This window comes from Mchenga conophoros, linkage group LG6 (genome assembly GCF_057382185.1).
Source record: "Mchenga conophoros isolate Kocher_MC1m ecotype Shallow Benthic linkage group LG6, M_conophoros_male_GT1.1, whole genome shotgun sequence".
In the NCBI taxonomy this organism is placed as follows: Eukaryota; Metazoa; Chordata; class Actinopteri; order Cichliformes; family Cichlidae; genus Mchenga; species Mchenga conophoros.
In genome coordinates this window covers 21243619-21383353 of record NC_140531.1, presented here as the reverse complement: position 1 = coordinate 21383353, position 139735 = coordinate 21243619, and the positions used below count along the sequence as shown (strand labels likewise).

The 139735-nt window shown below is 39.3% G+C and overlaps 12 protein-coding genes and 2 non-coding genes across 20 annotated transcripts; 8 read left to right on the top strand and 6 right to left on the bottom strand.

The window, feature by feature from the left end:
• Positions 1 to 6978: 6978 nt before the first annotated feature.
• On the bottom strand, positions 6979 to 9895 carry odam (odontogenic, ameloblast associated). 3 transcript variants are annotated; one of them, XM_085278647.1, is made up of 10 exons: positions 9827 to 9895; positions 9659 to 9724; positions 9536 to 9571; positions 9401 to 9448; positions 9002 to 9250; positions 8816 to 8872; positions 8602 to 8724; positions 7487 to 7519; positions 7291 to 7374; positions 6979 to 7148 (listed from the first exon to the last, which is right to left on the bottom strand). In XM_085278647.1, the coding sequence occupies exons 2-10, from the start codon at positions 9716 to 9718 to the stop codon at positions 7113 to 7115; spliced, it is 726 nt and encodes a 241-aa protein (XP_085134773.1). In that variant the 5' UTR covers positions 9719 to 9724; positions 9827 to 9895; the 3' UTR covers positions 6979 to 7112. The 3 variants fall into 3 exon arrangements, with proteins under 3 accessions (XP_085134773.1, XP_085134771.1, XP_085134772.1); XM_085278645.1 differs by having other exon boundaries at positions 9659 to 9729; positions 9827 to 9886; XM_085278646.1 differs by having other exon boundaries at positions 7487 to 7516; positions 9659 to 9729; positions 9827 to 9886.
• A 2360-nt stretch (positions 9896 to 12255) lies between these two features.
• scpp9 (secretory calcium-binding phosphoprotein 9) lies at positions 12256 to 13649 on the bottom strand. Of its 2 annotated transcripts, none has more exons than XM_085278643.1 (8): positions 13540 to 13649; positions 13442 to 13456; positions 13185 to 13352; positions 13008 to 13091; positions 12861 to 12926; positions 12722 to 12787; positions 12585 to 12635; positions 12256 to 12475 (listed from the first exon to the last, which is right to left on the bottom strand). In XM_085278643.1, exons 1-8 carry the CDS (start codon positions 13582 to 13584, stop codon positions 12416 to 12418), a joined length of 555 nt encoding a protein of 184 aa, XP_085134769.1. In that variant the 5' UTR covers positions 13585 to 13649; the 3' UTR covers positions 12256 to 12415. The 2 variants fall into 2 exon arrangements, with proteins under 2 accessions (XP_085134769.1, XP_085134770.1); XM_085278644.1 differs by having other exon boundaries at positions 13185 to 13349.
• Positions 13650 to 16433: 2784 nt separating this feature from the next.
• On the bottom strand, positions 16434 to 23912 carry LOC146572553 (uncharacterized). Its single transcript, XM_085276790.1, has 11 exons — positions 23792 to 23912; positions 22673 to 22728; positions 22494 to 22559; positions 21354 to 22391; positions 20557 to 20665; positions 19735 to 19856; positions 19133 to 19253; positions 18894 to 19030; positions 18658 to 18806; positions 17284 to 17432; positions 16434 to 17024 (listed from the first exon to the last, which is right to left on the bottom strand). The coding sequence occupies exons 1-11, from the start codon at positions 23910 to 23912 to the stop codon at positions 16996 to 16998; spliced, it is 2097 nt and encodes a 698-aa protein (XP_085132916.1). The 3' UTR covers positions 16434 to 16995.
• Positions 23913 to 27102: 3190 nt separating this feature from the next.
• scpp1 (secretory calcium-binding phosphoprotein 1) lies at positions 27103 to 30506 on the top strand. The gene is made up of 9 exons (XM_085278642.1): positions 27103 to 27333; positions 27595 to 27649; positions 28038 to 28085; positions 28657 to 28710; positions 28826 to 28852; positions 28961 to 29059; positions 29258 to 29290; positions 29375 to 29434; positions 29534 to 30506. Exons 2-9 carry the CDS (start codon positions 27596 to 27598, stop codon positions 29966 to 29968), a joined length of 810 nt encoding a protein of 269 aa, XP_085134768.1. The 5' UTR covers positions 27103 to 27333; position 27595; the 3' UTR covers positions 29969 to 30506.
• A 2065-nt stretch (positions 30507 to 32571) lies between these two features.
• Positions 32572 to 32645, top strand: trnai-aau (transfer RNA isoleucine (anticodon AAU)). The gene has a single exon. It is a non-coding gene; the product is annotated as a tRNA-Ile (tRNA).
• Positions 32646 to 34044: 1399 nt separating this feature from the next.
• On the bottom strand, positions 34045 to 38378 carry aptx (aprataxin). Of its 3 annotated transcripts, none has more exons than XM_085276786.1 (7): positions 38122 to 38378; positions 37045 to 37091; positions 36645 to 36923; positions 36494 to 36553; positions 36175 to 36401; positions 34643 to 34746; positions 34045 to 34534 (listed from the first exon to the last, which is right to left on the bottom strand). In XM_085276786.1, the coding sequence occupies exons 1-7, from the start codon at positions 38249 to 38251 to the stop codon at positions 34386 to 34388; spliced, it is 996 nt and encodes a 331-aa protein (XP_085132912.1). In that variant the 5' UTR covers positions 38252 to 38378; the 3' UTR covers positions 34045 to 34385. The 3 variants fall into 3 exon arrangements, with proteins under 3 accessions (XP_085132912.1, XP_085132914.1, XP_085132915.1); XM_085276788.1 differs by having other exon boundaries at positions 36645 to 36806; XM_085276789.1 differs by lacking the exon at positions 37045 to 37091 and having other exon boundaries at positions 36645 to 36806.
• Positions 38351 to 46300, top strand: dnaja1 (DnaJ heat shock protein family (Hsp40) member A1). Its single transcript, XM_085276785.1, has 9 exons — positions 38351 to 38454; positions 39713 to 39859; positions 39951 to 40140; positions 41426 to 41530; positions 41638 to 41865; positions 41962 to 42076; positions 42287 to 42402; positions 42981 to 43081; positions 43319 to 46300. Exons 2-9 carry the CDS (start codon positions 39728 to 39730, stop codon positions 43550 to 43552), a joined length of 1221 nt encoding a protein of 406 aa, XP_085132911.1. The 5' UTR covers positions 38351 to 38454; positions 39713 to 39727; the 3' UTR covers positions 43553 to 46300.
• A 1052-nt stretch (positions 46301 to 47352) lies between these two features.
• LOC146572548 (WD40 repeat-containing protein SMU1-like) lies at positions 47353 to 57791 on the bottom strand. Its single transcript, XM_085278641.1, has 12 exons — positions 57616 to 57791; positions 56331 to 56541; positions 56100 to 56252; positions 55903 to 56019; positions 54720 to 54842; positions 53309 to 53428; positions 53066 to 53182; positions 52798 to 52925; positions 51428 to 51554; positions 51121 to 51282; positions 50184 to 50333; positions 47353 to 48451 (listed from the first exon to the last, which is right to left on the bottom strand). Exons 1-12 carry the CDS (start codon positions 57639 to 57641, stop codon positions 48353 to 48355), a joined length of 1533 nt encoding a protein of 510 aa, XP_085134767.1. The 5' UTR covers positions 57642 to 57791; the 3' UTR covers positions 47353 to 48352.
• An 859-nt stretch (positions 57792 to 58650) lies between these two features.
• trnas-cga (transfer RNA serine (anticodon CGA)) lies at positions 58651 to 58732 on the top strand. The gene has a single exon. It is a non-coding gene; the product is annotated as a tRNA-Ser (tRNA).
• A 290-nt stretch (positions 58733 to 59022) lies between these two features.
• LOC146572546 (perilipin-2-like) lies at positions 59023 to 61596 on the top strand. The gene is made up of 6 exons (XM_085278639.1): positions 59023 to 59169; positions 59337 to 59541; positions 60328 to 60410; positions 60518 to 60731; positions 60818 to 60951; positions 61227 to 61596. The coding sequence occupies exons 1-6, from the start codon at positions 59149 to 59151 to the stop codon at positions 61488 to 61490; spliced, it is 921 nt and encodes a 306-aa protein (XP_085134765.1). The 5' UTR covers positions 59023 to 59148; the 3' UTR covers positions 61491 to 61596.
• A 3903-nt stretch (positions 61597 to 65499) lies between these two features.
• On the bottom strand, positions 65500 to 69942 carry rps6 (ribosomal protein S6). The gene is made up of 6 exons (XM_085276784.1): positions 69841 to 69942; positions 69103 to 69234; positions 68531 to 68741; positions 67372 to 67518; positions 66075 to 66232; positions 65500 to 65628 (listed from the first exon to the last, which is right to left on the bottom strand). Exons 1-6 carry the CDS (start codon positions 69844 to 69846, stop codon positions 65533 to 65535), a joined length of 750 nt encoding a protein of 249 aa, XP_085132910.1. The 5' UTR covers positions 69847 to 69942; the 3' UTR covers positions 65500 to 65532.
• Positions 69943 to 72101: 2159 nt separating this feature from the next.
• Positions 72102 to 93050, top strand: acer2 (alkaline ceramidase 2). The gene is made up of 6 exons (XM_085276783.1): positions 72102 to 72484; positions 72903 to 73017; positions 76455 to 76596; positions 77659 to 77796; positions 89538 to 89675; positions 90851 to 93050. Exons 1-6 carry the CDS (start codon positions 72371 to 72373, stop codon positions 91032 to 91034), a joined length of 831 nt encoding a protein of 276 aa, XP_085132909.1. The 5' UTR covers positions 72102 to 72370; the 3' UTR covers positions 91035 to 93050.
• A 2198-nt stretch (positions 93051 to 95248) lies between these two features.
• Positions 95249 to 110213, top strand: LOC146572543 (tetraspanin-5). 2 transcript variants are annotated; one of them, XM_085276781.1, is made up of 10 exons: positions 95249 to 95689; positions 98273 to 98323; positions 100243 to 100389; positions 100486 to 100656; positions 100732 to 100857; positions 106044 to 106091; positions 106729 to 106845; positions 106940 to 107001; positions 108567 to 108619; positions 108706 to 110213. In XM_085276781.1, exons 1-9 carry the CDS (start codon positions 95606 to 95608, stop codon positions 108577 to 108579), a joined length of 819 nt encoding a protein of 272 aa, XP_085132907.1. In that variant the 5' UTR covers positions 95249 to 95605; the 3' UTR covers positions 108580 to 108619; positions 108706 to 110213. The 2 variants fall into 2 exon arrangements, with proteins under 2 accessions (XP_085132907.1, XP_085132908.1); XM_085276782.1 differs by lacking the exons at positions 108567 to 108619; positions 108706 to 110213 and having other exon boundaries at positions 106940 to 107005.
• A 7574-nt stretch (positions 110214 to 117787) lies between these two features.
• Positions 117788 to 132906, top strand: mttp (microsomal triglyceride transfer protein). The gene is made up of 18 exons (XM_085276780.1): positions 117788 to 118069; positions 119305 to 119492; positions 119654 to 119797; positions 124451 to 124558; positions 124645 to 124761; positions 124859 to 124998; positions 125080 to 125230; positions 125872 to 126029; positions 126290 to 126458; positions 126650 to 126757; positions 126909 to 127121; positions 127228 to 127439; positions 127549 to 127646; positions 127799 to 127920; positions 128005 to 128232; positions 129361 to 129485; positions 131676 to 131846; positions 131931 to 132906. The coding sequence occupies exons 1-18, from the start codon at positions 118009 to 118011 to the stop codon at positions 132076 to 132078; spliced, it is 2661 nt and encodes an 886-aa protein (XP_085132906.1). The 5' UTR covers positions 117788 to 118008; the 3' UTR covers positions 132079 to 132906.
• Positions 132907 to 139735: the final 6829 nt, after the last annotated feature.

The window sequence follows — 139735 nt, the reverse complement described above, 5'->3', positions numbered from 1 at the left end:
TTAGTCATTACAAGAAGTGTTTGTGAACTAAAAATCACGAATGTGGGATCCTGTTTGTCCGTGATTTAAACAGCCCAGTGCGTGCTCCCGACGAAGGGAAAAGCAATTCTGCAGGGAGACCTACTTCGGCACTTGTGCAGGTGAAGCCAAAGGGAAGATATGCTATAACATATTTTCTAGTCTTTGGTTTAGAATGAAGTTGGTTTGGAAACATATTCAGCTATGCTTCATCTCCTGTTTGCGTTTCTGTAGGCGCCCGTGCTAGCAGTGTCCAAGCGTTTTGCCCCCTAGGGGGCGGGCCCCACACTTTGGGAAGGTCTGAAATAGACCATTACGGCAAGGCTGGGATGGTCCATTTGGTAAAGTAAATCCGTTGGGCATCTTTCTTTGCCTTTAGACAATAATTCTGATGGCAAAAGAGCCAAACGGGACAAGCAAAAAAAAAAAAAACAACAAAAAAAAAAACGCATTAGTGTGGATGTAGCCTTAGCCATCTCCTTTCGATGTGGATGGTAGCTACTTTTGGAGTGAGTAAATTTCCACCACTCCACATGTAGGTGATTTAAAATGTTATCTGAATCTGAAATCTTAATCTTAAACTCTTTCCAGTATATAAACGGTCTTAAATAACGAGGCATACTGACAGGCTATCACTTTTATGTCCTAACTTGCCCCTTGACCCGCCGTTGCTAAACTGTTTGACTATGAATGTTCCTACTGAAAAAAACCCACCAGGAATATTACTTTCAAGTTAATGCTACCAACCTCGGCAGCAGCTTCTAAATATTAGGGAAGCACAGTCTACCCAATTTTAGAAAACTTAAGAAAGTTTATTATGTAATATCGTTGATGTACCATAATTTAAACTCTATTTTAGATCAACAGTGTTCATTAGTAAACACCTAAATAGCTGCTCACATCACATGTGATGTGAACTCTTTATTGAAAGGGGAATATAATGGTTAGCTGAGGGACTTACATTTCTTACAAACAGAAAAACACACATTTTCTATTCATAAATTTTATTTGGTAGACACTGCTATGTTTTCTCATTAAAATATCACAAATTGACAGTTGCACTGCATGCTAACTTTCATTCAATAGTTAAATGCCAGTTTTTAACCAGTTACAGCCGGACGAGGGGTGGGTGCAGCTGTTGTAGTGGTTGGAGCTCTAGTAGCGGTTGTTGCTAGGCTGGCAAGTAGTAATTGTATGAGTAGCTGCAGCTGTTGATTGTTTAACTGTGGCAGTTGATTGGCTTCCTGAAAAACCACAAATAAAAATATTTATTATCAAATGCAGAGAAACGTTACATCTGTAAAACTAAAAACTTAGATATTTAGGAGGCAATAATCCACAATGTAATTCAAATCACAGTACTCTGACTTGTGCATCAAAAATCATTTGCCATTTTGTAATGGAAAAAAAAAATAAGAAAAGCACTCACCCCTGACCCAGAGTAAGATTCAGAGCTTGAGCGCACAAGTCTTTTGCGCGCCATACCCATCTGTAGACAATGATCAAGTTCAATACTGCCTTCATTTTATTGTATTACAGTATTATTAATGGTATCTGAATGCATAAGTGCAAATAAATACGTAAAAATATGTGATAATGTCAGACTTACAGGTTGAGTCAAAGTGAGGCTCAGGAGGCATCCAAGCACAAATGCTACCTTCAGCATGGTTTCAGTGATCGTACCTGTTGAAATAAAAATGGTAATAAAGATTTAATCAAATCAAATAAGTTAATTAAACAATTACAATTCCACAGTTAATCCTATCCTGGCAAAGAAAAATTTGACAACAAAGACTCATGTAATTACGTCTAGTCCACTGCTGCAGCAGTCAGTCTCAGAGTGAAGGAAGTTGTTGTAGTGATATTCGGAAAGTTGAGCTCTTCTTATATACAGCTACCAGAGCACCTTTGTTAAGAAATGTCCCAAGGTGTAACTAATGATTAGAGCCAGAAACCACATAATAATCTTGTCAGCACCCAGACAGGGTAAACAAAAAGAAAAAAAAACAAAACACTATGCCATATGAATTATAACTGGATCAGATTATTAGGAACCAAACTGTCAGTCAGTAATTAAACAACACACCCTGAAATTGTTCAAGTTTGTGCTCAAATATTGCACTGAAAATGAAGAAAAGCACAGAGTAATCTACTGCCAAACTGTATTCAGAGGTTGTTTGAAATTAGAGCGGTACAGTATGGACTCAAGCATGTTTAAAAAGGTATGCTGTGAATTAAAATCTTCTCTTCTTGTTCAGTATGTAAATGAAAAAAAAAACAATTGCGATAGTAAACAATCAGAAAACTTTAATCCCTAAGGAAATTATGAAATTAAACTGAAATATGATAGTTATTGCTTAAGAGACAATACTTTTTGTCTTTATTTGTTGAGAACATGATGTGAAAATGTGAAAAGGTGTAATATATTAAAGGTCATTCATTATGACTGGTACTTTTTACTAAGTTATTCTTGTTGTTGTTTTTTAAATATCATCATTAAAATTATCATGTGAATATGTTGCACTTATTTTATATTCACCTGCATCAGAATAATGCATTTTCTTAGACTGAAATATGAACATAATGGAAAGATTTCAGGATTTCAGGAAATTAATTGCCGTTATGAATCAAGCTAGTCAATCAAGTTTAAACAGTAAACCTACTTAGGTATTAGCAAACACCTTGTCAAACTGTAGTCATAACTAAAACCACAGAGAAGACAATGGTAAGGCATTAAGTCCAAAATAGCAATTATTGTTTTACTGCAAGAGGGGCTGTTGGAATCATTAGGAAATATGTGTTTCTTAATTTGTCTGATACAAGTATCAACACATGATATCACCAGATTGGCTTAAAAAATATTTTTGTATTTTACTTTACTTGTTCTCATGTCTTTATTAAGCTTTTGCTTGTGCTCAATATTAAAGAATATATTAGATAATTAATGTTGCATTGGATATGCTGAAGATTGCAACAGTATGTTAAATTGTATTCATTATATTAGTTGATTTCACTTACCGTATTTTTCAGACCATAAGGCACACCAGCTTATAAGGCGTGCTGTCAATGAATGGGTCTGTTTTATACATAAGGCGTACCGGATTATAAGGTGCATTAAGCGAAACAAAACAGTCAGATAAGTCAAACTTTACTCAACTCATTCTTCTTGCTTTCTCCATTTCTGTACCATTGATTCATTAATGTTGAATTCTCTCACAGCTGCTCTATTCCCATGTTGTTGTAGTATATTAATGACTAACCCCGTATTGTGGATGGATTATCTCAGTTGTTCTCCTGACTGAAGTTTGGTCCATTTACAGCAGCGGTCCACAACCTTTTTTGCACCACGGACTGGTTTATGTCCAACAAGACTTTCATGAACTGGCCTTTAAGGTGTTGCAGCTAAATACAACAAAATAAAACCAGTACCAGCTAGTCCAACTTAGTAACCCCACAAACATCACTGCTGTTTAGTTTTCTCTCTTCATTTATGTTGGAAGTGATAGCAGAGCAGTACGTTTGAATTTTTTCAGAAATCTCTCAGTCAGAACATGCTATATTATGTTTGGGTGGAAACTAGCAAGCTAACTTTCTGCTAACTTCTAGCTCCGTTAATTTAATAAATTCTGTTTTCATGGACACCTGGATGTTAAACTTAATTGTTACACCTGGTTAAGCAACAATGCTGATCATGATATTAAAGATGAAATAATTTAGACAGTTTTTAACTCTCAGTGGAGCTGCAGTGCTCGTTTGACTTTGGGACCTGAAGAAGGCAGAGTTTTGGACCCAGATTACTCTACGAGGCTCCTGACTACGGTAGCCGTAATGCTCCAACAATCCACCAAGTTGTGCGACTTTGTAGCAAGGTCAGTAAGCACAACCAGAATTCATACATAAGGCACATCGATGTCGATTTTTGAGTCAGTGAAGGTTCTCAGTCATCCAGGACATCGTAGTCCAAGGAGCTTGGAACGAAAAGTGTCTGGACTTCTTTAAGTTGCTTGAAGACGTTTTACCTCTAATCCAAGAAGCTTCTTTAGTTTTAGGGTCAAATGGTGGAGAGCCCCAGATTTAAGCCCTGTGGGAGTGTCCCCCTGTTCGGTCTGCACTCGCAGGCCTCGCTGACTCAGAGACTTATCCCCATGAATGAAGCAAGACACTCAGAGCTTAGTCCATTTTAACTTCCAAGAGAAGCCGGTCCGGTCAGGATCCAGAACTTCAAGCTCCGCACCTGAGCTCAGCCCAGCGTCCCCTAGCAGCCTTTTATTCAGTGACAACAGCTACAGAAACACCCCATTGTAAAACCCATATGGTGTGTTGTAAAAGTTGCGAGCATGTGAGTGAATGTGTATGTGTGTGCGTGTGTATGTGTGTGTGTCTCTGTATACGTGACTTCCTGGTTAGAAATGTTTAACAACATCTCTAGTCATAAAAAAGGGTCATCTCTATCCTATAGAGCAACTTCGAGATGTGGTGGAATGGAAGATTCACATCACTGATGTGCAACCAAATGTGCGGTAATTTTGTGATGCTATCATGGCAGTGTGGACTAAATACTCTCAGGAATATTTCCAGCACTGTGTGGAATCTGCACCGTAAAGATTTAAAGCAGTTGTGAAGACAAAGGTAGGTCCAATTCATTACTAGGAAGCAATACCTAATAATGTATATTGTCCTTCACTTTAATTTTTTCTAAAACATATTAATGTTATATTGGGCTGTTACATTTTAATTGTTGGTGCAGTGCTGTCAAAGAAATGCATTATTTAAAAAAAACTAATTTAACTTTTGGTTGTTTTTGTGGCGTCATCTTTAATGAGAGTCTTCTTAGTAAAAATACTCATACTCCTCTATGGGGAAACTTTGCCCCCTCCCCTTTCATCCGTCCTCCTGGCTTCAGAAAATAAATAAATCAGCATTACCAGGATAAACTGATCCTGGTTCATCCAGTTTATTGAGCATATTTTCTAGGACATACAGAGAACAGGCACCAGGAACCCTAAATCCAATGTAAGGTCTTCACAGCTACCTGATAGCTTGATAGTCTTATTAAGAGAAGTAGAAAATACTTCTAGTGTCTGATTCATCAACAGTATGGTGAAAAAAGACCTCACATAGCCCACAGAAAGGCTACATCTGTCAATCTGTGGAACCAGCAATGAATACAGGAAGTCTGGATCGGCTCTTTGTTGAAAAAGTCCAGTCTTTGATAATATGAGTATTACCCAGTAGTGCAGAGCTTGGATGAGGACGATGGGTGAGGGGACTCACCCAGTTCTAACTGCCTCTATCCTCAGGATGTCTACCCTGCCTTTTGTACTTTAATACAACTTATTAGTAATTCCATCACATATGAATGTTCAGTCATATATGAATTCATTTCCCTTGATGTTTCATTCATTTTATAACATTTTACTTCAATTGTCTCAATCTGACAGGAACATCCATTTATAACATGATACCTTTTTAACTAATTTAAAAGAGTACTTTTCCTCACTTTTTCTCTTCAAACCTCTGTGTTTATTAATCACAATAGCATTAGCTGTAGCTGTATGTCTTAGTGAGGCTTTAGTCTAGTTAATGTTATCACCATGCTTCCTTGTATAGTTGTAATTTCCAGTTTCCCATGTAAGTCTGTTTTGTCCTGACTTTTAGTTATGCCCATGCCTCATCCTCCTTATGTTCCATTCCTTTCCATCTCCCCAGTCTGTCGTGAGTTTCATGTCTGTGTTTTTTTTCATGTCCTATTGTCAAGCTCATGTTGTCACAGTCTTCATCTCATTATGTTTCTTGGTTTATTTTAAGCAGTCTCATGTTTCCATGTTCAGTGTATTTAGTTTTGCTTCCCCTGTGCCGTCATGTTCATTTGTGTCAACTGTGTTCCCCAGGTGTTCCACTTTCCTCATTACCTTTTTGTGTATTTAGGTCCTCTGTTTCCTTTTGTTCAGTGTTGGGTCATTTGTTTATCTCGTCTCATGGCTATAGATTTTATGTCACTTCAGGTCTCAGGTTTTTCATGCTCCTGTTATGGTTTCCTCACGTCTTTGTTTTTGCATGCTCCTGTTCAGATTTATGTTCATGTTCATGTCTAGTTCTAACTGTTCCCATTTTAGGTTATCATTTATTCTTTGCCTCTGTTTGTCTTTGCCTTAGTTTTTGTTTTTTTCCTCTACCTCTAGCTTATTTTATTCAATTATACGTGTCAAAATCAGACATTCTCTGAATGTTTCCTAAGTCATTTTGACCGAACACTAATAGCCTCAGACAAGATCTGGGCTGTGTGCCATGTTTGGATTCCCCACTGGTTCAAACAATCCCAGCCCAGAAACACACACACAGAAAAAAACAGTAAAAGGCCAGAAAGTCAGGTGTTAGAAACATTTCACTACTCAAACTGCATTTCTCATTAATCACATTAATCAGACTTACATTTTTATATATTTGATCAAGAATATAGACTATTTACATTTTGCAAAAGCACATAGATAAACTCTGTGATCACACTCTTTAGTCATTTTGTACCTAAAAGGCTAGTTGATAAGTCCTTTCTCAGATGTAATGAAAGGTAAACCACAGCACTTCACTGTCTTGCGATCCCACCTTTCTCGACACCCCATAATGGTCCTAGTTGGATAAGCCATGGTGAAAATGGATAGATGGCATCTCACTGAATTAGTTCTCTTGTTCTCATGCTGCCATTCACCAAGGCTTTCTGTTACAATGTGCATCTTATCAAACAATTTTGCTATCTTAGACCTTAGACCTTAGAACAGAACCTGACTCAGAATTTACTGACTAATATTAACTATGTTGCTTGTTTTGCATTTTCCTTACAAAAAAGTTTGATTGTTAACTTTTTTAAAATCTTTGTTATTTGTGATATATTCAGAAAATTATTCCTGCAATTCAAGCTTTTATTTCTGTGTACAACAATGAACTTTCTGACACAAATTTATCTGACAAACGTCTTTATTTAACATGGTATGAAAGCACTGGGGAAAAAAAAAGTAGAATTTCTGCAAGTTTCAGTCAGGCTGTGGCCAAATACAGAGTATCTCATTTGTTGCCTAATGATCTTACGGCTGTGACATCTAAGGCTCAAACAGGAATGGGAAGTTAACCTGGCCCTAGAGAAATTAGAAAAAGGTATATTACTGAAAATCAAATTTCCTAAATGACATTAATGAAGGACTCTATGAATATGCAACATGCATTAATTCCTGTGCATGTGAAGCCTTTAAAGGGTCTGTACTTGTATAAAAATCATACCTCATCAACCCCAGGGCCAGATGCATCACCACGAGGATCAGGAGGAATTGTGGCAGACTCTTTCTTTGACCCCAGTGGCCATGTCTGTCACAGAGCAAAGTACAAACATGAAGCAGTTAAACAAAATGTCTTTTTCTTTTTCTTTTTTTGATTCTAATGTTTAATTTAGGTGAAATAAATAGCAGAGAACACTCACGTCTTCTGTCCGTGGCTTTGGCTTGGAAGCCTGCTGAAATTAGATGATAAGCATAAACATTAGATTACAAGCTTCAAAAATCATAGCAGAACATGCCATAAGCAGTAATTAAGTAGCAGCATTATTTTTTTTAAATACCCATTAAACTGTCCATGAATTATATGCATCATTTTCATAAAAGTAGCAGGAAATGAGCTCTGCCATGAAACAAAATAAACTTACATAAGTTGCACTGATAAATAATTACATGTGTGAGTTGTCACCCAGCACTGAAGTGCTGATGTGCCACTGCACTGGCAAGAATTCAGCAGTTATCTGCTAAGACAGACTGACAGTGTGGTCAGTATGCCAGACAGCAGTCATTGCATAACAGCTGATGTACCCACACAGTCATGATTCATCTGCAGCTATGTTATTATCATCAAGCCTTGCCTTTGACTCATCATTGTCTGTAGGTCTTAAACTTCAAAGTAGTACAGATGCTTGGAGCAGCATTTTCCATCATTTTGGTTTGTTTTACTAGCGGCTGTTTTTGCTGAATACATCTGTGCAAAGTCAGTAGAGTGAAAAGATGTGTTTGGTCTTATATCAGGTAAAAATGTTGGTCCAGTTTTCCCTAAGATGCTTATAGTATCTTAGGATGTTAGAATGTTTTAAGTATAAGTAGACACTGCAATCGTTGTACACGCTTAATATCTGCATGTCCTTTTCCAGAGAAATAGATAGATAGATAGATAGATAGATAGATAGATAGATAGATAGATAGATAGATAGATAGATAGATAGATAGATAGATAGATAGATAGATAGATAGATAGATAGATAGATAGATAGATAGATAGATAGATAGATAGATAGATATTGTATTATTTAATGCTGTTGGTACTTTAACCTTTTCGCTACTGTCCTTACTGCCATGGAGCAACTGTGACCACATAACTTCTCCTGGTTTTAATAAAATATTATTATTATTAAATAATTAAATTATTATTATTAAAATATTATTCCTCAAAATGTAATTTTTCTTAAAAATGGGATTCCTTCAGTTTGTTTTTGATCATTTTACAAAAAGTGTGTGCCTTTCTGTACTCCAGCTTGTATTTATCATGTCTGACCTGCAGAGGGAGCTGTGGTCTCTGTGTCGTTCTTTCCAGGTTCTGCTGACCGTTGTTGGGCTGCAGCCTTGCATTATTCCTCTGCTGGGGATAGCCATAAGCTGGTACAAAGTAAGGGAAACCCTGTGGACGACAGAAACAATTTAAATCTCCACTGAGCATGTAAATAAATGTATTAACTCTTGCAAAGAGGGCAGGATGTTTGATTTCATACCTGAGGCCTATGAAACTGAGGAAATCTGTAAGATGGATACTGAAACTGTGGAAACAACTGAAAATAAAAGTTTAAAAGGAATGGTTAATTCCTCATTTTTAGACTGAAAATAAATTTCAGCACATCCAATCACATCACAAATCAATGATAAAAACAGAAATGTGTTTTTAGCCTGCCATATTCTACCTGCATAGGGTTTTGTGCCTGCTGAGGAATGTTAGGATTGTTGGGGTCCGGTTGAGGTCCAAGCTGCTCTTGTTGACCATTGGGGAAAAACATGGATGTAAACTGGTTGCCCTGGTTGGGGACCAGTAGTTGGGGTCCCTGTGGACCAAAAGGGCCTGCCACTTGAGGGTTTAAGTTCACCACCTGTGGGGTAAGCAGCACCTCAGGCTGCTGCTGCTGCAGCACAAACTGGGGCAATATTGAAGAGCCCTGCAGAAAGAGTGTCTGCTCATGTCAACGTCAATGTTTTTGTTTGTTTTTTAATGCAGATATTTTAACATTTTACTGAAGAAGGCACAGAGTTAGTCAAGGCAACAAAGAGCTGCATGGTAATTGGCATCTCATAAGCACGATGCATACCTGTGCTTGTCCCATAGCTGCAAGAGCTAATGCATTCAGTCTCAGGATCTGAATATACAAGAAAAGCAGAATTATTATGACTAATGTTGTTTCTTTAGCTGCCCAACACATAGAAAGGCTTTAGAAGCTCATTACCTCATTGCTATTGCTCGCAATAATTCCAATCTGGACCTATTGTCAAAGGAACAGTTGTCAAAACATTAAATGTGATGTTTAACACAGCACTTTATGTAGATACACTATAAAGCTATAACTTACTGGCAGAGCAAAGCTAGTCCTAAACAGACAAATCAGCAGTAGAGCCGTGTGCAGCTTCATGATGTCCTGCAGTGTGTACAGACAAAAGTTTGCTGAGCATTATACAACCACATACATTTCACAAAGAATATGTCCACAGAAGCAATGAGCACCAAAAGCTCATCTTACCTTTCCAATGGTTCTGTGTCCTCTTTCTGCGTCTGCCTCCCGACCTTCTCTGCATCACGTTTAAATTCCTCCCATCTGAGCTGATATAGTCCAGCACCGACCCATCCAAACAATATGCGGTCAGTGTGACAGACATTTCTCATGGCAACAGACTCAGACACTTACAACACAGAGCAGGTAAGTGTGTAATTAGGTGTAAGTCATGTCTCTAAATACCATGACACGTTCTGTTTCAAGCAGTGTTGGTCAAGTTACTTGAAAAAAGTAATCAGTAACTAATTACTGATTACTTCCCCCAAAAAGTAATCCCGTTACTTTACTGATTACTTATTTTCAAAAGTAATTAATTACTTAGTTACTTAGTTACTTTTTAAAAACACGATTTACAACCTGAATAGGTGATAAAGCGATAGATCTTTCAGCCCAATTCTACTTTTTCTGCATAATCCATCATACAAAATGTAATCAAATGGAAAAGTCTCTTTTTAAAACTTTTATAGTTTTATTAATTTTAATCTTTTAACTTTATGCATCAAGCAAAAATTTAATTATATGCAACATTCTGGAAGAAATTTGTTTAATATTTAAACCTATTTTCTGCACATTCCAGCACATAAATTTTTTTTTTTTTGTGTTTACACTCACTCTTTCAAATAGATGCAAGTAAAACACAGCAGAAAATAAATAAAATCAAAGACTCAGCGGTCTTGTTGCTCCTGTACAGCAGGAGTTGGGTAGGCGGAGGTTTACCCTGGTGCAGGTGTGCCGCAGCGGTCAGTGGAAAGATATGGCAGTTTCTCTGTGAATTTTCCATTACGTCATAGCGCACTCGGAGCTTGCTTGGAAGTTTAGGGGTTTTTTTCGCTGTAAAAAGATGTTTTCTTCCCACGCACAATGCTAATGGACACTAATGTTTTTGTCACTTTTTATGGAATCAAACTCAAAGTAAGGTCAGTACTTCCACGCTTTAAACGCTGCATGCTCATACTCTCTCCCGCACTCGATATATGATCCATTGTTGATCTGCACACAGCTGTTGTCACGAACGTCGCACTCGCTTACGTCACTGTCATGAGACATTCTCGCAAAAAAATCACGGTTTTAGTAACGCAGTAACGCAGCGTTCCTACGGGAAAGTAACGGTAATCTAATTACCGTTTTTGCAATAGTAATCCCTTACTTTACTAGTTACTTGAAAAAAGTAATCGGATTACAGTAACGCGTTACTGCCCATCTCTGGTTTCAAGTTGTTAAAAAAGTCCAAATAATCTCAGTTTAAAACTTTATGCAAATACAGAAATTACAAAATCACCAGAGCTGCATGTTGAGGTCATCACTGTAGCGTCCAGGTGTACTGTGTACATTCTTCACTTTGGTTCTGTGATCTCTTAAAGTAAGAAAAGCTTGTGTAAAATGTAACATTGCATTGCATAATTATTATAATTCCAAAAGGAACTTTTGCATGTCATGAGAAAAAAAAGAAAAGCAGAAAGTTTGAGCATATATTCAAACATTTGTCACATCCCACTCAGTCTGATGTTGGCATCTAATTGGTGAATCATTTATACTAATGGTTGAGTGTACTCAGTGTTATGTTCACCAGCTTTCGCTTACACCAGCCATTATACCAGCCTATTTATTTATACATTGTGCTCACTAATATTTTATTACAGTTAAAGAAGTCTTCAAATGTGCCTGGTGCAATCTCACATGTTAAAGTGTCCTTGGGAAAGATTCAGAACCCCAAATTTCCCGTCATGGACCCATTTCTGTGTGCACAGAATAAAAGTTGGTGTGAATATCACTTGTTTTGTAAAGAATTATATTAAAGTGCGACATAATTGCAATCCAATCCATTTGCATGGTTCAAATGGCTCCGTTTTATTCATTTGGTCACACCAGTGTGACTGTGAACAAACTTGCACAATCCTGAAAGTGAAGCAGCTTTCTTGAACTGAACCATCATCAGTTTTATGCGCACCTGTACATAATGCCAGTAACTAACACTTTTTTTATGCCACACCAGCACATCTTGTGTTCTAAGTTCTGGGAATTTGCTGATAGTGCAGAGACATAACTGTCTCTGTATGTTTGTAAAGCTGAAAAGCTGTAGGAGGAGCTGTTTGAAAGAACTTCAGAACTGCATCATGTTTGCTGTATCATGTGTGTTCACTCATTCTCCTTGACTTCAGTATATCTGTATTATCTTTATCAATGGAATTAGTGGCAAGTGGGTTGGTAGTCATTTTTGTTTTTTTGATCTTTTTAAAAAATCTTATTTTATATTATTTTTGATAACATTTTATGGATGTCCGCTTCACTATCTATCTAGAGTTGTAGTTTTATGAAACATATATGTCCTTTAGATGGCAGCACAGATCCACTGATGGTCTATGGCATAAAACTCATACAAGACAAATTTTATTTAGAGTATGATTAATTTTATTAGAAAGTGAAGACACTGTAACAAACCACTTTAACAAAAGTAATCAATTTATGAATAATCACAGTAGTTTACTTTTATTGTTATAATATTCAATATTTCTTGTAGATTCAATTCAAAGCTAATGTTAGAGTAATGGTGTCAGCTTAAATATCCTTGTTGCAGGGTGCTGCTGTTGGTGATGCAGAAGGAGCGGAAGAAGGAATCTGAGAAAATAAGAGAAAAAAATAGTAATTTTTCTAGCAGAATATGGTTTTTACAAACTGTGAGTAACTTTTTAAAAAACTTTTTATGGTTTATTTTGCACAGTCTCACCTGAGTGTCCACAGTACTCTTCACGGTGTTTTCCGCTTTTATAATCTGGCGCTGTGGAGTCACATAGCAACATTTATCCAGTGTAGTTTTCATTCATATTGCACAGCCTTTGAGACAAAAGATTCATTGTTTCCTACCCTGAATCTTCCGAGAGGATCAGGCTGAACTGGAAGCTGCTGTGGAGCAGCACCAGCAGGGTTCCCCTAAACAAAAACAGGAAATGTTACATTTCTGCAAACAATAACCACTGACACACTGAAGGTAAAGGTTGATTACCATCGCAGGTTGCTGAGGAGCATTCATTGGTGCCATTTGGGGTACTCCCATGAAAGGAACCTGGTACTAGAGAAGCAAGACAGATGATGCTCTTAAACCTGCAACAAGTTGTGTTGTTAACACCACAACAGTAAGTGCCTCACTAACCGCATTGACTGCAGGGACAGCAGGGAAAGGGTACACATTGCCGACCTGAGCTGGAACGACAAAAGCAGGAACTCGAGGAACAAACTGTGAGAAGGAAAAATAAGTGTTATTTAGATTCACTGCAAAATATCGGTGAAAAGTCACATTGTCGCTCAAACTTAAATCCAGTGGACTGACCTGAGCAAACTGGGGCTGCCCTATAACGCCTGCTCCACCGCCAGCAACAATGGGTGGATTCAGACCACCAACCAGCATCCCGGGGTTTGCTCCATTTAAGAGTCCTCCATTTAAGAGTCCTCCATTCAACATCCCTGCATTCATAGCTGCCAGCAGCCTTGCAGTCTGCTTGGAGCAGGAAAAAGACTTATTGCCTGTGGCCTAATCTCGATTATTGTGCAAAGTATGCATACATCCATAGTCTGACTGTAACTTACCTTGCCTGCATTGACCTGAAATAAATTTAGATGAGATATACACATTAGTATAGATATATACACATATGGATAGATGGATAGATAGATTGACTACTCACATAGCTGAGGGTTGCTACAAATGCTGCGAAGAGAAAAAGCTTCATTTTGCACCTTGAATCGTGTAAAAACACACAGACCTTGTACGTTTTTGCTCTGGCTTCAACTGTTATGTGCCCAGAAAGCTGACAGTAACTCTCTGTTTCAAAGACGCCTTTTATCAGTCAAAGAGATTATTATGAGCCAATTAGAGAGGAGAACACTGCCTTATTCACATGCTATATTTGTCACCTGCGTGTCATGGGAAGTTGCAATATGGCATCTATGGTTTCTCTACAATACAAGATTTAAAGAAATGTAATGCAGCAAAGTCCCTGTTTTCAAAGAAACTTCAGCCAGTTGACACACTGACATTGTTCTTGATAGAGCTGAGTGACCACAAAAAAATAACGCAGTGATTCATTGTCGCGGGAAGGGTTTCTAGAGGCTTCTGGAAGCTGACTTAAACCCAGCATGGACCTCGTCAATGTTGTGGGTTGTGGTTACAAGAGGCAAACAACTGACATCATAGTCATCAAGAGCTTTTGTAGATCACACTGTAAAAAATATGTGCATGTGTGTGTTTGTGTTCAGGCTTTACCCATTAAGCCTGAACAACAGCATAATTGCCAGAAAATTCTAATTGTTTCTTAAACTAGAGTGTTTATTGAACCTTCTTTTTATTTTGAAAGAAATAAAATATCAATTTGCATGTATGAGTTTTAATTTGTATCATTTTTTGCTGCGTCCAGCATTTTTGTGCAATTTGTTGGTCACAGTTGATGTGTTTTAAACAAAAAGAAGTACAAATTTGGGTTTAGGGATTGTGTTTTTTAAATCACGCTGATGATGTAGAGGTATCAGAACCACATGTATCTAAAAGAATACGTTATAGTGTTAAATTTAATCGAACATTTCACCTTTACTGTGTCAAGCTGCATGCAGACTGTTTATGAGAAGATGTTTGTGAAAACACCCGGGCATAAATGGCATCTTGTGATTTGATTCATGTCTAGAGGTATAAATGGCATGTTGCCTGCTGCTGTTTTATAATTAAAAGTTAACATAAGTGCCTCAGACATGGCTGGGTGCCTTACTGTAATTTGTGATGACTTTATAACAGTGACAAACTTTTTATTTGCCCACCCACACGCCACACTCTCAACCAATGTACACACTCACTCACAGTGACCCTCGGGAAATCAGTTAATCATTAATAAAATTCTGAAATTTAACAAGAAAATGAAAACAGAAAGCCTATAGCTTGTTTCACGAGCACATGTTCAGAGCCATCACATACATTACTGTTTGGTTGGATGGTTACTCTGTCATATACCAAAGCCGTCTGGGAATGTTTTTCCTTTTGCTGACTCTGCAGCTGACAGCAGACCAGGTAAACACCCTCTGTGGAAGTTTGGTCTGGAGCTAATTACACACTGTCATGCAGTTACAATTAAGAAACTATTTTTTTCTGTTTTCAGTTTTAAAGGACAAAAGGTTCTCTCTAATGCAAATGCAGTTGTTCATCTGATTTATATTATTTTAGGTACTGTTTTTTTTTTTTCCAAAAGAAAACAAGCTGTGCCAGGAATTTCATGCTGATGTGACGGATTTATAGTTTTCAAATGTTCAAGAGAGACCATCTGGAAGTAGCTTGAAGCTGTGTATTGTAAACAGAAGGCTGTGTGTATTTTTATCAGCCTCTTATATGAAAATAACAGCCATCAGATGGAGGCACACCCATGACCCTGCTGAATTTATTCAGTGTTTTGTTCAAGACAGACTTGACAGATTTGTTTTGTGCAATAGGAGTTCAATCATTTATTGGTCATTAGTTACAGTGATCTACAACAGTAAAGTGTCAACAGGTATTAAGGAGAACCACAATCAGTGTTTAGCAATGAATCTGTGAAAAATGCTTCATCTCATTCCACTTGCTTCTCCTCAGTATCTACCCCAGAGCATTCTTCCTCATCTTCAGCTGGCGTAGTCTTCATCACCGGAGACTGCGTCCTCCTGAGGCGAGCTGCGACTGACCGTCGAAACCTCAGCTTGCCGCTCGGCTTTGCAGCACCAACAACACCGCCCAAGGGTTGTGGGTTATTTTGCCCGACTGCTGACATCAGCTGCACTTGGCCAGGGGTCAACACGACACTCTGAGGCCCTCCGCCGACATTTCTCTGTGGCAGCACTGCAAACAGCCCACCTCCAGCTTGCTGCGTCCCTGGCCCTTGCAGATTCATGGTGGCTCCTCCTGCCTGGCCCATGAGAAAAGCTCCACCTTGTGGGAGAACTGCAACTGGAATTAGTTGTTGTGGTGGAGCCTGACCTACAGGGTTCCCAAGTGGCTGGATAAACAAAGTATTACCAACTTGGACTACTTGTGCCACAAAGGGCTGACCAGTCAGTGGAACCCCATTTTGAGCCCCAGCGTTTGCACCGTTGGCAGCTCCTGGTCCTCCATTGTTCTTCACTCCCCTATTGGCAAGTGCCTCAGCACTCCCTGAAGACACACCACTCTCCACCACGAGGGCCAGGCTCTGAAAGATAACCCACAGCATGCAGTACATGTTTTAGCTCAGTGCAAGCAGCAGATGATCAGCAGGTGAAGCGCCGCTTCTTTCTTTACTTATATAGAAGGCGTCAGACTCGGCGATCACCAGAAAAGGTCCAATCAGAATGCTTTATCTCATAAAAACGAGATGCCGTAATCATCATGACCAAGCAGCAGGTTATTTTTTGCTTTGTCGCCTTACAGCAGGCCATTATTTAGGATCAAGCGGCAAACCAAAATCATCTACCAGTGACTTGCATTCTTAAAAACCATTGTTGAAGAGCTATTCATCTCATGAAGTAACACAAACACACGCAAAAAAGAAAAGGAATGAAGAAAAGATATCAGAACATGAAATGATATTTACCAGAGTCTTTTTGTAGGAGACTTTATTTCAGCACAAACATCAATAAGCAACAGAGTTTACTGAAATATTCTGAAATTGTGAATTTCTTTGCTGTTTATTGCCTTTAGTTAGCAGTGTAAGGAAACATAATATATGAGGACAAACATGTACACATTTGCTACTAAGTTAGCCAATACAGGTGCTATTTTACATTTGCTAGTATCAAACAGGAATCTGCAATTGTCTGCTACTAATTGTGGTACTACCTGGCACTGTGTACTGCACAATGTTTTTTCTACCATCAAGCTGCAATAACTTTGCCCCAGTTTGGAATGCATTGTAGTAAAGATTTTGAACACAGCCAGCAAAAAAATAACTACTTCTTTCTTCTAATAGACGGTTCTAGCAGCTCAGTCTAAATTACAGATCAGTGATTTAAATGTCCATGCTTAGCCTTACACAAAGCTTTGTTTATAGCGGGAGGTAACATGGGTTTGTTTCATCTGTACTTGTCAGAGCGTGTACTGTATCATTTTGAATAGACAGAACTTCAACAGCCAGATGTTCAAGCTACAACACTCAGAAAAGCAGGTTGGCATCCATGTCCTCTGCAGAGAGACAAGTTACAAAGAGTTAGAGTTTGCATTTAAATGATCAACTAACAGTACCAGAAAACATCAAATTCTGAACATATTTTAGAGCAAGATGCTGGGTTTTCATCTTAAATCTTGGAAGATATATTCAGATTGGAGCATCACATTTCTGAAACCTCTACTATCTATGCAATTATATAGGCCTTGACCGTGAACGTACTACATCATTTATGGGAAGGTTTCTCACAAATATAAGAAACGATGAACCTCTCACCATTCCTGATATCAAAACAGGTGATCCACTCCTTAAATGATACCAGTTTGTCTTTGTCAGCATCGCACTCCTGAAAGAAGCGAGAGGTGCAGTGCTCCATTGGCACCAGGGGGACCCTGAGAGGGGCCAGCTCTGAGTGGGACAAAAACCTGTAGAGGAAAAAGAAATGTTTTTGATCACTGTGAGTAAACAGAGTGCGCAGGATGACTACGTGTTTTCCTAACATACTAGTTATTGTTATTGTTGTTACAGGTCATTGAAGCCTTTAGACCAAAAATCGTTTGTTGGTCCTTGTTCTGGACTGAAAACTAAAGGACACCACTACATTTGAGATCTGTGCATGAAACCTTTAAAGAGCAGCTCACAACATATTTTTATAAGCTTGCTTTTAAAATGTGTTTTAATAGTTGGGTTTTTGTTTGTTGATTGTTCTTGTGAAGCACTTTGCTATTCTTATCAAGACAGGTGCTATATGAATACTTTTGATTTGCTTTTGCTTACTTGTTACAGTTATTTTTGCCTATTCAATTTTTCCTCAGAAGTCAATGTGCCATATAATTGCATTAGCAATAAATTTAATAACGCTCTATATTAACAGTTGCTGCAGCTCCTGAAGCATTTGAATTTTCGGAATGTGGAAATTTCAACATCGCTTGAAAAAACTAACCGCTAGTAACGTCCTTCTCACCAGTAGGCTAAGTGATTTTTAGCCAATTACAAGTTGAATCTGGTAGTTGGGGTTGTTAGCTAAGATACCGTCATTAAGAAGCAGTACAACTAATGTGTCTATGCAAGCTAATTTGTGATGTGCACCACTGGCCCGGCCATTAATTTTTTAATGCACCTTCTCAGATTAATTCACTGCGTGTCGTGCCCAGGGCTGGACTGGGACAAAAAAACAGCCCGGGCATTTTGACTAGAGACCGGCCCACCAGGTATTATAGGAAAAGCCATAAAGCCTTTGAATGAAAACAAACGCTGGCCAGTCCAGCTATGGTCGTGCCATCAGTTAACCCTTCCCAGGGTTGCCGACCCCTGGAGTAGGGGTTTACACATTCACCTGACATGTTCAAGGTCTCTGGTTAGAGACCATGAAGAGGCGCAAATACCCTTTGGTGTTGAAACAGGAAGGGTATCTGGTGGGAAAAGCTGCCAAATCAAGTGGTGCTATCTGTGGGGACCCCGTGTGAAAAGGGAGCAGCCAAAAGAAGCGTCTTCTTATCACTTTGTGATTAAGGATGTGTTTTTTACAGTCTGTCAGTCATCTGTGACATATATATCTTTCCATATTGTTCTATAACCAATAACTCCCCTAACTAGCTAGCTTTTTTTTAAAGAAGATACTATATGCAAAACCAGTGTATAAAAATGTACCTATCAGATGGGTGCTGGTCCAGCTGAGCAAACTGCCAGTGTACTGGGTAGATGTACATGTTATAGTTCTTCTCAAAGTCCTGTGCGAGAAGCTCAACAGAGTGATTGCCTGCATGAAGGCGCCTCTCACTCTCAAAGATTTTCTTCACCTGAAGAATACAGGAGACCACACTTTGGCTGGTTTCAGTCACTTAAACACAGTAGTTGTAAAGAGCTGTTGGAGTAGTAAGCCTTACTCTGAAACGCTGTTTAGGAGTGAGGAAGCCAGGAGTTATGGAGTCATGTTCGTAGAGCTGGAGCAGCACGTTTTTGAGCCAATCTCTCATTCGTAGAGGAAACTGCACCCGCTCATTGTCCACACATGGAGGTATCACTGAGACAGAGAGGACAGAAAAAAAGCATCAGATGTTTTAATTAGTTCTTTCTTCACCATACTAAATTATACAGTTTGTACAGTGTTTAAATACAGTCTCACATTTGCATGGCCCAGTGTAGTCTAGGTGAAGTCTGTGTCCTTTCTTAGTGCCCTCTAAGTTGCATTTAGTAGCAAAGAGTTCACATGATGTGTCATACGTTTTGTTGTCTGTCCCACAAACCTAAACAAAAACAAAAGTGTTTAAATAAATGAAGAGAGAAGATCAACTTTTAGCCACTGTCCTCGAAGAGTTTATGCAGGCAGGACTTGTGAGGAAAGGAAGACACAATACAAAGATAAAATTCCATATTTGTGGTTTACAGCTCACCTTCAGCCTACTATCAGACCCTTGACCTTCTCACAAAAAGCAATCTGGGTCAAATAATATGAAAAGAATACCTGCTGGCTCACCATAACAGGCAGGGTAGTTAGAGCTAATATTAAAACAAAAGTGTTCTCTGCTTTGTCTTTCAATTAAGTCAAAATGCCCACAATGACATCTGTACTTTTTCCTTTTTCTCCTCAATAAACAATATGAAAGCTTCACAAGGCTGCTGCAGACAAGTGTGTCACAACCACAGAGCATCACATAAAACGTATGAGCATAAATGAATAACAATATGTAAGTGTGACATTTCTTTTATAGGCATCAACATACTTACATAGTCAAACTCATTCACACTGGGAGGGCACTCTGACGGTTCTTGACACACACACCCTGGCTTATTGTCCGCATCAAGTTTGCATGTTTTTCCACGTTTGCAGCGGAAGTTTTCACATGGATCTTTAAGAAAACACAAACACCGGTTGGATCTCTGACCCATATTTCACCTGATTTCTAGAAACAGTGAGATAAATTACTTATTTTCCTAGCTTGTTTTAAAGTTTTTCTTGCAATAGAGCCCAGTACGCTACAATAAGCTCACATCATCCTCTACATTCCTTTAGTATAGAGTTGGTATAGCGATTAAATTCGACTTGATCTCTCTTATTCACTTTTAAGCCTGCAGAGCTGTGTTTTGGTAGTGACTGTGAAGCAGAGAGGCACTATTCATGCGGAAGTTTAAGCAAAATGATTCAGTCAGCAGATTCCCCATGTGAGACTATTCGGATGGTGTATTAGTCAGTATATAGTGAATGCTGCTGCTGACCAGACACTCAGCAGTTCTATACTGTAAGAATAACACGTTATATGAACGATAACGTTAAATTTAAAACAATGTTAAACTTCCTTGAAGTGGAGCCTTTCACCAGCCTGTATTATTTACATTTATTTCTAGTCTTGTGTTAAATTAGAGATGTTGATAATTTTATCTTTATCTTATCATGATAAAGATAAAATATCATATCATCTTTTGCTTACATAACTGTCAACTTACAGAAAGTATCTGGCTTTATTAATGGACCTAGAAATACCAGTAATCATGTCACAGAAGGCTAAGGAGGAAGCCTTCAACAGAAACAATCAACAGAAAAAAAATAACCAGTAGGGGTTTCTGGGAGTTGTATGTCTCCGCCAAGAGAGGGCCTGGACCTTGGGTACAGTTCGGCTGCGGCTCTTATCTGCACCGGATTCACACCAACTAAAGGACCCTGGGAAAGTACAAAAAGACGTGTAAAGGCAGACTCATGCATGTATAAAATCCTTCTCCTTTTCCTCCTTCTAGTACTAATAATATTAGTAATAACGTGAAGGTACTATAGAAAGAGAAAAAACAAAGGTCAAGTTGCCCCAATGAAAACTGCAATATCAGCTTTTTTGTAAACTTTGGGCTGATTAGTGCTGCTAAATGTTGCCAATGCTGTCAAAGGTTAGCCGTAAACTTGCAGAGAGCTTTAAAAGCCTTAAACTTGCAAGTGAAATCTTTTTTTTACTTGCACTGCACTGATGTCTAGCAGGCTAATTAGCTGGGTCAGTTTCACAAATGAAAAAAAGCCCACTGACAGGGAGATGTATCTCCTTTAACCACTTCAAGATATACACAGGTGATTTGTAGATGCAGTGTGCAGGGCAGATTATGTCCTCTGTTACCTCCTTACCAAGGAAATTACTCCAGCTTAAACTCAATGATTAATTTTAACTATCAGTTCTTAAAACATTTTCACTGTGGGCTGATTTTAAAATGCCACCAAGAGGGTTTGAGTCTAAACTTGTCTTCCTCTCTTTCTCTTTCCCTGCTTTCCTGTCTTTCTATCTTTATCCAATGATGCCTGAACGGCCAAAATAATAATAATGATAATCTACTGTAAAGAAAGAAAATATAGGTAATATAAGCATTACCCATTTTCCTGCCCTTCTCCTCTTTGTCTTTTGGTCTGTATTGTCAGTGCTGCTGCTCTCAGACTCAGGATCCTGTCGGCCCTCTTCTTGTCCGGGTTGTGTTTCCTCCCTGTCCGGAGAGTGCTTCCTTGACCTTTGGTTTTTCTTTTGCTTCCTCGTTTTTGCCTTAGTGTGACTTGCACCCACATTCTTACTCTTCTCTTCCTCCTTTCCAGATAGAGTGGCTCTCAATTCAAGCTCTGCATCGCCCTTTGGTTCTGGATGATCCACATTTGCTTCAGGTTCTTTCTTGGCGCTTACGTCTTGGTCTGAGGAATCTTTGTCCTGTGTCTGATCAGACACCTCCTCGCTGTGTGCTGCCTCTGTGTTTTGCATGCCAGGTTCATAGTCATCAGCGATATTGGCCATTTCTTTCCCACTGGTTTCTTTCTCTCTGATGTCTGTTTTTGAAGTAGGCTTGGTGTCATCAGAGTGGGTTTTGTCGTTAGCTGACGCAGTCTGTAGAGGTTGTAGGAGGCTACTATCAGCAGCATAGTCCAGATTGACTGGAATCACTGATTCTGTGCTGCCATCTTCCTCTAGCAGTGCTTCAGTAGGCTCTTCCTTCCTTTCTGAATGAGTCATCTTCTGCACCTTCTCCTCTATCACATCCTCCACACTGTCTTCTTTCACTTCTTCCTCATCCAGCAAATGTTTCTTTGTCTCTGAATTCTCATCCAACTTCTCCTGATCCTCAGCGACCTCAACCACCTCGCTAGACTCAACCTTGGCTTTGTCAGCTTCTACTTCTTCCTCCTCCAGCTCTCTTACTTCAGCTTCATCTTCCTCTTCAGCCTCTTTCGTCAGGAGGTCTACCAGTTCTTCTTCACTCAACAGAACTGCAGTGCTTTTCTCTCGCTTTTCAGCCCTCTCTCCATCTTCCTTGTTAGCGTTGTCTTCGGAACTCAGTTCCTCGTCTTCCTGCTCCTGGCTGCTGGCCTCAAATGTGACTAGAGTGGGTAAGATCTTTGGCTTATTGGCTTCCACTGTGATAGCATCCTGAAGCAGGAGAAAAGGAAAAATATTTATCGACTGTATAAAATGACACGATACATTTAGTATTAGAATTTAAAACTCTAGATGAAGAAGATGTTACTCTACCTTTTCTTTGGTTGTGTGCAAACTCTTATGCAACCCATGATGTTTTCCATGAGGTTTACTTTTCACCTGAAGATAATAAGAAACATCTGTAATATTTATTGTATGGTGAACACATTATCATATTGTCTTTGATCATTTTTACTCATTGATTTATGAAGAAGAATATCTTTACTACTCACAGACAGAGCAAATGTTGCTGCCAGTAAGCAAAGGAATACTAAGCAGGCCTTCATACCTGTAAGATCAAAGTGAATCATTTAAACCTTGGATAAATTGTCTAAAAATGGATAACATGTAAGTTTTTAGATTTTGAAACCACTACAGAATTGAATATTTCAGAAAAATATTACACTAAAGGCTAAAAAGCTGTTCATAAGCTATCAATACATTCTACTCTGGCTTTTTCACAACAAAGATGTGAACTTGGCACATCTTTCAAAGTGGAAACAACTGAATGCATCTGTATGCTGCCAGCACATTCATGACGAGCAGAGCTGTGGGCCCAGCCTCCACTATCGCCAAGGTTACAGGCCTCTGATATGCACCTCGCTCTCAAAAGTCACATTCGGAGCTAAAGTAAACACCAGAAGCTACCAGACTGGAAAAATTTGACTAAGTCCACAAACTTTTTGTGTGTCTGGAGCCCAACGACAAAGATATTAATGGGTCTGTCTGGTAAAATAGCTCTCAGCACAGTTCTGAGATGTGAAAGTAATGCTGGGGAGAAGGTGTACACACCAAAGCGATAAATTAGTCTTTATACTTTGAATAATTTAAAAGTTACCAAAGACACTATTATAACTACTCTATTACATGATTGCTCCATCTTTAATAAAAATTAATAGACATTATAAAAACATTTAGATATGATATTTCTCTAAATTATATGCACCAAATTAGTACTTCCAAATATGGAGCACATATTAAATAGTGCTACCACTTTCTGCAAAAGTATCAAAGCATCGCCATCAATAGCTCACCAGCATAAAGCTGTGGCCCTAAGTAATCAAGCCAGCAGTCGCACATACAGCAAGCAATAGTTTAAATGCAGTAACTAGTTAGTGAACAAGATGAATGTCAAACGCACATTACTGTTTTGCTATATATAAGTGGAGTTGCAAAGCACTATTAATTCCAGCTATTTTATTGGTTCTTTTATTGCTGTAATTTCAATATGTGTGTCTGAAACGGGTCTGTCTTGTAAAGAAGACATTGAGCCTCAGTAGAACTAACTGTATAAATAAAGGTAAAATAAATGAGAAATGAAACTCTGTGTGTCACAGAAATTAGGATTTTACCTGAGGCTGGCAGTCGCAAGAAAAAGTATCCCGCAAAAACAGCAGCGTGCCTGTGCTGAACCTGTGAAGATGTCCTTTTGTATTCAAGACAGTGCACAGTCTGTCCACACAAACTAAGCATTCAACACACACACACACACACACACACACACACATACAGTTTTTTTTTCCAGGGTTTAGGATGCCACTGCTAACTTTGGGAGGGCCTTTGGGAAACAGAGATAAAGAGAGAGGCGGACAAAGGGATCCCACTCCCACACTGAGCTTCTGTTGGGCGATATACTTCAAAAAAAAAAATAGCGTGTCTGTTTCCCAAAAAATGAAAATAAGTTTAAAAAAGAACGCTCCAGGGTTCATAACAGATTTTGACAGGTTTCATTTTTGTTACTGAAGATAATTTGCATGCATGTATAGAGGAGTTCAGGAGAGTGGGCAACAGAGTCGACAGCCATCTGTTAAACACTACTCTGTTATGGTTTGGGCAGCATTTCAGCCAGTGGTGTTGGGGATCTTGTAAAAATTTATTTATTTACAAGCACAGAAAAGTGCTGTCAGATTTTTGATCTACCATCCAGTACAATCTGGTTCATTTGTCAGCAAATGATCCCAAAAGCACTACTGCAGTAAAAGCATATCTGTATAGAAAAACATGCTGTAGAACACTGGACATATGGATTGTTCTCCCCAGAACCCAGACCTCAACATTACTGAAGCAGTGTGAGCTCATCCTGACAGAGAACAGAACAAAAGGCAGCCAACATCAAATAAAGAGCTTTGAATGTTCTTCATGAAGCCTGGAGTACTATTCCCAAAGACTGCTTAAAGAAATGACAAGAAAGGTTGTCTAAGAGAGTTTAGGCTCTTTTGAGGAATAAAGAGGGTCAAACCAAATATTGACTTTAAAGCTTTTTAGAATTGTACAGACTCTGTTTTTGCAATGATTTTATCATCTACTGAAAAGCAGCACCAGTACAGGGCTTGGCATGATGCTGATCCTGAGAGAAGGGCTTCATATTCATATGTGTCCTGTCAGTAATGTTTCTTTGTTTGTCAGCTGTATTCATCCTTGATGACATCAGCCAACAGAAAACTCATTATCAAACTCAAACTTCAGATTTCCATATCAGTTAGACAGAAAACCTCAAATCCCTGGTGAATAGACTCAATTAACCAGGGGTGGGGAACTCCAGGCCTTGAGGGCCGATGACCTGCAGGTTTTAGATGTGTCCTTGATCCAACACAGCTGATTTAAACGGCTAAATGACCTCCTCAGCATGTCTTAAAGTTCTCCAGAGGCCTGGTAATAAATTAATCATTTGATTCAGGTGTCTTGACCCAGGGTGATATCTAAAACCTGCAGGACACCGGCCCTTGAGGCCTAGAATCCCCCACCCCTGCAATAAACAAACACGCTTGTTCAGATGTGTAGTATTTCTTCGTTGACACATTTTTGTGTATTACACCGCTATAAAAATAATGAATTCAATTTTATTTATATAGATGTAAATCAAATCAAATGTTTACTTTCAGTTGAATATTTCAGCAATTATTGGAGCATTCATTGTGCTTTCTATTGAATGGATTTTGCACACTTTTGGGTATGCTGTGGAAACAATTGGATTATTTAACAAACAAGTATAAGTGTAACAAAAAATGTACCCCTGATAATGGATGGATAAGCCTCATAATGAACATAATTTCTGGTTACTGTTGTTTGTGAAAATTTGAAAAAGTACTATGGGCAGGTTGTTTATGGCAGAATGAACCCAGTCCAAACCAAAATGACCACATTGTTTTAGGACAGAAACAATACATACTTTTGGCCACTAGATGTCACAAAAACTAAAGTCTGTACTCTTAAAGCGGCTAAGAAACTGCAGTATAATGAGGGTAAATGATGAGAGTAGCAAGGACATGACAAAATCGCTCAAAAACTGCCGTTTTACCTTAATTGATTGATATTCAAAGAATCAACACACCAGCTTTAAACACAAGCCTCTTCATTGAAAAAATACACTGCTTTGTAACACTGTTCATCAAAGCTGGGAAGTACAAGCTTTGATTTATATTACACAATGTTGTAAATCAATCAGTCAATTCCACAAGGCATTGATGGAAATATGCTATCTTATTTTATACAATGCAGAGTAAAAAAAATACACGATGTGGCATCAATCATGGTGTTGTTTTTAGTAAAATCATATTTCACTATTCATCACTAACTTGTATTGTTTTCCCTTAATTAGCAACTAATTCAAACATATTTAGGCAAAAAAAAAAATAGAAGAAAATGATTACACTGCACGCAGTCTCAAGGATCACACTGGTGATGCACCAGTCTGACAAATGCCTAGTTTCATTAAGAATATTAATACCACAGATGCATCCAACGCCTGTCTGACAAAGATAATTACATTATTAAACCTTAAGTAACGTTAAGGTGAACGTGCAGACACTGTTGACTGTCTGCGTATCACAACAAGCATCAATCATCTCCTCCTCCACTCCTACCCTGTGGTTTTGGTGGAGAGCGCTGGACTGGTGAACATTCAGTCTAATTACAGGTTTCTTTTGCTTAGCTGAAATCCAAAGTGAGGTTAAACAAGGAATTCTGTAAGCTTATTTTGGGCCTGGCCATATAAGTATATCCAGGAAGCGATTATATACCACAGGATGGAAATATATATAGAAGCCTTTACTTGTACATACTGTACATGCTTAATGTTCCAAAAACACAATTTCCAATAACATCGTTTAGCAGTGAAGGCAAAATATGGTTTGTTTTTGTTTTAATAGACTGAATTAATATTGTACTTTGTCACAGTGTGCGTGTATATGTGTGGGCGTGTGTGTGTATCTGAAGTTAATCCATTTATGTGAAGTTTTTATAAAAGGCAGTGTTTAATTTTCTCAATTTAAACCAACCTTATATTGAAAACTTTATAGCCCTCGCACTTGTACTACTTGTAACCTGTTCCATGTAATCCATCATCTGACAAAAACAAAATTCCAAATAGAAAGGGAAGGAGGGGAAAAGGAAAAGAAAAAAAAGTTTCACCGGAAACAAGCATGAAACTGTCTAGCCCTCTTTTCCTCTCTGAGTGGGTGAGTTTATTTTTTCAACAGGCCACAAACCCTATAGTTTAGCGAGCTAAATTATATTTCACTAAAGACGTGAGAGGGGGTGTAGGAAATTTTGTGACTGGATAAAAGAGCACACAGTATCTATGTGTGTGTGTGTGTGTGTACAATCATCATCACGCCACTGTGTGTTTTCTGAACTCCCTCTCCGGAACAAATACACCTTCGCATGACGACAAAAAAGACACATCCGGAAGGAAGTGATGCAATCACCTTAAATGAGAATACTTATATACAGTAGTCCTGGGAGTTCCCTCCAGCATATCCACACATCGTGATTTTACTTCAACTGCAAGCTTCCATTCGAGGTTCAGGACAGACTCTGGATTCTCCTGTTTGCTGCCTTATAGACTAAACGAGGAGCACCAGCTGCATCTTTTTTTATTATCTCTGAAACTGAGGTAGAGTAAATGATTATGTAGTATTATTATTATTACTTTTGATCACAACTCTTACTTTAGTGATCACAACTTTGAAAGTTTTGAATTGTCAGTTTGGTTTGTAGTAACTTAACATCTAGAAGTTTAAACCCAAGAGCAAATGGATGTGACCCTATTTTGGGGGGAGTTTCTTTTGCTAATGCACCATAGTAGTTACTCTTACACTGAACTGAACTTAATGAGAATAATAATTACATACTTTTTTTTTTTTTTTTTTTACAGAATGAAGGTTCCCATCATTACATTTTGCCTGATTGGAGCAGTCTTTTCCAACCCGGTGAGTATGAAAGCAGAAAACAAAAATCAATTATTAAAAAGGTCTCAATTTTGAAAGATTTTTTCACCGTAATTTTTTTTTTACATAACTTTCAGATAGACGAAATATTCTCCCATCTTCCATGCTGTGTATTTTTGTTTATTTGAAAGTATTACTGGGTTCAAGGACACAGTTACAACAAAAAAAATAATAATACTAGGTACAAATAAGCATAATATTACTTGCTATTAGTAAAATAACAGGTGACATGGAACTAAAGCATGTCATAACCATATGTATTTTTAGAAATAATAATAATAATAATAATAATAATAATAATAATAATAATAATAATAATAATAATAAAGTGTCCATTAAATAACCATCTGTTCCATTTTCATTCTGACAGATTTTACACACTGTTGTTTCAGTATCAAGCGAGGTTGCATCAAACTCAGTAAGTAGCATTTTCAAAACACAAATCATTTTTTAATATTTTTTCCCAAATGCTAAATCACAGTTGTATTAGACCTTGTTTCTGGTACTAGGAAAGAGAGAGAAAAAAGAAAGCAAATAATTCCATAATAATTCAAAGTTTAACTTAATAATTTAAAATTTCAAGTTTTGTTTTTATTTATAGATGTTTAAATTAGCAAGTTTAAATTTGGCAATGATTTTCTTTTCATATATTTGAGCTTCTGTACGTTTGAGTATATTTCAGGAACTATACATAAACTACTAAACTATATAGTCTGCCTGCAGTAAAGCTGAATTCCTTGAAGACAGTCAGCAGGAAAAGCTAACAATGGGCGTGGGTACTGGAAGTCTCTCTAGACCTCAAGATGATTCCCATTTCAGAAACTATTGTTTACTATACTTTATGTCTGCTTCCATTCCGGCAGTAATAGCTTGCCCAAGCAAGGGTTGACAAGAATGAAATCTAAATGAATGATGATTGTTGATGCAGCAGTTAAAGCATATAATTAAAATACATTTTTCTCTGTGCTTACTTTGTTTTGTTTACCCAGACTGAAAGTGTGTCTGTTTCACAATCGTCTGAAAATGACACCTCAGAGCTTCAGGTAATGTGTACATTTATTTCAGTAATGAGTAAATGGTTATTTTTCCTGACTCTTTCCATCACATTTGATTGCTGAGTTTCATCCACATGACTCTTTGTTCCTGTCTGTGTTGCAGAGCACAGAGGAAAACACCTCAAATCAGGTGAGTTATTTTGGTTCTGAAATGTCTTCAGAAAACCTTCATCCTAACACACAGATCAAAATCATTTTTCTGTTTACTGAAAATGTCTCTGTTTTTTTTTTTATACAGAGCTCAGAGTCAGAATCATTAGAATCCACAGACAACACATTGGAGGACACATCAGAGGACACTTCAGAGGACACTTCAGAGGACACATCAGAGGACACGGTGGGTCCTATTAGCAATCCGTGTAATATTTTACTGTTATCCTTCAACAAGGTTGCTATTTCCATTTCATAATCTTTAAAGCATTAGCAAATTGTTAGGATTTCTGGGTGTAACCTTGGATATCAGATGATACAAATGAATAAACCTGGAATAAATCTGATATTTGCATCCTTAAATGGGTTTCATTTCCACAAACAGACTTCAGAAGAGAGTGACAGTCAGTCGGATGAGGTAAGATGAAGTAAAACAACTTCTTTTACTTAGTGTATTATGTGTAGTACAGAATTACACTGTTTCTTCACCTCTGTTCCACAGATGGACTCCATGCTTGACACCAAAGATGATAGTATGGGCAGTGAAGAGAATGTCAGAAAGGTGCGATAAATCTTTTACGTTATCAAATTATTTCATTTAACCTGCTTAAGTAGAGGTTACAGTTAGTTAACACAGTGCTCTCTTTATTCACCGCTTTAGAGCTGGGTGCGAGTGTTTACAAATACAGTGAAAGCCCTTAGCGCAGAGGACAGCAATGAGCTGCCCGACACAAACCTGCTGGTGAACCCCACAGACAGCAGTGACAGCACCAGTGACAGCATAGAAACCACAACTGCCACCAATGACAGCAATGAAAGCAAAGACAGCTCCAGCAGCGAGAGCAGTGAGAGCAACGAGAGCAACGAGACCAAAGACAGCAGCGACAGCAGTGACACCAGCATGAGTACAGAGGACAGCAATGCCAGCGACAGCACCGAGCTGAAACAACTGAAAGCCAGGGACTGTGTGAATGGCACTCAGAGCTGCGAAAGTGAGGAGCGTTTCTTCCAGAGTGTAGGAGATGATGCTCATTTCTCAGTGGATAATCTGATGGTGCCAGATGAGGATGACAGGGAGTTAATGCTGCGAAGATGATGACATGCTCTTGTGCAGCCTCTCATTTCCCTCTATGAACTCTAGCACTATGACTAGCCTGAACACTTCAGGATGATAGATTTTGTTTTATAGATTGCTTTATGTTTATAATGACATAATGCTACATGCAGCTGATTTTTGTGTGAAAATTATCGAGGTGATATTATCCCAAGTGTTTACTTTGTTTTTATAATAATAAATAAATAATATAATCATGGATTTGGGGCTTGTGGTGTGTTGGCATACCATTTTAATCAAGGATTTATCCATCATGCAATTTTATAACAGGCCAATACATAAAACTGTACTCTCTACTTTTTAAAATATTTAGAAAATTATAGTAAAATACATATAATAACTGCCTTGCAAATTCATATTTTGCATGCACATTATGTAGCTTTTAAAATTACTAGAGATGGCACAATACCACTTTTTAATGTCCGATACCGATTCCGATATCATAAATTTGGATATCTGCCGATACCAATATGAATCCGATATAGCATATTTTGTAATCAATAAAACTGTTTTTTATAAATATCTTGCTGCATTTTGTATAAGTTCATACTCAAGTTTTAAAAAATGAGACTGAAGCTATTCTGTTATACCTGTATGCAAAGAATACACTCCACCCAAAACATTTTATAGTTCAGCAACACAGATCAATCTAATAAATTTTAACCTACACCATCCTCCCTATTCTGGTATTTTAAAGTACTTACCTACCTAACTAATAGGGTTGCCAACTCCCAGCAAAAACATTAGGGAACCACCCCCCGCCCTTAATCGATGTAATCAACTTTAATTTAATGCAAGTGTAAAACAAATGCACAGAAATCAATTATTTTTCTACAATAATTAAATAGATTCAACATCTTTCTTCAACAGAATTGCAGACTGCACAGATGGTACCTTCCCAAAGGAAAAAATACTATAGCTTACTAGGGTGTATATTAGACTTATTAGTTACTATATACAATAATGGATTTCTATACATTTAATCAGATGACCAGTTTTGTTGTAAGATTCAGATAATTATTTATTCAAAGTTTTTAAATGACATAACAAAGAAAAATATTTCTTTGTGCCCCCCTTTCCGTTAATGCCCTACCTGGCCCCGACAAAATTTTGCTAGACCCACTCCTGCACAGTTACCAGCTGTCAGCTACTTAGAAAAGGATCCTGGTGTTATTTGTTTCTCAGAAACAGTTCATAGCTTCCCTTCAACTCATTCATGTAACCTCAAAGGTAAACCTGTTTCTCCATCACCTGCTCAGCTCTGATGATTCAGTAAGGACATCTCCTGGTTTCATCTTCATGTTTCCCTCTCACCGCAAACGGATATCATGACCAGCAGCTTTTACAGCCATGGCTCCAGCAAACCTCAGCTGATACTAGAAAGTAATATTAAATATGTTCTAACAACAGCTTATCAGGCAGCGGATAAACAACGTGCTGTTGTTGTTTATCCGCTGGTCTCCTCTTTCTAGCGCAAAGTGGGCGATAAAAACAAACAAGATGGGACTTCCTGCAGAAGATCAGCTGATCATTGATCAGTTTCATGTTTGAAGTAATAACAGGAGAGGAAGGGGGAGTGAATGAGAGAAATAGATGCAACTGCGCTGCAAAGACAGAATAACTCCAGCTTTGTGTCTATTTTTTAATTCTAGCTGACTTAAGGGACAAATCGCTTCCTTTTCACCTCAAACTGGAACTCAAATGACCAGTCCAGCTGTGGCTCAATATATCAGTTGTTAAGCTTAACGTGGAAATACTATGCAAACATTCAGGGATGAACTTACATACTTGCTTTACTTCTCTGGGATAGTTTTCGCAGAGATGAAATGCTGCTGTTAGGAAGCATGTAGCAGCTCCAAATGCTCCAACTGACGCTGACAGGGCATACTGCTCCGATGCGCCGAGCTGGGTTACGCCAAGTAGCGCGTTTTGTGATACTTCGGATGGGATTACATTTTTGATTTCTCTCTGATATCCGATCCAGTAATTTAAGTCAGTATCGGACAGATACCGATAGGTAATATCAGATCGGTCCATCTCTAAAAATTACAATTAGCTACTGAAAAATAGTGGCAGGACAGCTGAATAAACAAAGAATAAAAATTTTAAGCTGAGTGCACCTCTACAATAATACATTTTTAAGCAAAATGCTGTCCTGCATATTAGAGGGGGGGAATTGATCCAAATATTGATAGTATGAAAACAACTTTTTGTGTTTACTATCACGTCTCTTTAATTAATGGTCTATAACACATTTAAACCACAGGATTGTTACAGCCATTTAGAGGTCATTAAAATACGTTCCAAATTTGGCTAATGGATGCTGGTTAGGCTAATCTCACAGCCTAAATCACGAGGTACTGTTCTCCCCTACATAAACTCCCTTTATAGGTTAAAAGTAGGCTATTGTTATTGGTATCGGATCACTAGCAAAGACAGCATTGTCGCAGAGTATTGCTGTTTATTACTGATACTTCTTAAATGAAATACTAGCACATAATACCTGCCTTGTAGTCGAATGTGAAACTACGACGTGTGATATGTATGACTCTCTATATAAATGGTACTTTCTCATTCGCAGACGTGGCCGGTTAGCTCAGTTGGTTAGAGCGTGGTGCTAATAACGCCAAGGTCGCGGGTTCGATCCCCGTACGGGCCAGTCGAGCCTTTTTGTTTAATTTATTTTTACATTTCTGTTGTACTGGTTGATGACGATATTACCCTAAAAATACTGAATATCGTGTGGAGAAGTAGTTCGTCAATAGACAAATCTCGAAAACTGTCGCGGCTTATATGAAAAGTCCCCACTAGATGGTACCAAATCTTCATGTTGTATTGTGTACTAATGCAAATTACGTTTTTATAATCTTTCTTGAGGAAAAGGGCGAAACCGTATACAACAATCTGGAAAAACGCCAGGAAAAACAAATACAATATAAAAGTTGATATACTGCACAGAATCAGTCACAAAGCATAGTGGAGACTAAAGGAAATTTCCAGTTGATTCACATTGTCCACCAGCAAAATATGTCTGCCAATGTCCAGGAGACAATTCACCCATATTTATGGTCTAAATATGTTCTCTCCACCGAGAAGGTCACCAATAATCTGTTTAATGACCATGTCAACATAACTGTCTGATTCAATATCATAGTACACCTGGTTTTCCATAATTTACTGAGATTTATGACAAACTGTGAGGCAAAAAGCGCTTTTGGGTTTTCTGGCAGACAGTTTAATTACAAATTTTATAAGATGGTAGTGAGACCTGCTATTATGTGTGGTTTGGGGGGGAAAAGACAAGAGGTGGAGCTGAAGATGCTGAGATCATCGGACCAGGATGGGTGGGATTAGAAATGATCATCAGAGGGACAGCTCAGGTCGAACAGTCCAGAGAATCAAGGATCAGATGGTTTGGACATGTGCAGAGGAGGGAGATGTATTGTACAAAGCATGTTGAATATGGAGCTTCAAGGCAGGAGAACACGAAGGAAGGCCACAGAAGAGGTTCTTGAATGTAGTGAAGGAGGATATGCAAATGATTGGTGTGACTAGAGATACTGCGAGTGTGTGGGTGTAAAGAGGCTGTGCTCTGGTAATGGTTTAAACAGATTTCTCAATCACATAATTAGAATGAGAATCAAAATACTGAGATGTAGGTATTAGCAGTAGGTGGCTGAGCAAGCTTTAACTGTTATTTGCTAAAGGAGTACTGTAATAGCAGCAAAGAAAAAGTACAAAAAGTTCTCCCAAGTACCAATGTGTTATTTGACTGTCTGCTACTATTTCAACACATCAAAGCAGTACAGTTTTTTTCCAGCAAGCTATTTTTCCTTATATAAAAACCTGTAAGTTCGAAAGGTTTCTTTTATACTTTTTGAAACAAATGTTGATTTCTGTGGCAGCTGTGCCAGCTCTGAAAGCGAGTTAATGCATTCCCAGTACAATACATCGACAGCTTCCTTTGTTTTCTGTAAATCTGCATTAAAAATCAGTCTAAACTTGATGCACTGCAGGACTTAAAAGAGGCAACTTTAATTGAAAAGATATAGGCAGTATTTAGTTCTTAGAAAATATTTATTGCAAAATATTTTAACATGTTTGAAATGGTATTAACACTAAATGAAATCCATGACCTTGCATTACACTGATGGCATTTACCTTGAACGTTTTGTAGCTTGACACTCAATTTCCTATTAAACTGGAAAACCCTAAAAAGCTGAAAAAGCAACAAACATTGAAGACCTTTGGAATTTGTAATCAGGCCAATAATTATGGAAGCTACAGGAACTTAACATTGTACAAAAGAATGAATCTATACTATAAAAAAAAGTTAACATGAGATAAGTGATCAATGAAAACCCAGAGCATGAGCATAAGTTACAGTCACATTGTTATCTCAGAAATGAGACTTCAGGTGTTCCTTCAGTGCCGGTATAGTGGGAAGCTCTTTGCGACACACGTGGCAGCGGAGAGGTAGCTTCAACAACTCACTGGTGCCTTCTTTCACAGTGACTTTTCCATCAGTTTCAAGCATCTGAATGACATCTGCAGGAAGAAAAACACAAAGTATTTTGAGTCCACAGTATAAATGATTTGCTCTAAAGCCAAATTATTTCTAAGAAGGTGTTAAAAATAAACTAGAACTGTTCTTACCCTTAGACTCAATGAAGTAATCTGTTGTAAATGAGTTCCAATGCTTTTTGTTCTTTAAACAAGGTGAGTCAAAGTCTTGGCTGATCACGTGGAGGTGAACATGGCTGAAAGAGAGAAAATTTCAAAGCCACATTAAAAACCTGTTTAAGATTAGAAAGTAAAGTCTGAAGCGTTTACATTTCAGATCTTAGCCACAAGATGGCAGCAGATGTCCAAAACAGCTTCTAGCTTCAAGTTTCGTGGCACTTTTATTCCAAAATAATGTGGGAAGAATCTAGACCTGGGGTCCCCAATCTCAGTCCACAAGGGCCGGTGTCCCTGCAGGTTTTAGGTCTCACCCTGGGTCAACACACCTGAATCACATGATTAGCTCATTACCAGGCCTCTGGAGAACTTCAAGACATGTTGAGGAGGTAATTTATCCATTTAAATCAGCTGTGATGGATCAAGGACACATATAAAACCTGCAGGGACACCGGCCCTCGTGGACTGGGATTGGGGACCCCTGATCTAGACACTCACACCGTATGTAGTAGTTATTTTAAGGTAATGATTGTTGTTTATGTGTCAGACGTTGGGACCACACCACAATTTATTAGATTCATTTTTCAAATACAATAATACATCTGCATCACATTTCTCTTTAATGGTTTTAAAGATGTTTTACATGTTCATATGAAAAATTAAAGCCAGATCAGAAGAACAGGATGAAACATTAAAAACGCAAATTTGAAAAATCAGAGCCTTTGTAAATGAAAACATAAAAAACAGACAAATAAAAGTAAAGGTTCAATGCGGAAATGATGAGCAATTAAGGTTCATTTAAACTAAGCGTAAACATGAAATGTACTTATTTTAAGCATAGAGAAGTCTGCACAGTTTTTTTTAAATTAACATTTATTCCCAGAAAGTTAGGATTCCCTTTCAAAATTGCTTCCAAATGTATTCTGTTGACGCTTTTGTTTTTTAGCTTTTAACGACCACGTGATTGATTTCACAAGCTTTTGAGTCAGAATGAAAATCCTTAACCCTAACCTCTTAAAAGTCATTAACTTCAGAGCTTCTTTAACCTTGAGTACCACATTAACTGGAGTGTCTACCTGGTAAACAAACAAACAAAAATGCTTACTTTGATTTTTAATTGACTTCGAACTGTCTTTCATTTCCTGAATTTCTCTCTACAATTTATTGGTCTTAATTTTTAGTTTATTCTGCCCTGTACTTCTTTATTTCATTCAGTCTTTGTTTTATTTTGCTGATCTCTGAAGCACTTTTTAAGGTAGATTCTGAAAAATTCTCTATAAAACCAACAATTATTATCATTATTATCACTATTCTTATTCTAATTTAAAACTGTTTTTTGTTGTTTTTAATTGTTTGTTATAGCAGTCTCAATAAACACATCCACTAAAGCCTCATCAGTCAAATTGTAGTAAAAGGACTAAGTCTAAGCATATTACCTCCATATTTTTAGTTTAGTTTAGTTACTCTCCCAAGTTCACAAAATCATTTCATATAGTCTAAATTTTTACCTCATGCTTGGGATGGCGTGGTATCCCGTGCGGAACTGCACCGAACTACAATCTGGGCGCTGTTGAATCATTTGGTCAGCAACTTTCTGCATGTGTTTCACCAGATCACAGTGCTCAGTGCGCAAAGCCTTCAGGCTGGGAATTGACTGCCACGGGAGCACAAGCCAGTGGTGGCGAGCTTTGGGGTATTTATCTTTAATAACGACCACTTTATCATCCTTGTACACCTAGTTTAAAAAAGTTACAAATTGGATATTAGAGACAAAATCCAGTTCTCCAGTCAACATCACATCGTGAGTCTCTTTTATAGAACGGCTACCTGCATCTTGGGGTCTTGCATTGATGTCTTAAGGCCTTGACTCCAGTGTCCAGCATTTTCCTGCAACCGATATTAGGGGACATGTTTCTTCTGGATAATGTATTCCTTCAAACTCAAAACATGAAAACAATCGAAACATTTTTTTTCTTACATTTGTTTTTGGGGAATCAGCGTGACTGACTGACACTGAGATCCTTTCTGTTTGTTTGTCTGCTTTCATACTCTGAGCGTCCCTCTGGCTCTCTCGGTCCTCTGAAGTGGACTCTCGCTGCCTTTTTGTTCCACTTTGGCTGCCAGTGGGATCCTCTTTGAACTGTACAGTGTAGGGGTAAAGCTGATTGACAATATGAAGGCGCTGTCCAGGCTTTATTTTGACCTCACTGTCTTTACCAACCACCACGGAGTCTACAGAGGTGGGGTTTAAGCCCAGCTTTGGAATAAAAATGGGGATATTAAAAACAGATTGTAAGATTATATAGTAAAAAGTGGAAGATGGGAAAAAGTTTAACCTCTTTATAGATATTCAAATTATGAATGTGTAAGTATCTTACCTGTTTAACTTTGACATAACCTTTGTTGCATTCTGCTTTCAGCTCCACTGGTTGGAAAAGGATAACATTTGCAAAAGTCACACTTTCCACATATTAATGATAAAATCTTTGGGAAATTTATAATAGTTTAGAAAGTCAATTAAAAATGTTGTAAATGGGTTTGGGCTTCCTATGGGTCCTCCAGCTTCCTCCCACAGTCCAAAGATATACATGTTAGTGGTGATTCTAATATACCCATGGATGTGAGGCAGATACACTGTTTGTAGTGTATAGTTTAATGTATGGTTTTGGCTTTGTGTGCTCAGTAAGACGCTTAATAAGTGCTTAACCTCAATATTACAGAAATGCATTCGGCCCTTCAGTTGATCCATCAACTATTAATCAAAGCCTCATCAGAAATGGTCTCACTGGAGAGGTGACAGTCGTGAAAGAAAGAAGGGAAATGGGGAGAAAGGGTTTCAGTTCAGGTTGAGAACTGGAATGAAAAATCAAGGGCGACGGGTATTATGGCGTGTCAAATCCAAATTTAAACATTTTGGTTCAATGTGTTACTAATATGTAAGAAGGAGGTCAGGAGAAACACAACAGTAAATGTCTACAGGCATATGTAAAACACAGTGGAGGCTCGGTCTGCGTTTCAGCCAGTGTTGCTGAGATCTTATCAAAATTGATGGAATTATGAATGCAGAGAAGTACCATCACATTTTGATTCACCTTGCATCTGGAAAGCACCTGATTGGCAACAGCTAAATTTTTCAGCATCAGCTATCATCCTTGTTAAAGCAGTCTGTGATCACCTTGATTGAGAACGAAACAAAAGGCGGCCAACATCTAAAGAAGCGATTTGAATGTCATTCAAGAAGCCTGGAGTTCTCCAGGCTTCTTGAAGATCGCTTAAACAGATTACAAGAACACCTGCCTAAGAGAGCTCAGGCTGTGTTGACGTGGCCATAACCTTAGCGGTCATACAATACATCTCTTTTTTTAATCTTTCTTTTTTATTTTGATAAAAAAAAATACTTCAATAGTTGATCTAATTGTTAACACTGCTAGTGTTTCAGACTGAGATGCTGTTACCTTGCTGCCGAGAGCATTTTTTGTCTTTGATGGTTGTTTCTGGCCCTCGCCCCAACACAACAGTCTGTAAATGAGGGAGCTGGATGGGTTTATGATTCCCCTCCTCGCTAATAAGCCAACAGAGTGGCATTTTATCATCGTTTGCCTTCGGCCTCGCAACCAGGGTTTCTGTTTCCAACAGTTCACGCTTGTTTGGGTGACTGGGGGCTCCGTCGCAGGAAATAAACGTCACCGGACGCGACTTTCATTTACGATAGAGGCGGGTTAGAAGAACCTTCTAGAAGAGTTGCTGTGAACGGAGGTTGTGAGGCGACATCATTGTCTTCATATAAGGTTGGAAAACAGTAATTATCTGTTCACACGGTGTTTATCACAAGTGTCATGTGTATTTTTTGGTCGGTGTTTAAGTTGAGAAAACAACAAAGCTAATCTTTTTTTTTCCTTAGCCGGGCTAAGTAGCTCAAATAGCCTCGTAGGGCCCGAGCAGCCCCAGTTTGTGCCCCTCATGTAACAGCATACATTTAACCACTGGATTATGTAAAACCTAAGTAACTGGACATGTCTGAAAAGTACCAAAAGGAGCGTTCGACAACAGTATTGAGTTGTTTTTATTGATTCATAAACACCTCTGAAACCAACTGGATACAAACATCTTGTTCAAATATACTGTGATCTTTTATTCCCACTAATAAAAGATTACAAATAGTTGAGTCGCCAAGTTTTACTATCGCTTCTAAAACAAATATGGCAGCGTTGAGTAAACAAATTACTCAACGCCGGACAGAAAGCGAAGGCACTACTGGTCTTTGCTCCTTTTTACAACGGAAAAGGTCTTGTGTAGGACTTGCTAGTTATCTGTTTTTAAAAGGGCTGGATTGAGGCTGTATTTGTGTGGTGCTGGTAACTGGTAGCTAATTCTTTGAATCCCCACCCACCCCCCGTGAAGGGATTTAGCGACTCTGTTATGATAATGAGGAATAAGTTGCTGGTTTGGATCTACTTCACCCTTTAGAGTAGGGATGCCAGACTCGATTCACATTGTGAACTCCAGTTTGAGCTTGAGTGGGCCAGATTGGTGAAAGTAAAATAATAAAAATGCTGCTGTAGTGAAATGAATCTGTCAGCAGGTCTCTTTAGGCTTAAAGAAATGTGTCAAATTAACAGAAAAGGTAAGTCATTGAGTGTCTGGCAATTATTTTGTTAACAGAAACTGTATTAGATGGTGAAAAAACAGGAACGTTTTTGTCATTTAGTTTGTTACTTACTACTCTGACGTACTATAAATGGCCATGAACGTATGAAAATACAATTAGAAGTCCAAAATTAACGTCTGTGTGCACATTTTCTAAAGCTCTCCGGAGGGCTAGGTTGAAGTCTTTGCTGGGCTGATTGTGGCCCACAAGCTTTATGTTTCAGTCATCACCTCCCATCTAATCACAAAGTATTTCCAGGTTGATAGTTTAGGGTGACAGTGTCCATGCAGATCACATGCAATGTCCTCTATGGTCACAAGATCTGAGCTCAGATTCACAAGAAGCTGAACATTTATGAACTTTATTTTATTTATGAATATTTGATTTATTTATTTCAGTTTCTCAAGGCAAACATGGTCAAAGAAACAGGTTTTTACGACACTTTGGGTGTGCCACCCAGCGCAACTCCAGATGAGCTGAAAAAGGCCTATCGCAAACTGGCTTTGAAATATCACCCCGATAAAAATCCCACAGAAGGAGAGAAGGTGTGTAGTATTTTCTTACTGTCATTAACATCAACAGGTGAGGCACACGTCTTCTGACACGGTCTGTCTTCTCTTTTTTCTTTTCTTCAAGTTCAAGCAGATCTCACAGGCCTATGAGATTTTGTCAGATCCGAAGAAGAGAGAGATTTATGACCGGGGAGGTGAAAAGGCTATAAAAGAAGGAGGAACTGGCGGTGGAGGTGGTGGGGGCTTTGCATCACCCATGGATATCTTTGACTTGTTTTTTGGTGGAGGCAGCCGGATGCATAGAGAGCGAAAAGGTAGGCAAATGTTGAGAGGATATAGCTGTGAAATAATATGTAAAGCCATTTAGTTTGCCTGTGTTAAATATGTTCTCTGATGCAATGCGATATGAAAGAAAACTGGTTCTAAAGACTCAGACACAAAGAGTTTGAATCTGTTAAATCATACTGTGGCTTGGTGCTGTATGATCTTTAATACACCCCCACCCCTAATCGTGATGTAGAGTTTTTTTTTTTTTTTTTTTTTACAAGTACACTATTTTACACTAGAGGTCAGTCATGATACAGATAACACAGGTCTGCAACCTAAAAACTGCACGGGATTCTTTGACTGTTTCTTATAGATTTTTACTCACTGAAACCGGGGAAAATATTTTTAAAATTCAATCTCGTCATGTTTTCTTGCAAAACTCGTGTTTTTTAGTGTAATTAAGCATACAATTTCCCTTTTTAAACTGAAATCTGGTATCCTATACTTGAGTCAAAAAAGCGTATCTAATAATGATTTCTTACATTCATTTAATATTACTAAGAGTGAGACTCAAGAGAAATACAAATAGAAAATACGAGGAATTGAGTGAGGTAAGTGGAGGGTTATTTTCTTCATGGCGAAAGGTAGGGAATCTTAAAAAAATATGTTTGGTTAATTGTAATAAAACATTGTTAATTGTTTGTTTGTTTTTTTTATCACTGTTGTGCTTTTTTTATGTAAACTCCTCATGTTTTGCAAAAAATCTGTACGTGATGGAGGGAAATGGAGATCGTTTTTGGATTCAGCACTCTAAAAACAATAACATTTACCAAAAATATCACATGCAGCTGAAAAATCTTTTTTGTTTTTTTGCAGACTTGTGTAATTGGCAGAGCCAGAGAATGCCAAGCAAACAAAGATTATCTCTGTACTCATAGTTTTAGCTGAAATAAAGTAGAACAGTCTTTAAAGGCTTGAAAGTTCATGCTCATACCGTAAGAGACTTGTTACTCACGGGTACACGTGCCCCTAAAGCATGCCTGATTTATGCTCTGTTTTGCGCTAGATGGCTTTAGAATTTGCTTTAGAATTACAAAGAGACAGTGTGAGAAATGCTTTCTGAAAAAATGTCTCACTCTTCGAACGTAGAGAGTTTGAATGTTTGAGTTTGGGTTGTTTTTTTTCTACTTATTACTGCATTTCAAATGTACAGCAAAATGATTGAATTATTGAAAGCTTGTCTTAGTGGTTTCTCTGGGAGACCTCTCAGGGTTAAGTGTTACTGCTGAAATCTGTGATATAACTAACTGTGCAATATTGTTGCCCCCCCAGGGAAGAATATTGTTCATCAGATTACAGTGACGCTAGAAGAGCTTTATAATGGAGCAACAAGAAAACTTGCTGTCCCAAAGAATACCATTTGTGACAGATGTGAAGGTATGTTTCTCTTAAAAAGTTGCTTAGATGTTAGTGAGATGTGCGTCACATCAGTCTGGTGCAAGTTATCTAACCAAACTGTTTCTCCTGCATTATTCATTTGGCAGGTCGTGGAGGTCGTAAAGGAGCGGTACAGGTGTGCATGTCTTGTCATGGCACAGGGATGCAAGTCCGCGTACACCAGTTACTTCCAGGTATGGTACAGCAGATGTCCACAGTGTGCCACAGCTGCCAAGGACAAGGAAAAAGAATCAGCCAAAAGGACCGCTGCAAAGCATGCGGAGGCCGGAAGATCCTACGACAGAAGAAGATCTTGGAGGTCCACATTGACAAAGGTGAGAGAAATGTAAAACTTTTTTTTTGCGTCTGTTTGTGTGCAAACAAGGAAAACGGTAAACCTGTACATATGTTACCCGGTGACATTTACACAGGAATGAGAGATGGCCAGAAAATTGTTTTACATGGAGAGGGAGACCAGGAGCCGGGACTCGAGCCAGGCGACATCATCATTGTTTTAGATCAGCGAGACCATGCACAATTCACCAGGTAAAAAGAAGCTGCTCTTAAGTGTCTTTTTGTTGTTTTGAATGTTAACTAGGATGATAAACCAAGGTTGGTGCTTTACCATCACCCTCTCATCCTTTTGTGCAATAAAAATAAAATTAATTTCCATGTCCATGCTGTAGGCTGACGTTTGACTTTCTTTTTGCTTTTCTTTTTGTTTGTTTTTTTTGGTCTTCATTTTTGTCTAACTAGGAAAGGAGAGGACCTCATCATGTCCATGGAGTTGCAGCTGGTTGAGGCTTTATGTGGTTTCAAGAACCCCATTCAGACACTGGACAACAGAACTCTCCTCATCACATCACATCCAGGTAAATCAAAGTGGGAAATGCTTTTTGGGAGTTACTTTGATTGGCAACCAGATTGGTGTATGAAAATATTCTTATGTATAATGAGGTAGCATCAGCAGGCTCAGGTCCATTTTTGTTTTTTGTTTTTTTTATTGTTCTGCTTTAGAGGATATGAATGTATTATTGAAAAATGCATCCAATGAATAACACATATTGAATTTAGAAACTGTCATAGCGCTTTTTAAAATAATTCCAGGTGATTGATGTTTGAAAGATTTCTCTGTGAGATGTGAACCGTGTTTTAGATGTTGTGTCATTGTGATGTCCTCCTTTTCCAGAACAGTTAAAATCATTTTTTTTGAAAAATATGAATAAACAGTGATGATTTTATTTTTTTTTGTTTAGATTGACTTAATGGGCCTAATGTTATTGTCAGCCAAGCAAGCCACATTTGGTGTGGCTTGTACTTCACAGTGAAACTAGGCCACCTTGTCAAGACCACTGGACCTCTACCGTACAGTAGTTAAAATAAACTACAAACTCATTCTTACTCAGTTAATTTATTTTGATGTTGTATATATTTGTTTTTTAAATTACAGGGGAGTTGATCAGGCCTGGCGACACTAAGTGTGTCCTGAATGAAGGGATGCCCACGTATCGCAGGCCGTTTGAGAAGGGGCGTCTCATTATTCACTTCTCGGTAAGAATCTCTTTGGCATTTATTGGGGTTTTTTGTTTTGTTTTTTTTAATGCCTTTGTCTTTTATATTTTTATGACTAAATTACGCATAAGTAAGCAAAGCAGCTGATGAGGCCCATATTTGCAAACATTGACACCATTAAAATAACATGAAGTGTTAGCATTTTTCTGCATTATAATATGCGTGTATGGTCTACTGTGGAGCTGCAACTGAATCTATTTACGGATGTTTCATTAGGTGGTGTTCCCAAAAGCTAATTTCCTCCCCGAACATAAGCTGAAGGAGCTGGAGCGCTATCTCCCAGAAAAGATGGATGCAGAGCAGCCAGACAGTATGGACGATGACCTCTACATCTATGCTGACCTGGAGGACTGTGACTTTGAGAACAGGAGAAGATACAGAAATGAGTGCTACTACATGGACGAAGACGACTACGCCACCACTGGTGGTGTTCAGTGCCAGACGTCTTAAGCAACAGCTGGCCTTTGTCTATTCCAGAAGCTTAGATCCTCATCTCCAATGCAAAGCACCTTTTTTTTTTGGTTACCTGTGCACTTTTAACTTTATTTTCCTTAAAAATCAATTCGTCTCTTTAGTTTGTTTGAAGTTGGTTCATAAAACTGTTTCCCAATGCCCTGTGAATGTTAAAATTGCAGGATTTGAACTTAGATGCAGTTCAGTGGAATTCCTTTTCATCTAGGACCCCCTTTTTTTTTTTCTTTTTTCTTTTTTTTTCTTTTTCCTTCTTCTGTCATTCACACTGTGATTAAAGATGAGGGCTGGTATAACAGGCTTCAGGGAAAAGCATGACGGCCTGCTTTTTGTGCAGTTACACTAAAACTGATGACAATAATAGGTAAATAACCTATATATATATATAGAGAGAGAGAGAAATCTAAATCAGGCGTTGAAAACCACTTTTTGTAGTCTCATCCATTTTTGGTGTCTGTAGCTCTTTCAGACATGAAACTTGTAACGGCGCTGAATCTGTCAGTCTCTTAAAGTAACAGCATTCTGTCTTTCAGTCAGTGTTCCTCATGCCTTCATTCAGACATCCCTGTGACTGTGACAGAGATCCACGGTATGTGCACAATATCAGCTTTATTTGTAAAAGTCTTTGTATTTACCGGGACGTGCATTGTCAGTATTGACTCTAGCAAAGTCTAATGACAATTGTCATTAAGAGCAAGGACATCATCCCCAACCCTTTTCACAGAGGCTAGAAAACTTTATCACAGAAGAAATTTTTCTCTCTGAGCAGTTTAGAAACTGAGCTGGTGTTTTGCGTTCTATAGTGAGCTGATCGGCCCACAGAGCTACAACAGAGACGTGCACGCTTGTAATAGTGTGGGTGTCTCTCTGTTGTGACTGCATGCAGTCAGCCAAATACACATATTTTCTGACCTAGTGCGTTTGCTGCTGTAACTTTAACTCTTTACCCTTTAAAGCCTACTAGGAGTAACCCTTGGAGTTCTTTTGTGAAGAGTGGTCACATTTCTGGTTACAGTACAGAATCACAGCGACACTTCAGAAAAACAGGAAACTATTTTAATGGTTGTAAAACCACATCTTAATTGATATACAGTGAGATGTCAAAACTCGTTAAGGGAACATGTGAGGTCATCAGATGTCGTCTTTATGGGGGAAAGAGTTAATGAAAAAGCGATCAGAGTGCTGATTTATACAGCTCAGGCGTGTTTGTCTGAAAGGGGCCCACGAGGACCAGATGGTGGTGGAGGTGCTTGGAAACTTGATTTAAAACATTAAAGCTGTTGTACCCTTTCAAGGGCTATTTTTTCAGACTTTTTATGAAAAAACATGTGACAGGTTTGAAATCAGTGTAGTCATGATTAAAACAGGGAAACGGGAAGTTCAAGCCACTTAATTTCCAACTAATGTTTGAGTTTAGCGTTTTGTTTAGTTTTTTCCTGAGCTGCAGTCAGTTGTCTGTGACGATGCCGCGCACGTCTAGTATAGTGTAAGTGTGAGAGTGTGCAAAGGTATGTGCAATCACCTTATATTTTGAAAGGCTATTTATGATTCTTGTTATACTCATTTACATTTCATAATTCTTTTTTTTTTTTTTAAATTAGAATAGGTTTACATGCTAATATTAAAAAAACTAAACACAACGTATTCTTCCGTGCCCCGCTCCATATTGCCGCTATGCCACAGTTCATCCTCTTCCTGAAATGCTCATCCTGAAAGGTCCAGCCTGCTCTGATTGGTCAGAAAAAGCTGTCTGTGGATTAAGTCTCAAGTTTCTCAGGAGCTGGGAGTGCATGAAGACTCCTACATTCAATCATTGTGACAGTAACAACATTTTGTGTGCTTTGCCTATGGCTGAGACATTTTAGAGACATTTCTTTCTGTGGAAAGAAGAGAATAACTTCCTTTTTGTCCTTCTCTTTCTTACCCATGTGTGTTCCCTGACATTTTTTCCCTATCACTGGACCCGTTTTCATTTTATAAAACAAAGCATAAGCAGGGCTATTTTGAATAGGTATGATTTTTCTTTGGAAACAATGGCATGGTTGTGGCAACATTGTACTCGAAAAGGTTTCTAATGTCTGCCTGTTTAGTTTTGTTGTGAGTTTAAAATCATTGGAAGACAATGAGATCAGACTCCAAAATCTAGAGTTTAAATGACAAATGAAACCAGATATTAATATTTTTCCATATTCCTTGTGAACCTTGTAAAAGCCAAAATGAGTAATGGGAGTTTATGGGTGGGCTTTTAAAATAGATAAACCTGCAAACTTTATACCTCATTAAAGTGTCTGCCTGTTTGAAAGCCTTTTCATAACTTAACTTGAAGTTACTTGATAATGCAGTTTTATTTTTCTTTCTTTTATCTCAATGGTGTTTGCCTTGGATGTTGTAAAACGGTCATGCTCACAGAAGCAAGGGTCTCCTTAAATAATGTAAGTAGTTCTTGAATGCAGATGTGAATTTGAGCGCTCATAATGTAAGGGGATTTCAATGCAAAGAGTAATTCAAGTAAATGTTGCCAAGGTTTTAAATTAACTTGATGCATGTTTGGACCAGTGGTCTACTTGTTTGTGTTCATGTTTTCTAAATAAATGTGATTTAATGGTCTTTCTAAGTTTCTGTGTAACAGTGCTTGATATCTTTTAGAAAATCTGTCTCTGCTGTTTTTCATTAAACTGGATTTTTATACCCAGATATTAAAATTCAGACACCCTGTTACAATCTAAACCACTGGCTCAAAGTATTTTTTTTCCCTCTTTCTCTGTACATCTCACACTCTAGTCATTATTCAGTTGGATGGGAATTAATATAAAAATAGGTTTGTTTGTTTCTTCTAAAATTGAATATTTGCTGTGTTTTAATCTACAGTGACCACATATCGGGTACAGTTGCGATAGCATGCCTTTTTTTTTTTTTTTCTCCCCATTTGAAGATTTTACATATGAGGGTTTTTTGTTTGTTTTTTTTTTAATCTCCTGGTCCTTAACGGGTTCTGAAATTAGGTAAATACAACCTTAAAATTCCAAAATATTTAACAAAAATTAAGACAAAACACAAAAATGGTGTGTGAAAGATGAGGTATACGCCATGATTCAGTAGTTTGTACAACCACATGTTGCAGCTTTGAGTCATTTGTTTATGCACAGCAGTCTCAATCAGGTTTTTATCCCTTCTGTTGTAGATTTGCTGCTGTGTTTAGGATCATTGTCCTGTTGCATGAAGTAATCTGAGGCAAGTTTGAGCTGCCTCACATTTGAATCTAGATATACAGAGGAGTTTATGGTTGACTCATTGACTGCAAGGTCCTGTACCATTATGTTGTTCATCATTTGTAGTTAATGTTAGAATGATTGTTATTATGTTTTGATATGCAAAACATTAGAACTGAAAGAGAATGTACTCTCTTTTTACTATATATATAATTAAACGGGGGGAAAAAATGGATGATATTCTTTTGGACTTTGAAAATATTTTTTTCATCCGTTTCACAAAAATTTTGACTACAAGAACATGGCAACAAAAAGTGGCTTAGGAAGATATAATAGTTCATACTTTGTAATACAACTTACAAACCCGTTGGGTTCGATAACCAATCCTGTTACTTCCAGTTTTATTAATTCTTCCACATCTGGAAACTTGTTAGTGCCGAGCAGCAAAAGATTCAAATTGACTGTCCTTTTAAAAAAAAAAAAAAATGTTGCACATACAGTACTTGGATAAATTGCCACGTTGGGAACAAATCTAGCACTAAAGCGTATTATTATGAAATAACACAAACACCAGGTTTTTAATTTTATTATCATTTGTCATGTGGTTGGAGATGTTATGTACAGCATAATGAATATACCAAAAATAAATAATTCAGTTGCTAAACAATATCTCGCAGTGATAAATGACGACAGTACCAGGTAGTACGAACAGTTACCGCTAGAGGAAGTCTGTTGCAGGTACATGTACCTTATCTATGCACAGGAACATCAGACACAGGACAATAAATGTGTAAAATACATTTGTTGTTTACGCACAGGATACAGAATGTGTCACTGGAGCTCTGTACAGGGTTATCAGTCATCATGCATATTTTAAAGGACTACAAAAATTACTGTAGTGCACTGAGGTAGCATGCAGGGAACGCAGAGAACAAATAAATCATGACATCAGAATCGTTATTTGGATAAAATCTAAAAATTAAGAATAAAAAAACATTATTATAAACCAAAGCAAATCAATCATATACCTGATATTGTTTGTTTATGCCCAAACAAGAGGCGATCTCTATTATAACTATTTTCACAACAGTTCACCATCATGCATTTTCATGTCTAATAAAGACAGAAGAGATGAAAATGGGGATTCAAACTGGTGAAGTTGGATTCATGAGGAAGAAGGTGTAAGGTATGGAGGACCTAAACAGCGTTGCAAATGCTAATGAATTACAAATAAATTACTCAAAATCAAAATATGGAAGGAAAAAACATGTTTAAAGTGCAGCTACTTTAGATTATTTTTTTGTTGAGAATTTGCTGACTTAAAGAAAACATAAATATTGGCATTCTTACCTTAAATTTTCCACAAGGAATTTAAAAAAAAAAAGAAACCAACATACAGAATCCTTTAAAGTGGGGGGTAAAACTTTGATTGGTAAATTTATTTATAATTTAAAGGTGGTTTTTCATATTCATTGATTGTTTTTTCAAAGCATTTTCATGGCACAAATAGATTTTAATACACCATGTCAACAGCTGTGTAGGTCCTCCACAATATAATGCAGGTGACACTTTAAGGCTTCCATAGCCTCAGCAGACCGTCTTCACTGTACGTGGCAATCAGATTCTCATGTGGGTGGTGAGTGATGCCAATTACGTCTTTCTCGTGAACCTGTGAGTGCAGGGAAGACAGATCAGTACACATTCTCCATCACCCATCAGTTGCTCCCACCCACCCCTTACCCTGTTATTGTTACTCAGCAGCAGTGACATAGCTAAACAATAACAACACTTAAAAAAAAATGCTGCGAAGATCGTGGAAATCATTTACAGTAATATAATGTCACTTTGATGCTACAGATGGGCAATTTTATACATTACTAGGTGATTTCTAGACATCAGTGTGCCAGGCCTGGTTGGAAACTAACAGAGATTTTGTGTATTAAGGTAAGATTGTGTGTTTAGACTGTGATTGATATGGATGTGTAATGGGTTTTTTCCTCTAGTGGATTGCCTAGGAACACCTTTAAAGTTTAGCCAGCATGGTGATTTATTACATCTGGCCAGCATTCACCTTAGACTAGTTGTGAAAATCCATTTCTCTAAATGTGCAGTAAGAAGAGTAAGTAATATGCAACAGAGCTGAATGCTTGTAACACCTCAAGAAAGGCAAAAAATATTTGTTAACAACTTGCAACAAGATGCATTGGCAAAGATATGCAGCTATAATTTACGGTGATAAACTGTTTTAGGAGGTCACAGTAGAAACACTGAAATAACAGTGATAACTGGTTGAGACCAACAGCTGACAGTAGAGCAGGGCGATATGACCAAAAATATTTATCACGATATACATTTGAAAATTTGCGATAACGATATAACTGAGCCACCATCAATGTATTTTCACTTAAACAAGCAGCTGTTTTTTATGTGCATTAAAGTTATATAAAAACGTAACAGTGCAAATGCAAAATCCTTGCTGACAGTTGAACCAAAAGGCATTTCCAGTGGAAATTGGCCGACATGTCCTCAGCATAACCATGTATAATATCCACAAAACTTAAAAAGAGGTTATACACACACAATATGGTAATATTATGTTGAAGCACAGTACGTATCACCCCGCGAGGCTCCTGCCTACGATAGCCGTAATGCTCCGACAATCCATCAAGCGGTGCGGGTTCGTAGCTTAGCAAAGTGGTACTGAAACATTTGACAGATTTTCGAGCGTCGTGTATGACATAAAATCGTTTCGAGGTCAGTAAACGCAACCAGAATTCATACATAAGGCACACGGGATCATAAGGGGCGCTGACGATTTTCAGAAAAATCAAAGGATTGATTTTAAGTGTGCCGTATTTTCCAAAAAACACGGTAATAACGACGGCCTGCTAGCATGCTCTACCAAAAATAGTGCTTTGTTGTGTATCTGACGGCCAAAAACTAAACCAGTTCCACACCACTGAAGTTGCAGCATTTTTACAAACCAATTCTGATTCATCCTTTTCATTCAATGTTCCAATTTCGACCTTCTCATTCTCCGTCGCCGCCATGCTTTTTCCGCCATGTGCGTATGAAAACAAAGGCACTGCGCATGTTACCCATATTCACACTACCCATATTCTATGGCGATATTTCATTTTCTTATCGTTGCCCAACAATATACCGGTATTACCGTGAAAGGTATGATATGGCCCAGCCCTAGCTGACAGTATGCAGTAAAGCTCATTTTCTACACAGCATGTTTTGGACAGTAAGTAAATAAAAGTTTCAAGCTGCCAAATCTACTTTTTTGTAACCTAACATGGAAGCTTATTAGAGTGTAGACGAAAACACTAGCAGCCCAAATTTTAATAGATGCAAAACAGTTTTAATAATAAGTGAATATTAGCAGCAGCACTTACAGTCAGCGTTTTCTCCAGCCTTCCTGTTGTATAGCTGAAGCAGTAGAGCACTAAGTCCTCCCCCACACAGTAAATCCACTCCCCGCGGGGTGACAGGGTGCAACACACAAAGTCTGCTCTTTTTCTGTCTGAACTGAAGGTCTTCACAGTCTGAGGAGATGAGAGAGAGAGAGATGTTAAGCTTCCACAAATATATTCAAGTGTGAATCTAAAACACCAATAAAAGGTTGAGATAAACAATACATTGTAAGTAACTTTGAAAATGCATTGTCTTTTCAGTTCAAAGAACCATTTGGGGGTGATTGTTTTTGGGGGAACAAAACAATCACCTTCAACTTTACCTTCAATTCAGATTTGCTCATTCATTTTAAGGAGCTAATATGCAGGTTTTGTTACATTTTGACAAAGACTAGAGAGTTTTTCTTGCATTTCCTGTCATAGACTAGTGGATTTGTCCACTAGCGATGTTATTCACTTTTTGCAAACTACTTTTCTGAAGTCTTCAATTGAGTGTGTAAGCCATCATCTGCTGTTTTATAGTATATTTTACAGCTAAAAGTACCACAAATTACAAAATGAGATGTATTTGAAGCAAACTTAAAACTGCTAACGAAGATCATAAACGGATTAGGAAAGTGTTTACTGAGACCGAATAAGTCACCCCACACTGGCCATTAGAGAAAATGTAGGTTTATGACATCTCCACAGAGGAGCAGCATTTTTGTACTGTAAGTCAAACAACTATTGATAAGTCATCACCTTTAGTCATACAATTTTTTTTTTACAATTTTCTGATGACTAATTGAAAATTAATTAGTAGATGAAACAGTAATAATAACACTGTGTAATGCAGCTGTAATTGCATTAATAATAGCATAGCAAAGTCTCGTTCTTTAGATTTAAATGAGGTTCTATGAGAAGAGTAAGTTGCTCTCACCTGGCCACGCATGCTCATGACGACCACAGCGTTGGAGTGGTTACAAACCACAAAGTGCTCTGGATTCTGGGGGAGAGGGATCACGTTGTTGACGGGGACATCCAGTGTCCTCGACAGACATTTAAAAGTGTGGATGCACTCACAGGATTTTGTGTTCCAAATCTGAACAATACAGGAGAAAAATCTCAGATTTTAGAGTAGCTCAGCACTTTCTCAGCTGTCGTGTGTAATGACACCAATCAGAACAGATCTGAATGACTTTCTAGAGTCTTCTGATGTGGCGCCACGCTGTTAATGCAAATTGTACCTTCACAGTGCCATCTGATGAGGCGCTGATGATGTGAAATCCATCTTGAGTGAAGAACACATCGTTTACAAATGATGAATGGCCATTTAACTCCTTTAGCGTCTTGCCTGACTTCAGCTCATGGACTCTGGAGATGACATTGTTGAGGAATTGATTGAGATAAAGGACACTGAAATGAATTAAAAGGGCATTGCTGAGTCATTTTAACAATCCCCTCTTCACCTCAAAGAGGGGATTTTACTCGACAGCGGATGAAATGTGCCACTGAGCTGCTGATGTGCTATTTTTAGCTCCTCTGTGTGGCTGGGTGCAGATTTACTTAAACCGTGACAAAACCCATAATGCCTACTGATTCGCTTCCTGTCCTGCAGGACGATATATCATTTGTAAACAATCCACCCTGCGTGTGGAATTTCAAGCAGAGGAACACGTTGCAGCTTTGTGCCTGAGCACATGGTTCCTCGGCTACACCCACACAGCACATGTGCTTCCAACACTGCGGAGAGGCTCAGCCCACACCCCCAGGAGTCAGAAATAACATTCAGCTCCACAACGGTGATGAGGATTCAGTGCGTGCATGAGGGTGGGAGCGAAAGGAAGACATCTTTGTGCTTTGTAGGCACTGCGTATTTACAGGTGCACAATGTATGTGAACAACTGGCATCTTGCACTTTTAGTTGAGCATGTTTTTTATGGCTTTTGGGGGGAAAAGTATGATTTCCAAACACAGATTTTGCAGCTAAAGTGGAAAAATGCAGAGTCACTGTAGGCACAATTTCCAAAATGTGCTCTAGCAGACAGTTTAGAAAGCATTAAAGGATTTAAACTGCCAAATCTACTTTTCAGTTTTTTGCTAATCAGCTGTGGGATGTAGAAAGAGACCGCTGCTTTCCTCCTGCTGAAGCGACGCCCATGTGTGCACCTTCAAAACTTTTGTGAATCATGTCTGAGGGCAGTCAGATCTCTCGCTTGCCTCCCACGGTAGACGAGGCAACTCTTGTCACAAGGCTCTCAATTTAAATGGTTTCCTCTTTGCTTTTGATATGTCTCTAAATGTTTTTTTGTTAATGAGAGCAGATTTTCTTTTTCATTTCATTTTTAAATTAGTACAATTTTAAGCTATTTGTGTGGAGGGCTTTACATCAACCACAAATATATTTTTAAATGTGAATATATTACTTATGTGAATACAGTCAGTGTTAACCCTGCAAATTTAAACTTATAATTTTAACAATGTTACATGTAAGTTATGTTAATAATGTAATAAAATATAAACACACACAAATTCTCTACATTATGTTGTGCAAGAGGAATAGCTGCAGTCTGCAGCGTGTTCACTACACAGAAACCATGACAACATCGAATCCCACCTGATGGTGTGGTCGAAGGAGGCACTGAGGATCTGGTTGCCGTCTTTGGAAAAGCCCAGACAGGCCACGCCTTTGTTGTGAGCATGCTCAAACCTACGCATACACAAGCCGCTCTGGATCTTCCACACCTTCCCCAACAACACACACATTTCAAAAGAAAAATCAAAAGATAGATTACGTCAGCAATATATTCATAAATCGTATGGATACAGTTATTGATCGTTTATTTTATCTGGAAAGTACACACACAAATATGAACCCATCCAACCTTTATTTTGCCATTCTGAGCTCCAGTAGCCAGTAGATCTGTATCCTGACTGAAGCACATGCACAGCACAGCATCATCCATCATCATGAAGCTGTCTTGGGCCTGATATTTTAAATCCTGGTTCATTCATTCAGCAATGAAAACACAAAATTAGGAAAATGTGGTATTACACAGTATGTAGGAGGTGATGTGTTTAAAAATAAATCTTAGTATTTTTAGTTTCCTGATTTGAAATATATTCACCTTGCTAATTTTTCCACTGTTGAAGTTCCAGACCTCAATAAAGCCATCTACTGACCCCGTAATTAAATACTTTCCATCGGGTGAGAAACGGGCACATTCCACGTGTGACCGCCGCCCAAACTGCACACACAGAAAAGCTTATTAATGCTTGCAGCACACGTGCTTTCCTGTTTGATTTGCAGCCTGAGATTCACACTCAGACAAGGAAATAAGGCACTAATTAATATTAGGAGACTCCAGGGAGACGTAAAGTTTTTCAATAGCCTGCTGTTGTGTGGGCTGACTATTCTCACTTAATGACCTTGGGCAGAGAATAAGCATGGATGAGCAACTCAGGCTGCTCCATCTGGATAGAAGTGATGAGAGCACAGCTAGAGACTAGATGAAGTGCCTTCAGGTGCACAAAGTAATTAGTTTGCAGTGTTTTTGTGTGTATGTATTGGGATAATAACCAAGGAAATAACAACCTCTTCTTTAACCTTCAAATGATGGACAATAATTTGATATATTCAATCATACAATCATACAAATGTGTCCTGTTATTCATTTTTCTGCCTACTTCTCCAACCACTTGTTGTGAAGCTGTTTTTTTTATTATAGGTGTTAATTTTATTTGAATTCTCCATTTTTAATCAGTATATTGTAATGTTTTGCAGTGAAAGATCCAATTCAGTTAGTACACGTTGTTTAACAACAGCCAAATAGACAAGTAGGTTTCAGGGATATTTGGACAATGTCTGTAGGCTTGTTGCCCAGATAATATATTGCTGGAGGTGATCTTTGTGTGGATAAACAGCTGCGTGCAGAGGCAGGTGCACTTTCATGCAGTACATCCCCTCTAAACCAACCAAGCATAAAGATCTGGTGAAGCTGTGATGCCAAAATTCCTTTGGAATGGATGATTAGGAGTAATGAGTTTTGGTGTCTTTTAGAATTCTGAAAAAAGTCACATTTCTGGCAAAATCAGTCAGTATTCTGAAAAAAGAATTCAGCTTTTGAGAACAATTTGAAATTATCAGAAGAAAGTCTGTATTTTGATTTTAAAAAAGTCAGAATTTGGGTGCAGAGGGGGTTTCAGAATTCTGAGAAAAAAGTCCAAATTATGATTCCCCCCTCCCCCCAGAATTAAAAAAAAGCCATGACCTCACGTTTTTTTTTTCCAGTGGCCCTAATCAACTTCCATGATTTTTGCCTAGAAAATACTGAAAATTGTCACTAATTATAGTATAACATGTTAGAGTATCTGCACATAAAGGATGATAAACACAAAAAGAGCCATAAAAAAGTTCTCCTGTATAAAATGTAACAGTGTGATAAATCACCCCAATGGATCATTTAGTTGTTAAAATAAATTTGGTCACTTGAGTGCTCTGCTAGAAAACAAAATCATTTTCCAAGTGCCATTACAGACCTTGATGTGGCGGTACAGCTGGTTTGGAAAGGTCTCTTTCTCCACATATTTCTCTTTGCAGGCAGATGTATCAATGGTCATATCAGGGGAGAGGTGATCTGTATACTGCTGTAGTTTCATAGACTGCAAGACAGTGAAAAAGAGTCAGCAGAAAAAATAAAACAGTGAAAATCTCAATAAAATCAAGAATACTAAGAACTACCAAATTATTTTTTTTATTTTCATGCTGTGTACAATAATGTAATGCAACTTCTGGCAGCAAGAACACAAGTTTCCCACTTTGAAATATTGTCCAAGTCCAGTTTCTTTCTTGTTTTTTCCCTTATTTTTAACATGACTGTTATTAGCCTCCTGGATTAGACAAGTTATAACTTAAAGTGAATGAAGGCTATTCAGAACTTTGCTGTAGCTGGCAGCACTTGTGTAACAGCTCACTAACAAAAATAGCATCTTGCACAGGAGGATGTACAGTACAGTATGTCTCTGAGAATGTAGAAATTCAGTCTTGAGAAACTCACTATGTTGCCACGTCAATCACTCAAATTAAAGAATATAACTGAGCTTGTTAACATGTCAGGGATGAAATTGCTAAAGAAAATGTAAAAGAAAAAAATGTTAAATATAAATACAAATGAGGGTCTTGCTCTTGTTTTATGATTGGTGTACTGTTCTTTTGTTGTTGTTTTTGTAGCTTACCTGCATCCTTTAAACTTTAAATCTCTCAAAAAATGGTTTCAAATTTACATTACTTTTTGACTAAATGTGCAGAATTTGGAGGTATAAAAACGTTAATACATTTTTCAGTATTTCACACAGAAAGAACTCTGTTAAAGGTCCTGATCAAAAGACACAAAAGTGTGTGTGAGATCTATGTCACCTGGAAAGCAAACAGCCCAGTGACTGTTATGTTTTACTGGGATTTAACCAAAACTGTCTGTTTAAAGTGAAATTCTGTGTCCAAGTAAGACACTCAGAAAGTTGGAAGGACTGCAGAAAAGTGTTTGTTGCCCTCAGGAAACCCTAATTAAAGTGGTGCTGTTGTATAAAAAAATACATAAAACTGAGGTATTTGTTTGGTATCTTTGACAAACTATCGCACAGTGTTGTCTCCATCGATTAAGAAGTGTTACTTGCCCTGTAATTAGAGCGGGTTTTTCAGAAGGATATCGATCAGTGCACTTACACCAACTTGTTCCAGGAGTCCTATGAGGCGGGAGGGGGGCACCACACTGACCTCCCTCACCAGAGCCTCAGCTATGGCTCTGCGCCGCTTCTCCTTGCTGCTTCCTTTTGGGTACGCCTGCAGTGGGATTGAAAGGATGTTAGCTATACCTATGAAGCGCTCTCTGACGCAGCTGTCCGAGCACTTTGCTTTCTTACCTCACGAGGGTCAAAGTAGGAACAGGTTAGCAGGTTCTCCAGGTGGCTGTACCTTTCTGGCTGGGTCTGCTTCAGCATGATCATCGGGTCGGTTTGCCTGAGGAGCGAGCGAGCTGCGCCCACCTCCCTCATTTCAATGAGCTCCATAACAACCTGTTGAAGAGAACGTGATCAATTACAAATAAACAAATGAAGCCAAGGAAAGCATTAGCTGAACATCCAAAGACTTACCTGCTCATAAAGGTCAATAAGTATGTTGTCAGGCAACTTGAGAGATTCAATAGCCAGCAGGACAGAGTCCCAGTGACCCTTGTTTATATCTGCAATAAAGCTTTCGATGCTTTCCACTGTGTTGAGGGAGACGGTGGTTTCCTCCTGTAATGTGGTCAGCGTCCGGTAGAGGTTGTTCTCTTTGAGGTACTGCATTATCAGACGGATCACACTACGGAGACAAAGGGGAAATGTTCAACAATATCTGATTTGGGATGGTGCCACACGTGGGCACAGCCTTAAAAGGAAAAGGTCGCGGCACAAAAGGCCTGTCTCATGTGGACTTTTGTTCCACTTTAGAGCCACCTGCTGGGCATAAAGCTGTCCTATCCACAATCAGAATCAGGATATTTGATCAATCCCAGAGGAAACTATGTGGTCACAGTTGCTCCAAGACAGTAAGAACAGTAACTAAGTAAACTAAATTAATTAATACAATATACAACAAAGCTACAAAACAAATATACTAACTACAAATAACTCTAATTATAAATATGCCAGTATATTACAAATTTAAATTTATACAATTGACAGTCAAGGTGCCCCTTTTATCTTCTTCTCTGCTGGACGTTCATTTTTATGGTTTCATGTGCACCAGTGGCACCTGCAGATTAAACGAACCTCACCCACTGATTCTACGAGCCAGTGCTTTCGTACTAAATTAACTCCACTTTAAGCAACACAAAAATGTGACATTCCTGCAGTTGTCTATTCCTGCACTCCCCACAGGAATGACTAACCACCACCACCAACAACAACAACAACAACAAAAAGCACACCCACGCCTTTACCAGGGGGGCGGAGATCGTCTTAGATCAACAGGCACATGTGGAGGAAGGAGCCCCTGACTGCAAAACAGTCCGAACCCCCCTCACACACACACACACGCCTCACACACACACACGCACACAGCACGACTACAACCATTTGAGCAGCCTCACGTGTCAAATTAACCATACCGGTCGCATTAAACTGGGTATCAATAACACAGGAGGTTTCACAGCAGACAGGACAGCAAAAACAGCGCAGTTTCGAACACAAACTGTAAAGGCTCCGTTTACGCGGCTTATTTTAAAAGGGGAATATGCAACGATCCCACACACCGACGCAAAGATATGTCACCTAATAAGCGATGGAGCGCATGACAGCAGATAAACCTTATTATTTTCTCTTAAAGTCAAACAGGTGGCAGAGTCCGATCACTTTTTTGTGCACACAAACAAAGGCAAACAGAGAGCGCACTTACTCCGCGGGCTCCATCTCCACAGCCATACTGATGCTGATGTTGTCTCTCTGCTGCTGCAGCACCGGACTGACTGTTGTGACGGCTCAGCTCTCCCCTATAAGCCACGTGAAAGCTGTGTGCTGAGGACCACCCACTCCACGTGCTTCTCCTGTGTCTCCCAGTATTTTATTTTATTATTATTTATTTTTGCGTTAGGGTAGGCACCATTCCCAAACCCTGTGATACCCCCCCCCCCCACACTCCCTCCCTAGGAGTTGGGGGGACTGAAAAAAAAACGGTTTCAGAGCACGTCGCGTGCAGGAGACGCGTCTGCCGCAGCCACAGCAGCAGCAGCGCTACAGACAGAACCTCGTGGCTCAGAGCGTGCTCCTCTGTGGGGGCCAAAACATCACTCTTCATCACTCTGGCCGTCCTCTAACGGAAACCGCCTTTTTGTCCTCAACTCATCGGTATGCGCGCACAGACCTGAGTGCGCATACGAGCATCTTTACAGTACCAGTACCAATGATTAACTTGCCTTCCCTATAATTAGGCGCTACGGTTATAAAGCTTTTCCCTGGCAGTGGGTGTAAATCAACCGCGACATTTTCTTTGTTTAAACGTTTAGTTTTTTACAGCCTGCTTTTCGGCATATAGGCACACATTGCACAGATCTGCGAAACAAACTCGTCGGAAAGCCTCGTTAATCCATAATTGGGTGTTTACCCTCATTAATTCAGCGGCGCATTGGGAAAACTAATAACCTCCCAGAGCTCGATTATCAAACAAGCAATCTGTGGCAGCTCACAAGTAAAGAAAAATACCTAATTCTTCTCACATTTACGTAATATTGTAAGTATTTAGGCCTTTATTTCACTCTCTTATTTTGACAGCAGGCCTGAGGTGATTAAAGCAATAAATGAATCCCATAATATGATTGTTGGCTAATATTTAGAGTTAGGTATGAACATGCGGCTACTGCTGACTCCTGTTGTCTGCCCCATGTGGTATTCTTCTTCTTCCTGTTTAATTGGTTGACGTTTTTGCTGACACATAGCTGTGATGGCCGAGTGGTTAAGGCGTTGGACTCGAAATCCAATGGGGTTTCCCCGCGCAGGTTCAAATCCTGCTCACAGCGTTCGGGTCCTCCACCGGACAGGTGAAGTATTGCAAAGTCAACCTTTAATGTCGGAGATCAATGAAAAAGAAGCGGCATTTTAAAAAAGCGTCTGTATTATTATTATCTGTATTCTCTGTAACAACATTAATTAAAATTCCTGCGGGTGATTCTCACAATTGTGGAGCTTACGCCAGTATGGCTATCGTGAGCAGACGTTTAATTTGTGACCTTATTCTTGCTATGAAATCACGCGAGATTACAAGGAGAGTTAAGAACAGGTGGGCCACTAATTGACTCTCCCAAGCTATTTGAGCGGAGGTTTTCGCTCTGGTTGCTTTATTTCATTTTAGCCTTTACACTGAATATGTGAAGTTTCCGAAAAAGATTTACATTTTAAATTGTTTTTGTTCTTGTTTTCTCAAAGTGTACAAAGGATGACTGTAAACACCAACCAGGTGAGTACAATCAAACACCCTAAGTCCCTTAGTCCTATACTTTTACCGAAACTCCAAGTGTTTTTTATGCTCATTTGGCATTTAAACGCGAAAGAAATGAAAACACTTCTTTCACCATGGCTTTCACACCAACTTGGCTTTCCAACGCTCTTCTGTCTCTTTTTCAGAAAGCACCCAGTGCAGCTGCCAGGCTGGCGAATCTGCCCGTCGTTCGTTCGGCTTGTGCCAGACTATCGGTCTTGTACACGGGCACAAAATCCAGGCATCCCGGCCTGAAGTCTGCGTGTGAAGTGCTGGAGAGCAGCGTGACAGCTGTAGGCAGAGCAGCCTGTTACAGAGCGTCACCTGTCATTGTTAAACTGGAGCCCCAGAGTAAGTAGCTACTGTTAGGGCTCTTCCATAAAGATGTAGGAAATGACATTAGAGCATCTGGTTTTCTCCATCTTTCAACTACCTTAATCTGTACAGAAAATGGTGTAAACACCCAGATCCTTCTGCAATGCAAAGGGTTTTTGTGAACATTTTAAAAAAGTTTTATTCGGATTTTCTCGCACAACGAGCTGTCTAAAGTCGGGATTGGAGTTGGAGAAATTTTAACCAGCACTCACTGCCACTTTATTAAGTACTGCTGTGGCCCAGCTGCTTCAAGGTCCAAGGTAGTGTATTTCAGATGATCGTTTGCATATTTTGATTGTAACAAGCGGTTATTTGTGTTACTGTCCTCTTCCTGTGGCATTAACAAGGCATTTTCATCCAGAGTTTTCTTTTTTCTATTCACTGTTGTGTGGGGAAAAAATCCCAGTAGTTCAGCAGTTTCTGAAATACTCAGACCAGCCCGCCAGGCACTACCATCATGCCATGTTCAAAGTAATTTCAATCATCTCTTGTGCTGGGTTTGAACTTCAGCAGATCGTACTGACATCCCTACATGCTTGAATTTGTTTTGCTGCCATGTTGGGCAGCAAAACAAATCAATCAATAAAGATTGATTAATTAGGTATTTGTTTACAAGCAGTTGAACAAGTTAACCTGACAGATTGCAGCATCAGGATACAATGCATTACATTAGAGATGAGACTGAAATGACATTTTTCATTGACCATCAGGTCAAAGTTGCTTTCTGGATAAACACCAACACTGTTCATGGGTATGTTTCAGTTTCCTATGCAAATGATGTTGCCTGCAAGAGTCTCGACTGGCTGGAGGCTTCATTCTCTGTAATTGTGTCATCCACAGAACAGGTAACATTTCCTTTCCTCGTTTAAGTCCTTATAACTCACAACAGGTCTATAAAGTCTGGATTAATAAATAAAATATTTTATGTTGTGATTTAATTTTCTTTGCTCAGATTGTTATCCCTGCCAAAACCAAAATGAATGAGATTCAGGCTGGGATGAGCATTGCAGCCAATCAAACCATTGACTGGGTGATGAGGAGGATGAATGATGGCATTTACCGATCACCTCTGAAGACGGTCGTTGGTATGACAACTGTGGGACTGGACACAGCTCTGAGCTTGTCAGAGGCTCTGGTGGACCAAATGCTTCCCCCAACACAAGAAGGTAACCTAAAATTCATTTATTAGCTTTCTATGTGATTTTTGCCATTTGGTTCAATTTAGATGCCTTTCTTTTCTTTGTATCTCTAGAAGAAGCTCGCTTGATGCAAGGTTTTGAAGTGGTCATGCTCAGGGGCCATTACCCTGAGCGACTGTGCTCACTCACTGCTAAAATGTGTAGAAGGCTTTACCATGAAGCTGGGTCCAAGATTCAAGCTGTTCAGGTGTGCTGTGAGCTGTTCTTGATGTGTTTAGCACAGAAAATGCATATAAAACATTAACCCAAGTATCTGTACCTCCCACTCTGCATGTATGTTTTTACTTCCCAATGTCTCCAAAGTGCTTGCTCGTAGGGGGTTGTCTGATTGTTAGGGTTTTCTCTCTATTATTGTAGGGCCTCTACCTTACAATATAAAGTGCCTTGAGGTGACTGTTATTGTGATGTGGCTCTGTACAAATAAAATCTAATTGAACTTGTTGAAATTTGTTTCTTACTCAGGAGGTAATGAGGAGTTCACCTGGGCCTTCAGCTCTGGTTCAGAACTTGCAGACCAGCTGGCTGAGTGTCCAACGGCTGCCTCAGTACCTGCAGAATCAGGCGTTCTCTGGGTTTTTCTTCGTCATTCAGATGTACAACTTAAACTCCTTGCCAACCCAGAAGAAGCAATCTAATCAAGGCAGAGGTTATCTTCGTACCTCCATGCCTCAAAGGGGTGTAGCCCAGAAGGGGAGGGCTACCAAGAGGTCTGGATTTGACAGCTAATGTAACATTAAGTAATGCATGCGTCATTGATGTCATTTACTGTAACTTTTTGATATATGTGAGCTGAATTTGTCATCTTACTGGTCTAAAATAAATATCTGAAGATTCATAGACTTTGATCTTGTCCTTTCAGTTGGATAGCTGCTCTGCAAACAATCACTGTGGCAGCTTAATAATTAAATAATTTCCCCCAGGGATCAATAAAGTATTCTGATTCTCCAGCTAAGCTTATAAATGACTCTGTTCTTGGCATTTAATGTGCTTATAAACTAAGGCACCTTAATTGGCACAGACTGAGACCATAATTAACTGGAGGACATCCTCCCAAAGCCCTGTTCATACAAACCAGCTGACTACCAATTTGGGAGGCAGTCGGATATATTTCTAATCTTTCCAACTTTCTTGCTGAGTAAAGACAATAATAGTAAAAGGAAGCTGAAGTTTGTTATTATGGCTGCACGCAATAGTCCTTATATACTCATGTATTCTGTTATTTCTGCTGCTGTTCTGTCTGGTAGCAGTCTTTGGGTTTCAGTAGGGATGCATCCATAGACTGGCACACTTGATTTAGCCCATATCTGACAATTCCAGCTTTTTTTTTTTTTTTTTTTTTTTTTTTTTTAAAAAAGCAAGTTATGACACTTGCTGTGTCACTTTTCTCTTGTGCAATATTTTTTTTAAAAACAAATAGCTGGCGACCCTCCCCCCTTTCTCAAAACATACTGAAGTTTAATTTTCTTTGTAGTTTTGATGATCACCAAAATCTGAAATGTTTTGACAGGGTGTAACTTTTACTGATGGAGACATACTAACCTCATTTGACTATATTGAAAAGCTTTCCTTCACATACTCTTTTCTGGAGTCTGGTTTTATTCAGTGTGTCTCCTGCAGAGCCAGTGAAAATGTGGGACAGTTGGTAAGGAATATGAATTGTGTGCAGAACACACCATCGCAGCATGTGCAAATGTACTAAGCCAGGCATAGACATTAAATCTGTTGTCTATGCCTATACTCATTAAAGAGATGTAAAATAAACTACACACTAAAAGTGATTGTGAGCAACAATAATGATACAGTTGTTGTTTACTGACACCTCTCAGCATTTGGCTGATTGTTTTTTTTTTTTTTTTTCTGTCCCTCTCTGCTACACATTTACTTTTTATCTGGTCTGCGTGTCTGATAATACTGCTTTCCTGTCAAAAGAGAAGGGCTACATGGCTGCTTCTTTACTCGCCATGGAGACTGGAGAGGCAGGAAGTAGCCTGTGATGAGTCGTGCCAGGCTCAGGTCCTTTGGGGTGTGGAGAACCTTACATGTCACAGTGATGGCGTGAGCAATCTTTTGTTTGTGTCCACTGTAAAGGTGGTAACACAGAGAGAGACAAAAAGCAGTTTTAATAGAAGGTGAAGAAGGCCAGCTCTCCCCCTACACCCATAGAAGAGTTTAGTGAGAGGGGGATGTTAGCCAAGCACATGTCCATTATGGACAGTACCGCTCACCCACTGCATGAAACTGTAGAGCAGGGGTGGGCAACTCCAGGCCTCAAGAGCCAGTATCCTGCAGGTTTTAGATGTGTCCTTGAACCAACACAGCTGATTTAAATGGCTAAATTAGCTCCTCAACATGTCCTGAAGTTCTCCAGAGGCCTGGTAACGAACTAATCATGTGATTCAGGTGTGTTGACCCAAGGTGAGATCTAAAACCTGCAGGACACCGGCCCTCGAGGCCTGGAATTGCCCACCCCTGCCATAGAGGCTGGGAGCAGCTCCTTCAGCATTACTGTCCTTCATCCAGACTGTGTGTATGTATTATCAGTCCCACTGAACTTTATGTGCACAGAGAAAAAAAATCATAACTGGAATTTCCCCAGTGAGAGATTAATAAAGTCTACATCAGGGCTGCCCAATCCCAGTCCTCGAGAGCTACTATCCTGCAGCTTTTAGATGCATCCCTACTCCAACACAGCTGAATCAAATGGTTTGATTACCTCTTCAGCATGCCATCGTGTTTGGCAAAGGCCTGATAACAAGCCATTCATTTGATTCGGGTGTGTGGGAACAAGGATGCATCTAAAAGCTGCAGGACAGTAGCTCTCGAGGACCGGGATTGGGCACCCCTGGTCTACATCATGTCGTAAGTGACAATTTAGCACATGACCCAGTTTAATTATTGAAGAGGTTAAACTTTTTCTACCCAGCATGAAAGAAAACATTACCGGCAGTAACATTACTTATTTTGATCCAGCTTGTTAAAACACAAGACAGCGTTGCAGACAGCCTAATTTCAATCCAGCCCCTACACACCTTTACCCTGTTTGCAGGCAGTCTCTAGTGGGGGTAGGGTATGAAGCCCTCCACCACAGTGAGCCTGCATCAGTGTAAACTTTACCCACAGTCAATGAGGGTTCAGCACTGACACACACACTGCAGATATTCTGAAAATATTGTTTATTCATTTGAGATTCTTAAGTTTAGATATTTAAGATACACAATTCTTCCCCTGATTTACAGAATATGAGCTTTCAATATTCATTCAGATGTGTTCTAGTTCGAATTGTTTTTATTATTAGACAGTTTTTCTTATGTAACTTTTCAAGATGTTCAGTATCTTGAATATCTGAGAAAAATATTAGAGATTTGCAGACATTCAGAAGTAGGTTCTTCATTGCGAGGATTAAACAATGATGAAGGTTCTTCATTTGGAAGAACATCTGACATTGGCAGACTTGAAGATCTTATATATGTGGTTCTTTGCTACATCGGAAACTGTCTTGAGCAGCACTGGTGCAAAGTTTGCAATGTTGTTAAGTAGAATTTCTTGAGGATATTTCCCTCTGATTTCTGTCAGGATGCTCTGGACTATATCATCTCTGATGGAACGGAAGAAGACAGCCTGAAATTTCCATCACTGAGTTTTGGAGACGCAAAAGTGGCCTTGGTAACACTTTTTGGAGAGTATGCTCAAACTCTGGGAGGGCATGTTCAAGACCAGTGGGGTCAGGAGTAAATTTACTACCAGAAAAAGACAAATGGTAGTAATACTTTTTAAAACACCTAATGACCAAAATCAGGTCACTTAGGTACCTGCTTAACTTCAACTTAAAGTGGGTCACGAAATGGCCTCTGTGCGATGAAGTATTAAGTTCTAATAGTGACTAGCAGAAAACCACCACACTCACACTGAAAATAGGGTACACAAGATTTGGTTTACCTCCAAAGCAGACTAGAGGCAGAAGACATTTCTGTCCTGCAATCCAAGGCCCAAAGCCACCACATTCAGAACTGTTAGTCTCGTCAGGCCTCGTGTTGTTAGGGAGTGGGTTTCCACACCAGATCCTAGGACTTAAATTTCTCAAGCTCTTCCTCTTGAAGTTGAGAGCAATTTCCTCTCATTGATTACCTCCTTTTTTGTTTCGGGAGTTGTCAAGCAATGATGGTGCATTACTACCAACTGACTTGGGGTGTGGACAATTCACTCACACCAAATAATACTTTTGCAGTACAGTATAATAGCAACCACTAAACTGAGGCTGTATCATGCACGACTGTAGACTCAGTGTTGACCAATTTCTAATTTCCACTCAGTTCATTCATCAAACTTTAAGCATGGTAAACTCTTCTCCCCATAGTTGTCACACTGCTAAATCAAGGCCTTGATAGTTGTTTGATCTCCAGTGAGGGCAGTAACACAAATAACCACAGTGTTTGAGCTCCAGTGTCTACTTTTCTAAATTGTTCCATTTAAATTGTTTCGTACTTTCATATACTTTTGTTAGTACTTCTGTGTAGTTTCCTTGACTAAAAAACAAAACAGGTATTTATACATTTGACTTCCATATAGTCTAACTCAAGAGTTAAAACTCTTCAGGCCAGATTATCCACCACTAACTTAAATTTCTTGTTGCATCCGCATGCATGTAGGTACGCAAGGGACTGACAAAAATAGTCTAATGCGTCACTTCATAGGCCGATATCTGGAAGAGAAAATAAGTGACAACTGCACAACACCGTTTCAGCAAAACATGACTTTATTTGATTCCATTTTACTTCTGGCTGGACTCTGACTTGGATGTGGATGCCCTCAGAGAGGAAAGACGGCGCCTCTTGGCAATCTGTTCCTGGCGCTTCTCCTTGGCCTCCTGTTTACAACAAATGTGTGTCAATTTCCACATGTCCTACTTTATGTCTTTTTAACATTTCACCATCACATGCTCGAATGTTTTTCAGAGGCAAACCATAATCTGCTGAATGCCATTACAGCTATATCATGTAAGGCAACTCAAAATGATAACGATAAAAAACACAATCCTATACTTTAAATTTCAAGTGAATAAAGATTCAATCATAACTTAAAGTGTATTTAAGGAAATTTATTACAATATGTTGTTAAGGCACAATGTAGCTGATGTAATACAGCCACTCCAACACTAGTGGAAATATCACACCTGCCAGAAATTATTTGTCACATTATATTCATTGATCTAAACCACTAGAACATTATTTTGTGTTCAGCTACACGACAAAAGCAGAGTAGTGTGATCTTTGATGCTGGTTAAGGATAATAAAGGCCTAGATTAACGCATACCTTCATCCTCTTGGCCAGCAGCTTTGCGTACTCTGAGGCCTCCTCCTTGTTCTTCTGGGTGCGCTGTCTCTTCAGTGCAATGCGGCGGCGCTTGTGCTGCAGCACACGAGGAGTCACCAGTCTCTGGATCTTGGGAGCCTTAGTTCTGGGCTTCTTACCTACCAAAGCGAGAGGATTGAAAGAGTCAGTGCTGACACAGTTCAAGGTCAAGTGTGGTAATGAGAAAGAAGCTTAATGTACCTAATTTCTATGTCCGTACACACAACTCGTACTGTACTACCTCAAAGGAAGCACATTCCTTACTTTCCAACTGTACAAAAAACAGTAACTTTGATCTGTCTGCATGCTGGCACCCTGCATTAATCAAAGCCTTGCTGATGATTCATTACTAGGCAGAACACAATTCACACAAACAGCACACCTGGGACTTACCTGCAGTCTCCACTTCTGCTGAATCAAGTTTATTATCATAAAATTCATTTTTCATCTTGTTCCTGATCTCAGCTCTTTCACCCTAAATTTGAATAACCATGTGCTCATCAAGAAGACTATATTTAACGGCACTCTCTTTTTAGTGATGAGTTGAAATGGCTTTACCACAAACACAATCTTACAAGCACAGACATCACACAAACTCCAGAACAAACAAATGCTTACACAAGGAAATTAATGTTTATTACTTCTTTACATACACCGGTCAGAATCCATACAGAAACTTCCACAACTCAGTTTTAATCTGCCTCACGCTTATTACATACAACATGTCTATCTTCTTCATCTCACCAAGGTTGTTTACATAATGGAGTCCTAAAAAAGTCTACAGATGCCCTCACTGGCAGATGAGCATCAAAGATCTGTTTTTATAACTATTCCCGCTCTTAAACTTCAAAAAAAGGAAGGAATTAAAAAGGACCCCCTACTGCACAACTGTCGAGTTTGTCCAGAGTTAAACCAACTCTACAAGAAAACAAGACATTGTACTGACCACCCTAGTTAAACCCCACCTCCATAAATTTTAGTCAAAAGACATTTATGTGGGACCTTAAGCCCACTTTTAGTTTATTCTGAATGCTACAGTAATCGCCAAAATAGACGTGCCGTTGCAATTTTCTGGAAAACCTTTAACATTCAAGATGTGCTCCATACTATCATTATCATTAGACTGGTCAATATTTACATACACAGTCAGCATTATAGTGCCACCTGCTGCTCTGGCATGCTTCTGACAGCGCTTTACATCATAATTTTCTTTCCACATGGAGGGAGACATTTCTCAAAATGAAAAAAAGTGTCTTACCTTCTTTAGTCAGGGGTCTCCTCACAACATACTGCCTAACATCATCCTCCTTGGACAAGTTGAAGAGCTTGCGGATCTTGCTGGCCCTCTTGGGACCAAGGCGGCGAGGGACAGTGCTGTCGGTCAGCCCGGGAATGTCCTTCTCACCTGTGAGTAACAAAGACGAGGATGGTCAATCAAGTCTGAAGAATTCTTAAAAGTATTTCTAGCACCAACAGAACAGGATTGTAACAGTCCTAAATACTACGAGTGTCAAATGGCTGAACTTACTATCCAGTTCACCGTTTAACAAACTAATACTTGAAAAGCAGTGAAGCTTAGTTTTAACAGAACGAGAGAAAAGCCACAACAATTTGGGCAGTGTTGAGGCATAAAATGCTCAAAGTAAACACGTCAGATTTTCCTACCATGTACCAGAATTTGGGTGTCTTAGCAGTTACAGGAAGATATGAGGTTTTATCGAAATAAATGACAAATGATTTGTCCACCAATACAGAAGAACAGAGACCGCAAACCTTGTCAGTCAGATTATGGAAAACCCTCCTGGCCAAATTTAATGAAGCTTAATGTAGCATTGGTGAAAAAAAACAACCCACTTAAATTGAATTACTTTAAAATGATCACTTGAAGTTTATGCATTTGTTTAGTTTTGTCTTGTCTTCTGAGCATCACACCAAACCAAAAGTTAACTTATGATAGTTAAAGAGACTCAAATAGATAAAGCTTAAAATACTATATCTGTATATGTTCTCAGTCATCAAGGTCATGGTAGTCTAAGAAGCTTGGAAAGGAAGTGACAGAGTTCTTTATGCTTCACCTCATCCAAGACACTTGTAATTCTGCATTTTAAGAAACCTCTTTAAGTCAAGTCGCTTTCTTTCCAAGCTTTAAAAATACAAGTTTCATTTTTACCATATTATTATGGCAGCAGTTAAAACAATGGGAGAGCATTGCAGTTCAACCATCCACTGTTACTAGGACTGGTCGCATCTGGTGAGCAGCTTCACAGTTACTCTGGCAACACACACTGTCCCCCCTTAATGAATACAGGAAAATCCAAAAGGGTCTGCTGGCGTGCCATCATGCATCATTTACACGTGACTCCAAAGAGATAATCAAAATTATGTGACATATAATGCGCGCACACTAAGCATGTTACCTTTCTTGACGATGACCAAGTTGAGAACGCTGAGGTTGGCATCAACAATGCAGCCACGCACAGACTTGCGCTTGCGTTCACCAGTCCTGCGGGGACGGTAGCAGGAGTGGCCCTTGCTGAGGAGCAGGCGCACACGGCCGGTGGTCAGCACACCTTGCTTCATGGGGAAACCCTGCTTGTCGTTTCCTCCGCTGATGCGCACTACATAGCCCTGCAAAAGCATAGATATGTTGCTTCACATCCTTTCTAGGAATTTCATTTCATTGCAAATCTGCCAGGATGATTAAGGTCAAATTCTCATTGACTACACAAGCAAACTACACTTTTGGCAGGGTCATATCTTGCTTTTCTTTCCACATAATCACTCACATATAATCCAAGTTATCTTCATTAAAAATTGAGGGAGCACAGCTGTTTCAATCAGCCATGGTTATATGGGCTGGTTGCATCTGAAAGCAGCTCCACTGTTCCTCTGGCAACACGCCGTCCCCCCTTAACGACTACGGGTCAGTCAGAAAGGGTCTGCTGGTGTGCCACGCCACGTATTTACCAAACGTCACACAAAAACTCACCTTCCACTCATCTCCCAGAGGGTCAGCAGACACCTCAGTGGCCATTCGCTTCTCATAGAAGGTACGCAGCTTTCGCTCATCATCAACTTCAAGCAGCTTCTGGCAGCCAGTAGCGGGAAATGAGATGTTCAGCTGAAAAAGAGGAGCAGTTACCACGTTACTGGATGTGCACACAGGTAACAGCGAGTCAAGGTGCATCTGCATGTTGCGAACTGAGCTGCTAAAGCTTTTAATTATTTTAATGTCGCTAAAAACAAAACAAACAAAAACATTGCTGACTAGAAGCAGCGGTTACCAACATCGTGAGCCTGTCTGACGTGAGCTAATGTTTGAATCAGGGGGTAGTTAGAAGGTGGCTCGGGGGCCTGTTAGCTTCTCTGCCGGCTCAAAGCTCAGAAAACTCCGGCTTTAACTATTTGACACAGCCGGCTCAGTTGGTAACATTATCACAGTGCAGGGGAGAGGACTCAAAGGTATAACTACGTTTCATTTGAGTAAAACGAGACTTAAACTGCACCCACATTTCGCTCAGAGTGCGGCCATGTTTCCACAGCGTTCTCCGACAAACTCGTCAGCTAGCTCCCATTTTCATAATCAAAGCTCATCCTGAGCGGCCGAGCCACCATTCCTGCTTTAAATTAGCCCGCATTAAAGTTTACATGGTCAGCTTTCACCATATCGTAATATTTAACAGAAAGCAACAACACGACGAGAAACACAGTTAAAGGATTACGTTACCTTCATTTTGCCAAACCGACCCTCCGACGGTCCGCCACGAAAAAGAGACCGGATATCCGCCTCGTGGTCTCACATAGACCTGAAATGCTATCGCGATAACTGGTTCGCTGAAAAATTTAGGGTTATTAAAATGTCATACTATTAACTTATGTTATACAAGAATTTATATGTTATACTATAACATATAATTTATATGTTATACTATAAAGTATATACACACATATACATATATATATATATATATATATATATATATAAAAAAAACACATAAATGACAAAAAATAGAATATGTATTAATCCTAGTTACAGTGGAGGTGTTGTGGATTTAAAACAATCTGCATTGGGGATTATTATTGAGCCACGGAGCATGCGTCGGCCAGAGGGTGCCAGAGAGTGCATAAGGAGCTGAGATATTAAGATCATTCCCATCCCAGTCTGGTGAGAGATACATTCTTTGAATACTGGCCTAATCAGCTTCAAAATAAACACACTGTATCTCTTTGAAAAACACGTAGCCAGTTTGATAAAGGCTACCATAATTAACTGCTCACTTGTACAACACCCTTAGAAAAATACTGATAAAAATAGGCATTAAGCTATGTTAGCTGTTCATGCAGCTTCTGAACAAAGTTACTCATTTTTATTGTGCGATGACAGGCCTTTATTACCCTTTACTGAAAACTTGATATTATCAATTAATACAGCAAAGGTGTTTTGTTTTTTTGTTTTTTAAAAGAAGTGCAATCTAAAGGCAAATCAAGATAGTCCTCCACAATGTCAACACTCAATCCAGGGGGTCAGTGTTGACATTGTGGAGGACTATAAATACCTTGGAGTACACATTGACAATAAACTGGACTGGGCTAAAAACACCACAGCACTTTACAGGAAGGGCCAGAGTCGTCTCTATTTTTTGAGGCGACTGAGGTCCTTCAACATCTGCCAGAAAATGCTGAGGATTTTCTATGAGTCTGTTGTGGCCAGTGCGATCCTCTATGCTGTTGCATGCTGGGGGAGCAGGCTGAGGGTAGCAGATGCCAACAGACTCAATAAACTAATTCGTAAGGCCAGCAATGTTGTGGGGATGGAGCTGGACTCCCTCAAGGTGGTGTCGGAGAAGCGGATGCTGTCCAAGATAAAGACAATGTTGGATAACACCTCCCACCCACTCCATGACATGCTGGTCAGTCACAGGAGCTCGTTCAGTGAGAGACTGAGATTACCGAAAAGCACCACTGAACGACATAGGAAATCTTTCCTGCCTGTGGCTATCTCCCTGTACAACGCATCCACTTAACACACTGGTTACTGCTACAACTACACATGTTTCTTTTCCAGCTATTTATTAATGAGTGTGCACAATAATAGGGCTGTCCCACACAAAATTGAGCAGACAGAATAGACCAGGAGTGTCAAACATATTGCACAGAGGTTGGACAGGGCCTGCTAATTTACTCAGTCATAGCTTTTGATAGCTTGACTGAGTAAATTATGTGTGTACATTTTGGATTTGTAACTGTATTTAGATCAGTTTTAAAGTCTTACAAAGACATCACCCACCTTTCACACCAAATGTATAAAGTAATATTTATGTCATTTTTGTTAGTATTCTGTTATTTTTATTTATTTAACAGGGACAGCGCATATGAATGGACACTAGTAGATGAAAATACAACATGTAAACATTACATTTTAGCAAAACGTCTAATTTCCAGGCACATTACATAAAATTTACACAAAAAACATACAGATATAGAAAATATAGCATATCATGAAAACACTAGTTATTTTATTGTATTTTTTATTTTGTTTTTCTTACTTTGGTCTATTTTTAAAGAACAATAAAGCTGTGGATTTGGTTCAGTTTGGTATGGAAGCTTGTTGCTAATAAAAAACAAAACAGATAGAAATAAGTCAAAATTAAAAAAAATAGGAAAAAAAGGAAAACTCGATTTGTTTATGGAAGGGAAAAGGGTAGAAATGTATTATTGTCATTCAGTATTCTCGAGAAAATCGAAATTTGGAGATCTTAACTGTAATTCTGTTTTAGAGACAGCAAAAACAAAAGAAAGAAAGAAAGAAAGAAAGGAAAAAGTATTCTTTGACTACTGCTGACTTGAACATACAAACTTTAAGTATCTCCCCCCCACTACTCTTTTTTTTTAAATTACCGTGACAAAAATAAGTAAACTCTTCCTTCCTGACCTACGTTTGACCGAAGAAGGAAGCAGGCAGGAGTGACTTCTCTTGCAGCCTGAGCACTCTTTGAGTCGCGGACTGAGCAGCTGTCAGTGGACGAAGCAGAGCGTCACGACGAGCAGGAGGCTTTGTGGACGAAGGACGTTCTCAAAATGCAGCTCCATAACGATTTCCCCAGTGTGTCACAGGCTCGAGTGGCCGATACGTGCCACGACTCGGACGTTAGGATCTAGCGTGCAGCCAGCGAGCCGACGGATAGCGACTTTCCCCCCCTCGGTTGTTTTATGTGCTGTCTGCTCGGCGCTGTCCATCCGACAGAACTAGTTCAGACATGAGTAACGTTAATGTGATGTTTTGGGACCAGTTGCAGGCTGGTAGCTCCGAGGTGGACTGGTGTGAAGGCAATTACCTTATTTACCCCAGCATCGCTGAGTTTTACAACACGGTCGGTTTTGAGAATGGGGCTTGTTGTTGTTGTTTTTCTCGCTATTTTGCACATTACAGTTTTGTTTACAGTCAAAGCCTTTCTGCATTTCCTCTTCTTGCTGTTGTCTCCGTTGCACTGCTTGTTTTGTTTTACTCCCCTTTCCTTTCTTTCTTTTGTAGTTTAATGGCTTCTTTGCGCTATACAAATACAGGCCATTTACCATTTACTTCCCAGGTTAACGACTGCTTAGCTGAGCATTCTGGCTGCTTTTCAGCTTCAGCATCATGATATGTATTGTTAGTAGCAGTTTACAGGTTTTGCATGCCAGTTTCTGCACAGCCACCGAGGCCCGCACACTGATCAACTTTTGACGGGCATTGCTGGCTCTTTGCTGCGGGATCAGTGACAAAGACTTTTCTGTTGTTTATCATTTCAGATCAGCAACATTTTGTTTTTTGTTTTGCCGCCGATACTAATGTGCCTGTTCCGCCAATATGCAAAACATTTCAACAGTGGGATTTACCTCATATGGATACTGCTAGTTGTGGTCGGTAAGTTGGCTGCTGACCTCTCTTAACCCTTCATTTTTATTTATTTATTTTGTCATTTCTCATCTATACACGTGGTACATAAAGCAAGCGTCAGATAGGGAGGCTTCAAATAAATAAATAAAATAGTGGATGTCATACAGATCACCAGTTGTCAGGCATCTTGGGAAGATTTGCCAGTTTTCTGTTGTTTAGTCTGTCTCTTCCTTAATCTCAAACTCTGAGATGTTGAGATCAAGGATCTGCGTGGGGGCCTGACCATCTGTTGCAGGGCTCCTTGTTTGATCGTTGCCATTTTTTGGCTTTATATGTGGGTTTGTTGATAGAGGTAGTGCACTGCACTTTTTGCATACATAAGGAGACTCACTAGAAAAGCACATCAGCATAATTCAGTTGAGTACATAAGTGCCACTAACACTGCTATGACTGTAAAAAGAAAAGGATCATTATAGGATTCATAAAGGAGGCCTTTATAGCTGGGCTGCTACATCAGATTGCATTAGATTAAGTGCTAAGTTGTTAACCCTAACATACTCTTCATATTCACCTTCTTCATAGTATACATATAGTATTTGGCATTTATAAATGTATGCCTGATCCTTACTTTGTGTATTAGAGAGCAGACAGTGTTTTGTTATTTTTGTTTATTAATTTTTGTTTAGGTTTTACAACATTTGTTTATGGAAAAAAATATCCAATATCTCACACTCATGTCAAGTTTTACCCAAGACACAAAAACGTAACAGCCATATTCATCTAAATATATTTGAACTGAGTTGATCATCGTTACTATCATTGTGCAGATGCCAAAAGTTATCAAATTTGAAGGTAAATAAGGCCATTTGAGGTATTTTTACTGCTGTCAAAACGGGTCAAATGAATGTGTAAGTAAAGGGACTGAGTAAATAGTCCTTACACAAACCAATTTCAAAAAGAATTGTGTATTCCTGTAGGACTTTATTCACAGCAAAAAAATATTATTTTTTTCCTTTATTTTTTATGAGAGTAAGCAAAGTATCTGAGGGGTTTGCACTGTTAACTAGTACAAACCAGAAGGTTAAAGTATGTCGACTTGGTCTCTAGGCAGTTACGATGGACATTTAATTTGAACTAGTTTCCAGGTTTTAGACCAAAGGAGTGATCTGTATACACTTGTACTGCAGTGGCACTGTTGGGGTGCACAGTTTCTCAGCTGTGGCCTCTATCACCATCTTTAGATTGATTTTGAATTCATTATGTCCCATTCAATATTTAGGCCTTTAATGGTGCTTCTTCATCTACACAGTTCAATAGAGAGCCTTTCCCCATCGATGCTGTTTTGCAAACGCTCGGATTGCCCTGTCAGCAAAGATAACCCGAGAGCAACCCCACCTCTGCTCCAAGGAGGTGACCTTGGTGGGTGTCCGGAAAAAAAAAGTAGTTGAAAAAGATTTGCATAACTGTCAGATTTAAAGAACTCGAGCTGGGTGTTTTCCTCTGTGGCCCATGTGTGGTCCAATGTAAAGGGAAATAAACGCAGTCTCCTGGCTTTGTTGGAGCCTCTTAGACAGTTGAACATTCTTGGTCCATACATGTTGCCATACCATAAATCCTTATCTGTGTATCTTGGACTGCATCCATTTTCTTTTCTTTGATTCTGGAGGCTTTTTAAAACAAAGCCAGTGCCAGCAACGGGTCACATGGTTTCATGCCGTTTCCTCTGTTTCAGCAGTTATGATGAACTTTGACTCGAATAGAAAAGCAAGCCTATAGTTTCTAGTTCAAAAACAACATCCAGCTCATTTTTATTTCACCTTAGCCTCAGCAGTGTGTGCAAATATAGTTTGGCTACTTTGCATCCATATTTTGACCTGTCAGCAGATCAAAAATAAGAACGTGTAAATTAAGGCTTTGAATTAAGAAATTACACTCCTCACTAGGGCTGTTCGATTCATTTTACGCTATCGTTTGTTTCGTGGTGTTGCAAAATAAACTGTTTACGGCAATATTTTTTCATTGTTCTGATGGTCACTGTAGTGGCTATATTAATTTCTTAAAGTTCTCTCTTTCTCTTATATTTTATATAACCACACTACTGACGGACAAGTGCCTGTTTTTATGCGTTGTGGTTAGCAACAACGACGGTAACACCATCGTGTGTCCGCTTGTTTATGTTCCACATAAACCTTTCACAATAAAGCTCAAGATCCTGTTGAGACTTTTCAAAATAAACTGAATCACGTGAAAGAGCAGATTATTTACAGATGAGTATTAAAAAAGAGCCGCCAGGTTCTAATAAATAGACCTTAGACTCAAACGTTAGAACAGGCGTTTCCCCGCAGCACGCCGTGTAATAAATATTCACAAAGAAAACGGCGGCCTTCACAACTTGTGTCTAAAAATGTATAGTTTCATACATCGGTTAAAACACTGGACTCCAGCTACATGACGCGCAGCTAGAAACACGTCCGGCAAGACGAGCTGCCAGAGATTCACAGAATTGACAGAAAATGTTACATTTTTGTGATTTATATCGTTATCGGACGATAGAATTCTTATATCGGGATATGAGATTTTGGTCATATTGCACAGCCCTACCCCTCACTGAGCTGAAGGCAACATATTCATATCCTGTCAAGTCACAAAGAACCTGGATTCTACTTTTAGTTTTAATGGAAAAAAGGACCAGTCTTAAAAAAAAGAGCTATTTTTGCTTTTTTTAATCATTTCATCTTTATGCAAATATCTGTTATATCCAATTAACACTCCTCAGTTAGCCATTTTTTTCTTTGCTTGACTGATTATGAAGTAGCTGCTGATTCATTTACATGAATGCTTCTTTAAGTCTTTTGTTGAATGGCTCATTCTCATGCCTAGGTTGAGAACCATGGCAGGTTTTCACGATTAGTAACAACTGTGGGAGTAACATTTGATAAGAAGTCTGCTGAAATGTTGCACCTGATAATAAAAAGTCTGTTCTACCGTGATAAACAAGGAGGGGAAAGTGACTGCTGCATGTCTCTGCAGCATTTCAAGGCTTCATTTCTAAATAACTTTGCAAATTAAAGGCCAACAAAAGAGGCCTTTACATTCACTGTTACACAATGACTGCCTTTCCTCATAAAACATTTGGTAAACATTTGCACAATAACTTGAAACCCACATGTTTAGCAGCTTGAAAACGGCTTTCAAAGTTCCCATCGTAGATAACAGCCGGTCCTGTTCGATGTGTGATGATTGTGGCGTTCCAACTGTGCTCCGTTTTTCGGTTATTGTTTTGAACACGTCGTTTTAGAGGGGGAATATTTTAACTCTACGTTTGCTATTCTCAGTTATGTTCTGATGTTATAAAAGAGAGAGGGAGCACGTAACAAAACACAGACTGTCTCATTTATCCTGCCCTTTGAATACAAAACTTAAACATCTATCACTGTCCTTCTGTGTCTCTTCCTTTCTCCAAGGTATTGGATCGACTTATTTTCATGCCACCCTCAGTTTTCTTGGCCAAATGCTGGACGAGCTAGCCATATTATGGGTGCTCATGTGTGCCATAGCCATGTGGTTTCCAAAGAGGTATTTACCCAGGATATTCAGGAGGGATCGGTATGTTGATAACAACAATTATTATTATTTATTATTATTATTGTAAAAAAAGAGCTTAAACTATGTGCATGTGTAGATATGTAGTCCTGTGAAAAACTATTTACTCCTTTCCTAATTGGGTTTTCTTTTTCTGCAATATTTGGCACAATAAAATGTTTCCCATCATCAAACAAAGTTACAGTCTTTTACATCACTTTGGAGGAATTTTGGCCCTCTCGTCTTTGCAGAATTGTTTTAATTCAGTCACACTGGAGGATTTTCGAGCATGGTTTAAGGTCATGTCAAAGCAACTCAATCAGATTTAAGGTGCAGCCCTTGTCTAGGCCACTCCAAAACCTTCATTTTGGGGTTGTTTGAGACATTCAGAGGTGAACTTGCTGGTGTGTTTTAGATTATTGTCCTGCTGCTTTTGAGCTTGTTTAGCCTACCAGTACTTCATTTTGTCAGACAGGTTCTGTTTAAGTGATTTCTTAATTCAGAAGCTCTACCAGTAATCAGGCCTGAGGCCTATCCTTCATGCTCTTAACTCTTAATTATCATTCAAGCAGCTAAAAGTGTTTAGCTCTGACTGGAATTACTCACAGCTGGTGGCATCTGATGGTAGTGGCAATAATTAAGAATAAACACTAAAGCAGATACAGTGTAGGTTTGTCCCGTGCAAGGCAGGGCAAACATTTTTTTTCCCACATGGTCAAATATGTAGCATATGCATTTAGTACATTTAGCTCACTGTTGTCACATGATATCTCAGCTGCTGTGACACTCCTGTTTAATAATAGTCCTTTCTAAGATAGCTGACACCAGTAAAAGCTGCATCACATGTCTTTACTTCTCCTTGCATTGTCACCAAGCTGTCACAGCTGCTTGCTCTCACTTCAGGCTGCTACTTGTTTTGCCCAGCCTTTTGATTAGAGCTGAACGTGTTTGTTATGTGCACCTTAAGTGGGTCATAATAATTTCTGGAGCACATCTGAGTCATCCAAACACTCCCTCTGTATCTTACAATCATGTTCATGGAGTATTGCAGCAATATCTGTCTGTTTTGTTCATTAATCCATCTAGGTCGAGATTCAAAGTGGTCATCGGCATTTTATCAGGGATCACCACGGGGCTGGCCTTTGTGAAACCTGTTGTCAACTCGCTGTCACTGATGACTCTGGGAATCCCATGTACCGTGCTGCTCATTACTGAGCTGAAAAGGTAAGACGGAAGAGTATGACTGTGTGTGTGTTTGTTTAAACAGCATAGATGAGTGTAAGTAGCCGAGTAGGTCTGAGCCAGAAGTGGCACACTGAGTAAACTACATGGACTATGTATCAAATGTGGACATGCTCTGAGCATCAAAAGAGGGAAGACGATGCAGAAAATTTTAAACCTAAAGTAAGTAAAGTAAAAGTTTATTTTTATAAACCCCTTACAGGAAGCAGGTGGTGAATCTGTTGGGTGATTTATAAAAAGATGTGTGATTGTGCAGAAGTCTGTGAGAAAATGATCTTACTGCTCACACAACTTATGACCACATGTTCCTAATGGGTTTGTGGTCTCAGCCACTAGTTTGAAGTCTCCTTTAACACAGCTTGATGGTTATTTAGCAAATTATGGTGCCTTCCTGAGTGTCTCTCATGATAAAGCAGAGTATCTCTAAGGGCCTAGTTATGTGTGCAATGTCATAGTCTTATTCTCAATCAAATCTAACCCTTACTAGTCATGTCCAGTTGAAAAACACTTAAAAACATGCACTCACACACAAAAGATCACTGCCAAAAGGCTTAAAATGTCACTAAGGGCCACATTTGCTCAGTGGGGATAGTATCACAAAAACAAACCCCTGGAAGTGGAAAGCTTTGCTCTCTCTCTCTCCACTTTGAAATCCTGTCTCAGGCTACGTCCACACTAATGCGTTTAGTTTTCTCTCCGTTTTGGCCTCCTGTCCACACTGAGACAGCGTTTTGGCTCATGGGAAAACATTTGAAAACGGTGCTTTCGCGTCGCAGTGTGGACAGCCAAAATGGAGACTTTCTAAAATGATGAGCATGTTAGTCATGTGATGCAGTCGTGTGACCAATTAAACTAAGATAGTGTAGGGCATTGTTGTTTTGTTTGCTCTCAAGCCCTATTAAAGATTAATATCAGTCTGTACATGCTCCAGATAACTTTTCTTCAAATTTTTTAACTCTCACTCGCAGTTGCAACTTTATGCTTTTGTGTTACTCGCAGCAACAACTCCACCTCATTGTTAGTCCATTTAAAAAACTCGGTGCTTTTCCTCAACATTTTGCCGCGACGTTTCAAAGAGCCGGAAAGTAAATAAGTAGCAGACAGAGGCAGGTCGAATCTTGTTGCGCTTCACGCATCCGCAGTACTGGAACGTAAGCGTTTTCAGCCGTTTCAATGTAGGCACGCAACTCTGTGAAAATGACTGAAAACGCTAGTGTGGACGCGGAGTGTTTTCAGATGAAAACGCCGTTTTCAATTCTATCCGGGCTAGTGTGGACGTAGCCTGAATCTCAAAACCTCCTGAAATATACTCACTCTGATTGTCTTCCAGCTTAATAGGTATTTTGGTTTATTCTTATTGTTTTTATTCTTTTATTCTTCTTGTAACCAACATAATTTCCTTAAGAATTATTAAAGTATTCTGATAACTGTTCTGTTTGGGTGGTTTCGAGTGTACACTACTTCAGCTGCAGGAAAGTTGATAGAATTTCACTATACAGGCTAACTTTTCTGTTAGGAATTTATGGGGATTTCTAAAATATGTGTGTTAAAAGCTGAAACCTGCTCTGCGTTGCTGGAAAATGTAACTGCCTGTGGCATGCGCTGTATGCGTCTTGTACTAGGCAGCTATTGTCCCCCTCCCTCTGACAGCCTGCTTTGTTAGTGAAAGTTACAGTTTTATTCTAACAGAAATATGAGTGGCTCGGCTCTAAAGCAGCTTTCTGTGGTGATGAAGACTCTTTTTTTTTCCGTGAAAGTCAACGCAAACCATGTGAAGTCAATGATTTAGTTCTCGTTCCCCAACATAACTGAGTCTCACTTAAAAGTGAGAAAGTCCAGCAGTGCTGAAACTTTGGATTGTTTTATATGTTTTGGTTTTATGCAATCACGTTACTTAGCACCCACCTAAATGTTGTCGTCTTCTATCCGGTTGTTCAGTCTGACGTCACTAGCAGTGTCTGGACCTAAACTCCGCTGCAGGTCCATATATCAAACGATCACTGTGGCATTACTGAGAGTTGAAAAACTGTCTAAAGTCTTTCATCTTTAATAAAATGATCAGCGTTCTGCTCTACCAGGTGTAACAATTGAGTTTAGCATCCAGGCATCCATGAAAACGGAATTTATGACATTTAACGGAGTTAGAAGTTAGCAGGGAGTTAGCTCGCTAGCTTCTATCTAAATACAATATAGCATGTCCTGACTGCGGAGTTTTGGAAACAAATTAAAACGTTCAGCTCTGCTATCACTTCCAACATAAATGAAGACGGAAAACTAAGGCAAGGCAAGGCAAGTTTATTTGTATAGCACAATTCAACAACAAGGTGATTCAAAGTGCTTTACAGAGACATTAGAAACAAGAACAAATAAAAAGCATGATTTAAAACAGATTAAAACAAGCAAATAAACTAACTAATTAACAAACAAACAAACAAAACAGTATATAAAATCAAAACAGATAAAATCAGAACAGTAGATAAAATCAGTAGTTAAATGTAAGTTTTGAAATTTAAGCTTAAAGTGTGGATTTGGTGCTTTATTCAAATGCAGCTGAGAACAGGTGAGTCTTCAACCTGGATTTAAATAAACTGAGTGTTTCAGCTGATCTGAGGCTTTCTGGGAGTTTGTTCCAGATATAAGGAGCATAAAAGCTGAATGCAGCTTCTCCGTGTCTGGTTCTGACTCTGGGAACTGATAAAAGACCGGATCCAGATGACCTGAGGGATCTGGATGGTTCATACTGGGTCAGGAGGTCATTGATGTATTTTGGTCCTAAACCATTCAGAGCTTTATAGGCCAGCATCAGAACTTTAAAGTCTATCCTCTGACGGACAGGCAGCCAGTGTAAGGACCTCAGAGCTGGACTGATGTGGTCCACTTTTTTGGTCTTAGTGAGGACTCGAGCAGCAGAGTTCTGAATGAGCTGTAGTTGTCTGACTGATTTTTTAGGTAGACCTGTAAAGATGCTGTTACAGTAATCAAGCCTACTAAAGATGAATGCATGGACTAGTTTTTCCAGGTCCTGTTGAGACATCAGATCTTTTATCCTTGATATATTCTTGAGGTGATAGTAAGCTGACTTTGTTATTGTCTTAATGTGTTTTTCTAAGTTTAGGTCTGCATCCATCACTACACCCAAATTTCTCGCCTGGTTTGTGGTTTTTAGATGTATAGATTGAAGTTCTCTGGTGACCTGTAATCGTTTTTCTTTGGCGCCAAAGACTATTACCTCAGTTTTGTTTTTGTTTAGCTGGAGAAAATTGTGGCACAACCAGTCATTGATTTCCTCAATGCATTTACCAAGAGCCTGTACAGGGCCTCGGTCTCCTGGTGACATTGTGATATATATTTGTGTGTCATCTGCATAGCTGTGATAGTTTATTTTGTTGTTGTTTATAATCTGTGCCAGTGGGAGCATGTAGATGTTAAACAGAAGGGGTCCCAAGATGGAACCTTGGGGAACTCCACATGTGATACTTGTCTGCTCAGATGTGAAGTTACCTATTGATACAAAGTATTTCCTGTTTTCTACGTATGTTTTGAAACAGTTTAGTACAGTTCCTGAAAGACCTGTCCAGTTCTCCAGTCGTTTGAGTAATATGTTGTGGTCAACTGTATCAAATGCTGCACTGAGATCCAGTAAAACTAGGACTGACATTTTTCCACTGTCTGTATTCAGACATATGTCATTAAACACTTTGGTCAGAGCGGTTTCAGTGCTGTGGTTCTGTCTAAAACCTGACTGGAAGGCATCGTAGCAATTATTCTGTTTTAAGAAGTAACTGAGCTGTTGAGAAACTGCTTTTTCAATGATCTTACTTAAAAACGGGAGATTTGAGATCGGCCTGTAGTTGTTCATTTGTGTCTTGTCAAGATTGTCCTTTTTCAGTATAGGTTTGATTACAGCAGTTTTTAGTGATTCTGGAAACACACCTGATAATAAAGAAAAGTTGACGATCTGTAACAGGTCTGACTCTAAAGTCTTTGAGACCTTTTTGAAAAAACTTGTTGGCAGGACATCTAAACAGCAGGAGGAGGAGTTCAGTTTACCTAAGATGTCCTCCAGGTCTTTGCTGTTAATAGGTTGAAACTGTTTCATGGTGTTTAAACAGTTTTTTGGTGGACAGTACATATCCTGGATCTGCTGTTGATGTACCAATTGCTTGTCTAATTTTTTGGATTTTTTCAGTGAAGAATTTGGCAAAGTCATTGCAGGCCATGGTCGAATGAAGTTCAGCTGCCACTGACACAGGAGGGTTTGTTAGCCTGTCAACTGTAGAAAATAAGACCCGAGCATTATGGCTGTTTTTCATTTCCACACAGTCCATTTACCTCCACGTTTACTTCTAAGCGATGAATTTTTGTCTCCAGTACTGCAATCTTCTGCAGGAGGCTGTGGTAGTCATCTGTGGAGAGGGAAGGCATCTTGTTGCTAGTTAGCCTAGCGGTTAGCACCTTTCCAGGCTATTGAGGCTGCTCGGTGCCCAGACGCTGTAATCAGGCTTCAGCTGTGTCTAGGCCACAGACACACGGAGCGCTGAGGACAAGGTAACCATAAAATGTTGCTGTTTCTGTTAAGAACACTCTAGTCCTAATGATCTACAAGTGTCCAGAAGTTATCGCAGGTAAGCTCACACGGAAAAAAGGGAAAAAATCAGCATAAAAATCAATATAAGAAGCAAAGCATTCAAGAGCAAAGAGATGAAGCGTCCACACTCACAAAGGGGAGGAGCTAAACAGCAGTGACGTTTGTAGGGTTACTGAAGTTGGGCTAGCTGGTATATAATGATGTGCTACGTGACCGCTAGCAACACAGCTATGTTAGCATAATATAAACAAGCTAACTTTTTTCCCACTCGATAAAAGTTAACATGAGTGTTCTCGGTGGTCAGGAACAAATGTAATCGCATGGCAGGATGCTGTAAAAGGACCAAACTTCAGCCAGGAGAACAACTGAGATAATCCATCCACAATACGAGGTTAGTCATTCATATACTGCTGCATGGGCTGGGCTGTAGTTACATCCTAAGGTTTTAAAAACTGAGCTTAAATAAATGATTAGTGGTAATAAAAGCCGAGGGAGGTCAACAGTGATCACTGACTGTTTTAGGAGCTTTTTGAGATCAAATAGAAGAAAATACATAACATTAAACATGTTAACAACACAAAAGCCATATTAAACGCAGACTACTTTAGGCCCGGAAGTAGGATTCGTCGCGTCATCACTGAACAATCGGATAGTGACTCACAGGATGGCTGTAGATCAGGCTATTGGCAGAGGTTTGTTTGGCGGAAACGCCTGGTATGTGCCCAACTGGAAATAACATTGGCGGTAAATAAGAAGCGACTGCAGCATCAAAGGATGTAGCATAAATCACAAAAAATTAATTTTTATCAGCCCCAAATAATGTAAACCAGCAGTCCTCTATGAAGTCTCTGGCTTTGTTTCAGTCATGCCTTTATAGGCAGGGAAATGTTCCAGAGTTGATGCATGGGAAGTATGATAACCTGACTTATCAACAATGTGCTTTATCACCTCTTTAAGTCTTGAACTGTTTAAATAACAGAAATCAAATAGTGAAGTCGGTGCATTGTTAACATGCCACCTTTCACCTTTTTGTACTGTCTGGTGTGTCTGTTCCAAACTTATTATGTGGAAGAAAGTTCCTGAAAGCACAACAAGCCTTTCACTCTGTTTTTCTGCGTGTTTGTGTCCTTAATGCTTCCTAGCCGTCACAGTAACGTGGACGTATGTTCCGTTGCTTCCGTTTCCCATAACCCTTACTCAACACCATCAGTCCCCAAAATTCATCTATTGTTCAACCTGTTAGTAATTCTTCACATTACTGCCAGTGCCAGTCATCCATTGAAACTGCTTGTTTTTGTTGTTCCAAGTGTGAGAGAGTTCCTGTTGCCCCGACTGATGGACTTTTGCCCTCAGAAAGGACAGAAAACTTAGTTGTTGGTTTCAATCCAAGTCAACTTTCAGGCCAGCAAGAACAACATGTTCTGTGAGTCAACTGTGAGCATGCAGAGGAAGTATATAAAATTACAAAACTGGATACTTTAATACTATTATAACTAGCCTGCAGCGTTTTTTTAAAGTGGGGTGTAGAAGAAAATTCCATCATGGACACAATTTTTAGTGACTGCAAAGTTACGTATGCAATGTACACTGAGCGTGATGGAGAACATTGTTAGTATTATAGTAAGTTTTAAGATCTTATTATGAATTTGATGTATGTGAAACAGCTCATGGAACATATCACAGATAATAAGGTTAAATAGTAACATGCTTGGGGGAGGAAATAAAAGCATCCTGTTTCTGTTACAAGATGGATGTAGGCACCGTGAAGTCACCCACTGGTGTTTTGACTCCACATATTGAAGCTTCAGTGTTATTTATGACCACTTTATTAGGTATACCTTTCTACTAACCGTTTTCTTTCAAGCAGAGGTTCCGCCCTGTACTAGAGAGGTTTTATCTTTATTTATTTAACCTTTAGTCCCATTGAGACTGAACGTCTCATTAACAAGAAAGACCTATTTTATTTGTGGCAAAGAGTCAACAAGGTTCAGCCAAGTAATTTTGGTCCATATTTAGGAAAAAAAAAAAGTTGTTCATCAGCTTTGAAACGATCCACAGGAATGGGAGTCACTGAAACTTGAGTGATAAATTTAATTAGTGTCCAGCTTTGTGTCACGTATGCTACAGACCTCTGTTTTGTACAGTCGAGTGCGAGGAGAGTCACATCAGGGCTCCACCCTTATCTTTGCCTCCCACAATTATACTCCTCAGATTCCCCAGCACTTTCTCTCAAAGCAGAAGCACTAATCTAATGTCATGTATCTTATCTCACATCCTTCTATAATCTCCTGGCTGATGGGAGCAGTTTTCCAGATATCCGGCTATGTGGTGACGTTTTTGTCAACATATATTTGCTGGCAGGAAAGGGCGTTTGCTCGATAAGAGTAATTTATGTAAAATATTTCAGGCCAACTGACTTGATGTATAAGGTTTACAACAGAAGTGAGCATAGTTCTGTCCATATGATGAAGTAAGTAGTTCAATATTTACTCTTTCTTTTCTTTTTTCTACTAAAAAAGTGTTTATTGGGGATTTCTTAGAGATGATTCTCATAGCTGCTCTTTGCTGCTGCTTTATTGCTCCATGTTTATGATTAAAATGCCACATTTTTTTTACTTGTTTACTGAAGCATATTCTAAGTAAAGTTATATAATGGGCATGGACATAATGTGTAGACTCACAGCTTTCATTTGAGGGTATCCACATTCAGATTGGATGTAGGGTTTAAGAGTTTCAGCTCCTCAACATGTGCCACCCCTTTTTTTTTTTTTTTTTTTTTTTAAAGGGGCCAAATGTAATTGGACAATTGACTCAATTTCATTGGGAGGTGTGGGCAGTTGATTTGAGGTGTAGTTCTTGTATTTAGAAGATTTTGCTGTGACCAGACAGTAGAAACTGGAGAGCTACTTGGCCTTGTTTTCAAAGGAGCTCTCCATGGAGGTGAAACAAGCCATCCTTACGCTGCGAAAACAGAAAAAAACCCCATCTCAGAAATTGCTACAATAGTAGAACATTGGTGAATGATCACAGAATCATTCCCATGGTGAAGAGAAACTCCTTCACAACAGCCAACCAGGTGTACAATACTCTTCGGGAGATTGACCTTTTGATATCCAAGAGGACTGTGTGAAAGTAAATACAGAGGGTTCACTGCAAGGTGCAAGCCACTCATCTCCCCCAGAAAGGCCAGATTGGACATTGCTAAAAATCATCTAAAAAGCCAGCACAGTTCTGAAAAAACATTCTTCGGACAGATGAAACCAAGATCAGAATAGAGTGGTGAGAATGATGACAAGAAAAAATTATGGAGAAGGCGTGGAACAGCTCATGATCCAAAGCATACCACATCATCTGTAAAACACAGCGGAGGCAGTGTGATGGCATTGGGGTGCATGGCTGCCAGCTGCACTGGGACTCTAGTGTTTATTGATGATGTGACACAGGACAGAAGCAGCCAAATGAATTCTGGGGTGTTAAGAGACAAGCTGTCTGCTCAAATCCAGCTAAATCCAGTCAAATTGGTTGGTCCATACAGATGGACCATGACCTAAAACATATAGCCAAAGAAACCCAGGAGTTTATTCAAGCAAAGAAGTGGAATATTTTTGAAGATCCAAGTCAGTCACCTGATCTTAACACAGTCGAGCATACATTTCACTTGTTGCAGATTAAATTTTGGACAGAAAGGGCCACAAACAAACAGCAACAAGCAGCAAGTTGCTGCAGTAAAGGCCTGCCAGAGCATTAAAACGGAGGGAACCAACATCTGGCGATGTCCATGATTTCAAGACTTCAGGCTGTCATTGCCAGCAAAGGGTTTTCAACTAAGTATTAGAAATAAACATTTTATTTTCAGTTATTTAATTTGTCAAGGGAATGTGTTAATAATGTATGTCATTTGAAAGCACTTTCCCCCATTGTTCAGTAAATTTCTTCTTGTGTTTTTGTTTTTTATCTTGCTAGACAGAAAGTAAGTAAGTTTGTTTGTTTGTTTGCTTTTTAAATGATGCTATCCACAGAGGTTGTTGTTGGGTTTTTTTGCACTGCATGTCATAATCTCTAATCTGCCAAGTCTGAAGGGCACGCCTGTCTGTCTTTCAGAGGCTTGTTATTCAACTGAAGCACTATGTGCAGCATAATTTCCATTAGGACGTCACAGTGGCTCTAATAGCAGTGTTGTGTCTCCCCCTGTACTTCCTGATTACTAGCCCATCTGTGCTTCTTCTAAGTTTTAATCGGTTACTGATCTTCCTGTAGCTCATTTTTCATCATTACAAAGTCTCAGAATAAAATTTCTTATATTCCTTTGGTAATTCTTTTCCATAGGGAACCGAATCGTGCAGATATACGAATAGAAACCCCTGTTCTATGGTCATTTTATGAACAAATTCATGCAGCTGAAGAGAAATAATCATTTTCCCCCAGTTTTGATTTAATGAATCAGAAGGTTTTTTTCTACCTTTGCCAGCAGTGCTCTCAGGTGTTTTTCTAGTCTGTTTCATTGACTTACTGTTTTGAGGCCTGTGCATTTTTAATGCATAAGCCCCATATTAAGCTTTCTTTTCTTGCTTTCACATATCTTGTCGTCACATCTTCACAGTTATCGATTAGTTAATATTTTTTAAGCACTTTGACACTTAAATTGTAATATAAAGACGTATAGCCACTCTTTTTGTGTTCTGTGATTAACTGGAACAATCAGTTTTTACAGTATTGATGACAATTTAATGACCCACTTCCCAGTGGGAAGATGCATCACTGGCCATCTATTTTTGTACTTCCTGTTGGCGGTTCATAGCTGTGACACCCTTTTTTCCTGCCTCTTTCTGGGCAAGTTATGTAATAGAGGCTGTTTACCAGTTCAGGTCACCAGCGCACTTACTTTAAAATAAGAAATCTTTAATTCTGGTGTGATGGGTAAATTTTGCAATTTCTGTAGCTGTTATTATTTTTAAATAAAAGATGTAGAAAAATAAAAATGTAGCACCATTTCTCACTGCTTCCAGGGAGTCATCCACTTCTGAACATACAGTATGCAGATAAATGTACGGGTCCACCGACGTGTTACATCTACAGGAATTGCTCGGCCATGGAGCTCCCAGCACACAGTTTTTGGGCTGATGTTAATGCCAGAAAAAGTCTGGAGCTCTGCACTTAATGAGTCAGCAGAGCGTTTGCGACTTTTGTGCTCTATGCCCCCTAGCACTCGTCAGCCGTGCTCCGTAACTGAGTTGACTTAATCCAGTGGTGGCATCCTATTACAGTTTCATGCTGAAATACAGTGAGTTATTTAGAATAACCCATTCTTTCACCAATCTTTACAAAGTGTAAAGGCAGATTGAATGGCCAGGTGCTTGATTTTATACACCTATGACAGTGGGACTGAATGAAATGCCTGAATTCAAAGGTTAAGAGGTGTGGTCTAGTACTTTTGTCCAATGCTGGCAACCTTAGTATTCCTTACTGGCCAAATTCCACATTTCCACAGGCTTATGATTACAGTGTAAATTAATTAAATAGGAAAAGTGTCTTTTTGTTTAAATAAAAATAAGTGTTCTCCACATGGTTTTGGGGCTCTGAAGGTCAGTGACAAATGTTACATTCATGGTGTCAGAGCTTTCGGAGCTTTTTCGCTTGAATGACTCCCACATTCCCTGAGACCAGACCACCTTTATCAGTCAGTGTGATCGCAACTGACTGCTAATTAATCTAATCTCTGCTTTCACTGTCAGTGTAAAGTCTGCTTACAAAGATTCCTGAGCCTCTGCGTGAGAGTGATGTTTGCCGTTTAGCTCAATCCGGTTATGTTGCTGAGCTGGAAAGGTTCTGTGTCATCCATGGATTCGTGTCACCTTGAAACAATGGTGACTCAAAGGTAGAGGCTTCTTAAATGGTTTGACTTCATCAAATGGGCGACCGTGGCTCAGGGGGTTGGGAATCGCATCTGTAACCGGAAGGTCGCCGGTTCGATCCCTGGGCTCTCTGTCCTGGTCGTTGTGTCCTTGGGCAAGACACTTTACCCTACTTGCCTACTGGTGTTGGCCAGAAGGGCCGATGGCGCGATATGGCAGCCTCGCTTCTGTCAGTCTGCCCCAGGGCAGCTGTGGCTACAACTGTAGCTGCCTCCACCAGTGTGTGAATGTGAGAGTGAATGAATAGTGGCATTGTAAAGCGCTTTGGGTGCCTTGAAAAGCGCTATATAAATCCAATCCATTAAATGCACTGACCTAAGGGCAGGTGACAAACTGCCAGTCCTGTATCGTCAGCACCGTTTAGTCACAGTCAGGCTTCTGTGTCCCCCTCTTTGTCTCTGCACTCTGTTTGGCCTGGCTCTGACTGGTGTGCCTAAGGAGGGCAAGACTAAGAATAGTTTGGCACTCTGGAGTAGCACATCTCTCTAGGTCAGAGGGGTATCCATGAGGATATTTGCAGATAAATCTAGCTGGAGCAATCATCATTGCCATTAAAATTGCTAAAATCCTCCTGCTTTTAGAGCACCAAAATTGGGCAAAAAGGCCAGTACATCCTGGAAGCGACCGCGTGAGGAGGCCCAGAGGTTTAAGATTCTTTAGGCAAGAAATAAGATTTTCAGAAGTATTTTATTGATAAAAAGAAATGTAAACATGAGGATCAGTATTTTAATGTTAGTTTGCTAAAACTGAGAAAATTTCCACTATGATTTTGTAGTATTTTTATATTACAGTGGATTAAATGATTATGTAAGTGAATGTCATTGGGAGAGTTGGCAGCTGAAGAGCTAGATATTAGATAATGGAGTTATTTTAAGACAAAAATGCAAACGTGTGCCTCAAAATAAATGTGGTAAAATAAATGTTAATGTTTGTCTGTATAGTCTGGATGTGAAAGAGGAAGAGGAATAAATGATGAATATATATGCTGCCCACAAGTGGCCAACGTGGGTTTAGCAGCAATGTACTTTACATATATGATTAATTGCATTTATTTAGTAAATATTTCAGATTGTTTTGAGAAAATCAATATAATCTGTAATTCTAGGAAATGTATTTCTATTTTAACAAAATTGAACTGTTTCTATTTATATGCTGAATAAATCATCAAGTTGGCTGCATTTGTATTTTCACGGCTCACATTGTTCTTCACTGTGTCATCGCAGGTGTGAAAACCCACGTGTGTTCAAGCTGGGCCTGATCTCAGGGATCTGGTGGGCGCTGGCTCTGCTTTGCTGGATCAGTGACAGGATATTCTGCGAAGTGTGGTCATCTGTCAACTTTCCCTACCTACACTGTGCTTGGTAAGCTCAAAGTCGACTCAAAGTCAAACTCAGTGCTGTATAAGGTGTTAGTGGTATCATTTATTCACAATGTGTATTTTATCCTGTGAGACTAAAAGGCAAAATAAGTGTTACAAGACAGTTACAGTTGCACTGTATACTTTTTTTCTTAAAACAAATGAATAAAAAATGTCAACCAGTTTTCATTTCAGGTGATTTATGTGTTTTATATGAGGAGGAACAGGCAGGGGAACTAGGCAGTAGCTTCAATAGACTGAAGGTAAATCAAACAGAAAAGAGGAATTTGAGAAATTAAGTCACGTGAAATAGAAATTTGTAAAAACCACCTTTCAGCATTAACTTGAATAACTTGTTTTCCGTATGACTTTATCAGCCTCTCACATCATTGTGGGGGAACTTTGGCCTAGCGTTCTTTACAGTGTGCCTTTATTTAATTGAGGTTTGTGGGTATTTATGCACAGCTCTCTTAAGATCATGCCACAGCATGCTGTCATGGACTTTTTTGAGATACGGGACTTTCTGCTTCACAGAGTGAATGGGTTAAATGCAGAGAGGAATTTCCCCACGGGGATCAATAAAGTATACGTTATTATTATTATTATAATTATTATTATAATGTCTTGAACTTTAACATGTGATATGCTAAATGCGGTTCTGAGATGTAGCTGTTGTTATTTTGCAATTTCTCTGCATGGTCTCAGGTGAATTGGCTGTCATTGTGAGAACCAATACCTGAATGTTTTAGACCAGCAAACTGTCAAAACTTCTGGTTTTATAGAAGTGTTCACACTTACTGGTAATTAGTTAATCAAGTGCAATTGTTTACCAGAACCTGACTGTTACTTACCCTCTGAATTCCTATGAAAGCCATACAAGTTTGCTTATTTTAATGTTTTATTTTTCAAACTGCATAGAGTCCTGCGAAAACGTTCTTTTTTCACATGGCTGCAGAAGTAGTTGGAAAAATCCCAAAAAGTTGATTCTGTTCATCTGGATGTAGCGTTTTCAGTGGGAGAAACCTTTTGTCACTCATTCAAGTGACTTCTTCAGTCTGAGCTGACTGCAGGTTTCCCCAGATTTGTTTCAGGGAAAACAAGACACTGTTAAACTTTTACAGCTGTGCCTGTAAATCATTTCAGAGGTTAGGCTTATTCGTGATCATTTTGCTCTTACAGGCACATCCTCATCTGTCTGGCTTCCTATTTGGGTTGCGTTTGCTTCGCCTACTTTGATGTTGCTACCGAGGCACCGGAGCGAGGTCCCGTCATCATGTTCTGGCCCAGTGAGAAATGGGCCTTCATTGGTGTGCCATATGTCTCCCTACTCTGCGTCCATAAGTCTACTATAAAGGTGACTTAAAGCAACGCTGATGTGTTCACACCGAGACACAGCATCTGTGACTCATCTTGCATCAACTGGTGCTCTTGTGACTTGAGGATATACGTGATGCACGTCTTGAAAGGATTTTGTATTTGGCTCATGTTTATGCAACTCGGTCAAAGAACAACAGGTTGTTTTAGACGATACACAACTACTCTTAAATATCAAAGCCAAGAAACCTTTACAGTGTTACAAACGTATCTCAGGCTTTGCATAAGACGTATTTAAAATCTCTTAAGAGTTTAAGTGTTAGTATTTTACATTTCATACTTCTTTAAAGAGAAGATTTTCTACATTTTCTGGGAACTGAGAAAACCTCACTGTAAAGAGTTATGTTGCCTTTACAAGAGTGAAAAACATAGCACCTCATGAGTGCAGTCATGAAACCATGTTTAGAAACAATAAAGCACTGAATTTATTAACTGTGATTAATGCGTCACGCATTAAAGCGTCACGTTGCTAATACACTCAGCAAATCAACAGCAAGCTTTATTGGTTCATAAAATGTTACTAAAGCGTTACACAAAGGTCATTTATGCAAAGCCTTTGTGCTGTACGTCTGCCCGCCCGTGCTTTCAGGCTTTTTGCTGAACAACATCAGAAACACATGGGACATTTCTGCTACAGATCTGTTCAGTTTTACTTTAAGGATGCTACTGTAATTTTTCTTTTTTTTTTAGAATAGTAAATGAGGAAAGTGTTTAATATATACCTGTATATATTTCCTAATTAAATAGGCAATAATACTCTCAAGAAAATAATACCATTCATATATTAGTGAATGACCAGGTACCTTTTTAATATTGGCACCCAATGTAGAAACCCAAAAATCTGAATGTGACGTGAACGTAGCATTTTAAGATATAATATCTACATTTATTTAATCAAACAATTAGCTTGCTTGTGTTTAGCCTCTAATCCCGAATGTTTTTGCTTTCAACCCAGACTTCTCAACTGACCTTCAGGGCTATTATTATTTCAAACTTTGTTTGGCCTTAAACACTAAATAATGGATTCCAAAGAAGAATGAAGGTGATTGTGCTTTGCAATTTTAGAAAATGTTTGGAAAGAAGATGCCAAACCATCCGGTATCTGCTAGCAGTTGTAGTCTTTGGAGGTATGATTTGTTAATTTCTCCGTCCAAAAGCTAAAACTTTAATTTTCTTTTTATTTGGCAAAAAAGGAAAAAAAATGCATACAGGATACAAAAGGGATGTATTTTGAATGCTGCAGACCAAATCCCTGAAACACAAAGCTCTCCAAAGCATTTTTTTCTTTTTTACTTTGTTGGACATGCTCCTGAAATCTGCCTCTAGCCTTTTAACTAATATCATTTTACCCCTGTCCTCCCACAGAGGACTCTGGGAACTCAAACAACCAAAATAACTTGTGCAATCATGAAAGGTCAAATGAATCATGTTTTACAAAGAAAACAAGTATTTTGGTGATATTCTGAAGCAATAGTTTTGTAACAACATGATGTATTTTCTTATTATAAACCGTTTATATTTTTCTACGTGAAGTGCAGCCAAAGGTGAAGGTGAATAATTTTGATATAGCATTATTACTAACTTTGTTGATAAACATTTTTAATGTATCTTCATGAGAAGCCTTTTGGGTGGAATGGAAAATGTTAACAATGCAATGAGTACATAAAACTGTGCTGCAAATTATACAGGGAAACGATGATGGTGGGTTTGTTGAGTGATGATACTTGGGAAGTAAGTCAGTGAATTAGTATCAGATCAAGGACTTTGAAAGCAGCAGCCTCTTTCTGTCTGCATCATGAAGGTTGTCTTGGCTGTGACTTAATGTGTTTTTATTAACCTACATGTATATAGATCTCAGCATTTCTCTGCCTGCTTTGACAGTGCAAATAAACTGCACAGAAATATTTATTTTCATTAATGATCCTTTTTTTGTAAATGAATATGTGTAATAGATTAGATAATTAATATATTATTTTATGCAATAAAACTCAATAAATCCCCCAAATGACTGTTTGTGTCTATTCCGTGTTTATCTTGGAATAAATACTTCATCAGAAGTGCTTGTTTCACTGTACACTTTTGCCACTCTTGTAGGTTTTCAGCAGGCTGACTTACAGTGATGCAGAACACAATTTTAGTCACTAGGGGGCGAAATTTTCCCACATCTAATTAAATAAATCTATAGAACTGTCACTTTTCAATATAAGTGAATAAAATAAATAATAAAATTGTCATTGAATTAATCAAATATTTCTTCAATTTCATACCAAAAGTAGTACATGTGAACAGATTTTCTTTTTAAAATGACAAATCCAATAATATGCATGGCAATATAAAGTCATGTGAACAACTAACAGCATTCTTACTTGTTCAACAACATTAGCCAGGTGCTGCTAATCAAATCCACTTGATTAAATAAATTAACAATTGCGAGCGCCTCTATAAAAGCAGGCCTCATTTAGCATGTTAAATGATAGTAAAAAGGGGTGGGGGTCTGGCATTGTTTGAAAGGGTTGCCTCTTCTCTATAATACGGTAGAATGGTTTAGGTTTGCAAATTCAAGAATGCCGATTCTGTTCATTCTATCCCTTTCTCTGTGAAAGAAACATTTTGTCACTCATCCAGGTGACTTCAAGTTTTCTTCAGACTGAAGAATTCACTTGGATGAGTGATGAGACATTTCTCCAGCTGAAAACATAATGTTCAGATGAACAGCTTTCTGGGATTTCCTTACCTGGATGATCGAGCATACATCTAGAGATTAGACTTGCAGGTTTGCAAGTTTCATCTAAGAAAAGTGCAAGACTTCTCCTTTGGATAGAGGAGGCTAGCTAGTTAAAGCTTGGTCCAAATTGTGCCACACAACAGCACAATGATCCTGAGCGCAGCAGCAAATCTATAACAGAATAGCTGAAAAGGAAAAGAATCAAGGTCCAGTCAAAGCTCAGACCTCAGGCTGACTGTAACAGTGAGGTGGGACCTTAAGTGAGTGCTGCACAAGTCGATGCCTGCAAATTTCCATGAACTGAAGCAACGCTGTAAAGAAGAGTGGGACACAATTCCTCCACAATGCTGTGAGAGACTGAAGTCACATTTATTGCTGCTGCAGGTGGTTGTACAAGCTACTGAATCATGAGGATGCTTATTTTTTCACATGTATATTTGCCCTAATCCACATGTACATTATAATAAAGGCCAAATGTATTTTAACAGTATGCCACACTGATCTACTGTAAAGTTAAATGTAATTTCTAAGAAGGTACCGATGTTTAAAACAGCAAAATTACAAGTTCAAAAGAACACTGTAAATAAAATATAAAGCAGGGACAGTTACACCCTCCAAAAGGCGTAAACATCACATCCACCTTATAAAGATTAAGCCTAAGAAAGTAGAAAATTTAAGTGCGTTTTGAAAATAAACAATAAAGAAGCATCGCGTCTAGGCAGTTTGTGTCTCATTAAACTGGAACTTTATTTTGTTTTTCTTTGCTGACATTTAAACACAAGAGTGAAACATGAGATCCAGCCTGCTTTATTTCGGTGTTCTCTGGAATTCTTTCTTCATCGGGACTAAACAAGTCTTTGGAAAAGACAATGTGAGGTAATGTGTTAAAAACATGAAATCTTAAATATTCAATAAAAACATTCAAGTAACTAAAGGAAACACATAATTTATATTTTCTGTAACTACACTTGTAATTATACTCTTTATACTTTCTATTTCAATTCTTTCTGATAAAAGCATAAAGTTCGCATTACAAAATGACCTGTAATCAAGTCTGGTGAAGCAACTCAATCCTGTTTCTGTCTCAAAAATATATTAATTTTAATATTTAACATCAACTAAGATGTCCATGTTTATTAGTCTTTAACTTATTGATTGATTTAATACCCAGCAGCCTCAAAAAACTGCATGAATGAATTATTATTTATTCCACTACAACTTGAATTACTATTTCAAGCCTTATACCCTTATTATTGCCTAATAGCCTGATGGCTGTGATGAAGTTTACTTATGTATTCCTGTCGTGTATCATACACGTATTTAGTTAATGGGTAATAAATTCCGCTATAAATGATTAATTACCTCGTAACCAGTACTATCTGCCACTGTAATGGGGCTAGAGACCCTCTCATGGAGGAAGTCCCGCCTTCTCAGATCACTAAAAGAAATCATTGGTTCCTAGACATGGCAATCAAATAACAGCCATGTCTAGATTACGGGTCAGATAGGAGACCGTCGGTTTTAATCTGGTTGACTTTCACTGTGGTTTATTTCAGCGTTACACCTCTGAGGATCTACGCAGGGTAAAAGCTGAGATCTGTAGAGGGACGCCGACGGACTGTGAACGCTCCCCGACGGCTTCATCTGCGACTTTTATCCGCACAAAATCAAGATGGTGTTAATAATTAGACGCTAGAAAGGGCGGCATGTGTTGAGCCCTTAAAAAAAATTATTAAAGGGTGTTTCCAGAGGATCCCGACTGCCAAACACAGAACAGCTGCAAATGTGATTCCTGCTCGTTGCAGAGGCGGCGAAGGAAAACAAAATCCATCCAGATGATGTCAGGAAAGCATTTCAAGGCTCACGAAGTGAGCTGCTGCATCAAGTATTTCATTTTCGGATTCAACATTATATTCTGGGTAAGTCCCCCGTCTGCGACTTCAGGCCTGCCATCGTCAGTTTAACACACTGACACGCTCTTTGTTCCCAATCAGCAGCTGTGAGGTGCATTTATGTGTGCGTATGTGTTTGTTGTTGTGTCTATGTTGTCCTGGGTTTCGATTCGCTTCCACTTTCTCTTTTGCTCCTGTGCACTTGCTCCCTGTCACCCATCAGCCGCTTTGTTTTCGTGTGTCCTCCATCAGAGTGAGAACAGCTCTCTCTCTCGGCATCATCGCGTGTTTACATGACCGTAGCCTTCAGCTGAGGCCTTTTTCTTCTTCTTTTTTCGTGGTGATGTTTAGGTTGAGAAAACAGCCGTCACCTTTTCTATGCATGAGTGAAACCGCAGGGGAAAAAAACAAACATTCCGTCTTTTAAACCCACAGTCACCGTGGGCCGCCACTTCCTGGCTTGAAACAATAACCCGCATGGGTGCTTTTTTCACAGGTTGTTGATGAGGGAAGGTGGGGTAGGCTTTACTAATGGTTAGTTAAGTTATTAACAGAGCGATGCTCTCGTAGAACCGCAGCGATTAATCGATTTAAACAGTGACTGTTTTGATCGATTCATTGTTTTATCTCATTTAAAGCAAAAACGCTGTCAGTGAGTCCAAGTGTTAATTGTTTGATATTGGCTGCCTCTCCAGTACTTGCATTAAAGTAAGTAGAATAATCAGTGGATTTAGAGGATTGGTCGCAGAAAACAATGCCTAACTTATAAGTGATGTATGAAATAGTGTGGCCTGGTTTGAATAAGAGACAGCAGGGACATTATGCTCATCATTGATTGTTCTGTCATATTTTTTTTAATCGTCCGTCAGTCAATAAACAGTTTGGCTGAAATAGCAGAATAAAACTTCACATAATGTAGTGATCCAAGACGCTCAAGAAAACGTTGAGAGTAATAATTTTGTTTTTGAGGGTGTATCGGCAGAGCTATGCAGCATTAACCTTTTTGGATAACAGGAGCTCCTTTGTAAAACATGCACAGGCCACTCAGAAGGGTCATACCTGCGTTTGAAACCAGGATTGTCTGGCCTTGAGGCCATAGTGCTAACCACTGAGCCTGGTGCTGCCTGAGACATTTGTTCATTATCATATTTGGTGCCAACAAATGAACTGCTTGCTCCACAGCATCATATACAGCATGTTCTTTGGATGGATTAAATATGGGCATATCTACTTTTGTCTACATACGAATACAAATACAGATACAGTAAATTGCAGCAGTCCTACTGATAGGCACCGTTGGCCATATAAGGCCTTTTTAACAGCAGGGATTTTGTCTTGTTATTGTGGGGAAAACACAGATGCTGACAACATCTCTGATGATATTAGTAACAGTTCAAGTGTCCTGGTAAGTCATTGCGGTGTGGGAGTGTGGGACTTTCGGCCAAAGCCCCTATCTTTTTTTATTCACTTATTTATATCAGTAATTTTGACTTGTGCTAACTGACATAAAAAAATTAAATAAAACAAAGAAGCTAAAAAATACACTAAATTCAGCACATGCTACTTAAGCCATGAATGGCGTTGGTGTGCCCAGTGGTTCTTCACGTATCGGGGACTGATAGAGACAAAGGCCTTTGGGCTGTGGAAAAGCTCTCAGCCAACTGTACAGCAATCGGCCCCTTTGAGCTTTGTGTCATTCAGGTATCAGCTGCTTATGTCACAAACAACTGTTCCCCTGCCTTAACAGCTGTCTCACAAACAAATACTTGAGATGGTCTGTAAAGTTCATTATCTTTAATCTAAAAAAAGTCCTTAGTGCTTCTATCTGGTGAATAAATGTGTCTAATTCAACAAAAGACTTCAGTTAAAATCAGTTATTCAAAAACCTATTATTTCTCATCTTTATTTTAGTGCTTGTTAAAGTCCTGGTAAGTTAGTGGGGTTTTAATTTTAATAGTGAAGGTGTTCTTGGATAAAAGCATATCCAACAACAATAATTGTTGTTGAAATCCTCACAAATTAAGTGGCTTATAAAGTATACTGTTTTTCTCAAGTTTCTCTTGTCATGGTTTGTCAGTGAAGATGTATCACAGTAGACACTGAAGCATAAATATTTTTTACCGAGTTTGTCTCTATGCTTTTTTTTTTAAGTGCATTGTGGTGAGTAGGATGTAAAAAAGTTATTTCAAATAGAAAACCAAAACTCATTGCAAGTGAATGTGAAAGTAACAAAAGGCATGGAAATGTGACAATTAAATAAGGTGTTTATTAAAAACATATTAAAGTAATTAGCACAAGATTTAAAAAGTCTTGTAAACACAAACTACCATAAAATATTAAATCATAATACTGTCATAGTAATAATATTCCCGATTACTGCTTCTACACTGCGGCGTACAGTTATGTACAGTCAAGCTGTTTAAAGATGCTTTCTAATGTGGAAGCCTCCTGCTGATCCTGCAGACTGGGATGAGAAATATTTAGTAATGGACCACTGCCAGGAAAATCTCTCTGTAGTTTCTGTCAGTGTGCGTCTGTGTGATGACTACATGTAGCAGTCACAGCAAAATAATCCTGTTCTCTTGTTTCTCTCTTTTCTCCCTCTGTCAGTTCCTTGGAGTAGCGTTTCTTGCCATTGGTTTGTGGGCATGGAGTGAAAAGGTTAGTCGTATATTAATGTGTAATAACAAGTTGCAGGACTTATTTCTGTGAAGCTTTTTACTTACAGGTATCTGCAAATATTCCACAAACCGGCATATCGTTGTGGTTTATACTCGACTGCGTGCAAGGAATGGTCACCATGGCTTTACTGAATCAGAAAGGAATGCTGTGCTTTCCTGTGGGACTCATGAACAATGGGCTATGAATTGATCTGATGCATTTCACAGATTTGTTCATTGTGTACTGAGAGTGCAAAAAGCAGACAATCTACTGAGAGCACTTTTTCACCAAAGTACATTTGAAGATCTTGATTGTTATCTCATCCTACATACGTGACTACAACTAATATTATTTAATTATTTGTTAATTGCTAAATTATTATAATGGGTTGATTAACTTTAAGATTAATATAATGTCAAATGTATGGTGCAAAAAGTGTGGGTTAAATTAGACTGTTAGCTTTGGACAAAAACAAACAGCTAGCCAGGCTCTATCTAGAGGTAAGAAAATCTACATACAGCATCATGGGCTTGAATGTGTTCTTTTTCCAGCACAGAATTATTGTACAGTATGTACCTTTAATCTTCAGAAAAAAATAATGGCACAGGTTTAAATTTTATTTTGGATTTTCTCTAATCCACACAGGGTCGAAAGTATAAATGCAGGTTCAAATATATACATATTTATAATATCTGGTCAAATGTCCCTTAGTTGCACCTTGGTAGCCATCAACAAGCTTCTGCCATAATTCTGCCTGAATATTTGACCATTCACCTTGGCAGAATTGGTAAAGTTCCTGGCTTGGACCTGGCTTTTAAGCTTAGTCCATAAATACCCAAAAGGGTTGAGGTCAGGCTTTGGGAAGGCCACTCCAGAAGCTTAATGTTAGCCTGCTTTATCTATCCCAAAACCACTTTTGACGTGTATTTGGATCATTGCCCTTTTGACTTGTCAAAAGCTGCAAATTTCAATTGAGCTTGAAAGTGTTGATTTTGGACCAGGGGCTTCTTTCTGTGGTGAAACACTCGCTTGACTGGAGACAGTGACGCTGGTGTTTCAGCAGTTTCCAGTCCATAGCAGGCTTGAACCTTAATTTTTGAACATCCTAACCAACTACCGTTCATCCGAGTGTGACGGCTTGGATCTTCTACCAGACTTTAGCTGGAACTGGTGGATGTGGTGACACATTCAAATAACTTATACTTACATAGAATTGTTTGAACTGATAGTCTTGAAATGTGAAGTTGTTTAGAAATGACTTCAAGAGATCTACCCAATTTGAATTCCTTAGATTTTTACACTGTTGTATTGAAGAATTCAGTGAGTGCTGTCAAACAAATCATTTGTATGCTGATAAAGTTGTGATCTAGTTGTGGTCAGTCATGATCACTACCAAGTTAATAGGCCTAGACTTTGCTATACAATCATTCTACCCTGGTAAAAGAGCAGTTCAAAGAAAACAATACCAACACTACCATGGCATTCATGCTAATGATAGGTGCATGTCAACTTCTGACACAACTTTAATAGCATATCTATAGCTCACTGGTTTACATGCTAGAGCTTGTTTGTTTCGTCACTGCAGAAATTGAAAAATCAAATTAGGTTGGTTAGCTTTGTACAGATCCAGGAAGCTAATCGTAGCTAATATATGATAAGCTAAGTCAATTAAAACATATTTACATTTGCTCGCTCTGAGCAAGAGTAAATTAGCTTGTTCCCAAAAATCAAAAACAATTGACAATTTTATTATTAAATTCTTTTAAATAATTGCTTACATTGGTTTGGATTGTACTTTATGAAATTTGGGTGTTAAACATGCTTACAAAATGATTACTTTACCTGGGAAGAATGTTAGCAATGTGATGATATTTCAGTGGTTTTTCAGTTGAGTTTGACCTCACGTGCTTTGCTCCCAGGGTGTTCTGTCCAACATCTCATCCATCACTGACCTGGGGGGCTTTGACCCTGTCTGGCTCTTCCTTGTCGTGGGTGGTGTGATGTTCATTCTCGGGTTTGCTGGTTGCATTGGAGCGCTGCGGGAAAACTCTTTCCTGCTCAAGTTTGTATGTTTGTTAAAGGCTTTCTCAGAAATCTATAATTCTTTATATTTCTTGTTTTCATAACAGTTATTATATTCAGAAAATTCTCATGTCTTTCAGTTCTCCGTGTTCCTGGGCATCATTTTCTTTCTTGAGCTGACTGCTGGAGTCCTGGCCTTTGTCTTCAAAGACTGGATCAAGGACCAGCTCAATTTTTTCATTAATAACAACATTCGGGCCTACAGAGATGACATTGATCTGCAGAACCTGATCGACTTCACCCAGGAATATGTAAGCAACGTTTCTTTATTTGTGGCACCGATTTCTTTCTAGTATTTTTACCTTGTATTTTATATGTTATTGCAGTGGGAGTGTTGTGGAGCTTTTGGGGCTGATGACTGGAATTTGAACATCTACTTCAACTGTACTGATTCAAACCCGAGTCGTGAGAAATGTGGAGTGCCCTTTTCCTGCTGCACCAAAGATCCAGCGGTATGTCTCTCTATCACAAGATAACGTTGTGGCTGTTGGTGTTTTTGTGTCCTTTGTTAGAGTTTAAAATAATTTTTAACATGCTGAAACTACAAGACTTGAGGGGAAGTTTTGAAGGGCTTTCTTGTCACAGACAGCTTGTTATCTATGTTCTCCAGAAGAAGCAGTGACGCTATCAGCGACGATGGCTTGCATCCAACAGGACGCTCAGGACGCTGTGTTTAGTCGTGTCAGGCCCTGACTGCAAGTCAGAGTCTGAAAGCGGATGGGTGGGACTCTGGACCGAGGCATTTTTTGGCAGAAAAATACTCTTAACTGCTGCTTACTGTGCGCAGCAGTGACAGCATTTTTCTTCAGAAAAACAGACTCAGGAAGGGTTTTATTTGACAATCCAAGGACACGCTGTCCCACCAAGGTCATTCTCTATAGGGGAAAAAAAAGGAAACACTTGGATTTAAAAAAGTTGTTTTTCAAAGGCACCGTGTGCTCTTAATGTGTATACCATATCAAAAATTTTCATTTTTTTAATTTTAATTGTTTAGTTGGGTTGTGCAGCAGGTGTCTTTTGTGGTTATATTTCAGGTCAGGTCTTTATCAGCCAGTTTCAAGTCAGTTGAAAGTTGTTGTTTTTTTTGCTGCTAGCTTTCCATCAAAAAGTATTAATTTAAAATAAAAGGTGACATTTAAAATTAGTTTTGTTAGCGACCGTGGCTCAGGGGGTTGGGAATCGCATCTGTAACCAGAAGGTCGCCAGTTCGATCCCTGGGCTCTCTGTCCTGGTTGTTGTGTCCTTGGGCAAGACACTTTACCCTACTTGCCTACTGGTGTTGGCCAGAGGGGCCGATGGCGCAATATGGCAGCCTCGCTTCTCTCAGTCTGCCCCAGGACAGCTGTAGCTACAACTGTAGCTGCCTCCACCAGTGTATGAATGTGAGAGTGAATGAATAGTGGTATTGAAAAGCGCTATATAAATCCAATCCATTATTATTATTATTATTATTATTTAAATGCCATAAAAATGACATCCAAAAGCTGAAATGCTTTTAGTGTTTTTTTTTTTTACATTGCTACAAATGCTGCTGGAAGTTTGACTTCTTTTAAACTTTTTCCTCTGCTCTATGGATCTAAGGAAAAGGCAAAGGTTTGCCAGAAACCTCTGCCAAGCAATCCCTCTGTCTGTGACGCCACATCCAGTGAAGCCATTTCATTTTGGCTGACCATTAAGGAAAAGATTTCCACCAGACTTTATTCTCAAACATTGCCCTTTGTCAGCGGTGTTTTACACATTTTATTTTAATGATCTGCCCACTAAAGTTTTTATTTTAGATTAGATTAGATTAGATAGAACTTTATTAATCCCTCGGGTGGGTTCCTCTGGGAAATTCGATTTCCAAAAAAGCACAGCACCGACAGAAGTTACAGAGTTACAGAATATTATATATATATATATATATGTGTATATATATACATATATATATATATATATATATAGAAAAGCTGCAACCACCAAGTACCTGCAGAGGGTCAGGCAAGTCCTGAGGAGTCAGCTGAATGGTAAGAACAAGATCCGGGCCATCAACACGTACGCCCTGCCCGTGATCAGGTACCCTGCTGGGGTAATAGGCTGGCCAAAGGAGGAGATAGAAGCCACTGACATAAAGACAAGAAAGCTCCTTACCATGCATGGAGGGTTTCACCCCAAGTCCAGCACCCTGAGGCTGTACGCTAAGCGGAAGGAAGGGGGCCGGGGACTGGTGAGTGTCAGCACCACAGTCCAGGATGAGACAACGAACATCCAAGAATACATTGGGAAGATGGCCCCAACTGACCGAGTGCTCAGTGAATACCTCAGGCAGCAGAAACCCAAGAAAGAGGAGGGAGACGAGGAACCAGCATGGAAGGACAGGCCCCTGCACGGTATGTACCACCGGCAGATAGAGGAGGTGGCTGATATCCAGAAATCCTACCAGTGGCTGGACAAAGCTGGACTGAAAGACAGCACAGAGGCACTAATCATGGCAGCACAAGAACAAGCTCTGAGCACAAGATCCATAGAGGCTGGGGTCTATCACACCAGGCAAGACCCCAGGTGCAGGCTGTGTAAAGATGCCCCAGAGACAATCCAGCACATAACAGCAGGGTGCAAGATGCTAGCAGGCAAGGCATACATGGAACGCCATAACCAAGTGGCCGGCATAGTGTACAGGAACATCTGTGCCGAGTATAACCTGGAAGTCCCGAGGTCAAAATGGGAGATGCCCCCAAGGGTGGTGGAGAATGACCGAGCTAAGATCCTGTGGGACTTCCAGATACAGACGGACAAAATGGTGGTGGCTAACCAACCGGACATAGTGGTGGTAGACAAACAGAAGAAGACGGCCGTAGTGATCGATGTAGCGGTTCTGAATGACAGCAATATCAGGAAGAAGGAACACGAGAAGCTGGAGAAATACCAAGGGCTCAGAGAAGAGCTCGAGAGGATGTGGAGGGTGAAGGTAACGGTGGTCCCCGTGGTAATCGGAGCACTAGGTGCGGTGACTCCCAAGATAGGCGAGTGGCTCCAGCAGATCCCGGGAACAACATCGGAGATCTCTGTCCAGAAGAGCGCAGTCCTGGGAACAGCTAAGATACTGCGCAGGACCCTCAAGCTCCCAGGCCTCTGGTAGAGGACCCGAGCTTGAAGGATAAACCGCCCGCAGGGGCGTGCTGGGTGTTTTTTTATATATACACATATACACATATACACATATACACATATACACACACACACACACACATATATAAATACAGAGACAATATAAATAAAATATACAAAGGGGATAAATAGAATAAATAGGAATAAAAATAAAAATACAAGTGAATTGCACATTTCAAGTATTGAGTCTATTGCACTGTTGACTATTTACAAAAGGTATTGCACAGTGAGGTGAAGAGGCACTACAGCTTAGTTGTTCCCCCCTCCTTTGTCCTCCTGTTTCCCCTCCCTCTCCCCTCCAGAGAGGAGTTAAACAGTCTGATGGCGTGTGGGACAAAGGAGTTTTTAAGTCTGTTAGTTCTTGTCTTTGGGAGAAGCAACCTGTCACTGAACAGACTCTTCTGATTGTTAATGGCCGTGTGCAGAGGATGCCCAGCATTGTTCATAATGTCCATCAGTTTCTTTAATGTCCTTTTCTCTGCCACTGTCACCAGAGTGTCCAGCTTCATGCCGACCACAGAGCTAGCCTTCCTGATCAGTTTCTCCAGCCTGGATGAGTCCCTCTTTGCTGTGCTGCTCCCCCAGCACACCACAGCATAGAAAAGTACTCCAGCAACCACCGACTGGTAAAACATCCTCAGGAGCTTCCTGTAGATGTTAAAAGACCTCAGCCTCCTGAGGAAGTACAGTCGGCTTTGGGCTTTTTTATACAGGTGCTCTGTGTTGCATGACCAGTCCAGTTTATTGTCCACCCACAGCCCGAGGTACTTGTACTTGTTGACCACCTCCACCTCCTCCCCCTCTATCTGAACCGGTAGTGGACCTTCTCTGGACCTCCCGAAGTCCACAACCAGTTCCTTAGTCTTTGAGGTGTTGAGTTGCAGGTGGTTTGTGTGACTCCATGCGACAAAGTTCCTCACCAGACTTCTGTACTCCTCTTCCTGATCATCCCAGATACACCCCATGATGGCTGTGTCGTCTGCAAACTTCTGAATGTGGCATAATTCAGAGTTGTAGCAGAAGTCAGAGGTGTACAGGGTGAAGAGAAGAGGGGACAGCACAGTTCCCTGTGGTGCTCCTGTGCTGCTGACCACTGTGTCAGACGTGATGTCCTTCAGCCTGACGTACTGTGGTCTGTCGGTGAGGTAGTCGGAGATCCAAGCCACCAGGCAGGGGTCCACCTCCATCCTGTTCAGTTTTTCCTGAAGCATACAGGGCCGGATGGTATTAAAGGCACTGGAAAAGTCAAGAAACAGTTTCCTGACCGTGCCTTTTCCCCCATCCAGGTGTGAGTGGGCTCTGTGTAGGAGGTACAGGATGGCATCCTCCACTCCGACACCCGCCTTGTATGCAAACTGTAGTGGGTCCTGGGCATGTTGTACCTGTGGTCGGAGGATGTTGAGGAAGAGCCGCTCTAGAGTCTTCATAAGATGTGACGTCAGTGCCACCGGTCGGAAGTCATTCAGCTCATTGGGCCGGTTCTTTTTGGGGACCGGGACGATGCAGGATGTCTTCCATAGGGCGGGCACTCTCCCCAGTCGCAGACTGAGATTGAAGACTCGTTGTAGCGGCTCCCCAAGTTCAGCAGCACACGCCTTAAGCATCCTAGGACACACCTTGTCTGGGCCTGCTGCCTTTCTGGGGCGAAGCTTCCTCAGTTGTCTCCTGACCTGATCCACTGTGACACTGGGAGATGTTTGGGAGGAGGGGAGGGGGGGAGATGTCTTGCTGCTGAGAGAGGGATTGGAGGAGGGGGGTGTCATGTTGTCAGGAAGGGGGGGAAGCGAGGGAGGTAGGAGAGTGGGGAGAGGACTCTGTAGTGAAGGTGAGGGTGAGGGTGGGGGGGTTGTGGGCTGGTCAAACCTGTTGAAGAAGTTGTTGAGTTCGTTTGCCTTCTCCACAGTCCCCCCCACTGTGCTTTTCTTGGTGTTGTGGCCTGTGATGGTTTTCACACCATTCCAGACCTCCCTCATATTGTTCCTCTCCAACTTCTGCTCCACCTTCCTCCTGTAGGTGTCCTTTGCTTCCCTCAGGCAGCGTTTCACCTCCCGCTGTGCTGCTTTCATCTCCTCCTTCACTTTGCTCCTGAAAGCCTTCTTCTTCATGTTTGTTGTTTTCAGAAGTCTAAGAGAACAAAATTTGACTTCTGGGAGTTAAATGTTACTGTAGCCCAAGTTTCTGCAGCTGTGGTCCCACACAGTCTTATAAAGGTTAACCTGACCAGAAAGGCAGATGCATCCTTGCACACAAAACGTTGGAGTCGTTTAATCTTCACAAGTAGAATATAATAGGCAAGCAAACATAAACAAATCCTTGGTTTATATGCAAAAATCTTCACAGTAACTGTATAACCATGGATTGGTGAGTTTTACTCATGATCATCTAGTTTTACAGTTTTTAATGTGTATGCATGTTTTATTGTTTTTCACTGTAAAGGCCAGTCTAGAATCTCTAGCTAATCTAAAAATGCATGTGTGTCTTCTCTTCGCAGGAGGACGTCATTAACACTCAGTGTGGATACGACATCCGAGCAAAACCGGTGAGCTACAAACGGAAACTTAAATTTATCACCGAGACTGAGACCCTGATGTAAAAAGTAAAAGGAATAGAAAAGAGTAGAAAGCATGAATTGTTCTGGCTTATTTTGCCTCAGGGAGGTTTATATGGCTATATGAGGTCGTCAGTTGCTCCACCCTGGACACAATATTCCTCTTTCAGTATGTTTCTCAACTCCTCACTCGTGAAAATACAGCAGCTGGCTCTCCATCAACACTTTGGGCCTTGTGGCATTACTCATGCAGCAGCAATGCAATGGGAATTGAAATCCCCTCCCCCGCCTGTCATTAGCTTTGGCCTTACTGCACGGCCAGCGTAATGTAAGGAAAAAAGGCTCTGTTTGTTTTCTTGACTTTAAATGTGAGCCAGAGTGAAGCAGTTTTAACAAGAGTCAGAGGAAAACAGTGAGCCGAGTGTGTGTTAACGACTACGTAACACTGGATCAGAGGCATTTTGCTGTGGAGGGCTTTAGGGGAAACCGCAAAATGAAAAGGGGAATCATGTGCTATTAAAAATAACTGTGTTGTTAAGTGTCGTGGAGCAAAATAAAACCAAATATATTTCAGATGAACTTGACTATCACGCTGTAGTATTGGTTTGACTTGTAATTGTTTTGACAGGACTCTGACCAGAGGTCATTCATCTATATCAAAGGCTGCGTACCACAGTTTGAGAAGTGGCTTCAAGATAACCTGACAGTGGTGGCAGGCATATTTATTGGGATTGCATTACTGCAGGTGGGGATCAGTTTGTCCTAAACATCTGAGCTTTTGTCATTTTTTTCCATTACCTAACAATTTGTTTTCCTTTTTTTTTTTTTTTTTTTTTTAGATTTTTGGCATCTGTTTAGCGCAAAATCTCGTGAGCGACATCGAGGCTGTGAGAGAGAGTTGGTAGGTAGCAAGGGTCATCAGGGTGACGCGTCAAATTTTGTGTCTGAGTGCATAATTTTTGTAAATCAGTTCACGGCTTGTAGGGGTTTATTTTGTAATTTAACTTAACATAACTACATGAGTTAAATCTAGCGGCTCCATATTTAAGAGAGCATTAAAAACCTCTTCAGGCAGCCATAAAGACCTGATGGGCAGGGCTGCTTGTGTATTATGAAATATCCTTTTGACTATTATTACTTTTGTATGTAAACCTTCATAATAAAAGTCTCACGATTATGGTTGCAACACCCTGACATGGAAGAACATACAAATTATTGGACAGTTGCACAAAAGCTTTAATTATTTGAAAAGCTTTACAACTATTGGTATTTATAAATTTGGACTATATTAACACTTAAAAATTTAAAAAAAGCACAACAGAGTATTTTTCTTTAAACTACACTATAATTCTTTTGTTTAGTATCGTTTCAATTTTTCTTAGTCCTCTTTAAAATGACAGTTACACCTGACTATAATGATCATAGCGTATCTTTGCTTTTATGTGTCATGTTCAACATACGTAACTCAGTGGTGACGAAAATTTGTATCGGCAACGAAATTTTATTTAGTCACAACTAAATATGGAAAGATGAATCGCACAAAGTGCAGCAAGCCTGGCAAAAGCGTTCCGTCTCTGTTTTTACTAGATATTGTAATGCACCGAAAATGTTTTGGAACTAAAAAAAGGTTTAACAGAATAAACTCCTACTGTCATGAATTATTTTAATCTAAAATGATGCATTATGTGTGTCACGTCAATAACTTATAAGCATGATTTCGTTGTTAAAAATTAGTTGGCGGCTGTAGAGTTGGCTTTGGGTGTATTATGGTTCAGAATGAAATAAACATGTAATATGATAATAAATGTAACAACGTTTTGAAAATACATTCCAGGTCCACAAATGAAGTCCTGAATTTGAAATTGCCTGAGTTTCCCTGTATTAACACCAGCAGGTTGATATCTTTGCTTCCAAGTGAGATAATTGTGTGAATTGTCACATACTGAGTTGCTTTGTGGTAACTTTGGTTATTCAGGGACTTTCTGCAAAGCACCACCGTCAGGCTAGAAAGGCGCCCTGATGAAAAAATTAAACGTTGTTGCAAACATCTTGAACTTAAAAACAAAAAGAATCACAAACAGCTTCATCGGTATTACATCATTAGTGTTAATGGCAAGTGTAATGTAAGGAAACAAGCTGCCCCAGTTATTCTAAAACTTAAAAAACATCCACCCAATTGGAAACTTGAAAATGTGTTGCAGCACACACAAACCTCTAAATACCACCATCACCCGCTGCTTTGCAAAGTCCTGCTTTGAAGGTTGACTATTTAGTCAGCGTTTTCCTGTCGCCATCTTGGTTATTTATTTCATTCTATATGGGATCATAATTCACAAAATAAGCATGTTGTATTAACTAACCCTCTGCTTCTCAGTGTTGCAAACAAAGCTTATTTTGCTTGTGCTTTTTATTGTCTTGGTTGTTTTATTGTTCCGATTCATAAATCTGCTTCCTGTTTTTGTGCAGTTTGTTTACCTAAGACCTCCAGAGAGTTTTCAAAGGCAAGAAAGATGTACAAGGTAAGCGCTTTGAGATCAATATAGCAGTATAAATTATCGATCTCCTCCGATGTTTTTTATTTTTTATTTTTATTTAATTTTTACAGGACTGCGGCTCGGATGCCAGCGTTGAAGGGAAGTACTTTAGTCACCTAAAATGTGCAGTATGAAGAGTCTCGCTCATATGTAAATAGTAAATTTAGAATTATTTTTAGAGTTACTGTATTTTAAATGAAGCACCCCCCCTCTGAAATATACTACTATACACACAAAAACAATGGAAAATAATATTTCAGTAAAAGCTACAGTTACAGTAAAGGCTGTGTTGAAGAAGCCAGGAAGATAATGTGTTTTGCCCAGATAACAAGCGGAGACGGCGTTTCTCTGAGGTAGTGCTTCATTTAGAATATGGTCTGTGGTTTTATATGTCTCACAGCTGCAGTTTTTTAACAGCTGCATGTAAAGGGTGTGTAAGAAGATAAAAGTGATTCTGGAAATGCACTGCATGCCTTTTGTCTCTTGATAGGACATCGGCTTCTAACTGTGTTAAGTATTTTAAAGTATTTGTAAAATAGTAATTTCGATTGAATCGGCTGGTTAGCACTTTGTTGAATGTTTGATGGAGTCTACTTAAGAGAACGAACTTTAGACGTGGACACTGTTACAGATTGCAGTTTGACTTATGGGGGATGTAGTCACCGTGTAGTTTCACGAAGAGACGTGATGGATGTGTTCAGCTTTGTAAACTTGCTTTTCTTGGAAAGAATGACAAAATAATGTAATACATGTACTGAGAGAAACCCAACGATGTGGCATCTAATCAAAACTCAGCCTTAAGCACTTTAATCTTCACAGAGGACAGAGGATAATGAAGTTCATTTCAGCTGTTCGGCTTTTTGTCATGACAGACTGTTATCTGGTCAAGCAGCAGCCACTGGAGGGGGAACTTTCCATAATATGCTTATGTAACATCCTGGTACTTCATAAGTGTCACCTTGAAAATGGGTTTGGGGACTTTTTTAGTGTAGTCACCTTCTTTGCACACAATCTTTTTGTCCATTAGTGTTCTGTCATACCTTCATTAATTTGCCTTTATTTTTAGTTGTGGCCAGTGTGTTGAAATCGTGAAAACCCTTATTTGTTAGATTTTTACTTTTTTTTTACTGCTTGTTGGCACTTAATTGAACATAGAAGTAAATTATTTAATTTACAAATGCACAGTACTTGAAAGTAGAGCGCGCAAGCTCTGTCATCAGCATTTATTAAAAATTCAGTGATATTAAACACACAAAGTTTTCTCTTAACAGAGTGAAAAAAGCCATTTAATGTAAAGGACATGTGAACCTGTGAACTTTTCCTCTGCAGCTGATGACAATATGATATTAATCAATGTGTTTCTGGTTTCTACCACATGTATAATCTTATACTGAGAAAATGTCAGAATGCCAAAATGGTGTCAGATATCTGTTTACCTGCCACTTAGTGCCATATTTGCGATTTCTACATACTCCCGATTATAACCACACTTTTCTTTCACGTGTACTCCTGATTCTTGTAAATAACTGGATTGTGATAAGATGTAGATACATCTGAATAAATGTTGTTCTTTGTATTATTTTGTCTATTTCTGTGTATACTTTGTCTGGATAATATGTTACACTGATACCGCACTTACCTCAGACTAAAATTAATGGTAGCGCTGCAGAGGAATTGTACTCCAGTGTGACTGGGTGAATGACAACTCACTACCTCCATCTTGTGTTTAAAACAATATATATGTTGGACCTTTTTTTCACTGTAACCCTCCAACTGGTCTCCAGCTGTGGGTATCACATATTTTTAGGTTTAATTTGCGTACGGTTTTCATATACTGAAACTAAAGGCGTGGTACACTCAAGCAATAATAATAATATTATTAAAACATATGCTGGGGTCGACAACCCTGGGATTATGACCTCACTGAGGTCAAAATGTTAGCAGAGAAGTGAGCCTGTGATGGGTGGGAAAGAAAAAATAGGAAAAGCACTGCTGTGGCTTGTGTCAAGAAAATGACTCCCCAGTTACTTCATTAGTCAGACTTTGCTCGTACCAGGTTGGACCTTCAGCTCCTTTAATTCTTTGTGGCACAGAATCAGTAAGGTGCTCAGAGGTTTTAGTCCATATTAACATGATAGCATCACACAGTTGATGCAGATTTGTCAGCTGTATACATGATGTAAAGTTCCTGTCCCTCCACCTTCCAAAGGTACTCTTTCGGATTGAGCTCTGTTGACTATGAAGGCCGTTTGAGTACAGTGAACTCATTGTCATGTTCAGCAAACCAGTTTGAGATGACCTGAGCTTTGTGAAAATGTGTGTTATCTTTTTTTTTTTTTTTTTTTTTTTTTAAGTCAATTCAATTTTATTTATATAGCGCCAAATCACAACAACAGTTGCCTGAAGGCGCTTTATATTGTATACAATAATATATACAGAGAAAAATCCGACAATCATATGACCCCCTATGAGCAAGCACTTTGGCGACAGTGGGAAGGAAAAACTCCATTTTAACAGGAAGAAACCTCCGGCAGAACCAGGCTCAGGGAGAGGCGGCCATCTGCAGCGACCGGTTGGGGTGAGAGAAGGAAGACAGGGTAGAAGACATGCTGTGGAAGAGAGACAGAGGTTAATAACAAGTATGATTCAACGCAAAGAGGTCTATTAACACATACTGAGTGAGAAAGGTGACTGGAAAGGGAAAACTCAATGCATCATGGGAATCCCCCAGCAACCTACACCTATTGCAGCATAACTAAGGGAGAATTCAGGGTCACCTGGTCCAGCCCTAACTATATGCTTTAGCAAAAAGGAAAGTTTTAAGCGTAATCTTAAAAGTAGAGATAGTGTCTGTCTCCCGAATCCAAACTGGAAGCTGGTTCCATAGAAGAGGGGCCTGAAAACTGAAGGCTCTCCCTCCCATTCTACTTTTAAATACTCTAGGAACAACAAGTAGGCCTGCAGAGCGAGAGCGAAGTGCTCTAATAGGGTGATATGGTACTACAAGGTCATTAAGATAAGATGGGGCCTGATTATTTAAGACCTTGTATGTGAGGAGCAGGATTTTGAATTCAATTCTGGATTTAACAGGAAGCCAATGAAGGGAAGCCAAAACAGGACAAATATGCTCTCTCTTTCTAGTCCCTGTCAGTATTCTAGCTGCAGCATTTTGGATTAACTGAAGGCTTTTCAATACTAGTCCAGTATTGAATAGCACTCTGGCTGGGCTGTCTGAGATTTAGATGGGGATGAGGTAGGTGGCATGAAAGAAAGTCTGAAAGGGAGAATGACGGCGAGCACAGAATTAAACAATGCAACGCGGAGAACGATTGGTTCAAATAATCTAGAGTATGAACCTTGAGGCACCAGACTACTGGAAACATGTAATGACAAACAACAACAATGACTTTACCAAGGAATATGATGTAACACCTGCTGATATTCCTGCAAATTAGCATATTGTCTTAAAAGCACAGGCAGAAAAAGTATCGATGAGTCACTTTAAATCAAGCGAGAGTGCTTTTTCTATTCATTTTTTCTAGACTACAATTAGTTCAACGTGGCTGCACTAAACAGCACATCATAACCTCTCATTACTTCATAATGTGTGCCCATAAAACATCCATTCACTCAATATTCTCTTAAATACCATTGCATTGGCAATATCCTGAACGTTCACACCACTTGTAATATAGCAGACTGCAGGTGATTACACTACTGATTCTCTTATTAACAGTTTGTGTTTGATAAGATTCAGAACATCATCCTGTGTATTGAGGATTCCTTTAAACATCTGAGTGAGTCAGAGCTTGAAATTGAGGAACTGAGCTCAGCAGACACGAAAATGGCTTTAAACAGTTCTCGAGAGACAGACAGGATTATGGCCTTATCTTTGGGAAGGAACTAAGATCCCTCTTATCTGGCACTTTATAAGAATATGCAGAGAAGAAAGGAATGGATGCTAGGCTTGAAACAGTTACTAAATCTGCCAAAGATAAAAGAGTTTTAGACAATTTAATACCAATCGCTCTGCTAAACACTGATTATAAGATTCTGTTAGGGGCTATATTTGTGACGCTGAAGAAAGGCACGAGGATTTCATAGTCAGGATTTGTAAAAGGAATAATAATAACAATGATATAACGCTGGTATTGGAGCGTCTTTATTATAGCAAAATAATTCAAGAAAGAGTGTATTTCTATTTTAAGATTTTCACAAAGCAAAGTTCATATTGAAAAGATTTATCTCTTTGACTCTTTGAATTTGGGGAAAAATCTGTTAGTGCCATTGGTTATCCAACGGAATAAATAACTCTCTAGGCCAGGGGTGTCAAACTCAAATACACAGTGGGCCAAAATTCAAAATGGAACAAAGTCGCGGGCTAACATTAATATTTATTGAAAAAAAAAATCTTCCTCCAGATATAAGAATGAATCTTTTCTTATGGACTCAAACAAGTTTAGCTGAAAAACTGAATATGGAACAGCAAAGCTTAATACTAAACAATATATATATTAGCTGTATAATACCAGTAGGCCTGCTCTTTTTTTTTTTTCTTTTTTTTTTTTTTTTTCTAAATGACATCAGAAACAGCAGTATGCGACATTACGTGATGGCAAATGTGTGTTATCTTGCTGGAAGAGCCACCAGAAGATGGGAACAATGTGGTCATAAAGAGATGGACATGGTCAGCAACAACACTCAGGTAGGCTGTGGGGTTTAAAATATATTTAGCTGATACTAAAAGGCCAAACGTGTGTCAAGAAATTCTGATCCAAATCTTTCAGTAGAAATCAAAACTGCTTTTTAACTCATCTGTTGTTCAATTTTGGTGAATCTGTGAATTGTAGCCTCAGTTTTCTGATGTTTGCTGACAGGAGTGGCACCTGGTGTGGTCTTCTGCTGCAGTAGCTGCTTCAAGATTTAAAAGGTTATGTGTTCAGAGATGTTCTTCTGCAGACCTTGGTTGCAACAAGGGGTTATTTGAGCTACTGTTACCTTCCTATCAGCTAAAAGCAGTTGGGTCATTCTCCTCCAACAAGGTATCTTCACGCAGAGAACTGCCGCTCATTTTCTTTGTTTCAGACCATTCTCTGTAAACCCCTAGAGATGGTTGTGTGGAGAAATTTCAGTATATCAACAGTTTCTGAAATACTGAGATCAGCCTGTCTGACACCATCAACCATGCCACGTTCAGAATCACTTAAATCACTTTTTTGTCCCCATTCTGATGATGTTGAAGCTTAAAAAATGCATCATAAAGTATTAAAGTGTTGCTGTAGCTTCAGCCTCGTTAGAATATTGATCTTTTTCACACAGCTTTGAAGTAGGTGAAGTCGAGCCAGAAATTTAACTTTTGGTTCCCCATTCTGATGCTCAGTTTGAACTTCGGCAGGTCATCTTGACCAATGTCAACGTGCCTAACGAGAAGCTGAAAAGGGCTGCCTAATAAGGTAGCTGGTGAGTATGACAACACAGCATGGCAAGTTTCAGGCTTTGCTGGAATTAAACAGTTAAGTATTCATCTTTTAAATGACCTTAAAGAAAATTTGAGTTCATGGTAGATGAGATCCTTTCAGTGTTTTAGCTCAGTCAGTTCAACATGTAGTTGATAATCCATTACGTCAACACATGGAGGTAACAACATACCATTTAAAATTCAATTTAAAGTTTGATTTTGGATGATATCTGAAAAATAAAGTTTAACTATGAGATATGGATTTTAAAAATAAAAGTTTTGGATCCTGTAACACTTGTTGGATGTAACTTGATTTAACTTTCATATAAAGTACACATACACTCCAATGTGGCTTAGCTGCTGCCATTGTTGTTCACTAGCCAGCAATCACCAGTACATTATGTGTTCTCAGTTGTGCTACTCAGTAATTATTTATGATTACATTTTAGCTATTACAAATGCTAAAATTAGGTGTGTATTCAGATATGATGTTAGCCTTCAGATGAGTTAGTGAGAGCAATGGTACATGTGTTAATTAGATTAGAGCCACACACACATACACTTATTTTCCTATCAACATATCGCAGATAACCAGCATGCAGTATCTGTTTTCTGAGTTATCAGGAACTGACCTTTGGCATACATTGGGTGTTATCTGCCTCAGTGTGAGTTTTGATCCTTTTCAGGCTGTAAAGAGAAAGAAAAGTTGACACGTGCCCACTAATCAGTTAATAGTAATCAGTTTTCCTCTCAAACGTGTCCACTCCTCTGTACTTTGATTATGAGTGCCAATCTAATGGCATTGTTTGGAGTTTGTTTCTTGTTTTTTTAAATCCAGATTTCCAAGAAGCACACTGAGAAAGCAAATCTCCACCAAGGCAGCTCAGACACTGGGCAGTATTTACTTTTACTTGAATGTTGTTTGATATTTTAGCTAAATGTTATGTAGGAGTAGGTGATGGAAAAGAGGTACTGACTTGTAAATAACTGGACGTGAATAACTTATATAAAGATTATAGGGTGTTTATTTTGTGAAAGTTTGACCTTATTTAACCTTGAAGAAAAGGTCAGAGCTCCAGAGTAATGTGACATTTAGAATCCCCATATATCGTTCCTATAAGCCTGGAAATTATCACTATAAACAATGGCAGTAAGGAACGTAGCTTTAAATAACTCTGTATCGTATCATCATTTTGACCTTGAAGTAGAGGTCAGATGTCAAATGACATGACAATTTAAATCTTTATATGGTACTTTCTGTATATTGACAATACACACCACACTTGTAGCAATAATACTTTTTATGTTATAAGACTTTTTTTGTCAGTTTTCGACCAATAAATCGTTAAACTAATCTTGGTGGATGGAAACATGCTAAGGCTATAATTCTTCTTCTATGAATAACATAATCGTAACTCCTTTTTGCAGTGTGGGGACACCAGCATCTGCAATTTGTTTGCATGTGAAAGAAGTCACTGAATAATTAAAACTCATGTCTATGTCATAAAAATGCAGCAACTGACAGAAACTATAAACTCCACAACTATAAATGGAATGGCTGTTTGTTATTAACTCATTCACTGCCATTGACGTCTATAGCCGTCAATTGCAGTGAATGAGTCAATGGGTTTAACTCATTCACTGCCAATGGCTGGCAGTGAATGAGTTAATAAAAATATTTTGCATCAATCAGAGTTTGCATGTTCTCATTTTCTCTGTGTGGGTGTCCCTCTGGGTACGCTGCTCCCTACCACAGGGTAAAGACATGCTTGTTAGGTTTACTCGTGATTCCCATACATGTGATGGATGTATTTGAATCCACCAGTTTGCTGGGGCCTTTCTGAGTGGAGTTTATATGTTCTCCCCATCCTAAAACACACACAGGTTAGGTTAACTGGCAAGTCAAAATTCAGAGGTGTGAATATTAGCATGAAGGGTCTGTCAGTAGACTGGTGACCAGTACAAGGTTTTTCCCTTTCTCTTGCCCTGTAACTGCTGGGATAACCATCCCCACAACACTGAACTGGATAAGTTGAAGAAAATAGGTGGATTCTTATGGCAAGACATCATTTTTTTTCACTTGGAAAATAAGCCAATACATTTAAATAATATGTAGGTTTAAATTTTAACAATGAATATGTATGCAATATTAAGATATATTAAGACATTAGTAAAATCTGTGTCTCAAAGAGCCACCTTATTTGGTCTTGTTATTGTAATTTTTCTGCTTTATCTAAGGTACCTGTTCTGTACCTGTGTTTGTACTGTTACTTTTAGTCAGTATGCCACAGGCCATAACACACATCCTTCTCTCTTATCTGCAGATAATCTGTGACAGATGTTGAGTCCACCAGAAAAGCCTAACAGCTTTTTTGGCTGCTGACTATAGTTCACAGTATTTACTTTCCAGTTGTTGGAGTTTGTTATCAGTAAATTATGAAAAAAAGAGGTCGTTTTTAAATCTAATTTTATAGAAATCATACATCATACTGATCATCATCACCATCATCCCCACTGCTACACTGGAACTGCTGCATCCAGCGTTGATGCATCAGGATTCACTTGTTTACTTGAAAATAGCCATGAGATATTTTATTATTACTGGTTAAAAAAATACATTTTTGGGGTCATCTCAGTAAGGCTACTTCCAGCTGCTCCCTTATTCACAAGAGGTCACCACAGCAGGTAGCTCTGCATGATTTTATTTTATTTTTTATGAATAAAATAAATATGGGTCACTGTGCACCCAGCTCCTGCTGATGTGTGTCTCCAGAATTAAACCTGGAATCTTTGACTTGTGAGCAGATGTGTAAACCACTACCAATGGAGCCACGTGGTAAATGTTAAAACAATGGCATGGCTTGTTTCACAGCATGATTTTCTACAAGGACATTTTCCATACTTACATTATCTCTCCACAACCACACATCTGCCTAGCTACAGGGCTAGGACAACAAGGCTGTAAAATTAAAAGAAAAAAAACCCTTTACAGTCACAAAGTGGCAGATGTGTTTTCATACATGACTAGAAACTATTTTTTTAAAATTCAACCGATATGTTTTTTTGTGTGTGTTCAGGCTCTGCTAAGAAACAAACAGCCAAATAGACAGTAAATATCTAAACGGATCTCAGTTGAAACACAGTCTGGCCTACAGGAGCCATTCCAATTGGTAGGTCCTTAATCAACAGCGGCTTTCATTAAACAGACTGAGTTTTGCAGGAATTAATGCATCTGCACGAGGGAAACTACACATCTACAGTTTTATATATCGCGGTAATAACCCACACACTAAATATTCGGGCCCACGGTAGAAATTTGCGTTTTTACAGCCCACACTGAGATGCTGTAATCTGAGCTACGGGGCTGGTTTCTCCGACAGACTGCCCATTTCCTCCAAACCAAGACTCGACGACAAAGTCTCGACTGTTCACTGCAGATGAAATAAGGCGAAAGTTGTTTCTCTCTCTTAAACTCATTCATTCTGATATTTTCGCACTTTTATTTTTAAAGTAACTTTACTCTGCTGATCAGTCGAGGGGAATAACCTGGGGAGCTGAAATAAATCAGACGGCTTGTCTCACTTACTTGATGACTTGAGTCAATCAGATAACCCGGTCTCATTGATTAAGCCCTCGCGCAGACTCAGACGCTACACCGCCGCATTAAAAAGGGGACACATGGCTGCATATGTGGATAGCAGATGTTCCTGTCAAACCTGTGCTGCTGAGGTTAATGATTTGCTGGTTATCTCGTACTTAGTACTTGAGCGTGGAGTTTGGAGTCTGCCCTCCGCTCCGATAAAACAAAGCAGAAGACGCTTGGAGCTGCTTTGCCTTTCCTTTTTTTGGCCCTGTGGTGCCACTTCATCCATTGACTGATTTTTAAATTCATCTGGCCGCAGAGAGAGGACGCACAATGCTGACTTTTGTTGTGTTCTTGATTTGTGCAGCCATATCTGTCTCAGCTTCTGCCAAAGGTGAGTTGATGAGTCTTTCTGAGGGGACTTTGGGGATGTTTAGAGGAAAGCTGTCAGTTATAGCGAAGCCTGATTGAGTTTATTTGGGACTAGAAGATTGATATCTTGATTTGTAGGTATTGGTCAAAACTCTGGCACTTTGCTGTTTTCTTGAGGCGTTTACAGAAAAGAAATGTTTGTTAGTTACTGATGGGCTTGTTGTTCCTTGCTTCTTGCTTCTGAGACACTGAAACTTTCAAAGGCACAAATGAATGAATGCTGGCAGGAAAACAACCATCACATTCAATGTCAGTGGAGTGGCTTCCCATATAGTGCTGTTTGATGAAATCACCAGCTTATAAGAGGTAAAGGAGACCTAACATAAAAGCACGTAATATGTGCCATTTGTAATGATGACTGGCTTCAGATCTCTCTGAAATATCCTTTGAGGTTTCCCAGGGAGCAAAAAGATCCACAAACTGATCAAATAGGCTTCAGGGTGCACAGTGACCCATGATGAAATCAAATACTGACACGTCAGTCTGTCTTCCCCTGTGGAGTAATCTCATAAAGGGTGTCACTAATAGAGCCCGGGAGAGAGTTTTATCTTCTCTCACTTGGAGCACACCCAGTTAAATGACCGCTGATTGAATCACAACAGCTCTACAAACGTACCCACTATGCAGTTTGTCCATTTATATCAGGGAATTTGTTGCAAAATATATGTTTTTAATATGAACAAGTTACTTTGATATAACTGGCAGTGTATGCGGCACCTCAGTTCATCTCAGCATTGCTCTGAAGTTAAATTAAAAGCTCTAAACTTTCAAATCTGCACATCACTTCCTCTAAGTGTTTTAATAATCAGTCTAAAAGCTATTTATTTGATGGCATTTAAAGTTTTCTACTAAGCAGAAACTTTTCAAATGAAATAAATGACCAAATTATGTCTTAGACTTTCTACAAACCTGAGCTGTTGTGTTATTGATGTGATTTTCTGAGAAACACTATCAGCTTATCAGCAACTATTCCTCAAATGTAAGAATTTGGAGCCTCAATGATTTAACTACACACAACATTATTCTCTTAAAAATGACAAACACTTGCTTTTTGAAGTGGTGGATTACTATTTCACTCTCATGATAATAATAGTAATCATAATCATAATAATGATGCATTGTCTGAGCTAAAAGTCTTTTCATAGATGATTGTAACCCGATGTTTGTTCACAAGCTGTGCTTCCTGTGTTTCTTCAGGTGCTGCTGCTGGACCCCGGCTGAACAACAACCAGCTGTACAAATTCAGCTACACCACTGAGGTTCTGGTAGACAGAGCCAGGGGGTCAAAAGAGGGCAGTGCTGGCTACAAGTTCTCAAGTGATGTGAACGTTAATCTGGTTTGGAGAGATCAGAGCAACAAGGATGACCAGCTGATTCAACTGGCGGTATGTGGACCCGAATCTATGCTGAGAGAGGACATAATGAGATTATATCGTACATTAATTTAATGTTAACTATAAATTCAAACGTTTTACTCAAGCTAGCTTGTGATAGAAAAAGAAGAAAACAAGCTTTTTGTTATAATTAATCAATCTCTCTTTAACAGATCTCAAATTTGAGGATAGAGCCTGTGTCGCCCAGATCAGAGAAAAAGAACATCCTACATGGATCCACAACCGAAAGTATTTTGGGAAAAAATAAACTAGCAGCTCTAACAAAGCCTTTCTTGGTGCATCTAAAAAATGGAAAGGTAAGAAAACCACTGTTGTAGCTTCAAAGGAATCTCTGACCTAATGTAATTGTCAGCTTTTTTGGAATGACAGTCATTATTTTCTTCTTCTCTTTTAAATGGAAGGCATGCTGATATAGGTAGTGATAGAAAGTCAGTACTGTCCTTGCAGAACTCACAGCACTGTTGCTGTCATCAGAGAGTTAATGAGTGTACTTTCATTATACTGAAGTGATGATGCTGGCAGCGGAAATACCAGACAGATGTGTGCATGCATGTGCAAAGGTCAGCTGGTTCAAAGGGTCAATAAATGAATGAATGAATGATGGAGTCTGACTAAAAGAGGGACTTTGGGCTTAAAACTTTAATAATTATTTAATAATTATTTAATAATTAAATATAATAATTATTATATGGTCTGTTTCAAAGCTTTATACTTTAGACGAGCATGAAGCGTGATGAGACTGAACTTTCATGTTGGCAGCTTGTTAAAACAAATCTAATAAGACTTTGTAACCAGTTTTCATTCAATAATTGTCACATTTAACAATGTATTAAAAATGTATCCATCCATCCATCCATCCATCCATCCATCCATCCATCCATCCATCCATCTTCATCCGCTTTATCTGGGGCCGGGTTGCGGGGGCAGCAGCCTAAGCAAAGAGGCCCAGACCTCCCTCTCCCCAGCCACCTCCTCCAGCTTATCCGGGGGAATACCAAGGCGTTCCCAGGCCAGCCGAGAGATATAATCTCTCCAGCGTGTCCTGGGTCTGCCCCGGGGCCTCCTCCCGGTGGGACATGCCTGGAACACCTCACCCAGGAGGCGCCATGGGGGCATCCTTGTCAGATGCCCGAACCACCTCAGCTGGCTCCTTTCGATGTGGAGCAGCAGCGGCTCTACTCTGAGCCCCTCCCGGATGGCCGAACTTCTCACCCTATCTCTAAGGGAGAGGCCAGCCACCCTTCGGAGGAAGCTCATTTCTGCCGCTTGTATCCGCGATCTCGTTCTTTCGGTCACTACCCACAGCTCGTGGCCATAGGTGAGGGTAGGGACGTAGATCGACCGGTACATTGAGAGCTTCGCTTTTACACTCAGCTCCCTCTTCACCACGACGGACCGGTGCAGCGTCTGCATTACTGCAGCCGCAGCCCCAATCCGTCTGTCGATCTCCGGCTCCCTTCTCCCATCACTCGCGAACAAGACCCCGAGATACTTGAACTCCTCCACTTGGGGCAGGAACTCATCCCCGACCCGGAGTGGGCACTCCACCCTTTTCCGGCTGAGAACCATGGCCTCAGATTTGGAAGTGCTGATCCTCATTCCTGCTGCTTCACACTCGGCTGCGAACCGTTCCAGTGCGAGCTGGAGGCCCTCACCCGATGAAGCCAACAGAACCACATCCTCCGCGAAAAGCAGAGATGAGATTTTGAGGCCACCAAAGTGAAAGCCCTCCGCCACTTGGCTGCGCCTAGAAATCCTGTCCATAAAAATTATGAACACAACCGGAGACAAAGGGCAGCCCTGGCGGAGCCCATCACCCACCGGGAACGAGTCCGACTTATTGCCGGCAATGCAAACCAAGCTCTTGCAACGGTTGTATAGGGATCGAATGGCCCGTAGCAATGGGCCAGACACCCCATACTCCCGCAACACCTCCCACAGGACACCCCGAGGGACACGGTCGAATGCCTTCTCCAAGTCCACAAAACACATGTAGACTGGTTGGGCAAACTCCCATGCACCCTCAAGTATCCTCGAGAGGATAAAGAGCTGGTCCAGTGTTCCGCGACCAGGACGAAAACCGCATTGTTCCTCCTGTATCCGAGGTTCGACTAGCGGACGAACTCTCCTTTCCAGCACCCTGGCATAGACTTTCCCAGGGAGGCTGAGGAGTGTGATCCCCCTGTAGTTGGAACACACCCTCCGGTCCCCCTTCTTAAAGATGGGGACCACCACCCCGGTCTGCCAGTCCACAGGTACTGCCCCTGATCTCCACGCAACATTGCAGAGGCGTGTCAACCAAGACAGCCCTACAACCTCCAGAGCCTTCAGGAACTCGGGGCGGACCTCATCAACACCAGGGGCTCTGTCACCAAGGAGTTGTTTAACTGCCTCAGTGACCTCGCCCCCGGAAATTGGTGGGTCATTCCCCTCATCCCCAGACTCTGCTTCCTCCTCGGAAGACGTGTCAGTGGGATTAAGGAGGTCCTCGAAGTATTCCTTCCACCGCCTGACAATTTTCTCAGTCGACGTCAGCAGCGCTCCGCCAGCACTATACACAGTGCAGGTAGAGCACCGCTTTCCCCTCCTGAGACGCCTGACGGTTTGCCAGAATCTCTTTGAGGCAGTCCGAAAGTCTTTTTCCATGGCCTCTCCGAACTCCTCCCACACCCGAGTTTTTGCTTCAGCCACTGCCTGAGCCGCATTCCGCTTGGCCTGTCGATACCTGTCGGCTGCCTCTGAAGTCCCACAGGCTAACCAAGCCCGATAGGACTCCTTCTTCAGCCTGGTGGCTCCCTTCACCTCTGGTGTCCACCATTTGGTTCGGGGATTACCACCACGGCAGGCACCAACCACCTTGCGGCCGCAGCTCAATGCAGCAGCTTCAACAATGGAGACGCTGAACATGGTCCATTCGGACTCAATGTCCCCAGTCTCCCTCGGAATGCTGTTGAAGCTCTGCCGGAGGTGTGCGTTGAAGATCTCGCGGACTGGGGCCTCTGCTAGACGTTCCCAGCACACCCTCACTACGCGTTTAGGTGCACCAGGTCTGTCCAGCGTCCTCCCCCGCCACCTGATCCAACTCACCACCAGGTGGTGATCAGTTGACAGCTCAGCCCCTCAATGTATACATTGTAATGCAATACAGTATAATACAAAGACCTGCAATAACTTGTTTGAAGCAGTGTGTTCTATGAAGAGAGCACAACCTGCAAAAAAAGGGTTGAAAGTTAAATAAATGTCATTGAAATAAATTATAAAAAATATATAAAAACTGCTCATCTAGAAAATCCTGACTAGATAGAAAAGCTAGACGATAATATAATAAAAAAATTATTTTTGTGGGTTTTTTTTTTTTCTATTTTTCAAATTTTGATTTGTTTTTAACACATTTTTAATATGTGAAAACTGAGACAATCAAATATATAAGATTAGCAGAGAAAACAAAACAAAAAGGGTTTTTTTAAATGTAACTATCTGGCATAATTATATTTGCTCTTTTCAATATGTTTTATATCTTTTTTTTAACTTTTACATTTTAAATTTAAAATTTTTAAAATATGTTCATATTTATTTTTTGGGTTTTTTGCTGATAATAATTTTTAACAATTCTTTTAACTTTTCATATATTTTAACACATTTGTAATAATTTATTTTTTAAATTCTAGTATTTTTGCTCTTTTCATCTTGAAAAAAATTACACTATTAACACATTAAAACCTTTTTGAAGGAAAAAAGTGATGCAGTTATTTCTCACACCCAGTGTGTGGTGCAGTCAGTGAAGAGTTTTTTGTGTGTTGTTCAGACTTGTTTCAGACATCGCCTTCACTGGTAGATATGGATGCCACACTTCATCCAAACCTATTTAAATTTGTGTCTTGTACTGATCTGTAACTTCTGTAACAGGATTCAAGAAAGTCTCACACATTTTAGCTAAAATATCATCTTAGATCCAGTTTGGAGAAAAGTTTTGAGTGTATGTGAAATACGATAGAAGAGTGTCTCCCTTGGTGTTGTTAGTTTATTTTTACCGATGGCAAGCTGTGGCAGGAAAAATACACAGAGTAGCAGTGGAGTGTCTATTTATGGTGGTCCTATCTGATATTGTGGTTGGGGGGCCACGAATAAATTACATACTGTAAAGGAGACACTGTAGGGTGATGTAACTGGCTGATCCCTAAACTCATGACTGAGAGTCAAAGTCCATTATTGAGCCAAACTGAAGCCTCATTGGAGAAATTTGTGGTGTGATAAATTTAAATATATGGTCAGTCTGATCTGAATCATTTCAAGTCTGTTTACCAAAAAGCCTGAGAGTGATACAGCCGCATGATTCACAATATATCTGAGAGCACCATTTGCCATGTGTTGCATGTGTCTACAACATCAATAATACATTTGAGGTGATTTAAAAACACCCTGGATCTCTCAGTGTGCTCCTCAAAGAACTGACATGTTTCTTTTTCAATTGTTTCAACATACTCAACTCTTAAGTACTTAAGTTACTTAAGTAACTTCCAGACTTCTAGTGTGTTTGTTTGTGTTGAAAGTAGAAGTGTGATGTCTTATATATTTTAAACTAGAATGATTTGAAAATATATTATAACATTGCATTATACTATTTCTCCTTCAGGTCTTTTATTTTATGTGCTAATGCTAAAGTCATTCTAAGTTTTTAACATTTTTTATCTGCACTTCAAAGAACAGCGCTAATGCCTGCACGTAATGCAAATAGTCCCTGATGTCACAACTATGCACACATGTTTCTGTACACGAGTGCGCAAAGGAAAACTGACACCTGTAAAGCCATTGTCAGTTGCAGCATGCACAAAACGGAAGGTTGTTTGCCTCAGTTGCTATTTTAACTGCTGGTGCAGTTTGATATGCATTGTTTGAGAGCATAAAATTCTGCTCTGACATGTTGCTTTCTTTTTACATCTACACTGTAGGCAAAAGCATTTTATTCCTACCGGTCAGAACCTGCAACAGTCAAGAATCTAAAACGAGGCCTGGCCAGCTTGCTGCAAGTGCAGCTCAGTACTGGGAAGGTTGTAGAGGTTAGTGACAAACTAATCATTTCACAATCATTTTTAACATACATCCATGTACGTTACTAATAAAAACAAGCTGTCTGTTTAAACAGAATGATGTGTCTGGGAGGTGTACTGTTGAGTACAAGGCAGTAAAAGGTCAAGTAACAAGAACCAAGAATCTAGAGACATGTAAGACAGAAGAGGCTGGATTTACCACTCACAGTAAGGTCAGTCAACATCCAGAACAACTCCAACTCTAACCATACTAAACACTAACTTTTGCAAGCGGATTTCTGAAGTATTTCTGAATCCCGCCCCCTCCAGGTCCTGGGTGTGAGTAGGAAGTCCAGTTCTGTTACAGTGTTCACACTTGAAAATGGTTTCATCCGCTCAGCTGAGGCTGAAGAAACACACTCCCTGGCTGTTAATGCTCACAGATCTGTTGCAGCTAAAGTCTCGTCCAGGTAAGTACCCTGACTGGGAATTCATCTGAGATTCCGTGTTTTATAACTGCACACTTCAAATTGTACTTCCTTCTATCCTAGGCAAAGCCTGAAATTGGTTGGTACAGAGGCAGGACCACTGGAGGCTGCCGGGAAAGATGCTGCTGCAGTTGTCAAGTCAATAGATGCCAAACTGGCAGCTGTTGGTATTGCGGCTGAGAAGGTCAAATCTGAGTGCAAAGGCTGCCCATCGGTGAGTAACTGTTTACTTACAAATCTTCACTGTCACACAGCTTTGTTCTCATGGATGCTATGGCTGCTCCTCCCTGACCCTGGTTCTGCCAGAGGTTTCTTCCTGTCAAAAGGCAGTTATTCCTTCCTCTCCCCTTATAAGGGGAGTTGCCTGATTGTTGGGGATCCCTCCCTACTATAGATACTATAGAGATGTGTAGAACGCCTTCAGGCAACTGTTGTTTTGATTTGGTGCAATATACTGTAAATAAAATGTAATTGATCTGAATATTTCACTATCTTTTCTTTTCTTTTGTTATGGTATTATCACCCATGTATAGCTAACATAGCTTATCTGGCTCTGAGAATTAATTCGCTATTATGTATTTCTATTCACATAAATAACACGTCTCTTTAAATTTGTATTAACAGGACAGGGAAAGGTCTTGTACTTGTGTTTCCTCTCCAGGAGCACTTTTCATGCATTTAAACCTTGTTCTGAATAGGAAAAGTGGTTTCAAGTTGAGCTGTTCAAGTCATTAAAACAAAATGACTTGTAATAGTACAGTCTTGGTAAACAGATACAGTTTATTTTTGTACTTTGATTACTAAGTGAAGATGATCTGTGTTCTAATCCCCTCTCCCCTGTGTTCTTCCTCTTAGCTTTTTGAACATTGGCAGGCTGAGAAGAAGCAGCTGGAGCCAGAGAGCCTGTCCAAAACCAGGGCTCCTCGGAGCTTCCTGGCCCTCATCCAGACCATTAGGAAGGCGCCCAAGGACGAGATCCTCAAAGTGCTGAGGAGTGCCAGCAAGACGTCTCTGTAAGTGAGAGCCTTGATATATATATATATATATATATATATATATATATATATATATATATATATATATATATATATATATATATATATATATATATATATATATATATATATATATATATATATATATATATATATATATATATATATATATATATATATATATATATATATATATATATATATATTTTTTTTTTTTTTTTGCATCTTATTTCCTCTTTACTGCTCTGCCCTGTTTAACTTCTTTCTGCTGGTATCAGACCTCAGGTTGTTGATGCTGTAACATCCTCCCAGACCTCTGAATCCCTGGATGCCATGCTTGAATTCCTTAACTTCACTGATGCCAAAGGTTTGGTTCTGCAGGAGAGGTTTCTCTATGCATGTGGCTTTGCTTCACATCCCAATGAGAGAATGCTCCAGGCCCTGCTGGTGAGTTAAAGGAAAGTTTAAGAATTTCTCCCACTTAGAAGGTATCGTAAGAAACTGGTGCCCTCTAGGTAATAAGATAATAATGCAGGATTCACTCCCAGTTGGTTGTAAACAAAGAATAATTTTGCTTAAGTTACCTGCCAGCAGTCAGTGTTTTCAGCAAATTGTTATAAGGAACATTTTCCTTTCAGGATATTTCTAAAGGGAAGATCGGCAGTACTGACATCAAAGAATCTGTGGTGATCATTATGGGAGCCCTGGTCCACAAACTGTGTCAGAAAGGAGGCTGCAACTTACCTGTGAGTCATCTAAAGAAGAAGTGACACTGAACAAAGCCCAGCATTTCTTAAGGGCCAGAAAGTGTACCCTACATACTGGAATATACTACAAATGCAATAAAAATGACCAACAGTTAACTGATGATTTTTCTGCTTCATGTTTGTCTCTCAGATCGTGGAGCAGGTCAAGAAGATGATATTGAACGCTCCCGACAGCACAACGGTTGAGTCGGAGGTCCAGATGTACCTTTTGGCCCTAAAAAACTCTCTCCTGCCCGAGGCCATTCCTATTTTCACCAAATATGCAGAATCAGAAGTGGGAGCCTACAACACCATTGCCCTCACTGCCCTGCAGAGATACGATGTGAATCTCATGACCAGTGAGGTATGTATCGAATATTACTCTGTGGTTAAACAATTACACACAAATACTTTCCTGCCAGCTAATCTTTTTTTTTATTTTTTATTTTTTTATTTTTTATTTTTTTTAGGTCAAGCAAACAGTGAACAGGGTTTACCACCAGAATCGCCGCATCTATGAGAAAAATGTGAGAGCCGCCGCTGCTGACGTCATCCTCAGTAGCAACCCCACATACATGGAGGTGAAGAATCTGCTTCTGTCCATCGGAAACTTGCCACATGAAATGAACAAGTACATGCTGTCAAAGATCCAGGACATCCTACGCTTCCAGATGCCTGCCAGGTGTGTTACAGGAAAATAACCTGTCTCTGCATCATAGCTCAGAAGGACTTGACAGTTATATGATGACAATATATTAAAACTGTTAAATAGGTTTCCCATTTTTTTTCAGCAAAGTGCTAGGGCAAGCTATGAAGGACATGATTTCTTGTAACTATAACCGCTTTGCAAAGGTTGGATCATCATCTGCATTTTCAGGATTCATGGCTCGTAAGTGACAAAAGAATGACATTTTTTTTTAATTGTGATGAAATATTAAAAGTAAGTCAGCTTAATTAAAGAAAATATCAATCTTTGACTATATAAGCAAACACAGTTACATGCATACTAACTGAGTACTTCTAATGTCTTGCTCCCTACAGAGTCCCCCGATCTGACCTCCACATACAGTTTGGACATCTTGTATTCAGGCTCTGGGATCCTCAGAAGAAGCAACATGAATATTTTTGGTGCTACTAACGAAGCAATGCTACATGGATTACAGGTGAACTTAAAGAGTTTCATAAAATCACTGAATCCTCAAAAATAGAGCGAATTACTGAAATAAATGGGAACATTTCTCTTCCAGGTGGCGATCGAGGCCCAGGGTCTGGAGACTCTGATTGCTGCCACACCTGATGAGGGGGAGGAAGACCTGGAGTCCTTTGCCGGGATGTCGGCTCTGCTTTTCGACATCCAGCTGCGTCCTGTCACCTTCTTCAAGGGTTACAGTGACCTCATGTCTAAAATGTTCTCCATGACTGGAGACCCCATCAATGTCGTGAAGGGTCTCATCCTGCTCTCGGATCATTCTGAGGTAAGATCCCAATCACAGTTATCAGCTGTTCCCAGAAGCCTTTCCACTCCTTCAAAAACAGTGTCAGATTTGCAGATTGTAGTTCACTCTGTTCAAGGAAAAGCAGCACACACTTAAAAACATACACGTGTACACTCTGTGTGAAGTCAGAAGTGCCGTCATTGTTGCTACATCACGTTGCCACGTGGATGACTAAGAGTGCAATAAGCAGACTTTGACACTGGAGACGGAGGCTGAAGAGGCTTAACGCTGAAGTCAAACTTAGCATAAATGTCAAGAAAGTGTAGAGGAGGCAGGGCAGAAAAAGCTCACATGAGTCATGCTGGGCAACACACGTCTATTTCACTTGGTCAGATGCAACGACTATGTGTACACAGACACAGAGAGGAACGGGTCACACTTAATAACTCCAGCTGTCGAGGTGAATGACGCAAGTGTGAGTAGGGTCTAAATGTGTGAAGCTGAAACAAGGATGAGGTATTGTGAAACAGGTGCTATTTTAAAAACAGTGCTTTTTTTTAAATTTTACTTTCATATGATACTCTATCCCTTTTGTATTGGCTTTTCGGTGGAAATACATGGAATCGGTTCTGACTTCAGTGTATCCATAGAAAAGGGTTACTTCCTGTCTGTGACTGTGACAAGCTCATTATTTCCTACAAAAGCAGATTTCAATCTAGAATCTTTCTGTGTATACAAAAGCCAAGTTGATCATTGTTATTTTCTATTTTGGACTGAATTCAGACATTGATCATTTTATTTTTTGTCAGCTTGTGAGTATTTATGTTGTCGACTTAATAAACTATTGTTAGTTTGGGTAGTAGAAGTGATTCATTCTCATTCATGACTGATATATAATTATGTTTGTCAGAGTGTGATGAAGACTTAGAGTTAATATGGTCTGGTGTGTTTTTTCTCATTTTCTGGCCTAATATACACAAAGAATAAATGTGATATGAAGTTTAAACTAGAAAAGAAGTTTCTTGTTTTCCTAGGGTTAATTTCCACATGCTTACAGCACTTAATATCTAGAAAGACTCACATTTCTTTCTTTTTCTTTTTTTGCAAACTATCTTAATTTCAATTAAGCATCCATTGTGGGATTTCTTCTTATTTGCTGTCTTTCAGGTCATCCAGCTCCAGTCTGGTCTGAAGGCAAGTGCGGAGTTTCAAGGAGGTCTCGCCATTGACATTTCTGGAGGCATGGAGATCAGTCTGTGGTACAGAGAGTCCAAGACCAGTGTTAACAACAGGTACATTGAAATAAACAACTTTTACCATAAAACAGCGTACAACACAGCACAAAAAGCCTTTTGATAGACAGACAGTTCTTAGAAAACACTCTCTGCGACTGAATGTCGATTCTAAACCCCATCACTCCACTGCAAATAGATTTCTGTTGATGTTGGATTTACGTGAACTTTAGACAGTCTATAAGTGTTGTCTGATTCATTTGTTCCATCTGCACTTTGGATTTGCTCCAGTATTGTGCTTCACTCCTGTCTCACTGGTAGGGTTGTGTGGCTATGACATCAGGTCTGTCTGGTTCTCTATTTTAAAAACATTACAGTCAATGCACAACAGTAACTCAATATCAGTTAGCTGTCGGCATCCGGTGATGAAAGAGTAATGCTACAGATTTTTAATATTCATATGTGGTTTGATGGACTGCACATCAGTGCTCATGTCCTGCATCTAGAATGTTTAAACTTGAGTCCCGGAGCTGGTTAATTAATTAAGTGATTAAAGAGAAGCTTCAGAATGATTCACTGTGATGATGATGTTAGAAACAATGCCTTGGTTTGTAGACCATTGTTTGGAGGGGTGTTCGCAACTTGAAGTTGGACTTCAGGACTGTTTGTGTGCAGGGGAATGGCAGAGGCAGGTGAATGGATCAGCATAGCTGTACCTCTTCCACTCTGATAATAGAGTGGCAGACTATCTATAGAAGCAGAACAAACCACATTGGTATCTCACCATGTCTACATGAGCAAAGTTTTGACTATTTAGTGCTCAGGCATTAGGGTAGACATTGGGATTGGGCTTATATATGTACCTTTCCCTCTGTGAGTGTCTTCTTAACTGAAACTTGCTTGACTTCTGTTCACTTTATCCTCATTCATGTGATAAACCCCACCAAGAAGTAGGCTTATACTGGTGGTATCACCAGTACGTTGATAGCATATTAGAAGGAGAAGCACATTATAGTCAGTGGTGGTTCTATAGTCTGTTCATAGGGTTCACCTCCAACAAGCATTCATCACCACTGTGTTATAAATAATCTGACATGAAGAAAACAATTCTTACTTGACTGTGACGTGTCATGACCAACAGAGGAGGCAAATTTAACGAGTAGAGAAAAGAAAATATTGAGATGCTAGCGGAAGTTATGTAATAAAAGCACCTCTGCCAAACAGTAAATGATAGACTAGACAGCTTTTAGTTATTTAGCATTATATTTAATTATCAGCTACACTCACCAAGTTTTGCTATTTTTTTTCATTCTCAGAAGGTTAACGGCTTTTTTTTTTTTTTTACTGAGTGGCTGTCCTCGCTGTCATTAGGTTTGTTTAAACAGAATCATGCACTCCACTTGCAGTGTCAGGGAGTGGAGTCAGGTGGGGGCCCCAGTAAATTAGGTCAGGTCTCTCCTACTGTCACTGCAAACTTTGCACATTGCAACTACTGTGGTTGCTCACTCACCAGACCAAAGCACAGATTTCAAACAGTCTAATGTCCATTCCTTGTGTTTCTTGGCCCAAACAAATCTGTTCTACTTGTTGCTTTTCCTTAGTAGTGGTTTCTTAACAGCTATTTGATCATAAAACCCTGACTCCTCTGAACAGCTGATGTAGAGATGGGGTGCAGTGACTGCGCCTGAGGACACATTCAAAGTTTTGGCAATTTTCTGGACTGACTGACCTTCAGTTCTTAAAGTAATGATGGACTGTCATTTCTCTTTACTTAGCTGATTGGTTCTTGCCATAATATGAATTCTAAAAGTTGTCAAATTGGGACAATCAGTTGTATACCAACCTGACTTCTGCACAACACAACTAATTGTCCCAACCCCATTTAAGAAAGCAAACTCCACAAATGAACGAGGCACACCTGTGAAGTGAAAACATTTCAGGTGACTACATCCTGAAGCTCACTGAGAGAAGGCCAAGGGTTTGCAGTGCTTTCAACAAAGCAGGGGGTGGCTATTTCCAGGATCTAAAATATTAAACACATTTAGTTATATTTTTTTCCTTTGCTTCATAATTCTATATATCTTGTTTCATATATTTGATGTCTTCAGTATGTATCTACAATGTAGAAAGTAGTAAAAAAAAGTGCATCCAAACTTTTGACTGGTAGTGTATTCCAACTTCAGACCTACAAAGCCAAGAGTCCCAGCATTGTCTGTTGAACACATTGTTTTGATTTGGCTGTGTTTTCAGAGCAGCATTAGTAGTCACTGGCAACGTTACTGTGGACATGGACTTTTTAAGAGCGGGTGTGGAGGTCAGCTTTGATACAGAAGCATCACTGGACTTCATTACCACTGTCCAGTTCTCAGAATACCCCTTCCTGGTGTGCCTGCAGATGGACAAATCTACCTTCCCAGTCAGGTACTAAATAATAAAAAAAATGTTGCCATCTTTGAATAATCTCTTATATTACTTAACTTTTTATTTGTAATGCTCTTCCTTCAGTGAATACCTGACCAAGTATGAGAGCCTGCCATCAGGGAAGAGTGTTGTATCTCGCAAAGGCAGAAAGACACTCATTCCTGGTTCCGAATTCCCTCTTCACCAGGAGAACTCGAACATGTGCAAGAGGGTTTTCGACTCCAACTGGTAGAAAAGAAACCGTCGGTTTTCCACACGCCCAAGTGCTTCACTGCATTCAGGGACAGCAGCCACACCTCTGGTGTGACACAGCAGGTTGTGAAAAAGCAGTAAAAGACCATAAGAAAAGAAAAGTGGTGCATTTTTTTTATTATTAACAACACATGCAATGTTTACATTCCTGTGAGTATTTAAGTAATTGTAATTCAAGCTTTGTTTCCAATCAGGGATCCTTTCTTTGTGTTTTTATGGATTTATTTGAAAATATATTTATGATGGGCACATACAAGATGTATGTTTTATATGATGTGAAATACTCAGCATGAATAGTGCCACTGTAATCTTCTCCAACACAGTTGCAGCAAAGAGAAACATGTAAATATCAGACTTCAGAGCGCAGGTTAACTCAGAACACATGTGCTCTTTTCCCGAACCAATTCTTCTTCTTTCTTTCTTTCTTTTTTTTTTTTTAATTAAATGTATTTTAAAGAGGAGTAGTTTATTGTTTTACATCACTGTATAACCCTTGACAAGCTTGAAATCACTTCAGGGTAATGTTCTCAATTAATTCAGTCTTTTACAATCTTATTGAAGATTTAAGTTGCTCCTACAAAGTTAACAGATTTGTTAGCTTTGTCATTACTTTATGAATTATCAGATGAAAGCTGAATCAATAAAAGTGAATCCATTACCATAATTTATTTTTATTTTTTTGTATAGGAATATAATTGGTGTTTGTCTGAAAATGTTTGGGCACAACATGAACTTCATTCCATGTTAAGGAAACAGATTGGTTGACAAAAAGTGTACACTAAAAAATAAAGTTTTACATGTCAAAGTCGCTATATTTGTCTATTTACCCCATGAAAGCGATTGAATGTATGCATGTACAGTGCTGCGCAAACATTTTAGAGACAAAAATAAACTCAGGATGCTTCTAAAAACTATTTTATGTTTTAATTTTTGTCCTTATGTTCATGGAAAGTAACACGAATAGAAACAAATTAGGACTGTCTTGTGATGTGATTGCACCAATTACAACACCCGGCAACATGTTGGTGGATTCGGTTAGGATGCTTTGTTTGAATTTGGCTTTCAACTAGATCTTAATCACACACCTGCAAAGTTTTGTGATGGAGTCAAGTTGAAATCACAATCTAAAATAATATTGCAACTTTGACATAAATTAACCTTAGCTTCCTTGAGTATTTGGCAAGTATGTAGTTCCAGGTATCTTGGAGAACAAGCAGCAGTTAGTGAATTTAAATAGTCTTCTGTTTCTTTATGTTATCCAATACTGACTCAGAGTTCAAGACGTTAATCTGTATTCAAAATCCAGTGCTCTTTGGGAGCTGTAACGTCTGCAGCACTCCCAGTTTTCTGTTTCTGCGGTTGCTTCAGAATAAATGTGGGACTGCTTCATTTCCTCTGTTGGTACTGCATGATAAATAAAAATCTAACTTACACAAAATGTGGCTAAATTTGATAAAGACCCTCAAGTAACATCATCTACTTATATTTTCAGAAAGCCTACATGTTAACACCACTGAGCTTGCATAACAAAAACCGAGCTCAGTATTGACTGTTCTCCTCCTCATTACAAACATGAAGACAACACTGGCCCATTGTCATGATCCTGGGTCTGCTGACCCAGCGTTTTGTGTTTAGTTTATGTAGCCTTCAGGTTTCCTAAGTTCATCGTTTTCATGCCTAGGTGTTTCTAGTTATTTTCCCCTCGTGTTTCCACCATGTTAAGTCTCCCCTGCTTTTCATGTATTTCATGTCTGTGGCTTATGTTGTCAAGTTCAGGTTGTCATGTCTATGTCTCACTCTGTTTCCTGTTTTATTGTGAAGAGGTCTGGCGTTTCTGTGTTCATCGTGTTCAGTTTTACTCTCCCACTGTGACGTCATTATGTTCATGTGTGCCAGCTGTTTCCCCAGGTGTTGCCACTTCCCTCATTATCTTCCTGTGTCCATTTAGTCTGTGTGTTCTCAGTCATTCTTTGTCAGGTCGTCCGTTGTATTCACCCGTTGTACTCGTCCGTTGTTTCCTATGTCTCCGCTCCAGGTATCCCTGTCAGTTTGTTATGTTTAGAGTTTTCTATGTTTTGTTTTAGTTCACCCAGTTTAGGTCATTGTTTAGTTTTCATCGATTCCCTATTATTTTGTACCCTCGTTTCTTTCCTTAATAAACGGCTTGTTTTGTTATTCACATCTCATTTCGGTCTGCGCTTGAGTCCTTCCCTGCAACATACGGTCTGCCCTAGCCAGACCGTGACACCCATGGCTTGTCATCAAGTTTGCTGCCACCTGATTAAACACACCTTTAGAGTTATGCTACTTTTTAAAAAAATCTATTTATATATCTGTTTTTTTAAATTAGATAAGCAGAATGAAATTGATTCATAGATGTTAAATGAGGAGGAATGTAGCTATAGTCCTGGGCTAACGACACTAGAATTTAAAACTTGATACTGACACCCAGGAAAATATTTGTAGTTTTAGATACCACAAGGAAATATTTGACTCTAGTAAGAGGCATAATTTTGTTAAAATAAAGATTATAGTAATTCTGGTTCATCTAGATGTATTCAGCCAAAGACCAATTTATTTCCTGTGCTTCTGGTGACTTGGCACCATGTTTTTATTGCTGATTAGATAGAGTTGGTGAGTATGGAAGCCTGTTTCCACCACTAAAGAAAAAAAAAGGATCCATCACTCAAATTTTCCACTTATTTACTCGAAATTTTGAGAAAAGTAACTTGAAATTTCGAGTTAGCGCTGCCAATCAGTAATCTACGTGAATGATGTCATTTCCTTGTTACCCGGAAGCTGAAGCCCTCAGGTATAAATGCTACAGCTAAGCTACCAGTATTACATCCAGTCATGAATGCACAGATTGCTGAGTATTTTCAGCGTGGCTTCAAAAATGATGAAATCCTTGTGTTATTAGCTGAATCACATGCCGTTACTATCAGTAAAGGTACTCACGAAAGCGAGTGTGTTGTACGGTGGCCCCTAGAGACAAAGCACGTACAAACTCCAAAACACTTGCAAACTCCAAAACACATGCAAACTCCAAAACACATGCAAACTCCAAAACACGTACAAACTCCAAAACACTTGCAAAATCCAAAACACGTACAAATTCCAAAACACTTGCAAAATCCAAAACACGTACAAATTCCAAAACACGTACAAATTCCAAAACACTTGCAAAATCCAAAACACTTGCAAACTAAAAAACACATGCAAATTCCAAAACACGTACAAATTCCAAAACACTTGCAAATTCCAAAACACAACGGAAGTGCTCCAGGACGCTAGGAGCAGTGTTGAGCTTTTGTTACCTAGTAACTACACAAGCCAGGAAGTACCAATGACCGGATTTGGGGTTTGCAGCCTTAAAGGCCGCATTTTAAGGCCGATTACGTCACAGCGACAAGAGAAGGCTTTCCCAATTCAAAGGCTGCTCGAAATGCGGCCCTCAAATGCGTCCATAATTTCCCTTCATGGCCCAACATATCCCAGACTTCATAGTGCGGTGGTGGTGTGGATAATTTTGCCGAAAAAAAAACGGTGGAAGCAGAGCGGAGGAAGAGTAAACTTTCAGAAGTAAGTACTGAATATTATGTCACTTATTTATGCGCAAATATTTTTTTTAATGAAGAACATTAAACCATTATTGTTGGCCACATGTCGGGAAAGTTATGTGACATTAGTCATGTCTGTACTTTCAGAATTAACTTGGTTTTAAAGCCTTTACTTTAAAAAATATATATATAGTCGACCTTAATCTTACAGAGATTGTGATGATTTTGTGGATAATTAAAGTCAGTCATATATCCACAAACATAAGCTGAAAGTCAGTGATGCTGCTCGGTTTGCAGTCCTGAATATCACAGCACAAGGAAGATTCACTGCACTGTTAATGTTAGCTATGTTATATTGCTGCCTCTGTTCGGTGGTGTCGAGCCAAACGGACTTTAACGTGTGTTTGAACGAGCTGACGGTTCACTCGTTAAGCTGAAAGAAAGATGCTTTAATCACAGGAGTCACACATGTGTGTCCACTGTACCATCTGGGAACTCCTCTTGTTTCGTAATAACACAAACACTAAATCCTCCTTCTTTTGTGCTGTTTTGTAGCAGTGTATACACCTGAGACTGTCACCTGTCTGTCTGTCCTGCACTCTCTCTCTGTTTCTTTCTCTCTGATTGTGTAATAAAAGTATGAACATGTGTTTATAAGTCACACTTGTGTTTGAATCCTGCAGCTTATCACACATTTGATTTCCATGTGTGACAACTGCAAGTGTCCAGAGTGAGGACAGACTGAGGGACCCACTGCTGCACATCATCTGTGAGGCTTTGCACTAGAGCAGGGCGATATGGCCAAAAATATTTATCACGATATATATTTGAAAATTTGCGATAACGATATAACCGACGATATAATTGATGCGAGACAAAATACAACTCCACAACATTACTAGCGCAAAAAGACAACCTTCCATTTATATTCACTTAAACAAGAAGCTGGTTTTTATGTACATTAAAGCTTTATAAAAATGTAACAGTACAAATGCAAATTGCTTGCTGAAAGTTTAACCAAAAGGCATTTCCACTAGAAATGGGCTGACATGTCCTGAGCATAACCATGTATAATATCCACTGAAGTTAAAAAGAGGTGCTTTGCAACATTAAACTGCAGTGTGCAGTACGCATTTTTCGGACCATAAGGTGCACGGGATTATAAGGCACATTAAGCGAAACAAAGCAGTCAGATAAATCAAACTTTATTAAACTCATTCTTCTTGCTTCCTCCACTTCTGTACCATTGATTCCTTAATGTTGAATTCTCTGGCAGCTGCTCTATTCCCATGTTGTTGCAGTATATTAATGACTAACCTCGTATTGTGGATGGATTATCTCAGTTGTTCTCCTGACTGAAGTTTGGTCCGTTTACAGCATCCTGCCATGCGATTGCATTTGTCTCTAACCATGAAGAACCTTCACGTTAACTTTTATAAGTGGAAAAGTGTTAGTGTTCGTCCTCCAGCTTCACTGTTTATGTTATGCTAACATAGCTGTGTCGCTAGCGATCACGTAGCACATCATTATATACCAGCTAGCCCAACTTCAGTAACCCTACAAACGTCACTGCTGTTTAGTTTCCTGTCTTCATTTATGTTGCAAGTGATAGCAGAGGTGTACGTTTGATTTTTTTTCAGAAATCTCTCAGTCAGAACATGCAATATCATGCTTAGGTAACTAGCGAAACTAGCGAGCTAACTTCCGCTAGATTCCTGCTAACTTCTAACTCCGTTAAATGTAATAACTTTTGTTTTCATGGATGCCTGGAAGTTAAACTTTATAGTTACACCTCGTAAAGCAGCAATGCTGATCGTTTTATTAAAGATGAAAGAATTTAGACAGTTTTTAACTCTAAGTGATGCTGCAGTGTTGTTTGACCTGAAGCATACGGAGTTTAGGACCCAGATTACTCCCAGATTTAAGAGCATCTTAGTCCGACAAATACGACAATAACAACGGCCGCTTGCATGTTCTGCAAAAAAATGTGCTTTGTTGTGTATCTGACGGACAAACACCAAACCAGTTCCACATCACGGAAGTTGCACCATTTTTACAAACCAATTCTGGATCATCTGTTTCACTCAACAATCAGCCATGTGCGTATGAAAACAAAGGCACTGCGCATGCGCGTTTTACTCCCATTCTATCGCGATATTTCATTTTCCTATCGTTGCCTAACATTATACCGGTATTACCGTGAACGGTATAATATGGCCCAGCCCTACTTTGCACCCCTGATGATCCACCAGGACAAACTCAGCAGTGTGTGAGGAAGAGTAGGAGGAAGAGCCAGCAGCAGCTGACAGATGGAGAGAAGAGACAGACTGTTCCCTGTTTGTGAAGGACTGCTAGAAAAGTTTAAAATAACTAATTGTCTGTCCTGAATCAGTCTTATTAGGTAATGTTCAAATAATTTTATCATTCCAGTGTTTTCAGTGTGGGAGAAAGTACTCAGGGCCTTCAAGTTACACACTATGAAAGGCAGCAACAAGTGTAATATTCAGAAACCTAAAGTATGTATCAGCAGCAGAATGGAGCTAAAAATAAATGTTTGTTTCAGTTCTATGAAGCTTTGAATATTTTGGATCAGTAGCACTGCTGTGTTTGTTGCATCATATTGCTGTAATTGTTTATATGCTTTATATATTCTGAGGTAAGTTGATCTATAGTGTTACATCATATTCTATAAGGATGTTATGTGTTTGTAGACTTTCTGCCCAGTTTGACCCATTTAGCAGAAGCCAGCCTGTTTAAGGCTCTGATATCTATTCTGTATGACTTAAAGCAGTTATGACATGGTCTGATTTTCTCACCCAATAAAGGAATATTTCATATATCAGTCTACTCTTCATTTTATCAGAATCAGAATCAGAAAGGGTTTTATTGCCAAATGTTGAGCAGGTTTACAACATTAGGAAATTGCTGCGGTGCTTCAGTGCAAACATACTGTCATAAAACGGTCCCCACCGTCAGAAACAGTTATCACAGCTTGTACATTTTCTTTTTATAAATATATGTAAGCAATGAGCCAAATTTAGTAATGCCAACATGAAGGAACAACATTTGTCTCTTATATATGATACACCTATATATGCACTGTCAAAGATACTTGTCTTTGAGTGAAGATTTAAGGTGATAAGACATGTAAATAACTGCAACTTGAATCTGTACTGAGGCTCAGTATTTGACACAGAGTTCATGTTCACTGCTGTAATAGCTAATAATGATTAATATAATAACTAGAATATTGGCCATATTATATTTACATTACCAAAGTGATATGACTTTAGTCTCATGAACAACATCAGCTAATTCTTATTTACTAATTAATCTTGAAATGACTGTTCAGTACAGAAATGAAGCCCAAAAATCATGTTTTACTGTCCTGTGGTCTCAGCCTCAGATACTTATCAAATCACACAAAGCTCATGTAGAAACAAACAAACAAATGAACAAAATATGTTCTCCCTCATTTCTGTCAAACCAAGTTGTATGACACGTTTCCAGCGGTTAGTATCACGGTTGCTAGGCAACCTGGGAAGCGCGACGGAGACTAGACCCATACAGACAAACTTGCCGTTTATTTTGCAAATCGAGCTCAACACTGCCCCTAGCGTCCTGGAGCACTTCCGTTGTGTTTTGGAATTTGCATGTGTTTTTGAGTTTGCAAGTGTTTTGGATTTTGCAAGTGTTTTGGAATTTGTACGTGTTTTGGAATTTGCATGTGTTTTTTAGTTTGCAAGTGTTTTGGATTTTGCAAGTGTTTTGGAATTTGCATGTGTTTTTTAGTTTGCAAGTGTTTTGGAGTTTGTACGTGTTTTGGAATTTGCATGTGTTTTGGAATTTGCATGTGTTTTTTAGTTTGCAAGTGTTTTGGATTTTGCAAGTGTTTTTGAGTTTGTACGTGTTTTGGAATTTGTACATGTTTTGGAATTTGCATGTGTTTTTTAGTTTGCAATCGTTTTGGGTTTTGCAAGTGTTTTGGAGTTTGTACGTGTTTTGGATTTTGCAAGTGTTTTGGAGTTTGTACGTGTTTTGGAGTTTGCATGTGTTCTTTAGTTTGCAAGTGTTTTG

Excerpts from the sequence above, each read along its gene's own strand:
- LOC146572548 (XM_085278641.1), bottom strand. The coding sequence starts at position 57,641 with ATGGCTGTGGAGATGGAGCCCGCGGA. Across the intron at positions 51,555-52,797 it reads TCCTTCGACCACACCATCAG|AGTCCATGAGCTGAAGTCAG; the intron begins GTGGGATTCGAT and ends TGTCATCTCCAG. Across the intron at positions 50,334-51,120 it reads TCATGAGCATGCGTGGCCAG|ACTGTGAAGACCTTCAGTTC; the intron begins GTGAGAGCAACT and ends TCATCTCCTCAG.
- scpp9 (XM_085278643.1), bottom strand. The coding sequence starts at position 13,584 with ATGAAGCTTTTTCTCTTCGCAGCATTTGTAGCAACCCTCAGCTAT. Across the intron at positions 13,092-13,184 it reads GGCAGCCCCAGTTTGCTCAG|TTTGTTCCTCGAGTTCCTGC; the intron begins GTCAGTCCACTG and ends TCCTTCTCACAG. Across the intron at positions 12,927-13,007 it reads CTGTCCCTGCAGTCAATGCG|TACCAGGTTCCTTTCATGGG; the intron begins GTTAGTGAGGCA and ends TTGCTTCTCTAG.
- rps6 (XM_085276784.1), bottom strand. Across the intron at positions 67,519-68,530 it reads CTTGGTCATCGTCAAGAAAG|GTGAGAAGGACATTCCCGGG; the intron begins GTAACATGCTTA and ends TGTTACTCACAG. Across the intron at positions 65,629-66,074 it reads TGCTGGCCAAGAGGATGAAG|GAGGCCAAGGAGAAGCGCCA; the intron begins GTATGCGTTAAT and ends TGTTGTAAACAG.
- aptx (XM_085276786.1), bottom strand. The coding sequence starts at position 38,251 with ATGCCACTCTGTTGGCTTATTAGCGAGGAGGGGAATCATAAACCCATC. Across the intron at positions 36,554-36,644 it reads CTGATTCCCCAAAAACAAAT|GAAAATGCTGGACACTGGAG; the intron begins GTAAGAAAAAAA and ends TATCGGTTGCAG. Across the intron at positions 36,402-36,493 it reads TGCAAGACCCCAAGATGCAG|GTGTACAAGGATGATAAAGT; the intron begins GTAGCCGTTCTA and ends TTTTTAAACTAG.
- odam (XM_085278645.1), bottom strand. The coding sequence starts at position 9,881 with ATGCAGAGAAGGTCGGGAGGCAGACGCAGAAAGAGGACACAGAACCAT. Across the intron at positions 9,730-9,826 it reads GACACAGAACCATTGGAAAG|TGCAGGACATCATGAAGCTG; the intron begins GTAAGATGAGCT and ends GTCTGTACACAC. Across the intron at positions 7,149-7,290 it reads CTGGCCCTGGGGTTGATGAG|GGCCAGGTTAACTTCCCATT; the intron begins GTATGATTTTTA and ends TAATTTCTCTAG.
- LOC146572553 (XM_085276790.1), bottom strand. The coding sequence starts at position 23,912 with ATGCTTAGTTTGTGTGGACAGACTGTGCACTGTCTTGAATACAAAAGG. Across the intron at positions 22,392-22,493 it reads TGCACACAACCAAAGAAAAG|GATGCTATCACAGTGGAAGC; the intron begins GTAGAGTAACAT and ends CTCCTGCTTCAG. Across the intron at positions 19,254-19,734 it reads GTGTGAATGAGTTTGACTAT|GTTTGTGGGACAGACAACAA; the intron begins GTAAGTATGTTG and ends GTTTTTGTTTAG.
- LOC146572546 (XM_085278639.1), top strand. The coding sequence starts at position 59,149 with ATGACTGTAAACACCAACCAG. Across the intron at positions 59,170-59,336 it reads TGACTGTAAACACCAACCAG|AAAGCACCCAGTGCAGCTGC; the intron begins GTGAGTACAATC and ends TCTCTTTTTCAG. Across the intron at positions 60,732-60,817 it reads GCTTCCCCCAACACAAGAAG|AAGAAGCTCGCTTGATGCAA; the intron begins GTAACCTAAAAT and ends TTGTATCTCTAG.
- acer2 (XM_085276783.1), top strand. The coding sequence starts at position 72,371 with ATGAGTAACGTTAATGTGATGTTTTGGGACCAGTTGCAGGCTGGTAGC. Across the intron at positions 72,485-72,902 it reads TCGCTGAGTTTTACAACACG|ATCAGCAACATTTTGTTTTT; the intron begins GTCGGTTTTGAG and ends TTATCATTTCAG. Across the intron at positions 73,018-76,454 it reads GATACTGCTAGTTGTGGTCG|GTATTGGATCGACTTATTTT; the intron begins GTAAGTTGGCTG and ends CCTTTCTCCAAG.
- mttp (XM_085276780.1), top strand. The coding sequence starts at position 118,009 with ATGCTGACTTTTGTTGTGTTCTTGATTTGTGCAGCCATATCTGTCTCA. Across the intron at positions 125,231-125,871 it reads AGTGCAAAGGCTGCCCATCG|CTTTTTGAACATTGGCAGGC; the intron begins GTGAGTAACTGT and ends TCTTCCTCTTAG. Across the intron at positions 127,647-127,798 it reads ATTTTCAGGATTCATGGCTC|AGTCCCCCGATCTGACCTCC; the intron begins GTAAGTGACAAA and ends TGCTCCCTACAG.
- LOC146572543 (XM_085276781.1), top strand. The coding sequence starts at position 95,606 with ATGATGTCAGGAAAGCATTTCAAGGCTCACGAAGTGAGCTGCTGCATC. Across the intron at positions 95,690-98,272 it reads GATTCAACATTATATTCTGG|TTCCTTGGAGTAGCGTTTCT; the intron begins GTAAGTCCCCCG and ends TCCCTCTGTCAG. Across the intron at positions 98,324-100,242 it reads TGTGGGCATGGAGTGAAAAG|GGTGTTCTGTCCAACATCTC; the intron begins GTTAGTCGTATA and ends CTTTGCTCCCAG.
- scpp1 (XM_085278642.1), top strand. The coding sequence starts at position 27,596 with ATGAAGGTTCCCATCATTACATTTTGCCTGATTGGAGCAGTCTTTTCC. Across the intron at positions 28,711-28,825 it reads ATGACACCTCAGAGCTTCAG|AGCACAGAGGAAAACACCTC; the intron begins GTAATGTGTACA and ends TCTGTGTTGCAG. Across the intron at positions 29,291-29,374 it reads GTGACAGTCAGTCGGATGAG|ATGGACTCCATGCTTGACAC; the intron begins GTAAGATGAAGT and ends TCTGTTCCACAG.
- dnaja1 (XM_085276785.1), top strand. The coding sequence starts at position 39,728 with ATGGTCAAAGAAACAGGTTTTTACGACACTTTGGGTGTGCCACCCAGC. Across the intron at positions 41,866-41,961 it reads GGAGGTCCACATTGACAAAG|GAATGAGAGATGGCCAGAAA; the intron begins GTGAGAGAAATG and ends ACATTTACACAG. Across the intron at positions 43,082-43,318 it reads GTCTCATTATTCACTTCTCG|GTGGTGTTCCCAAAAGCTAA; the intron begins GTAAGAATCTCT and ends ATGTTTCATTAG.